The sequence below is a fragment of the Peromyscus eremicus genome, chromosome 10, assembly GCF_949786415.1.
Source record: "Peromyscus eremicus chromosome 10, PerEre_H2_v1, whole genome shotgun sequence".
NCBI classification, from domain to species: domain Eukaryota; kingdom Metazoa; phylum Chordata; class Mammalia; order Rodentia; family Cricetidae; genus Peromyscus; species Peromyscus eremicus.
Window position 1 is genome coordinate 81,449,813 of NC_081426.1, and position 144,179 is coordinate 81,593,991.

General features: G+C 41.2%; 1 protein-coding gene and 1 pseudogene across 1 annotated transcript; one reads left to right on the forward strand and one right to left on the reverse strand.

The window, feature by feature from the left end:
- Positions 1-1,917: 1,917 nt before the first annotated feature.
- Positions 1,918-42,654, reverse strand: Rassf6 (Ras association domain family member 6). The gene is made up of 11 exons (XM_059274654.1): positions 42,577-42,654; positions 34,062-34,160; positions 18,477-18,555; positions 16,488-16,630; positions 10,428-10,525; positions 9,467-9,648; positions 7,268-7,369; positions 6,925-6,976; positions 4,551-4,669; positions 4,364-4,461; positions 1,918-4,269 (listed from the first exon to the last, which is right to left on the reverse strand). The coding sequence occupies exons 2-11, from the start codon at positions 34,124-34,126 to the stop codon at positions 4,194-4,196; spliced, it is 1,014 nt and encodes a 337-aa protein (XP_059130637.1). The 5' UTR covers positions 34,127-34,160; positions 42,577-42,654; the 3' UTR covers positions 1,918-4,193.
- A 97,629-nt stretch (positions 42,655-140,283) lies between these two features.
- On the forward strand, positions 140,284-142,912 carry LOC131920440 (large ribosomal subunit protein eL33-like; annotated as a pseudogene).
- Positions 142,913-144,179: the final 1,267 nt, after the last annotated feature.

The following is a 144,179-nucleotide window of genomic DNA, read 5'->3' on the forward strand; positions in this document are numbered from 1 at the left end:
GAACACATAGATGTATACACAGTAGAATTTATAAGAATATTTCTGATAATTCATGAATTACTTATTTTATTGAGCACATCCTATGTACAACAAGACATGATATGAAGTACAAAAAGCACAAATATAAATGCAACAGACTCTGACTAATAACCGTAGTATGATATCTGGGATTTAATTTTAATTAATATATAACTGACAATGAAATATTTGGATCACCTAAAACAAGGAAAAACATTTTTGACAAATTTTATGGTCTTACATTATGCAAAAATAGCTGAAATAGATTTGGCCTTAGAAACCACATTAATAATCTAGGGCTATGTAACCATCTTAGCATTTAGGCACACAACACAGCAAACATTTATTTCACAAAGTTTCTGAAGATCAGGAACCCAGGAGTGGTTCTATTGGGTTTTCTGGCTCAGGGTCTCTCAGAACTTGCATTCAAGCTATTGGGTTAAGTACTGGCCTTTGAAGGCTTGTCTCAGGCCTAGAAATCTACTTCTGAGACAAGCATCGAGCATCCGGATAGCTGCTATCGGAAGAGAATCCGCTGGCTTCGGGTAGAAAGGCTCAGTGCGAGATCTAGCAGGCTTTCCCCATGGGCCGCTCAGATCGTCACACACATAAGGAAGTGACCCAGGGGAGCTTTCAAGGAAACTCAGCAACTCAGTGGTCAGATCTCAAGAGTCACACACTCTCCCTTCTGTTTTGCTCTGTTCCTTGGAATTTCTAGATGCTGAAAGAGTGAATGTTTAAATGTTCTCATCTTGGAGACGTGATAAGCATGTGGTGTGATTAACTTGCCCGATTCAATTATTCCACATCCTAACTTACAACATCGCATCAAATGCCATACGTTTATAATTGCCTTTCCACTAAAAATAAAAAGCAACCATTTTGTCCAGCCAACCTGCAGAAAGATTAAGGAGGACAGATAGGAAAGATCTTTTTAAAACCACACAAAGTCAATGGCTTATTTGAAAAATATTAAAAATATTTTGCATCTAGTGGGAATCTATTCTTGCATGTACTTCCTATTCTTTGTGGATGACTTTCATGTGACACATTTTCTCTTTCTTAATTGAAAAGTTAATACATTGTTATATAATATTTTATAAATAAAAAAATTAGAGAAACATATAATTTTATAATCTATACATAACTTGTTATTGGTTTGTGAGTGGATAGATGACATTAGCATGCAAATACACAAGTAAATACCCATCCATTAAGCTTTGTTTTTTTTTTTTTTTTTTTTGTTTTTTTTTTTGTTTTTTTTTGGTTTTTTTTTTTTTTCGAGACAGGGTTTCTCTGTGTAGCTTTGCGCCTTTCCTGGAACTCGCTTTGGAGACCAGGCTGGCCTCGAACTCACAGAGATCCACCTGGCTCTGCCTCCCGAGTGCTGGGATTAAAGGCGTGCGCCACCACCGCCCGGCCCCATCCATTAAGCTAATGGATGGGTATTTTATAATATATTCTTATATTCATAAGGAGAATTTAGCCCCATTATTAAAATATAATTTTAATGACTGTAACATTCTGAGCAAATGTTCCTTGCCTTTTAAATCATTTTTCTTCTGTTTTTGAACATTTACTTCCTTTGTACTTTGAAGTCTTTGTACTTCCTTTTGTCAGTATAAACATCCGTGGAATAAATAACTTTGAAAAATGCCTTTGTATCTCTGATGTCCACATACTATTTTACAAGTAGTATAGGGTAAATTTTACATCTAACTTGTGTTCAAGGAAAAACAAAATCCATTGTTGCAGCACATATCACCATCTGTTGAACAGTTTGATCCTTGCTAATAAGGATTTTGTTGTGCTCATATGCCCGTTTTCATTTTCTCAGCCTTGTGAGAACCAAAGGTGTGTTTAAAGCTTCCTTCGCAGCTTGCACAATATCACATATTGCCAGCAGAGGGCGTGCTAGAAAAAACATTGCTGTCAGAGGTCTTTGATATCCCCCACCCAGGCTGTTGGAGACGGGATTTTTCCTTGGACACTCTGCATCCAGGGGTTTCTCCAACGCTAGCAGCCAGTAGGTGCAGATTTCTCTGTCTCTGTCTACTTAGCCTGCTTTTCTAGCTTTTGATTCAGGCAGTCGTGGCATAACCTGGAACCAAGTGCGGGCTGGATCCTTGGTCAAAATCATTGTGCCTACATTTTCTCCTCACTCCACAAATACTCAAGACAGCACTGTGTGGGGCTCCCTTTGCCGGGCACCCATTAGAGTTCTCTTCCCATCTTCATTGTTGCTGTCCTATCATAGCTTAATAATTCTTCATGCTAAACTTTGCCCGTGTTACTGCAGTTTCTCTCTTCTGACCTGAATTGATAAACACAGTTAGATGCAATACTTTGCACACACTTAATAGTTACTTGCATTTTCTTTTCTGTGAGTTTTCAGACCATCTGTCTTTTTCTGTGCAAGGCTTGCTGAGTTTTGTATTCACTTTGTATACTACACACACACACACACACACACACACACACACACACACACATATATATGTATAAACATTTTGAGAGATGGCCTTACTCTGGGACACAGGTTGGCCTGGAATTCACTATGTAGTCCAAGCTGGCCTGAATTTATAATAATCTTCCTGCCTTGACTCTTGAGTGGTAGGATTACAAGGATATATCACCATACCTGGGTGGGTTTTAAATATATTATGATCTTTTGCTCCATTTTCAGTGAGATGAAACTGTGCCTTTCTTGATTGATGGGCAAAGTATTAGAAATACAAGACTTTGTTTCAATCAATGAGGGAGACTTCCTGGGGCAGAAATGCCACAGTGTTCCTACGCTGTCACCCAGTTCAGATTCTGGGGATGCTGAGAATGAATAACTCACTATTACATCTGTTTCACAATTTAATATTGAAAATACAACCTTACCTTAGTACAGGTACCATGATTGACCAATTTAAAATAAAGAATTCAAATGGAAGTATTTTGGGGCTAGAAGAATATTGATTAAAACTCCACACTGCTAAAGAGTTTACAAACAAAATTCCATAATATTTTTTTTCCAAGTGGGATTAGCAGACCTGTGAGTACCTCGAAAGTGTCACACGCAACAGCAGGGATGCTGTGATGCCCCTCCTGGTTCAGCTACAGAAGCTTGGCTTTATCCACACCAATCACCAGCAACAACTAGGTATTTGCAGTCAAATCTTGTTCTACCTAATATAGTACATTCTATGTGTGTGATATATTTGTTTGCAAAGATAAAGAAAATGAATACAACCAACTTTTAAGACACTTAAAGCCAGCTTGGAAGTTATCACTAGAATAGATGTGTGTGTGTGTGTGTGTGTGTGTGGTGGGGGAGGGCAAAATGAAGGGCCCAAGTTGAGAAAAATCGGGGTTTAGGTTTTTATTTTTTATTTATTTGTATGTGTTATGGATGTTTTGCTTGCCTGTATGTCTGTGCACCATGTGTGTGCAGTGCCCACAGAGGTGGGTGTCAGGTCCTCTAGGACTGGAGTTGTAGATGGCTGTGAGTCACCACATGGGTGCTGGGGAACTGAACCCAGGTCTTCTGGAAGAGTAGTCAGTGCTCTTACCCACTTAGCCTTCTCTCCAGCCTTGAGTTTAGGTTTCTTTACAGAGTCCAAAATAATTTTATTCCCAAAGGACAGATGGCTCTGATACTACAGAGTTAAAAATCATTAATCCTTGCAGAGATATTTCTAAATTTTATGAAAATGCTCAATTGTTTACACAGCTGTAAAACATGGCCATTTCAGGTCCTTGATGGCTTGAGAATGTGTGTCCCATTGACATCAAGAAGTGAAGTGTTTACTTCCAATCATTTATGAGTCAGCAAATGTCTCAGTTTTTTTCAGAGTGCAAGATAAAAACAAGTTTAAACCGCATGATATCAGCAGAGGCCACTTAAATCTGAGTTCACTAAGGAATTTGCTATAAATGACATTTGGAATACACAGTATCCAGGCTTCCTTCAGTTACTGAAAATGAAGTCCAATTTTGCCTCAGTCCAACTCCGAACTGCAGCCAACCTCGTCATTTCAAAGAGGAAGCAGGCTGCTTGGCATTCAGTTTTCCACGGCTTCAAGGTCATTCACACCAGAATGCAGAGGCCGACTGTCCATTCCTTTGACAGTACCCTCTCCAGCTCTGTGAGGCATGCAGGCTAGCAGTAGGTGCTGTGAGTGCTTCTAGACGGTGGTCTCTGTTTTCGCTGCCTGTTTACTCTGAAGACACTTCAGTATAAAGGCCCTTTCGGTATTGAATCTGAAAAGGAGAGGGAGAACATGAAAATCTGGGTACCCGGAGCGCACTAGATCTACGGAAGGATGAAATGCGCAGGTGCACGCTCTGGACTTACTTCGCCATTATCCTTTCAGTCTCCCTTTTCTCTTCCTCATCTAATCTTTGAAGAATGGATTCCAAGAAAGAAAAGTGAAAATTAATGTACTGCGCCACCTGAAAAGGGAAAGAGAAGGGTGTGTGAAAGAAGTGTTGAGTCAGCGGGAGGGGGCGCGTGGACACACAGAGACTAGGGGCGTCCATACATCACTGCTAATTTCTTCTGTGTCTTTATCCATGAGGAAGATCCGAGCGTTGCTTTTGGATGGTCCTTGTAGAAGCCTCTGCAGCAGCGGGACATCAGTCTTCTTTAGTTTTCTCTGCTCTGCAAACGAAAAGGAATGAACCACAGTTAAGAGTTGAACCTAGAAAAAGGAAGGGGGAGGGAGATGGCGGGGGGTGGGATGGGGTGCAACGTTGTCTTTTGGTCTTCCTTTGGTTTGTTTTGGAAGCAACAGGAATTGAGAACTCACTCAAAAACAAAAACAAAAAACCCCAAAAATTAAACAAACAAACAAACAAAAAACCGGGTGAGTCATGCCCCATTATCCATGATGGGTATGTTCCCAGACCTCAAGGGACACATGTGACGCTGTAGATGGCATATAATCCCGTACATCTGTTTTCCCAAAACATATACATACATATGTATAATAAAGTTTAATTTATAAATTAGTCATAGTAGGAGGGTAGCATCACTAGTAACAGATAGAGGAACCACATAGATTCTAACAAAACTGTCAGCATTACGTTACTGCTTTTGTAGTTTGAGGCCATTACCAAAAGGAAAGAAAAAGAAAGACATTATTCGAAGACTAAGAGTATGGTGCCTCAACAGTTGATCTGATAAAGAAGCCAGCACTAGGTGGCTAATGGGGAGGTTGTGTCTACAGTGTGGATACAATGGACACATGGAGGATTCATCTCAGAGAGGGAGAGTGAAGGACAGCCCAAGAGTTTATCACTATACTCTGATAGTATACAACTTAAAGCTTAGGAATTGTTATTTCTGGAAAACTTCATTCAATATTCTTGGACTATGGTTGACAATGGCTAACTGTAACCATACAAAGTGAAATTGTAGATAGGGTTAGATTACTAATTAAAATTAAATATGAAAACCTTTCCCAAAACTACAAGCAAACTTCTTCCGTTCACTATATGGTCTAATTTAGTAGCTCAAAGAATTCCACCTTTTAGTTAGGTCATTTAGACAGAGCCCTAGTCCTACCAAAGAACAATGTGGCTCAATTCTTTATAAGTTTTCCTTCCTTCCTTCCTTCCTTCCTTCCTTCCTTCCTTCCTTCCTTCCTTCCTTCCTTCATCTACTCAACAAATACTTATTTTCAAGTTTGGTTAATATAAATCCATTTTTATAGTTCTTCTTAATTCTTCCTTTAGTTTCGACCTCATATTCAATTCTTGGGTATTCCAAGAACTGAACTACAAATGCAGAATTAGTAAGATGACTCCTTTTCATTATCTATGGGTTTCATCCATTCAGCCATGAAAAGGAGACCAAAAGTTGGTATATTCTCAGAATTTCAAATTTAAAACATTACGATAAATGCCCCACCACAAAAGTACTGGCATTTTGTCAAAGTAGAGATTTTTGTTATATCTCCCATCTGGGATTTCATTTTAATAAAAGGAAGCACACAGAAAAGGCCCCAGTGTCCTTCAGTTGATCTTCTTTTCCCATTCCCCTTTTCTCATTTCCTTCCTCAGATTAGTCAAATCTGTTTCTCATCTCTGGATTCCATTTATTCCCATTTTCATTCCAATTCAGTGTGTGCTGATTTCATCCCTTTGCCTCTTCTGAAGCAACAGGAAGCCCGCATGACTCTGCCCCTCCCCTCAGCACAGCAGAGTCCTCTCTTGACCTTTATGTTGAAAGCTAATTTGGTTTCACACCCTCAGTTGCTTCCATATTTTCCATTCCTAAGCTCCTTGGTTCATGATGATTTGGAACCATTACTGAAAACATATATCCCCCACCGCGTTCTGAACATGTTCTCTACTGAGGGAGAGCTCATTTTCTTCCAATGTGTCAGACTCGGTGTCAAATACCAAAGAGCAAACGTACAAGGTCAGAGAAGTGGCATACAGTGACGACCAAAGAGCTAGCTAGGCAAGGAGGGGGATGGAGAAAGAACCAAGTATAGAGGTGACATAGACTAGGAGCCCAACACCTCCTGGAGAGCCCCCCTACAAATGGATTCCTGATGGTCTGATCTCCACTCAGACAATGTCTGACAAACAAGCCAAGTCCTTTGTATTATAAACTCTGAAGGTGTTTGTTCTTAGGTTATCTTTCTCTGGAACTGGAGAAGATACAGGATAGTCTAGTACCATTTTCTCCACGATGGGAGGGTAGCTCAGAGCTTTGGTGTGTGTTTAGCTTGCACCAATAACTCTGTAAATACCAACGATAATGAACCCTTTCCTGCCTCTCCTGTAGTTTGTATCGTTCCTTTCCTTTTTTTTTTTTTTAATGGGAGAATCAAGTCTCTTCTCTCTTTATGAACTGAAAACTAACTTGCAGGAGCCCAGGTACAAAAAGGAATTAAATTTTCTTACCTCCTGTTCCAAAAATAATGTAAAGAGCAAAATCCCGAGGGCTATTCTCAATCTGACAATGGAAAAAAAAATGAAGAAATGCAATTGTGTCAGATGATGCTAGACTCAATTAGACCCAAAGTATTCATCCATGTCCCACTTGGCCCTATGCTTCAGACATGTCTTCTCTGCTCCTGGGGGGCAATGTGAGTTTCCAGGTTTTTGTTGCTCTGTGGAAAAGATCCACCAGAACTGAATATATGATCCTGGCTCATGGTCCATGGCTTTTTTCAGAAGAGTGCATTTATGTGTCTCCATCAGCTTACTCACATATATGAGAGCTCAGGCTAGTGAGAAAGATTACCTTAAATTTTTGGAGAAGTTGCTTTATTACTTCTTCAGTTCTCATGTTACTATTTGTTCTGACTTTGGTTTCTGATCCAAAGGTTGGGGTGAAAATAGATGTCTAAAAGAACAATAATAAAATCATAAGACTCCATCAAAGAACAATGGTTAGTATTTTAAACCCGAAATGAAATGGACTACATAATTCCGAGAAGTGATGATATTACTCCTAATGATGTCACAGAGTTCTCAAATAAACACTATTTATTTGAATGGTATATACTAAACAGTGTATAAAACTTTTCTAAGCCCTTTATAAATAATGACTTAATTCTTATGAAAGTCATAAAAATTAACTTTAAATGATACGATATCAATGTCCCATGTTTAGAGGGCTGAGAGATGGGTCCCTGGTAAGAGTATTTGATGCACTTGCAGAGGACTTTTAAGTATTTGCCAAATGAATGAATACACAAGTGATAAAATGCATGGCATGAAAAAAATCTTTGATTTCTGGGAGAACTAATGATATATTTCTTAACCTTCAACAAGTGAAACATCTTATAAGTGTTATAGGAAGACATGTATAAATTTTATACATCTTAGCAAAAAAAATCAGAAAGGATATTTTATCTAAACTATAGCCACACTTGTACGAACATTTTGCATGTAAGTACAAGATCTAAAGGGCAGGATGAAAAATGTGATGTTTGATTGAGCGAAAGAAATAGTTTGAATGTCTCTAAACCAATCTCAGTAGGAGCCTTCATGTGATTTGGATGTTGTTTGTTGGTGTGTTGGTTTTCCTGTTGAAGCTTTGTACCCACGCCTCAAGAAGCTCATCTATGTATTTCAAAGGGTCAGTTCAGCACCCAGCACCTAGGTGGGACTCACCCATCACACTGGCTAATAATTTGAGTTTTGGAGAGAGACAAATATGGGTTCAAGTTCAGAGTTATTGTTAAAAGCAGTGTGACTCAAGAGAAATTGTTTGATGACTGTAAACTTTGATTATATGTAAAGAAGAAAAAAATAACAATACCTACCCTGATAGGAGATCTTTTAGGATTAATGAGATAATTTATTTAAAATACATTTAAAGTTAGGTGTATTTGTCTATATTCTTAATACTTGGGAGGCTGGGGCAGGAGGAGGTTATGTTTGAGGTCAGCCTGAACTCTATATCATGTACCTGGCAAGCAGGGGCTACTTAATTCATTATTTATTTTTATTTAAAAATCTTTCATACAATATATTTTGATCATGTTTTCCTCTCTCCCAGATCTCCTCACCTCCCTAGCCATTCAACTTCATATTCTCTCCCTTTCTCATTCTCTCTCAAATACCCAAAACCAAAAGTCAAAACAAATAAACCCAAAAAACCAACAAGACAACAAATGCCCAAACAAAATGAAACAAAAAGCTCCCCCTCTGCCAAATGGGGGTTGCTGGAGAGATGGCTTGGCAGTTAAGAACATTGACTGCTCTTCCAGAGGACCCAGGTTCAATTCCCAGCACCCATAGGGCGGCTCACAACTGTCTGTAACTCCAGTTCCAGGGGATCTGGCACCCTCATATATACATAGAAACAGACAGACAGACAGACATTAGGCAAAACACTAATGCACATAAAAAAAAAAATGGAGCTCATTTTGTATTGGCCAACTACTCCTGGGCATGGGGCCTGTCCCGGAATGTGATGACATACACAGTGACACTCCATTTTCCCTTTGCCAGCCCGTATCAATTGCAAATAACTTCTTGGTTAGGCTTGGGACCCTGTGTATCTCCCCCACTTTCAGTACAGGGACCCCAGCTGGCTTGAACCTGTGCAGGTATCTAATTTAAATCTGTGCTTAAGCCGGGCGGTGGTGGCGCACGCCTTTAATCCCAGCACTTGGGAGACAGAGCCAGGTGGATCTCTGTGAGTTCGAGGCCAGCCTGGGCTACCAAGTGAGTTCCAGAAAAGGCACAAAGCTACACAGAGAAACCCTGTCTCAAAACACACAAAAAAAAAAAAAAAAAAAAAAATCTGTGCTTAAAAGCATCTAAACAAAGAAAGATGTGAAGAAGATCCTATTTAAACTGAGTCACCACAGGGAAAGACTGATGAGTGCTAGGCATCTACAAACATTCTTATTATTGGTCTAAATTGAAACAAACAGCATTGTTAGTGCAATGGACAGCGTTATTCCACATTAACGGAACTGTGACTTACCTCATGGTCATAGAAGTGTCCGTTGATAGAGGCTCTGTGGCTGCGTCTGTCTTTTCTGTACATCGATGGAGGCTTCATCTTTTTTCTCACCAAGGCTGCTTCACTCATGGTCCTATAGAGCAACGGGGATGCTGGCTCTTCGTCTGCATACGGCTTCAGGGTGCTGTGATAAGATAAATAGTCTGGGAAGAATAAAGATCACAAGCCAGTATCATTTAGCTGCCTATCTTCTTGCATGGTGGGGAGACTGGTACGCTTTTAGTAACAAGGACGGCTCCCATTTCCTGGCGGTTTCCAAGCACTGTGGTTCACTGCTGGGCTTACACTGACTTATTAGGTGCTGTGTGGGATTGTTCAGGCAGCAAAGGCTGCTAGTGAGTTATGTCTCACAGGATTTACGTGATCGTGTGATTGGTGTTTCCACTCTTTTAATCTCTCTTTGTTGGGGGTGTGTGCAAATTATACACAATTTTAGTATGGAAGAACTAGAAAAACATGTTTTCCTGTCAGTCTGAACTCAGACAGGTAAGATAAAAACAGGGTGAGTTGAGTAGCTTTTCTATGAAGACAGTACTTCCGAGTGATGGACCAGGGCTGCCATCTCTGTTCTGTCCCGATGCCAAGCTTACTAGACCTTTCCTAAGAAGACAGATCTTGGACCTTTGTTCCCCTCTAGAACTACTGAAACATTCTTGAGAAGTCACTCTTATGAAATATAGAGACAGAATTTGTCCCTAAGTTTCATGAAAGCAAAGCGGCAATATGCTTTGGGCTAGTAGATTGCCAGTGATGTACCACACAAGCACCACAGCGATGTAAGATACAAGGCCCCGTGGGGATGCTTAAGAAGCACATAAATATGAGTTCATCAAGTGGTACTGTATGGGGGGGGCAAACATTTAGGAGTCGTGTTTCATATTGTTAAAAAAATACACCGTATTAATAACACTTTGATACTGACCTTCTGGGGAATGCCTTCCTTCAGACAGCAGAACTTGGCTCCTGTCCAGCTCACTGATACGATAAAGGTCATCAAACTCTCCCCAGCGAGTCATCCGCCTGAAAAGTAACAAATCCTGTCACTGAGACTAATTCCACATGATGGGTCTCAGATTTACAGAGTTGTGAGACTGGCGCTGTAGGCCTCTGTAGGTAGCCTTGTTATCCAAATTTAAATCAAGTTTATCATGTTACAAAGATTACATTCATACCACAGTGATAAGCATGTTTTAAATACACTCTATATTTTGGAGCAAAACAATTCAGTGATACACTGAAATGCAAAATTACATAGATTCTGTAAAATGTATGCTTAGATAGGATTGGTAGAAACCACTGTGAGCCACTGATACGCGGATATCTCATAAGGGGGAATTTAGATACAAAATTGTCATTTATACACATGAATCAAGTATCTACAGCATTAAAATAATTATATAAAGTGACTCTATCATGACAAGATATGGTACTTATCTTTAAGGCTTTAATTGCTCTGAAAAATACAATTTACAAAATGGAAATGTATGAAAAACTTCTTCCTAGAAAATTGTTATCTTGTGCAGAATATTAGCAAATTTCAAAATATTCTAGTGCCCAGAATACATGGAACATGACAATTGTTTACTTAATAGCAGATTAACATTTATTTTCATTTCAGTTATCTGGCCTTAAACAAGTTAGTTACATATCCTCTCTTGGCCTCAGTGCCCTCATTTATAAAAAGGGAATAATCATTGTATGAGGTAGAATAGCATTATTGGTAGAATTTAATGTGTTAATTTATATAATATTCTTGAAATAATGCCCTGTATATAGTTAAGCTCTCAGTTTATATCTAAAATATTTTCAGAATAATCTCATCTTCAGTGGCATCATCATTACCACCATCATCATCACCATCATCATCACCACCATCATCATCATCACCACCACCACCGTCATCGTCACCATCATCATCATCATCATCGTCACCATCATCATCATCATCATCACCATCACTGAAATCACCACCTTCTGAATTCATTTCATGATGGATCAGGCACAATTTGGGGTCCAGCGCATTTCTGGACCTCTCTAGGCAAATGGACACTATTATTTTCAGGAATGTTTTTTGTCCTGCTTTGAGTCTCTTCTATAAAATTCTTTATAGTATGAAACCCAAGTATTTGCACATGGGGTGTCTGTGACCTTAACTCTACCCAAATGTCCCTGACTGGTGGTCTGAATGATCGTTTCCCCAAAGGCTTATATATTTCAAGACTTGGTCCTCTATTGGTTTGGGGAAGTTATGACAAGTTTAGAAAGTTGAGTCTTGCTGGAGGAAGAATACTATTGAGTGCACTTTGAGGATTTGGAGCCATAGGCTGCTTTCTGCTCTCTCTCCTCTCTCTCTTTCTCTCTCTCTCTCTCTCTCTCTCTCTCTCTCTCTGATATCTGTGTGTGCAGGACAACATGATCACAATTTCCTGTTCCTACAGCCATGCTATGCCTTCCTCACCATGATGGACTCTATCCCTCAAAACAAATGTTTCCTTAAGTTGCTTTTGGTCATGACGCTTTATCATAGCAACAGAAAAATAATCAACACACTGATGTTTTTATCTTATAAACACCAGTGGAAGACACTGGCAAAGCAAAGCTATTGTTTTCTTCTTGACCTTGGAATTCTATTGAAGTCTTTTATAACTCTTTTTTTTAATTTATAACAGCCATAAGAAGTAGATAATATGATCATAACATATTTGATAATAAAATTTTGAGCCAACTCTACTATGTGGAAATATTGTCAGTCAAAATACATGTCATAAAGTAGAGGAAATTTTTGTATTAGCAGTTCAGGTCTCTACCCATACCCTATTCATATGGCACATAAAATTAAACATTTTCTCCAATGTACAGCACATTAGCACTAAAGTAGTCATGTTTGAAGCTATTGAAAGAGGCATGGCAGTGGGAACTGGATACCAATGGGGAGTTAAAACTAAAATGCAAAGCAACCAGGTGCTGTTTCTAATGGGGAGACCAGAAGTTCTGCAGATAGAGTCCTTATGATCCCCATAGCTGGTCAGTGACACTGGCAAATGTGACAGCCACCCCCTCAGTTTCCTTAACTTCTTGCAGTATAATGGTGCCACATAAACACAGGGGCTGAAGAACAGCTCAATATATTCATTTTGCCTCTTTCCTCCCTGCCACTCATTGTTGAAGTCAGAAACAACTACTTCACAGTTTGGGACTGTGTGATTCAAGAACCATTCCATATACTTGTACATATGACTAAGCTTAAGGGCAGTTGCCCATACTTTTCAAGCAAGAACTGGTTAGAACTTTAACATCAAACAGTTGAACATGTCCAAGCATGGAACAGTTTGTGTTGCTCTGACCAAGCAACAGGAAGTGTTCTAGGGGCCAATCTAAACACTGGAGAGGGTCTGTAATGTTTTGCAAAACAAAACGGAGGTAGAAATTTGACAGACAAATAGAGTGCAGTCACTTCCCTACGTATAACATGAGAAGAGAAAAACCCAGTATCGATGCAAATCAAATGCACACCTGTTCACTTCTTGATCTTTATTTCTGCCACGGCTTGTCTAAAATATGCCAACACTGACTTTAGAAAGATCTCAAAACAGAAATGAAAACCAGCAAAAGCAAAAGTAGTCCCAGTGAGGCACCTCTTGTCTGTTGCATTTTAAAGACACAACTTCTGTAAGAAAATATTTGGCCGAGATATGAGAGCTCAGAGTCCTCCTCTAGAGTCATTTCCACGCACACACATGGTCCGAGCTCAAACAAACCGATTGATTTTGAAGCCTCTACCATTCCCACTTGGCTAGTACTTCCTCAGTGTGACTCATTTCTAATATGATTCAAACAAACTAACATGGCAAGAGCAATGGGTTTTCTCAGAGGATGAATGGACAGGCACACAACTGGAGTCATTGCAGCTGAGCACACACTATCCATGTCCTTCACTGTCCACTGACCCACAGGGGACAGAAAATCTGAGCAGTGGTATAAACTTCTGTCCGTAGATACAGCAGTATGGGCAAAGGAAAATGAGAGAAGGTTTGGAATAAGGGAATGGTTAAATCCTTTACACAATTTAATTTGGGTGCAGAATTTAAATGAGTTGCCTTAAAGGAGGTGATCAAGGAAGGGAACCTGAGATGAACTGAAGTCAGGGAACAGTGCCAAGGGTGTCTGTGCACCCTCAGAGTCAGAGGCCAGGGAAGGCCATTCCTCCTGTGCTGTGCCTCCCTGCCTGAATGCTCAGCTGACTGCACCAGGCCCTCTTGACTAACCAACCACAACCGAATAATGATATCATGCTCATGTGTGTGTGTGTGTGTGTGTGTGTGTGTGTGTGTGTGTGTGTGTGTGTGTATGTGTGTGTATGTGTGTGTGTGTGTGAGAGAGAGAGAGAGAGAGACAGACAGACAGACAGACAAAGAGAGACAGAGAGAGTCTGCATTGTATGCATAAGGGGTAGGATCTCTTCCTGCTAATTCTTACTCACTAGAAAGATATGGTTGATGGCACAAGCATTCTTACAATGTTCTAGAAGGTCTTGTTACTATGGTAAAGAACAGGTCAATACCCCCAGTGTTCTAGTATATGTCTGGTTACTACGGTGAATCACAGGCTTTTGCAGTTGTCTAGCTGTATTTTCTCAGTTTGGAATAATAAGAAATAACTTCTGTCTTGCTTTTAAGCTGCTAAGGCTTGAATGTGAAATGTACTCCATAGGCTCAGGTGTTTGAACACTTGGATCCCAACTGGTAGTGCTTTCTGGGGAGGTTGCCGAGTCGTTGAGACCATGGCCTAGCTTGCAGAAGAGGCTCACTGGGGACAGACCTTGAAGACACTTTGATCAGAGCTCGCTGCTTCCTGATTTGCTGAGATATGAACAAGCTATGGCTCAGGTTCCCACTGCTATGGACAGAGTCCCTCCAGCTACCATGCCTTTCCTACCATGACGGTCTGTAACAGTGAGCCCAAATCCCCCTCCCTGCCTGTATGCTGCTTCTATCATGTTTGGCCACGGTGAGGAGAAAGGTTCCTAATATCCCAGCAATGTTCACAGTGAAAACGGGCTCTGCAGAAGGTGTGGTGTGAGGATGACAGTCTACAGTCTGCTACAGCACAAGAAAGAGCACCATCAGCATCACCTTGTCCCCCCACCCCCAGTTCCTAAAAATCACCCAGAATTTCAGCATTTTTAACTCAAAACCAGTATTGTGAATTTGAGAAATTAAAACATATCTTTGAATAGCTATTAAAATAACAATGGCTTCACAAACCAGTGTAAGTGCTTTCTACCTCCTTGGCATATCACTTTAATGCCTCATACTTAGGAAGTTTTAATAAACCAAAAGGAATTAAAATGTAGCAAAAGGATTGGCTTCTCAAAGAACTTTGCCATGAGTTCTGAGAAAGATGTGAAGTACAATCACTAGTTTTGTGAATTCATATTGTGTATAGTTTCTTTCTAAAGCGAGGCTCCATCCTTTTTAAATGCTGCTTCCAATCATCTGAGTGGCCAGCCTTGTCAGCCACCTTGTGCTTGTGGGATGCTGGGTTTCATATGCTGCCTGAGGTCGCGGTTCCGTTCGTGCTCATAAGTTCCAGGTCCTGTGCCCACTGGCAGCCCTTAGCTTGGATGGGAGACGAGTGAGGAAAGGCAGATGGGGTGGGATGGTTGTCACACAAAGAACGTATAATTTATTTGTAGGTTCATGGGGACTTCATTTGGTCTAATTCCCTCCAGCCACCCTTTCTCCATCTGTCATATTTCTATATCCCTCTTTCTCTCTTTTTCCATCCCTTTCTCTTCCCATCTCTCATTCCTCTCTTTCCTCTCCTCCTTTCTTCTGGGCACTGAGATGCAGAGACAATTCAAGATGCCTTCCTAGAAACTCACACTGAAGATGGAGGACAAGATGTGTAAAAGTCCAACAAACTGTATGCCCTGGAGGTGATAAAGAACACTGAGGTCAGTGCGCTCAGTATGGACTGAGGGATCACGGGAGGCTTTCAGGAGAATGTGTTGAATTTGTTAGAGGTGAGTAAGAGAACTGACCATTGATAAGTGGGCTGGCTTCCAGGCAGGCAGAGTGAGGAGAATAAGAAGCTGAATGATGTGTTTAGGGCACTGCAAAATGTTCAGCCTTGTTCAAGAATGAGATTTGACAAATGTTGGAAAGGTAAAAATCATGGGTATATTCTCTAAGGTGGTACCTGAAATTCCTTATATGTGGCCAAAGGTCAGACCACTCCAGTGCATCATCCTGGTAGCTGTCTGTCCATTTCTCCTCCAGGAATGGATGGGAGGCTAGGAGGTGTGAAGGGAATTGTAGTGGTCCAGGTGTCAGAAGGGAGGTGAGATGGGAATAAAGATGCAGAAGAAAGGAAGTGAGCCCTTTCGTGAGTATAATTTTCAAAAAAAAATTATAAAGGAGCATGACAAAACCCCACCAAAGTCAGACATTCAAGGTATAGTCGCATCCACCCATGCAGGGAACTGTTATGTGCAATGAATTACAAACGCACTTTGCTGTGTTAGGCTAAACGGCTCTGCTTATTCTGAACACGAACATAATTCAGTCTTCTTTCCAGAAGACAAGAAGAGTCCTTTGTTCCAAGGAGCAGACAAATTTAAGTTTTCTTCGCAGTTTTTGAAGGTCAGCTAGGGACTATTCAAATCTTACCTTCCTATCGTGTTTCTTCCAGTGAGCAAGTGCAGTCTTCTGGGGCAAGCCATGGAACAGAAAGGCCCACAAGCATAGACTGTGGAGCTCATGGAACTAAGGTCCCTTTGGTCCTGCCAGGTGGCTACCTAGGGATTGTGCACAAATTCACCTAACCTCAGAGACACTGTTTCCAAATACCTAGTTGTTAACAGTGGTGTGAGATTGTCCCTAAGCATTCATGCACAGCTATGAGCAACCTGGGCTAAGAGCGCAAACAAAGAAGGCAGACTGTGAGGCCATCTAAGGAACTACAAGGGAGGACAGCTTACCCTTTGCTGGAAAATGTTTCCGATGACTTCAACAGATCAAAAGAAGAGATTTGCTTCTCATCTTGTATTTTGAGCTGTATGGGTCGTTTTACTCCCCAGAAAATATCCAGCATTCCTTCAACAATCAGTTGTCCGTCTTCGGTCTAAGGAAGAAGACGTTACCCACAGTAATTGTCTCGCATCATTTATAAAGTTCAACGCTTTAACTGAAGATGTAGAAAGGAAGTCTATAGGATCTATTTCTAGGTTTATGCATCTCTCAGGATGGATTATGTGGCTTCCCAGCCTAGCTGCAAAAACAATTCTGATTTTGACATAGCCTTTCATTTTTAAGACAGTATGCCTGCCACGATAAGCCACAGTATCTGTGGCACGTCCACCAACAGACACAGTGCATTCCATGCTTTCAGAGCTCTGGTTCTTGGATTAAGTGGCATTATATTGCTTTAGTTCCATTTAGTTTAAAAGTATCGCAGATTGAAAAACTATACTGAATTAGAAATCAGAATAACTAGTCACTGAGAACCTTAGTTGTTTGAATACATAGGAATAATTTAACTCATAAAATTATGTAGAACAAAAAGACTGCTTGTTAAGGGATGATGGTGGTGGCGCCTGTCTTTAAAATCAACAAAGAGGCAGAGGCGGGTATGAGACCTCTGGATACTAGCTAGTGTATAGTTCCAGGCTAGCCAGGGCGATATACTGAGAGTCCATCTCAACAGAAGAAAAAGAAGGTCTATAAAAACACACTACATGATACAAAACAGCAAAGTGGAAACCCGAGTTCAAATCCCTAGCCCCTGTGTGAAAACCTGGCATGACTGTATCTGGCCATAACCTCAGCACCAGGGCCTGGAGACAATCTGAGCCCTAGAGCTCTCTGAATGGTTTAGCCCGAAGCAGCAAGCTTCCAGTTCAGTGAGAGACCTTGGTTCAAAGCAACAAAGAGAGAAGAGATAGCCAGAGACGTCATGCTTTGGCCTCCTCATGTGTGAACAAGGTATGTGTGCTTGCATACTTATGTGCATGCACCACACACACACACACACACACACGTGTGAACAAGGTATGTATGCTTGCATATTTATGTGCATGCACCACACACACACACACACACACACACACACACACAGAATAAATTTGTGAAAAAATTAATAGTTTTAAGTACTCATTCAAAATAGAAATAGTATAACAAAAGGAGTAAATGTGTGAGTGAAGAAAAAAGAGCAAACAGGTGTCTATATATTTTGCAAATACATAAAGAAAAGTTAAGAACAAAGCAATTCTCATACAATTTTCAAACCTATCTCCTTTTTATATGTTAAATATCTTTTTATTAAGGTAATATATTATTGTTATAGAAACTTTGAGAGCATAGAAACTAGAAAGTTTTATTAGAAAGTCATTGGTGATTATGAAAAGCCAATTTTTAGGCAATTTAATGACTGAACTATTTCTCTAACATTTTAAGATTATTGACATTATGAGATAGCATACATTCACTGGAACTCAACTTATTCATTTTAATGAACGAATCAAACTTGACTTTACAGATACAGCATGATTTATGTAATAATACCACACTGGTGGATACAAGGGTACTGTCACATTTTCTCATTGCAAATGGTGTCACAGTGCACACCTCTCCACACACATGTTGCTTTGAATGTAAGAAAGTAGTGGGCTTACTGTTCATAACATTATCCATTATTTGAGAAACATTCCATTTTAAAACAGAAAGCAAATGTGTCCTTAATATTATTTTTTTGTATGCTTTCCTTTGCCAACAAGGCTTAGAAACTCGCAGGCATTCCAGGCCTACTATTTTGTGAATTAGTCTAAACATGACAATCAGGATAAATTAGAGATTTATCTGCTTATATAGACCCCCATGTGTTCCTATGTTCTAGACTCCAGCTCACCCTGACTCAGCTACATGGTAAAGACTCTGTGAATCAAGCTGTTGCATTTCTTTAGTGGGCTTACCTGTCCATACAAAATATGCAGATTTTTCTGGTTTTCATAGAAAACATTATAAGCCTCCAGTAAAGAATTAAGTTGTTCCCTAAAAAAAAAGAAAAGAAAGAAAAGAAAAAGAAAGAGCATTTTTTTTCAGTTACATTCAACCTTAAGCCTTAGAATAGAAAACACAGTAATAGTACTTTCACTTCTTAAAAGTAGGAGATGAAAAAATGTTTCTGTGGAATCATAATTATTCCACCATTTTAATTTAAGACATCCCATGGGAATCCGAAGCATTCTGAGAACATTAACACATTTTAATTATGCTAATTCATAAATTAAATGTATTGGTGGGAGAGCTTGGTCAGGAAGCAGCTGTGATGCAAAGACGGTCTACATTGTCACTTTGTGTTGTTTCACAACAGTCAACCACCCAGCGCTGAGCATCTACTATGCATCCGACATTATGGTTCTTTCTCTTTGATGTTACAGCAATGGCCAATCAATGGATTATTAATATTCACTGCTCCAGAGGACTCTCACGCAGGTGACAGGTAGACCCTGGGGCACTGGTTCCTCCACTTTTGTCTCCGCCCTTCCCTCTGAGGCATCACATCTGGAAAGGCTTAACATCTCACCTAGATTACAGAAAAGACCCTCCCAGAGGCTTCTTGTATCTATTGTGTATTCTTGACAACTGGAGTTATTTTAATGTGAACTTGGCCATTTTCCTCCTTTGCTCAAAACTCCTCAGTGTCTTCTCAGCATAGAATTCAACATCTTGTTGTCATAGCGACTTCAGAGACGAGGTTTGATCTAGCCTTCTTCAGCCCATCTATCTCATTCCCAATTACTCTTCCTTTCACTTATTACACTTTCTTGATGTCTCCTGAACACTCCAGGTCTTAAGGATTCGAACTTGCTGATTGCTTAATTAGAGTGGCCTCCTCTTCACCATCACACTGCTAGCTCCTTCATTCATTCATTTTCTTTAAACATTTCATCAAAAGCCACCTATGGGCTGGGCGGTGGTGGCGCACGCCTTTAATCCCAGCACTCGGGAGGCAGAGGCAGGTGGATCTTTGTGAGTTTGAGGCCAGCCTGGTCTACAGAGTGAGATCCAGGAAAGACACAAAACTACACAGAGAAACCCTGTCTCGAAAAACAAAAACAAACAAACAAACAAAAGCCACCTATGGAGCTGGAGAAATGGCTCAGTGGTTAAGAGCATTGGCTGCTCTTCCAGAGGACCTGGGTTCTTTCTTAGCACTCACATGCTGGCTAACAGCTGTTCCTAACACCAAATCCAGAGGACCCAATACCCTTCTCTGGGGCCTCCACAGACAATTCATGCACATAATGCACAGACATACAGGCAAGCAAAACACCCATACACACATAAAATAAAAATAAAGTCCCCACCCCCCATTTTTTAAGAACCCACCTATGTAAGGAGTCTTTCTTGACCACTCGTTCTAAATCTCTGCCTCTCCCAACACTTCATATGCTGCGTTCTTGCTTCACTCTCTGCCTCCGAGGTATCCTCTAATGCTCTGTAAGTTTGACTTCGTGACTCACTCCCACTCTCCCTCCCTTCCTTTTTCCCTCCCTTCTCTCCTCTCTTTGTTTTTTGAGACAAGCTCTCATTGTGTAGCCTTGGATGGCCTGTAATTCACCTTGTAGACCAGAAGCCCCCTGCTTGGGCCTCTAGAGTGCTGGGATTAAGGGCATGAGTCATAATGTCCTGCTATAAATTTGACTTTTCAATTGTGTGTTCTGTTTTTTCCACCAGAACGAAGCTCCCCAAGGGGATACTTAGAAGTTTTGTTCAGATTTTATGTATCCCTCTGTCTTAGTCAGGGTTTCTAGTGCTGGGACAAAACACCATGACCATAAGGCAAGTTGGGGAGGAAAGGGTTTATTTGGCTTACGCTTCCAAATTGCTGTTCATCTCCAAAGGAAGCCAGGACAGGAACGCAAGCAAAGCAGGATCCTGGAGGCAGGGGCTGATGCAGAGGCTATGGAGGGATGTTGCTTACTTCCTATGGCTCACTCAGCCTGCTTTGTTATAGAACCCAGGACCACCAGCCCAGGGACGGCTCCACCCACAATAGGCCGAGCCTGCCCTCCGCATGGATCACTAATTGAGAAAATGTCTTACAGCTGGATCTGTAAGAATGGAAGCATTTCCTCAACTGAGGCTCCTTCCTCTCTGATGACTCTAGCTTGTGTCAAGTTGACACAAAACCAGCCAGTACACCCTGGTAGTATCAGTGCACAGTAGGCACTCAATTAATTTTGGTTCAGTAAAATTATCAGAATATTCTCTTCCTAAGAAAACCAATAATAACAAGATAGAGGAAAAAGAGTTGTTTAAAGTAAACCTATTTGTCAAAAAATATCCCATAACATTTAATTCTAAGTATTTCCTTGTGCATGTCTCCTTGATCCTCAAACATCTTTGCCATTCCCATAAGAGTACAGGCTCTGGGACAGCAGTCAGTTTGGTTTCCCTCAGTGAATTTTCCTGATGTTTAGGGTAGAGACTTGTTCATCTTAAGCTGTTAGTCAACAAACCCTGGCTGAGTACTGAACAACAGGCCTTATGCATATTGTTTTTACATGTTGGAGTCACAGAAACATGCTTTTTGAATTGACTTTTCCTCGACTGCAATTTCCAATGTGCACATTTCTGGGGTCCATACTTGCCATGCAATGACCATAGGAAGAAATCCCAGTGAAGGCCTCCAGGCTGCTGTTCCATTTCCCAAATGGCTTACTGAAAATGTTTAATATTAACCAGTATTTCTGCTACACTGATTTTGTCCCTTGGGGTCATTACTGTGACGCATTACCTTTAAAATTGTACTACAACTAAAGATCCCAATAGCCCTTTATAAGCTCTCATTCTTTATGCCAGAGCAGCACAAAGGAGTTTCAGGTTCACTAGGGATGCAAGTCCTGATATGCTGAGCACAGAGCATCCTTGTGGAAGCACATGGAACTTTATATAATCTCACCCCCTCAGCTTCTGCTCTGGAAAAACCCCAGTACATGGCATGGCACAAGCCTTCAGAGCATCACTCAGGACCACGCAATGGAAATGTTCAGTCCCTGAACAGAGTCTGATCAAATCCTCTAACACCAAAGCAAGTCTCCAGATGACTTGGGGAGTTGACAACCCCCAGTCCTGGGGATGCTTGCTTTTGTAAATGAATTTGTAATGGCGTCTAGCCACACTAACTTATTTGCTTATTGTTTGCGGCTGCTATTGAGCTATAACTGCAGAGTGGAATGTCTCCGACAGCAACCTTATGATCCACACACCCTAAAAATATTTAAAATTGGCTCTTTGCAGAGGAATCCTGCCAATCCATACTCCACTGTGCAACATAGGGTAACAAGAGACCACCAAAGTTTTTCACGTTTATCTCTTCACATGCAGGATAATTTTGATTAAGTATTAAGAAAACTTTGAAGGATTTTGGAACATAGAAGAAGACTTTAACTCAGTAAACTAAAGCATTTAAATTAATTAATTTTTTTTTTTGATTTTTCAAGACAAGGTATGTAGCTTTGCGCCTTTCCTAGATCTCGCACTGTAGACCAGGTTGGCCTCGAACTCACAAAGATCTGCCTGCCTCAGCATCCCAAGTGCTGGGATTCAAGGCGTGTGCCACCACTGCCCAGCGCATTTAAATTAATTTAGCAAAGTTAGTGATAAAAGGTAAAATGAGGAATCATAAAACTTAGAAGTTATGTGAAAAACCATAGTGATTGTGAATGCATTCTACAAGGGCCTCTTAACTGTGTGCATCTTACCAGAGAGGGGATTTTAAATGATGATTAGTTTATGGACCCAATGAAGGAATGGGTGTACATAACACTGGGAAGAAAGGGGAGCCTGTGATAGACGAGGTTCATTAGTTGAAAACGGGGCATAAGGAGATAAAGAGTCACCATCCATTGGTTCTCTGTGTCTGCTAAATCAAATTAAGCATGCTAACAGAAAGGCTGAACTAATGGGCACTCATTCATACATGCCAGAATCATACACAGGTGAGCACAAGATGGCCCCTGTGGTGAACCTGGGTGGGCAATGACTAAACCAGAAGAGCTTGCCAGGCCAGCTGAACACTAATAAGAACATATCACCATTTCTGCAGTCTGTGAGAGCAGCTCAGAGCTGAGCATGAACCAGGGATTTGTAAGAAGGAGCACTTTCAGAAACAAATCCATCCTCTGGGAAACGGGGAGCTGGTGAAGTGCTAGGCAAGAGGAGGGCAGACTAACACTGAAGCCCGTAGGTAGAGAGCTGAAGGGGACATGGCATGAGACAACATGGAGGCAGCCAGCGAGGCTGAGACCATCAGAACACTGAGGAAGAAGTTCACGAACAAGGCTGGTGTTCTCTGGGAAGACATTTGAATGTCCCATGGAATGATCCAGAGTCTAGAAGGAGTCTAAAATAATCGCAGAATAGGCACGTATGGCCAGATGAAGAGTGTTACCCAAGTTTTTTGGTTTGTTTGTCTTATCATTAAAAGGGATAGGATTAAATATACAATGTGATTTGTCAGTGGTAAATTTAGCAGAATTTAAGAGCCCGCTTAAGTGGGCCCATTCTTAATGAATAATAAAAAAAACAAATTGTGCTTCTTTCTCTCTCAGCTCCCAAATATGTCCCCACCCCACACAGAGCTGTTGATTAGTACAGGCCATTCACATCCCCCAACAAAGCTCTAAACTGGTAGCTCAGCAAGGGGCTACACATCTGGTCCTTCCTCATGAACCTGGGGTGTCTAGAAGACAGAGACGGCAAAGAAACAGAAATAAGATTTAAACACATTTGAGTGAGTCATCAAATCTTGACTTTCTGGGAAAAATTTGTGGGATTTTTGGAACATAAAATATTACATCACAGTACATAACATGGGTGTTTAAGAAACACCTTCACACGCTATATGAAGGGGAAGGTGTTTTTACTAAACTGAGAAATGCCAAACTTCTATACAGACTGAACTTCTAACTGAAGGAATTTATGGGACCATCAGCTTCCACCATAGAAACTGGCATTCCAACACTGGCATTGCAGGGCAGGGATACTAGGAGGTGCTGATGTGTGCCCAGAATTCTCTAGCATGGGTTTTGGAAGAGAGCGAGCCAGGAAGGACCTGACAGGGGAGGAGGGATGCTAAGGGCACCTGCCTCTCTAAGGTCCTGCTTGGCTTTAGTGAGTTAAAAGCATATACAAGTGGACTGTAAAATGCTAAGGCATACTTTGCATATGTAAATGATCTGTAAAAATACTGAGGTGTACTTTGTACCTTGTGGCCAGAACTGGAGCTGCTCAGCAGATGGGAGGCACCCACATTCTGATGTGTGCCATCGATAATGAACTTAGCAAGAAATGGGTTCCTCTTTCTTATCATACTATTCAGCTGTCTAGAAGGAACACTAAGTTGATTTTGTAAAGTGTAATAAACACAGACATGAGACAGGATGATGGGTGGAAGGGAGTTATGCTTCCTATCCAGAGACATATGGACGTCACATTCGAGTTGCAACATAGCAATCCCGTCTTGTTTTTCCAATTGTTCACAGCATTAGAAAGTGGCTCTTCTATGCTTTCCCTGGAAACCACGGAGCTCTGTTCCGTTCTTGATCCTTACAACTTGTACTCAATGTGAACAAAGTACCGAGATTGTCACACGCTGTAACGCAGCATGAACTTCAGAGACGACCGTGTACCATGTGACGTCCGTGGCCATGCTTGGCTGTGCCCTACGTCTGCGCCGCTCTCTGGGAGACTTGTTGAGAAACGCTGATAGTTCAAGTCAGTCACTGAACTGCAGCCTGCTGGTGGCATTAGGTGACATTCTTTGTGCATGCTCCCATGTTTTAGAGTCCCTTTTTTTACTTGAGTCCCTTCAATACACAGGGCAGAAAAAAAAACCTACTTTTTTTTTTAATACATTTAGTTTTCTTTTCTCCATTGACTCTGTTCATAATACTAAATTTTAGCAGTGAGATTATTTAACAATTTCATGTGATCGGTTCAAAAGCTTAATTTAAAACGTTCTATATGCTTTTATAAAACAACTAGAAATTAGGGGATGGAGAGACGCTCAGAGGTTAAGGGCTCTACCAGAGGGCCCAAGGTTGGTTCCAAGCACTCATATCAGATGGCTCACAGCTGTCTGTAACTGCGATTTCAGGGGCTCTGAAGTCTCTGGTCCTTATGGGAACCTGTGCATGCACATGCACACATGAGCGCTCTCTCTCTCTCTCTCTCTCTCTCTCTCTCTCTCTCTCTCTCTCTCTCTCTCTCTCTCTCACACACACACACACACACACACACACACACACACACCACAGACATGCATACACATACAAATAAAATAAAATAAATCTAAAAACAATTAGAAATTAAACATGTAGGTGTAATGAATTGACTGTTCTAGGGATTATTATTTTGTGGCTTGTAATGCTACACACTTTCCAAACTGTGCATTAAGCGTTTCATGTATTCATGATTTTTCATAACTGATATCCATAATTCATAGTATAAATGGCTGCCTGCCCCTAGAAAGGTAGAATCAGGAAATATGAGCATAATAGAAAATAAATCCCTATTGAGCCTGCTAACACTGTCATCATTGTGAACTACTGATCTTTGTAAGCATTGGCAAAATTCTCAGACCCCACTTTATCCTTCCTTACTATCCATCTGAATCCTGGAGTCAAAACTGCAAACTTGAGCAAGGCCTCCCCCAGAAGAAACCTTGGGTGCCAGGTTGCCTTGGGCCTCTTTTTCTGGCTGGGGTGTTGAAGGAAGAATGCCTCACCACCTGGCATACAGACCTTCCTCAGTTTAGCAAAGTAGGTTAGTCTCATTTCCATTGCAAATGAAGGGATTGGGTTCCAAAGTCTGAAAGCTGGGGGCGGGGGCAGGGCGGGGTGCTGGGGAGAAGAGGGCCATCTTTGACTGAAGCAAATTTTGCCTCTTTTGACGTCAGAGTCCTGTGTAGTGGGTAGCCATTCCAGCTTTGATCTGGAAGTTCCAACCCCCATTGAGGCTTCAGTAACTGTCACCCCTACAAGGCGGGAACAAGAGAGGACCCTGAAGACCCAGGATCCGGATGCATCACCTTCTCTTGGTGCCTGGACCCTGGACGCTGGAGGTAGACCGAGCAGAGTCTCCAGAGAACACCAAGGGACTGCGACACACCTTTCCCAGACTCTTCGACCTACCTATCCCTTCATTTGTAAGTTACGCCACTAAATAAACCTCCCTTTTAACTACGTGGAGTGGCCTTAATAATTTCACCAATAGTCCTGTGCAGGGGCACATGCACCAAGCTTCTGTCCTTTCAAAGAGGAAGAGTTCCTGGCTGCTCCAGAAACCCTATGCTAGACTATCGAGAGAGAGCTGCCCCAGGTCAGGGGCCGGGAGGTGGGGAACTAAATGATAGACGAAGGAAAAGCTCCAGATGTTTTAACTACACAAACTCCACTGTATGAGTGGGCTCTTGCTGCTTGGAACCACATCACTAAGCAGTACAAGGTGTGGACAGGACAGAAAGATGGAATACTTATTCTGTAGCCTAGGTTGGCCTAGAACTCAGGAACCTCTGTTTCTGCCTCCTCAGTTTCAGGCTTACAGGCCTGGGTCTGACCCTTTCAAAGAGACTCCTTTCAGAAGAATAAATATCAGTATTTGAAAACGTTGCACCCTGGAGGGCTGTCTATCCATCAAAGAGAAGGGGTGCTTCCCACTGCCTTTCATGTTTGGTTTCTAAAGCTGAAGGTTAAAAATTAACCATAACCTGCTGTCCAGCTGACCGCGGCAATGGGAGGCTGCATATCAGATCTCATTTTCTGCTAGCACAAGCAGCTAAGTACTCGTGGCAGCTTGTGCTGTCAGTGGGCAGAGCCCAGCGTGAAGGAAAGGCTCTGTCTGGCCACCTTCTTCTCTGGCCAGAGACACCCAGCAGCAGGGGCTGGGTCACAATGTCAATGCCATTTACACATGAGTGCCATTGCTAATGCCAATCCAAAGGGAAGACCTGATACTTTTGACCAATGTGACTCTGTTTCTTGTTGGTGCTGTTTGGGGAGGGAATAGAGTGAGAAGCCCTTGATGGTGAAGAAAATCCTGTCTGAAAGCTCCACAAACATGGAAGTGTAGTATACCACTCAGTATGTGAATGCCACTCCATACGTTAACTACAAACTTTGAATGGGCAACCGCATGGCCCACAGAGATTGTGGAGATGAGACTGCTGAGCTGTGCCTGCCACGCTTCTAATTGAGGAGGTCTGAGGTGGGCCCTGAGAATCTGCATTCCTGCCAGGTCCTCAGTGAGTCCAGTGCAGCTGAAGAAGCCCACTTTTGCATCCACTCCAGCACTGAGAACTCAGGTCATACTAGCTTTTTAAAAGAGGGAGAGGCTTTCTCCAGGGAGAATGTCAGTTCAGCTATGTTGTCCTTCTGATTAAAACTACACTGGTTACTTCTAGTGACTCCAAATTTGTATGTACATTAAAAAAAAGAGAGAGATGCATTATGTGGATTTTCACTTTACCCCTCGATAGGAAAACATCATCTGGGGATGATCCATGTGAAGTCATAGTGATGCTATGGGTAAGGTCGTTGAGGCAGTTACTCTCATTTTTATCCAGTGGGACTCTGGTAAGGGACTAAAGTGTAACAGGTGTTGTGGTAGAAGCGGGGTATGGACTCGAATTCCCAGAGATCTACCTGCCTCTGCCTCTCGAGTGCTGGGATGAAAGGCATGCGCCACCACTGCCCTGCATAGCGCTGGGACTTCCATAGATGAGAACGACTTTCTAGAGAGGGCAAGAAAAGAAAGGGAAACAAAACAAAAGGCACACCTTCATTTGAAGGAGGGGAAGATTTCTGAGAAGAAAACATGGTTCCATGGGACAGTGCTTGGGACGAAGATGTGAGAGAGGCAGCTCACGAGGTCTGAGATAGTAAACTGAGGCCTCAGTAATGGGAGCACACAGCCAGAGAAGAGCGAGCAAGGGAGAGATTCCAGGCAGACCCAAGTGTCCCGAGAGCAGGACCAAGCCTGGTGCTTCTGAAGGGAAGGGAAAGAAATGATTCCAAATGAGGTTGTAGAGGGCCTGCTAGCCTCTGAAGCTATCCTGAGGGGCGGGCATCTTGCTCTGAGCACAGCAAGAAACCTTTGGAGGATTTTGGCAAGATAATGGGGCTTACATAGGAGAGAAACATCTGGAAGCTCAAAGAGAATGGGCCTCAGAATGGAAGCCCCAGGGGGGGCTGTTGTAGTCCTCCAGGCCAGAGATCAAGGAGCTTCAACTGTGCAAGGCTCTGGATGGGCTCTGGAAGTGGAGGTGACTGGCTGGGTGGAGAGCCGAGATCACGGTTCCAAATGCCTGCTTCTCATTCACCCCGCTGTACACTTACACTTCAAGTTTCCAACCTCTTCTAAAACAAGGCTTAATGGAAATTTTTGAAAAAAAAAAAAAAAAGTCACTTGAAAAGTAAACACAGCAGTGCTACACATCACTGGTCATTGCTTGGAGAGGCACAAGTGTGCTGTGCAACCATGTCCTTTGTGTGTGAAAGGTGAGGGACTTTGTGCCTGCTAAGAATGAAGACCAAAGGTGGCTTCACACTCCCATGCTCTGCTCCTTTTGGATGGGGAAGCCATCCAATTATTTCACTTAATGAAGCCCTCCACTGGTCTCCTGTAGGCCATCCAGGCTCACCAGGCCTGTGAGAGCGCTGCTAGAAGGTACCTCGTGATTCTCGGGGCCCCTGAGGTGAGCAAGCAGGAGCTTCTCCTCACATAGCTCGGCAGCTGCTCTAACAGCTTTGCTCTCACGACTCTGACCGCTGATTTTTCTTGTCTTCAAATAAATACACTAACCAACTGCCCTGCTGTTCTGAGCAACACCCACCTGTCGCTCACACAGGTCCGCTGAGCACTAAACATGTCTAATCACATCATCTGCATCTGCTTTGCTTAACGTCTTTAAATGTCTATCTGTAGCTCTTTGTGAAAACCCTCCAATCCCTATCACGGCACATGGTCCCTCTCCTGCTTTCCTTTTTAATGTCCTTTTAAGAGAGCCTTTCAGGTCTGGAGAGATGGCTCAGAGGTTAAGGGCACTGGCTGCTCTTCCAGAGGACCCAGGTTTGATTCCCAGCACTTAATAGCTGCTCACAACTCCATTCCCAGAGAATCTGATGCCTTCCTGGTCTCTGTAGGCACCAGGCTTGCACAGTGTGTGTGGACAGACATGTAGACAGGACATCCATACACATAAAATAAATATATATTTTTTAAATTTAAAGAGAGAGATTTTCGTGTGCCATATACCTCAGCCAGCCTGGAACCCTTCGCTTGCTCTAACTCACTGGCCACTGGATTCTGAGGCTTCCTGCACCAGATCCCTCTTGATCCTGATTCTCTAAACTGTCCTTAGCTCCCCCCTCGTCAAACTTTGGTATAAACAGTCTCTCCTAGATCTCAGTCAGGGGAGGTCCTCTTACTTTGTTTTATATTCCTTATGCCGGCACTTCACAAAGAGCACAGTGGCGAAGCCACCTGGCAACTGCGGACATGAAGATACCTACCCCATCCCCAAATGAAAACCCAGGAACTCCAAGGAATGGCCTGACCTCTGGGCAAGTTGAGAGCTGCAGCGTCAGGCAGTAAAGTCCTTTTAGAAGGGTTCTGCTTTATCTAAAACCCTAGCTCTTTTAGTTTCTGGCTCAAGGTTCACCCTCAAACATCATTTGTTTAGGGAATAAAATATGGAAACTGAATCCCAGTCTACTGTGCGGCGGTGGCGGCGGGGAGCCAACAATGACACAGATGACACATACCTTCTACCAATGCAACTGGTAAGACATCAGAAATTAAATTCTACACAGGTAATCAACAGAGGGGCGGAGCGTTTGCAATTTGAAGTCAGACTCTGGAAAAGTCTCTGTGTGTCTTGGAAAGGTCTGGGTTTTTGAACTTGCTGGAGTAACAGAATGGGTCACATAGCAGATAAATTGTACTGGCAGTATCAGGGGACGGTCACTGATACACTCAGTGACGACTGACAACATATGCCTTTGGGGAAATATTGGGTATTAAGAACTTTTAACGAGTACTGTCTTTCCACATACACTTTCTGTGACACAGACCTATGGTGTCCTTCAGGTTTTTTTTTTTTTTTTTTTTTTTTGTTTTGTTTTTTTTTGATTTTTTTGTTTTTTTAATAATACTCCTGTATTTTCACCAGATCATCAGAGAGTAATACTGTGAAAATTCTAAAACAATCCCCACACAGAAAAATGCCCATGTTTTAAAGCAGATGATTCTAAGCACAGGCTTCATCTTGGGCTTTTGTCTTTGTCTTGGGCTCATTTTAAACCTTTGACTCCATAAAAACCTTAGTATCCTCGTTAAACTCAGAAGTGGCCTTCCTGAGAGCAATACTTCTCCTCATAGACCTCGCTGGCTGGGGCTTGGTGTTTGCTCCTTTGATCTGGAGACTCTGGACTCGCGTTGTAACAATGCCCTCTGGCTCTCGGAGCCAGGTAGGAGGCAGCCTCGGGAACACTGTCCCTTTGTATATAATTTGTGCTTAGAAATGTAGGTGGCTAGTTCTTCTGTCTCAGCAAAGGGTACCGACCCAACATGCCTGGAAAAAAAGGCTGTAAGGAATAACGTATTTTCTGCACAAACTCATGACGCCATGCTAATTAAACTTATTTACTAAGGGCAGGAATGCACATGTGCCTTTTGGCCTGCGAGGGTTGACATCAGGTTCTGAGAAGCACAAAGCCCTACCGGGTTCTGAAATCCGACCTGCATTTGAAACTGGATTGGACGTTTTGGTTTTTTGCTTGCTTTAAATACAGGGCTGGTATTTACTCACTTCTGAAGTGTTCTGATTTACAAGGTAAAATAAAGGTGCTTTGAAAGCAAACGAATTAATGGAAGCATATTTAATTTGGAGTATTTGCATGGGCACCCAGCACAGTGGTGTCTTCAGGCAATGAAGCAGCACCTGGAACCATAGTTACTGGAGCTTCAAAGGAACTGATGCCAACACCTGTGAGCCAGGAAATCTGGCAAACAAACTGTCACCCAGTCCTAAGATACAAGTGCTTTGCTGGCTGCAGGGCCATGACCCTTGGACCTCTTGTTTTACTGCTCATATGTTAATTCTCATTAAAGGTGCTGAACCCAAATTTGCCATTAGGTAGGTACTACTTTTTCGTATTTTAAAAACAATTTCCAACACTTTCCTGCGTTTCGGTACAGGCAAATGAAAATACCTTAGTAAGTTAACAATTTCTGTTTTGTTTACTATGATGCCTAATGCAGACAGGGAGCTGAAAACATGCTTCCGTGAGTAAACAAGTGGGGGCTGTTAGTCAGATGTGGATATACTGGGTCAGCCAGCAGTATTGTTATCATTTTTGATGACAGTTTTGCACAGATATCTTATGGTTTCAGGAGTTTTATGATGGAAAGTTAGAAGTTGCCAGAACATCAGCCCTTCCTACTGTGAGCAGTTCAGTGAGTTCAGTAGGCAGGAGAGTCACCCAACCAGTTCTGGGACGGAGCCCAGCGTCTGTACTGTTGGTGAGATTCTGAATCAGAATCAAGCATTCCACAGACCTCGGGTTGAAAAGTTCTATCTTGATGCATCGTGTCTGTGGGATTATGCTGCTTCCTGATGATACTCAGTCATACAGGGCTCTAACGAGCATGTGGAGAGCCACGGTCTAACAGATGCCTGGACTATGGAAGACAAACTCTGGGTTCTTCAACTGACCAATTCAAAGACAAAAAACAAAGGTCCTGAGCATCTACTTTGGAAACATCCCCAACAACATGCAGCTTCATTGTGATATATTTAATTGCAAAGAAATAATATTGCGGGAATGTACACAGGTTTTCAAAATGCATTCCTTTTTTTCCTTCTATATTATAGCTGAGTATTACAAAACGCTTATCAAAATATTTTCAGAGATGGAAATATTAATTTTACATATTAAGTGTTAAGGCTAAATGTACAAGTGAGCTAAATAACCCTTTCTTTCCCTCCATGAAAAAGAAAGAAAGAAAGAAAGAAGGAAGGAAAGAAAGAAAGAAGGAAAGAAAGCAAGCCCAATGCAGTCTGGATGTCTTAATATTTTCCATAATGGTTAAAATAAGACGAGCATCTATGTTTCACTTAAAAATCATTTCGTACACTAAGCTCACCCGCCTGTCCAACTTTGTGAAACATATGCAAAAAATGATTTACATTTTACCTAGTATAACCAAGCACTCCTGTAAGAAATAAGGAAGAGAGATCATGAGACCTTCAGCTGTTGGCAAAAGCAGATGTTTTTAGAGAGCTAATTTTAAGAAGTAACCTTGCCTTATTTGTACACATTGATTCCCGGCTATTTCTGTCAACCAGCCTTATGTATCAAAATACTACAGCCATCTTGAAGACAGAAATTAGGGAATGACTACAGGGTAGTGTTTCTGTATCATTGAATGCTACTGTATCAATCAAAACACTTTAGGAAGACTTCTTTTAGTGGTATGGGGAAATATTTATAATCTAATGATGGGCTTGTAAAATAAGATATAGTGTGGTCTCAGCTATGTAAAATGGAGTCTGTTTAAGGTAATAAATGAGCTACAATTTTCCCTGGATGTTTGATCTGGATACTTTTATTCTTTCAATATACATATTTTAAATCTTCTCAGCATTTCTAATTCTGTAAATGCAACATAAATAATGTAAAATGTTTATCAAGGTAGTAGCATTAAATCCTTGATATGCCCTTTTCTTTGGGCACTTTGCAAAGCTCGACAGGTATCTAAGCTGGGCAGTCTATTGCGGTCCTTGTTCTATGTCTCTTGTGGCCATGGTTCAGGGCACCACCATCTCCTCTTTGAATGGTCACTTCCCTGCCTCTATCGATGCCCTTCTTCAATGTGCCCCTCAAACAACAGACAGACCGATGTCACCACCAGTGTATTCAATATCTTTCTTTGGCTTCTCACCTTATTGGGTTGGAAAGGCCAAGTCTCCCAATGGCCTCTGAAACACCATGTGTTCTGGGCCCTGTAGGTCTCTCATCTCAGCTTTGTTAACTCTCTGCTTTAATTCCTGTACGCTGGCCAATACTGTCAGTATGCACCTGTTTCAGAGGTTGGGATGCTCACAGCCACTTAGCTGAAGCTTTTTCTTCCAATCCTCTGTCTTCACTAAGGTCTTCCTTGAATACTTCCTTGAATTATAGACTCCCTGCCTGTCTGCCCCGGATTCGTTGCTCGCTTTCCTGTTTTATTTGTGTGTCTCATTTATTTCAGCACATATGTTCCTACTGGCTGTACTCTCAGTTCCTTGAAAGTAAGAGTTACATTTGGTTCATTGCTGAATGCTCGGTGCTCATTACAGTCCTTCCACAGTGAGTAGACAGCCACTGTCTGAGCAACAAACAAGAGACTTCTTCCTTTGAGTCGGCTTTTCATGTTTTCTTTCTACTCTTCTACTTCATCTTTATCATCTAGTGGTGGCTGTTGGCCACACCGGTGCCCTTTGCTTTGCTACTCTGTCCTACAACACTGGCATTTCTCACATGGCTTCCACTTCGTACCTCAGCCTCCATACGACTTGGTGCATGTTTTGGTACCGTGTGAGTCTGCACTACCTCTTTCTCTTTCTCAGGATCTGCCCTGGCTCAGACAAGGTCAGCTCTCATCTTTCTAGATTTTAAATGTCTGTTATTCCCAAAGCAATAGGAGATGCTATTTATTGTGTGTAGGAAATGAGGTAAGGATATTGGCCATATTGGGTGGGGGCAGCTTCCACATTTGTTGACCCCAGGGACTCTTGAGGAGTGAGGGATAAGAGATTTAGATAGAAATATAGAGAAGAGATACAGACAGAAACACGGGATAGCCTCAAGAGGGCCTGAGTCAAAACCCACCAGCCCCGTATGTCTCTTCTAAAGGGCTTTTTATAGAAATGCCAAGGGATGGAGCAAAAGATCTCCCCCTAGCACATCCAAATGCAGACCATCCCAGACACCTGATAACCATGCACGTTGTCAAGCCATCCTCTAAGGCAGCCCTGCTGTGTAAAGCAAGCTCAGATCTCAGTAGGAAACCTCTGTGGACCCCAACACCACTTCTTATATAATCTCATGTCAAAAGAAAAATGGAATGTATCAGAAATGGAAAGGCGGAAAGAGAGAGCTAAGGATTAAATGCATGATTACTGGCCTTGGCGCAAACCCTGAGTATATTACTATCACCCATGAGCGTTGTCTCCCTAACTTAGTCTTCATACATATTTGAACTATTAAAACTGAAGCACAATTTTAAATGAAATCAGACAGCTGTCGATGAAGCATGAGTGGCTCCTCTATGACAGTGCACAGCTTAGCAGTCTTTAGGAATCTACTTTACTTTCTTATCTAGAATCTTACCCAGTGACTCACAGCACTGGTCTTGTTGGTCATAGGTCATGCTTAGAAAAGTCTGAATGGCATATCCTCCCAGTGACTGGAGCAGACTAACATATCATATAGGTGTATGATTACCTGGTTATGAATGTCCTCTCATTGACAAAGATCCAAGAAGGGTACTGGTGATCCATCATTGTCATCCTTTCCCCCTTCCCAAGATGATCCGAGGATGCCCTAAAACATTAGGAAAGTATTAATGTGTTGTCACTGGGAGACATCCCTAAGTTAGTGTCTTATTTAAATTTAGCATTTGCTTATGTTTCTAATGTATATGAGGATGTTTTTAATCAGTGTAAGGAATCACAGGTTTTCTACTGCAGCCGCCTCATCTAAAGTGGCTGGACCCTGGATCAGGACAAGATTCCAGGCACTGAAGTCAAGTCCTGGCTTGAGAGCTGACTAAGGATAATGTAATGGCCTCCAATTACCTACCCTACAGGCTCTGAAGCCTGAGGAAATCAGATACCAAGGATCACCTCTACTAATGAGTTCACATAAATGGCATCAGGGTGTGGTCGCAAATATTAAGCATATTTTCTGTTTGGTCTGTTTTGTATAAATACACACATGATTACCATTGTTTTGAGCCTAGAAAACCACAGGCACTATATTCAGAATCAAAAGGCAGGCTAGAAAGAAAAGCTCAATTTTCTTAATAAAGAGGATCTATATGGGATTCTTTTTACTTTCATAGCTGGTTGTTTGGGTAGGTTAAGAAGAGTGAAATACATTCTATATACTAATTCCTGGGATGCCAGGGGGGAAAGAAGAGGAAGAGGAGGAAGATGATGAAAAAGGAGGAGGAGGAGGAGGAGGAGGAGGAGGAGGAGGAGGAGGAGGAGACAGAGGAGGAGGAGGAGGAGGAGGAGGAGGAGGAGGAGGAGGAGGAGGAGGAGGAGGAGAAGAAGAAGAAGAAGAAGAAGAAGAAGAAGAAGAAGAAGAAGAAGAAGAAGAAGAAGAAGAAGAAGAAGGAATAGTTATTCTACTAGTCTCACAAAATCTTGCTGCACCCTTTTCCTTCAAGCACTTTGCTGATCTCAACCGACATCTTGCATCAGACTCTAAGCTGGATAGTTTACTGTGGACTGTCTGTCTTCCTTCCTTCCTTCCTTCCTTTCTCTCTCTCTCTCTCTCTCTCTCTCTCTCTCTCTCTCTCTCTCTTTCTTTCTTTCTTTCTTTCTTTCTTTCTTTCTGCTTCTACCATTCTGACCATCACATTACTTTCTTGGTACCAACCTTCCTGGATTTCACTCTTAGTACACACAGCCTAAGTCTCTTAACCTGGCATTTACATCTTCACTTGTTCTCAAACTATCTTTACAAACACAGCCCTAAAGCATTTCTTCCAGGCCTCGTGTAATGAAATTTCATGCCATCAAGTGTCCCCTCATCTGTTCAGCTTGATAACAAGGTAATCTCCACTGTAGGTCCAGATGGACTCACGTGGGTCCTTTACAAATCTCCTCATGCTGCTTTAGCTGCACCACTCTGGTTATGTATTTCTGCTTCCCACATTGTCATTACTGATTTATGCCTTATTTTCTTTTCTATTGCCCTTGTTCAAATTGTGAGACTGTCTCTTTGATGGCACATAATTGCCAAAGGTCTGTATCACGAAAGACTCATGCTAGAAGGGACAAAATCCAAGCTACAAATGTCTCCATGCTATGCTGCCTTATAACAAAGACATAGTTTGCCCATGAGCCTAACAAACCACTGTCACCCATTCCCAAGAATTGATGGATCTGGATGTCTGGTTACACAGACCTTGCTCTAGCATCTAAACCAAGTTTTGTTTATATATATATTTTCATTCTTAGAACCTACAAAAATGCATTGTGGATATCCCACACCAAGATTCTTCCGTGATGATGATGTGGCCGAAACACTACCTTCTCCCTCCTGGATCAATTTATGGGTTATTTACCATCTCTTTAATTTACCCTGTACCTCTCCTCCCACCTTTAAATAATCAGTACTTTGCCAAATTGTCTATTTTGTCTGCCTGAGAGAAGCACTAGGCAAGACTGAGTTTTCTCTTCCCCCGTGTGATATGCTTTCTGCTTAGGCTTTTGAGGTGGAGCAACTGTGACTTTGCCCTAAGTTCTTGCCACTTCACAGATCTCAGTGTCTTAGTCTGCTCTGCTCACGTCTTCATGTCTCTTTAAATACGAGCTGGTTTGAGAGTCTGTTCCATCTTCAATTCTCTGGCTCTACTTCCAAACAAATGAATCTGCTAATCCGCCCAGCTTCTCAGTTCTAGAGCCCTGTTACCACCTAGTTTCCACTAGGATGTCTCACAGTCTGCAGCCCTGACTTCCTCTCAGCTCCAGTATTTCCTCCTCCACAATTATTTTGTACATGTCCAATCAGGCACCCAAACTAAGTCTCTCTCCTGTTCTCCCTCCTTCTGTCATAAGCAGATTTGAATCTACACGTAAGTACTCTTGGACTGTACTTTTACTATACAACCTGAATCCAGGACCTAGAGAGCTGTCTTGTCCACTCTTACAATGGGAGGACCCAGAAGTCACCATCTATAAGTCAGATGGCAAATTCTCATCAAAGGCTGAGGATCTTTGGAAGGAGGAAGATCATGGAAGTGCTGTGTGATAGACTGAGTAGTGATGGGCTCAAGAATTATCACAGTAGCTTTCCTATCAGTTCTTTCTCTCTGTAGTCATTAAAAAAAAACTAAAATAGCATTATTTCAGAGGGCAAACACATCACTGTTCAAGTATATTGTCAGATTGTAATCTGTGCTAAAGTACATTGCAGATAGGTTCCCAAGCCTCTGAAAGATGTAATCTTAAAAAAGAAGGCAGTTGAATAGAATTCAATGGACAAGAATTAAAAAACTGTGTTCATAGGTAGGGTGCAATGATTGCATAAAAATAATTTTGAACATGCATGATCCAAAAACTGCCTAAAATTTTCAGAGAACTGTAATAACTAAAACATAAGAGAATGATTTGGTAAAATCTCAGAGATTTTGCTTACTCAGAACAAAGTGTGGATCTCTAAATTCAAACCGTTTCTCCTTTCTTTTTTCCTAGTCCTGTTCATTATGACTCAGCAAAACAAACTCTATGGAGTTCTGATGAAAATCTTCTAAATTAGTGAGACTTGATAGGTTTAAGGTCTGAATCAGTTATCATAAAAGCGCAGGAAGAAAGTAACAGAGTCAGAAGTGGCAGAGATAAAGAGGATGTAGGAAAACAAGGAAGAACTGGAAGTCTGGAACTTTCTGAGGTCACACTTCGGGCACTGAGTTCTTTGGTGGAACACAATGCACTATGACTGGAGGAGGAAAATGGTTGCTACAAACATGCCCTTTGCTTGGACAGTGAATCATAGTCACTACCAGGCCCAGGGGCGAGAGCTGACTGACTTAGATTATGTATAAAATAAGAGCACTGGTTTAATAAGTTTGGCTATTTACTTTTCCATTTTGCCCCATAGGATGGATTTCAAGAGACAGAAAGTTTGACAGGGCAATCAAGTCTCAGCTCTGGAGACAGCAGGCAGGTTTAATTAAGAGAAGCCTGAATGGAAGAAACACAGGGAAGCACAGTCATTCTTAGCTGGCAGATGGATCTGGAACCTTCAGAGATGGTGACTGACGGATGGCACCAGTGTGTGGGCTGCCCCGGGACCTGAGAAAAGAAAGCTGAGGCCTTTGGGGTTCACTTTCCCCCAGCTGTGTATTCCTGCTTAGATGTGGGCATGCCTGGATTTGCCAGTCACCACAACGAGGAAGGCGGGGAGAGAAGGCAGGGAATTCAAGTCCCAGTGAATGCAAATAGACTGGTTATTTAAAACATCTTTCAGTGCCCAAGCATGGGTGACTTCAATGGTTACTTATTTAAAAGTGGAAATCTTGGCTCACTGCTTTGGATATCTAGCCAACTATTTCTTGAGTGTCTCCCCTGAGCCTGCTACCATGCAGGACATAGAAATACAGCCTAGATCTGAGTGTATAGCCAATGGGTCAGGTTCCTTAAAAAAGCCAAATAGAAAACCAAAACAGAACAACGTCGCTAACTCCTCAGGACTTCTCTGGCTTCTGAACTTTTATAATACATTATCCACAGCTTGCTAATCACCTAACTGCTCTCTTTCCTTATTTACCCATATCTTATTTTCCTTAAGTTGGCTACTAGATTCTTCACAATGGGATTACTACTACTTCATTTTTCATCATTTAGAGTGAGTATATGAAGTATACACACAAAAATTAATAAAATATTAAATATACTCAACCAATAGGGAAACACTAAAGTATTAAGTGCTATAAGAGGATGAGTGATTTTCCTCTTGATTTCATATGTACATTTAAAAAACATACATAGGAAACTTCTCTTACATTACACAATAAAAAGTAACTAAGAAACAAAAATAACCCCAGAAGTATCAGATGGAAAGAACAAGTGTGTATTTTAATTATGAGGTAAGATTATTTTAAGGACTATAAACGTGGCATTATTTTTCAGAGACAATTGTTCCTGCATGGAGAAGCAATAAGGGTGTACAGATATGTATTTAGCATTAAAATAAAGGTGTTTTCTCAAAACCTGGAGATAGGAAGAGCAGATTGAACTTCCACTTAGGGGAAATGAGATGTTGCTGGAAGCCATCTGTAACTCCAGCCATTATTCAGTTTTTGAAAGAAGGAAGAGAGTTCATAGAAACATGCTTTCCAAGAAATGCCTGGCTCCACAATTTTCTTTTCCACAGTGCCTTGTTTGTAGACATGATTGACAGCTGCCTTGGAATTCAAGGGTGGCCTTGAATACCTGATCTTCCTTTCTCCACCTCCTAAGTGCAGAGATTATAGGCGTGTATAACTACACCTGGTTTTAAATATTTCAACTCTTGAATTTAAGGCAATATTAAACAGGATATGGATCAAAGGATCGAAAGACTAGACTTCCAAATGAGCATGCCATCCATCGCTCTCAGTTCAGATGAAATGTCATTGGAAATCCAAATCTCTAAAATCAATTGCCTGTTCCCATGGCACTTATGCAATGCAGTCTCTTCTCCTTGGAGTGCCTTGGGAGATGAGGGAAATGGGGTCAGAAGGGAAGGCAAACTGGTGTCGTGATAATCAACTGGGGACTCCAGCGCTGTGGTGAGGCTCAACGATTCCCTGCTCCATCTGAGGTTCCAAAAGGAAATTCTAAAAGTTGTTGTCCCAAAGATCATGACTCACTTTTCCTATTCACTTCCTGGATGTAAAATAACACTTTCTCTTTTGAACCTCCATCAACTGGACCCTGAGTATTAGTGAATACTTCCTTCGATATAGTCCTGACTTCTTTTCAGTAGGAGACATCCCTACGTTCAGCTGTTGGAATCAGCAGTACCAACTGTGTGAAAGCACTATAATTGACAGCTTTGAAAGGCACAGATAAATGTCTGCAAAGGAATAGTTCTCTACCGTAGATTTTAATACAAGGGATAGTATTGAGAAGTACTTGTTTAGAAGCTGCACTTTCAACACTTGACTGTTTCATTTTTATTTTGCTAAAACATATTTTTCCTCTTTTATGTGTTTTGAGATTTTCATACATGAGTATTGCATGTATATCATTTCTATCCCCTTTCTCCTCCCTGTAATTCTTCTCGTGCTGTCCCCTCTCAAATTCATGATGTTCTTTAATTATTGTTATCTGTGCACATACAATATACACACCCATAAATATAAATACAGCCTGCTTCACCCATTTACTGTCACACATATTCACAAGCTCTCCATTGGATAGAGCACTGATATCCAGAACATAGAGAACGATTACAAAAGTCCCCAGAGTAAAGAAGACAAATGAACCAACTAAACAACAAGCTACCAACTTGTCCTAGCCTGTTTCCGTTGCTGTGATAAACACCACGACCAAAGCAAACTGGAGAGGAAAGGGTTTATTTCAGCTTACAGTTTCTAATCCATGGATGGAAGTCAGGGCAGGAACTCAAGGCAGGACCTTGTAGACAGGAATTGAAGCAGAGACCATGGAGAAATGGTGCTCACTCACTTGCTCCCTATGGCTGGCTCAGCCTGCATACATATTCCACCCATAGTGGGCAGGGCCTTTCAACAACAATCATTGATGAAGAAAATGCCCACAGACTTGCCTACGGACCACTCCGATAGAGGCAATTCCTCAATTGATATTCCCTCCTTCCCATATAGGTCTAGGTTCATGTCAAGTTGAGGAAAACCAACTGTACAAGTCCTCAACAGAGAGTTCTCAAAGGAAGAAATGAAAACGGCTAAAATATATCTTTACATCAACATCCTTAGCAATTAGGGAGATGAAAGTTTTTTTGAGATTTAATCTTATTCCAATCAGAATGGTTGAGATCAATAAAACAACTGACAACAGATGCCACCTGGATGTGGGAGAAGGGGAACACACGTTCACTGTTGGTTGGAGGGCAAACTGATGCCACCATGCAGGTCAGTGTGGAGAACTTGCAAAAAGCTGAAAATAAAACCACTATATGGCCCAGCTAGTCCCAGAATCCTCCATCTACATTGTAATCCAGGAATTTATACAAGGAAATGGACTATTATTAGCATTAAACATCTAGTTTAGTTATAAATATAAGTTACTCATTTTAGGAAACGAAGAGTTGAGTGTAAAATATTTAATGATATTTTATCTGCATTATGTATTATGTTATTTTGAACATAATTAGAAAAGTTCATTGTTTCTTAAATACCTTGGTTATTTTTCTCTGATTGATTAAAACATTCTATAATTTGTAATGAAGTGTTATATACCTTAGGAACAGCAGATAAACTTACATGTATAACAAGACAGTTTAACTAGGAAGACTTACAGTTTTTTATGTGGTTAAGGAGATTAATCTCAATATTAAAATATTAAACATAGTCAAATAGATTTATCTAATTGGCACAGTGTTCTGTATATTGATATATCTGTTAGGAGATAGAAAATCAAACGCTTTAAATTGTATACAGCCATTTATATTCAGTATAGTAAATGAAAAAATGTTCAGTTATACTGAACATTAATGTAAATGTAATAAAGTAAATACTCTAATTTAGTCTAAATAAATTTGATTATTTTATAAGCTAAACAGCACTAATCACTGTTAGATACTAAAAGACACCAACAGCATGATGAACTTTGGTTCATTTGGCTTTTAGGATTGTATTCATAATTCTTCAGTCAATATCTAATTAAAAGTGCATTGGGAAATTGAAGTTCTATAAAGAGAAAAGAATACTTAAGACGATGGTGATTTTCTGTCAAGATTCATGGCAAACCATTTACCGACATTCATAAAACTAACAGCAAGAGCCACGAAAGTATACTTTACAGGACCCTTTATGAGGAAAAGTCACTTCCTTGTCATTTAAGCTGAGGAGTTAGCGACTGACAAAGCACCATCACCATCATTTGATCGTAACCATTCAATATGTGTTGCAATAGAGGGCATGGCCCAGACGGTCTAATTGGAGGAAAATCATTCAAAAGCAGTCTTTCCTGTGAGACTTGAAGGCCAGGGCTCTACAGCACGAGATAGATAGTAATTTTTCCACCACAGATGTTTTATTTCCTTAGACATAAGCACGAGTTTCACAAAATAAAAGTGAATAACATCTAAGTTTAAATTGGCCACCAGGTACACTCAATACCTGAATGTGATGAGCAGCCAGGCAATTTCGCCGCTCCTCAGAAAGCTGATGCTTGCCTGCTGTTACCAGCTTGGTCTTAGATGCATTGTTCTCTTCCAGTGTCCCCAGGGTCTGGTGTTGTCTGCCTAGCTCAGGTCAGCTTGCCCTCCCCACACCACCCATTTTACAGAGCTGCGGATTTGTGGGTGGTGATAAAAGGTGCCATTTGTGGAATACCTGCTACCTCTTTAATCCCCACGAAAGCCCTATGTGATAGATAATATCATGCTTGTTTCATACATGGCAGACTTTTGAGGCTTAGATATGGGAAATAACATTCAAAGCTAGTAAGTAATAGACACAAGACTCAGTCCTATGACTCCCCGGCTGGCTTCAGAATCTAGATGCTAATGTGTGTACATCCGCGTAATTACAGTGATGTTTAACCACTGTTTGGTGAGGTCTTCATTACATCCCAAATCGTTTTCATTGTGATTTGTCTTGAGGAAACGAATATTTAACCGAACCCTCAATTCAATGGCTCTATCCTTTACGATGTGGTCATTTAATACATACTTTAAATGAAGAGACAGAGGGTGTCACGCAGGAGTCTAGTCATTTGCTAGGGTCGGGGATTCCTGCAGCTCAGGTGAAGTCCATGAGCTGGTTCTTTGGGAAAGGAGAGGGCAGGTTGGCCTCGCTGCTCCAAACCTTCCCCTTTACTCTTCCCCACCCTCCTCACAAGCTTACCTTGTCCAGGGAAAGAGTATACTGAGAAAATTTTGATTCAAGGCAAACTCACACCAGGGTTAGGGCTGCACTTGATGCACGCGCCCATTTGCCCTTCCCGACTATGGATTCAACTTTCTACGGGTCCCGCTCTCAACTTCCCCCCCGCCCCACAATCCCAGTGGGGGTCTTCCCCTCCACCTCCAAGTTCACCTGCTATGATCACGCCGGGCAGAGGAGACTCTTGCGATCGAGCAGCGCGGAGCCGGAGGTGGCGAGCGTCCCTCGCTGTAGTGGTCCTAGTCATTCACCTGCTCCCGGTTGAAGCCGGCGGGGCGGAGAGCACATGGCTGGCCCCACCGTGCTGCTCCCGGGCACAGTGAGCGAGCGCCAGCAGCAGTTAATTATTGCTGGGTTGCCCATGGCAGTGGGGTGTGAGCAACCTGAGCCACGCCCAGCGCCTCGGTGCATGTTGGGAGTGTTTACTCTCTCTCCCCAGGCGCGGGCAGGTGCACTGCTCTCGGTCACGGTTCTGCACAAGTGGAACTGACGTTGGGGACCTTTGTCAGCAACGTCAGGTTGCGTGATTTTCGCCAGCCAACCTGTGCTGTAGGTAGAGAAACGACAGCAGCTGGAACTCTGCGTTTTGTTTTCGAAAAGTTAATTCGTCTTTCAGCTTGAAATTCCTTAATTTTCTTTTCCTTGGTCTTGGCTTCCCCATTCCTTACCTGCACCTTTGTACACAAGGTATTTCTTTCCCCTCACACCCTTAGGGTGAGCCAGAACCTTCCAGGCAGTTTGCAACACCAGGATATCTGCTTGGCCTGACCATCTGACTTAGTGGGTTCTGGGTAGGCATATTATTATTATTATTATTATTATTATTATTATTATTATTATTATTATATTGTTAAGCACCACAGAAGCATCTGGTAACCAGCATTTCATCTACTGAATTGAGTGTGGGAAGTTTACTTTTATACCTTCAGTTTCAAAAGGAACCCAAAAGATAAACAGATGACAGACGTTGTGGAAATAGTGTTTTTATTCAAACACACACACACACACACTTAATAAAACAGTATTATTTGTACCTTTCTTTTTGTATGTAAGAAAATTATTGCCAGTTTAAAAAAAATAGATTGTTTTTCAAGGGTTAAGTTTTTGAGCTTACAGAAAGGAATTTAATGAGTTTTCAAGAGAAGATGTGACAAAGTTGACATGTGGTGTCCTCTGCTGGAGTGCTGAATAAACAGAGTGACTGACGGTGACGCAGAGTCACAGTGCTTGTTTGATATGTCTTTGATATGTCTTTATGGTGTCTTCCACAGGATTCTACTCAAGCAGAAAGGATCATACAGTTGAGGTAGCCTTTCGCAAGTGAAAAAGACCAGGGGCTTTGAGATTTACCAGGTCTTGGTCAAAAGGGGTACTGGACCCAGTCAGTCCAAGTATTAAGAGTCCTGTGTAAGGCCGGGCCCTATATTCTTTGTGCTAATTTGCCCACAATGGCCCACGATCCCCTGGTGTGTGGTTACTAGTGAGGACTGACCTTTGGATGATAAGGAACCAGGACCTACAGTGTTTACAGCAACCGCTTCTAGAATATCTAGCTCAGATCCTGGCTCCGCCCAATCACCTGTGTTGGAAGGGATCGCCTGTTTATTTTCAGTGTCTGGGCACCATTGTGCTTCTGCCTGTATCTGCAGCCTTCCAACTGGACCCCCTTTGACCTTCGGGTGCTTTATCCTTGTGTAGATGTACAGTTTTTCTTTGTCATGTAAGACCATGTAATATGTACACTGTGAAAATTTTAGAAAACATAGAAATACAAAGAAAAACTCTATAAATTTATCTCTGAAATAAAATTATTGTGAGCAATGGGCTGATGTCTTGACTGACATGGTTGCTCTATGAACATATCAAAACTTGGAAGCATAGCTTGTTGTTTTATGACCTGCTTTTATCTCATAAAGGATGTCATGAACAATTTACCATATGTCAAGTCGGGCTATTATTTTTCTTACAATGTGTTTTAACTAGCAGCACTGTCATATACCATATGCACAGACCATTATTTATTTAACCGGTTCCTTATTGTGCGAAAGTTTTACTACCAAATAACAACTACAGCAGCGGATGCTTATGTGTAATTGCACCTAACTGTGATTACAATCTTCAGAAGGAAGTTGCAAGACGAAAGGTAGCACATATTTTGAATTATTTTTACATTTATTTTACTTTTATTTTACGTGCATAGGTGTTCTGTGTGTGTGTGTGTGTGTGTGTGCGTGTGTGTGTGTGTGTGTGTGTGTGTGTGTGTGTGTGTGTGTGTACACCACTTGCCTCCGGTGTCTGAAGCTAGAGAAGAGCATTGGATCCCCTGAGAGTGGAGTGACAGACAGAAGTTAGTCACCACGTGGGTGCTGGGAACAGAATCTGGGTTCTCCTCAAGAGCAAGCAGCAAGTGCTCTCAACGGCTGAGCCATCTCTCTAGACCCTAAAAAAAATTAAATCCAAAGAACGATTTATCTTTTTATAACCATAGGGCTATATGCTATCATGAGTTATTATACTTCTTTGAATTGTTTATCAGTTTGAAAGTTTAAAATCATATTTAATTTTATTTTTTGAGACAAGGGCTCACTCAGTTGCCTCCACCTTTCAGCTCTTGGCTTCATTCTCTTGAGTGCTAAGTTTCTAGGTGTATGCCACCATCCTCAGCTGATACCTATTGTAAATATGTGCAGAATTAGTTACTAGTAACACCGAAGTATTTCTTTACATTTACCTTGTAGTTTCACTTTAGAAAAAGTACTCTTTGCTCATCTTCCTCTTATTGACTTAAAATGTGTCTTTACATATGAAGCATATCAGCTCTTCATTATGTATGCTGTAGCTTTATTTCCTAGGCTATTTGTCTTGTTTATGGTGCTTTTGACATACAAAAGTTTAAAAATTTAAATAATCAAATCTATTAATTTTCAGTTATTTTGTAATTGAGTTTAATAAAACTTTTATGTACCTATCTGTATCTTTTCTTCTAGGTTTTCCTCAGATATTATTTATTCATCAAATTCTACCCATCTGGATTTTTTACATTAAAACCGTGAATTTTAAATCCTAACTTCATTTTCCTAAGTTTCTCAACTATTAAATAAGCCATATTTATCAAATAATCCAAAGTATTGATTCCATATGAAGGCAAAGATCCTGTCTATATTTCTATTTCATCCCCTAGGCTTAGTATTGGGCTAGGCAAGCCCAATATTGGTCAGCCCTTAGTTCCTTTCTTTTCTTCCTCCCATGCCCAGCAAATTGGCAAGTCCTAATGTCCTATCTCTGCTGCTCTTCCTCTACATCAGTCCAGCAGTGCTACGGAAGGACCCTTCTGTATGCTGTGAATGTATGTTGCTCTCATTGGTTGATAATGAAAGCCGGTTTGGTCTCTAGCCAGGCAGAATAAAGCTGAGTGAGAAAGCCAACTGGAGATACAGGGAGAAGGGTGGAGTCAGGAGTCGCCAGCCAGATGCAGAGGAAGCAAAATGAGAATGTCATATTGAGAAAATTTACCAAGCCACGTGGCTAAACACAGATAAGAATTATGAGTTAATTAAAGTGTAAGAGCTAGTTAGTAATAAGCCTGAGCTCTGGCTAAGCATTTATAAGTAATATTAAGCCCGTGTGTCAATTATTTGGGAAGTGACTGCTGGGTATTTGGGAGTTGCTGGCGGGACAGAAACTTCTACCTACAAGCATGGTCCTGGATTGGATACTACAGTGATTGGTTTCTCTGCACTTACTCTGCCCTACTATAGTTCATTCTCCACTTCAGCCAGCAGGATCTTTTAGAAAGCATTTGGATCACATCACAATGACTTCCTTTGCTGGGAGCCTTTTTAGTGGTTCCCCCATACATGTGCGATGATATCTAAATTTGAGCTCCTTACCAAGACATAAAAGACCTTGCTTGGCCTTTTCTGGCTGCTTTGATTCTCTGCTGCCTGTAGGCTTGCTATTCAGGGTTAGTTTTGCTCCTGGGAAAGACCAAGCTTGTTCTTCCTTCACATCCTTTGGTACTATGTTTGCCAAGAATCTCTGCTCTGGTCACAGCGTCTTCTCATTATTCTAATTTTTCCTCAAATACCAGCTTCTCAGAGAGGCCTCCCTGATGACGATATTTTAAGGAAAGTCTCCATTCTTTTTCTATCACAGCACCCGGTTTTGTTGTGCTCATGGAGGTTATCATTGCCTAAATGAATTTCACATTTCAGGTTAGTTCTTTATCTTACATCTCCTCCCATTAAAATATAAGCTCTAAGAGAGCATGGATAGAGGTTTGATACGGTGATAGGGTGAGCTTTGCCATTAAAATCCTCCCTCCACTTCTAATTGGCTCTCTCTGTGTTGTGCTTTCAGTCAGGGATGTGAGCTCACAGACTCCTGCTTCTGTTGACATGCCTGCAGCTTGCTGCCAGGGCTCCCAACCATGACAGACTCTCATCCCTCTGGAACCATAAGCTCAAAGTAACCCCTCCTTATCTAACTTGCCTTTGTCATGGCCACAGAAATGGAAAAGTCACTAATACAGGTGGCCTGTGTTTGGTGTCTAGCTAGCGCCAGGCCCATGCCGGAGGCTCAAGAAACCTTGCACTGACTCATAATGATGATGGTAAATATGTATCGAGTAAACAAATGTGCATCATAATGTTTCCTCATTTGAGGTGACACTTTATTCAATAAATAAATATACATTGGAACTAGAATTTATATTCTCTTTTATGGCCATGTATCTGCAGTGTTTCTAGTGACATACCATCAGCTCTATAAAACAACTCAACTTGACCACTTCCAAAAATTTCTTGGTTATTTTTGCCTCGATTACCACAAGTGATAGCTTCCTTTAGACTGTTATGAGTTAAGTGGATATTTACTCTATTCACCATAAAGCATTATCAAAATCTTTTAGGACTAGTGTACTTATATTAGCAACTGATAATTTCATGTTGAAGAAAGGCTCCTAAAGTAGAGTGTTTACTTGGTTGTTGAGTTTTTTTGATTGTTGTTGTTTTTAAATATTAGATTTTTGATGTGAGTGTTGGAATGACTGTAGTAATGGTTCCAATTTGTTTATCTTCACCTTCTACCTCCATCATGTTTTCTTTGGAAGGATTTAGCTGCGCCAATTCTGGGTTTAGCCATGATACTGGCTTTGGTCTATGTATCAGTACCAAACAAGGCTTGAATGATTTCATTTTTTTTCATTGGGTCTTCCTGCTTGTTACTCTTCAAACTCCCAATGATGATATGAATGAGTCTGGATTAACATATGGAATGACAGGGACCCTTGGTTCAGTTGCTGGAAGGTTACCCCAGGTCACAGCCTGTAACCAGAGCTCTAAGCCACCCCACAGCTGATTAAAAACCTACAAATGACTACAGATAATAAGAAAAACTGCCCAGATGAGCACAGTAAGCACTCTCAATCAATCAGAACTTTGAGCCATAATAAGGGTGTTATTTCAATCCACTAAGTTTGGGATATGCTTTTCATATATACATGTGCATGCCCATCAATATACTCTCAACTAGAAGGTAAGAAAAATACTTGGGTTGTGATACATTCCAACCACATATAGAAAGGATAGAGACAAGAAAGAGAAAAAGAGACTTGGGTTACCATTAGCCTGAGTAATTTCCATGACCCACGAAATCACTTCTGAAAAATATTTAGAGGTCACTATGGCTTGAAGAAAATATGTAGAGAACAAACAATTGTCCATTTTAAGTATGTGAGCCAGAGAACAGGGGTTGACCTCTCAGTTTGGTGTAGCCTTATACTTCTGTTTCCTACCTGAGGCTTCTCTCAGCTGGGGCGAAGGGCAGCTCAAGCGGAAGCAGGATTGCCTTTGATAAAGAGGGGACTCCCACAGAAACCCAACTGGAAACCACCTTGTTTAGGAAGCTGCCTTTACAATGAGCCAACAGACGTTATTTTTCCAATGGGAAACGTTGGAAATAAATACATTTCACAATTGGGAATTTTTGCCATCATATTATAATAAATTACAATAACTACAACAGATTAATTCCTGTGGGAAAATTCTGAACATTTTTTTGCAGAACTTGAAGAATAAACATCACTTTCGGTTTCTGTTAAGAAACCTGAAATTGCTCTTCTGTGAAAACAGATTTTAGAACCTTGATTAAAATTCTTTGTGGGGAAAAAAAAAAACAACAAAAAAATAAAGGAGGAGAAATTTCCTTCTAGAATCCCCAGCAGCTTTAATTAAAGAAATACTTTTATTGATGTACAGGTTGTTGTGAACTTCTAGGTAGTTGGATATTTTGGGATTTTTTTTGTTCTGTTGCAGTTACGCTGCGGGGCTCAATGGTTTGCCTGGCAGAGTTGGTGCCACAGCTGTTTCTGGGGCTTAAACAATGGAAAGCCACTGTATTGATTAAAGAGTAATAAAATGATTTCCATTTTGAAAGTGACACATAGCTTCTATTTTTACAATAGATTGTTTTCCAGCAATGCGTGTGCCAGGAGGAAAGTGGCCTAGTCGTTGACTGAAAAAGTCATCTGTGCCAGGCTGCTGAAGAGCTAGTATTACTCAGCAAAGAAGCAGCAAGACAGACTGCCTGCAGGAGCTCAGTGCTCAGCTACAAAGGGAAGCCCAGTTCATTTTGTCTGTCAGAGAAGAGATTTCCCAGCATGGGTTTCTTTCAATTCTTACCAACTTCAGAAAACACAAGGCGTCAACCATGGTGCTCTCCCGTAAGTTATAAGAAGTAGAAACGCGTTCGTTTTAATCAATATGTATTGTTTGAAAGGGGAAGAGAATCATTTTCAAATAAGTGAATGTGGCAGTAATCTTTGTCCCACCCCCCAAACTGACTCTCCTTAAAAATGATTGTATTGCAAAACACAAGGAAATTCAATGGACAGTGTGACATGATGGTTGTTTTTCTAAATACGCATTTAGCAAATGTTTTTTTTTTTTTTAAAAAAAACAAAACTCTATTGTTTTCCTTATTTTTATTTCTGTATTTTCCTAGAAAAACAAAATTTTATGTATATTTGAGTCTTTCACCAGATTGTGAAATACACAAGGGCAGTAAAATGGATGCTATATGAAGGAAGTAAATACATCTATCATCTTAATTACTTTTTTTAATGGCAAGAACACCAAAAACAATCATTTCACAAACATTCCACACACAGGAACTGTAACTTCGGTAGCGCTGGTCATTGTGTTGTCCATGAGAACTGAGTTCTCCGCAGACTGCTTCCTGCTTCCGCTCTTGTTCCATGAGAACTGAGTTCTCCTCTGTTGCTGGAGAATTTCTCTCCAGCTCCCGCCACCAAGTCCCGCCAGTTCCAGAGCCCACTTACAAAATAAACACACAAACTCTTATATTATTTAAACTGCTTGGCCATTAGCTCAGGCCTGTCATTGTCTAGCTCTTACTCTTATATTTAGCCCATTTCTATTAATCTTTACTTTGCCACATGGCTTGTGGCTTACCGGTACTTTACATCTTCCTTGTCCTGATGGCGGCTGGCAGTGTCTCCCTCTCAGCCTTCCACTTCCCAGAATTCTTTTTCTTGTCCCGCCTATACTTCCTGCCTAGCCAATGGCCAATCAGTGATTTATTTACTGACCAATCAGCAACACACTTGACATACAGACCATCCCACAGCACTTCCCCTTTTCTTTTCTTAAAAAAAAAGGTTTTAACTTTAACATAGTAAAATTACATATAACAAAACAATTATCAAGCAAGAATTACAGTTACAATATTAAAGAAGAGATCCTATCTATCTTATATTTGTAAGTTTAAGGTTTTATATCTAACTTATCTTTTATTATAACTAAGGAAAATTGTAAGTATCTAGTCTTTAACCACATCAAAGACCTCAGACGGATATACTACTACCTGAGAAATGGAGAAGGATATAAGCAACTTTTAGGAGTCTTGTAGGGTAGACAGAGACAGCTGGCAGCCTGGACAGTCAGTCATTCAAAGTTCTCTTGTAAAGTTGGGGCATCTGTCTTCAGCCCACAGGCCTAGAGTCTCTTATTCATTTTTCTCTGTGTCCTGTAGAATGTCTGGCAGTTTTCTCTGCAAAGCAGGAACCTGAAGGACCATTTTGTCAAGCAAAGTTCAGTGGTCACCTTTGTATGGGTCCTGCATGTCCAGTTGATCAGGCAGTCCAGGCAAGAACAGTTTCTTGCCCAAATGGCTATTTTTGTCAAGGTGAAGATAAACTCCGTATGGAGTGTCTTCGATGCCCATCCTCCTCTCTGAAGTAAATCGGTGCTGTCAGGAGCAGACATGTCTCACTGTCCAGAAAGTCTAAATTTTTAAAACATTTTAAATGCCATATTCTGTAGGTCTTTGAAGTGTTTGAAGACTACCTATCTATCTGAAATATAACTATGTATACCTAAAAGACTTAACTAACATGGCTACAAATATGATTATCATAGATGACTAATTATTAATCTATTTTTTAATTATCCATTATAATTTTAAATGAGTTACATAAACATAATACCTCAAACAAGAATAGAAATATATATACAGTATAACAAAATTAAGTTTAAACTTGTATCAATAAACTAAAATCTATAGCAATGTAAAACATTTTAAACAAGTTGTTACTCTTTAAAAGTAGGTTCATTAATCTACCCTTTCATCCTATCATATCTAAACTATCCCCTTTTTTTCTTTAGAAAGAGATTGTATTTATAATCAACCTGATTTAAATAAAAATATTGTTTTTTCTCTGTCCCACACCAGAGGGCTCTTCCGATTTGGGACACAAGAATCTCTTAACCATTTTTTTTTTTTTTTTTTGAGCAATATGTCTGGGTTTAGAGGGGGAGTGAGCCAATTCCATCTCTAAAGCCAGCTTGGTATATTTGGGAATTTGGGCGTAGCTTCTCTTACTACTTCCTGCTGGAGGGGGGTGCTGTATCTTCTGGAGACAGAAAGAAAATTTTAGGATCATGGAGTAGTCCGTGAGGCTGTATATCTGAGCCCGTTGCCTTGGAACCATTCTGGATGTTGGATCATCTGGGCCATGGTGTCATCGGAGACCTTTCAGGTGGTCTTGGCTGGTCAAACCTGATGTATCTTAATCTGGAACAAATCCATAGTCTCTGGCTTTCTGTGGAAACAAGAGCAGAGACTCTTTTCCAAAGCAACATATCCTTATATCCAAATTTTGAAGTCAAGGTACCTTTAAAATATACATTTTGGCATAACTCAACAGCTTTTACAATCAAATGTTTTTCTGCAGTTACGAATATCAAAGAGAACATAATCCAGATTCTCTGTGTGGTAGTCATCTTTACGTGGCTTATTTTTTTATATTAGCTTGAGCCTATTACTTTTAAACTGCAGCCTTTTAAGCCTGAAACGGCGCAGTGGCTGCTGGCTCCGCCCATTTTAGCTTCCCAACATGGTGGCGGTCCGCTTTCCGCCAGCTCTGGGAGCCATAACTCTCAGAAATAGTGGGTCTACACTTTTACCAAAGTAGCGTGTAGCCCAGAAACCTCTTTTTTTGTTTTGTACTAGCAAAGGCTAAATTCACCACACAGTTTAATGTGCCACTTGCAGAGGCCTTATTCCCGCCATACTGCAGGTCGAGCATGCACGCCAGGAACCTGCCAGTAGCTCAAACCGGCAGCTGCCGCTCATTTGAGAGAGACAATTAGGAACTGTTTTTAGCTCCGTTTTAGAATCTTTTTTCTCAGTTTTTAGGTGGAAACTCTTGCCCCACGTTGGGCGCCATTTGTTGCTGGAGAATTTCTCTCCAGCTCCCGCCACCAAGTCCCGCCAGTTCCAGAGCCCACTTACAAAATAAACACACAAACTCTTATATTATTTAAACTGCTTGGCCATTAGCTCAGGCCTGTCATTGTCTAGCTCTTACTCTTATATTTAGCCCATTTCTATTAATCTTTACTTTGCCACATGGCTTGTGGCTTACCGGTACTTTACATCTTCCTTGTCCTGATGGCGGCTGGCAGTGTCTCCCTCTCAGCCTTCCACTTCCCAGAATTCTTTTTCTTGTCCCGCCTATACTTCCTGCCTAGCCAATGGCCAATCAGTGATTTATTTACTGACCAATCAGCAACACACTTGACATACAGACCATCCCACAGCACTCCTCAGACTGCTTCCTGCTTCCGCTCTTGTTCTCCATGTTTCCCCTGTGTCCCACCTCTTCTGCCTTGGTCATACTGCTTCATTTTCTATCCCTGTATTGTGACATTTTTGTTTTTGTTTTCAGAGTCACATACTGGTGAGATTGTATAACATTTCGTTTTTTGGACCCAGATCACATTCATTTAGCACAATGTCCAAACCCGAATCATTTCATAGGCCGAATCATTTTTGTATGTTTATGTTCCATTTGCTTTGCTCGTTTATCCAGCAATGGGCACTCAGGTTATTTCAATATCTTTACTATTGTAAATAATGCTGTGGTGAGCATGGTTTGCAGACTTTCTTACAGTAAGATGGTGATTTTGTTTTACTTGACTATATACCCGGATGAGTATGATCTGGGTCTATGGCAATTCTATTACTGGCGTTTTTAGGAGTGTCTGTGCTGTTTTCCATAATGTCTACAACAAACCACATTCTCCTGAACAATGTACTAGCCTTTTCTCCATAAGATTGCCAACATTTGTTGTCTCTGGTCTTTTTTAAGTAGTAGTACTAATGAGTGTGAAGTGACCTGGTGGTGATTTTAATTTGCATTTCTTTGAAGACTACTGGTATTGAACATCTTTTCCTATAAACCTGTCTTTTTTGTTGTTGTTTTGAGACAGTGTGCCATGTATGCCTGGCTGGCCAGGAACTAACTATGTAGCAGGTGTAATCTTGAACTTCATTATACGATGGGCCACTTGGTTACATGGTTCTGGGGATGGAATCCAGAGCTCTGTACATGCTAGACAAGCTAGCTACCAACTGAGCTGTATTCTCAGACCAGACTGTTTTAAAATGTATTGTTTTTATTGCATAAAACATGTTAGGTACTAATGTATAATGGGTATCTTGAGAAAAGCAGTTGTGTAATTGTTCAGACTGCTACCTGTGCTACAAGTTTTCATTGAAGGGTATTTTTATATGAGAGAACAACACACACATAAAAGATGACCAACGTGGGTGAGGTTTCCTCAGAAGTGACCCTGTGATCTCTGAGAAAACAACTGAGATTATATGTTCTACAAAAATTAAGGCTTCAAGTGAAAAACAGAACTTGAAAGAGGTGTTCTTGTTTACCCCTTGAGTTTCTTGATAAGATAAATGATAATTTTAGCAAATATGGTTTTCTATTATGTAAAAAGTATGTAGACATTTGAAAGACAAACCTATAAGCCAATAAACCACCATCTTAAAATTGATCAATACGTAGTGTTCAAATCAAGTCTGTAGGTCAGACTAGTAACAGAATGAAAAGTCCCCTAATAATATCTCAGATTCTACATGGCAACTGATCTCTAAGAAACTACTACCCATTGAGTTTTGATAGAATATCAGAATTGAATATCTTCAAATTAGCTAAAAATTGCAAAAATAAGGAATCATTAAAACATCCCCTTTCAACTAGATATGTGTAGGAAGTTTCTATCTCAGCATTATAAGTAATGCAAAGATGCAAAATTCCTATAATTTTTATTAATCTGGATATTAAAGATATTTGTAATATATAAGACAATGAACTCTCTTCAGTATGTATTTTAGAAAATAGACATTTTTCATAAAATATACTATAAGATTAACATGTGATGATTCTAGTAATTTTTGAAATTATATGTAAACCTTAAAAACTTCCCAGTTTTAATTTTTTATGTGGTAAACACTAATGACTATAATCTACATAAGCAAATGTTCTTTGTGGTCCTCAGTTTGATACTGACAATAAAGAGGAAGGTGAATAGTTTGACATCTGACCTTACTGTAGTCACACACTTCAAGAATCCCTGGACTGGGGTCGCAACTTTTTCAAGTTGAGTTCAGAAGTCCTAGCTTATTTTTTTTCCAGAGAGAACGAGAGAGAGAGAGAGAGAGAGAGAGAGAGAGAGAGAGAGAGAGAGGACTTGAAATGTCATTTGAATTCCACCCCCTCTCCATCAGGACCTGCTATGGCAGTTTGTCTTTTACAGTATTTGTTTCCTTGTCTGTAGAAGGAAGATGCTGGTGGGAATTCAGATGGGTTACAGTATACAGAGAAGTGAAGTGCTGTTGGCCTTGGCCATAGCTGAGAGCTGTAGTTTTTTGTTGTTGTTGTTTTTGTTTTGTTTTTACTTTTTGGGGGCCCATCACCCAACTCCCAAATAAATACATGGAGACTTATTACTTATGAATGTCTGGCCTTAGCTTGACTTGTTTCTAGCTAGCTTTTCTAACTTAAATTATCCTGTTTCTCTTTAACTACAGTTTGCCTCGGGGCTTTTTACCTTTCTTTATTCTATGTATATTTCTTTCCTTCTTATTCCATGACTGGCTATGTGGCTGGGTGGCTGACCCCCAGTGTCCTCTCCTCCTTTTGTTGATCCTTGATCCTTTCTCCCCCCTTTTTTTCTAGATTTCTCCTCCTATTTATACTCTGAGGCTGACAGCTCCACCTATTTTTCTCTCCTGCATTGCCATTGGCTGTTCAGCTCTTTATTAGACCAATCAGGTGTTTTAGACAGGCAAAGTAACACAGCTTCACAGAGTTAAACAAATGCAACATAAAAGAATGCAACACATCTTTGCATCATTAAACAAACATTCCGCAGCACAAATAAGTGAAACACATCTTAAACTAGTATTCCACAACAGAAAGTAGTAGCTGTTTCTCCATTACACTAGGTGGTGAGAAGAGGGCAAAGATCTGGGAAGCAAGAAAGTTATGCTTCTAAGACTTATGTATCCATAGCAGAGTAAGTAGTTATCCTTGAGGGGAACCACTAAAGGAGAAGTAAAAGTAGACTGTGAGCCAGGAAAAGAAAACATGGTTCAGAAAGAACTCAGAATTTAAATGTTTTTGTTCTGCCTTTGTTACTCAAATGCTGTTTTAATCCCTTCCAAAAGATGCAAGACTCTCTCTCCCTCTCTGCGCCCCTCTCTTTTCTCAAATGTGTACCGAGGAGGAAAACCACAATAAGTGAGGGAGGGTTCAGAACTGAGAGGTGAGAGCTAATGATGCACATGTCTCAGTGGACCCGGAGGAGAGAGCTGTGGCAGGCATAGAGAGGACAGAGCTGTGGCAGGCAGAGAGAGGACAGAGCTCCTCTGTAAGTCCAAAAATTTCAAGGATCTCTCAATGTCATCCAGTCCAGTGTTTTTCAATTATAGTGGTGCTGCCACCTGCCGTACTTCATATATTTGTATTGTTTTATAGTTTTTTAAGATTTCTTTTCCTAAGTTAATATGACTGCTGGAGGCAGCAAGGCACAACATAAAAAGATTAGGTTTGGGGCTTAGGCAGAAATGTCTTTGGCCTTTAGCTCTGCCCATATGGGGAATCTATATTATTGGTTTCTTACCATATCCCTGACATGGCACTAGCTCCTCATGAAACAAGACTCAGCAAAAGACATTTATAGACCCTGTTCTCATGAAACTCAGAGTGTCAACTCAGAGACAGACGTTATTTGAAAATGATTCCGATCAATGTGCAATCACACACTGAAATAGTTGTGTGGCTTGGGAGGGGAACCATTATAATCACATGGAGCAAAATATGCAGATGAGTGTGACAGGGAGGGACAGAAAGACGTGATCAAGCAAGAATAGCGAGAGTGAAGACAGCAAAGGATAGTGAAGAAGTCTCTGTTTGGTGGTATCTAGAACAGAATACTACCTGGGGCGATTTAGAGGTTAGCAAGAGCACATGATCCGGCCAGCTCTAGCAACAGCGGCTGCTTATTAAACAGTGACTGCAGTTGGCTTTAGGCTATTGCGATGTCATATAGTTTAACGAGCTACATGATGTCAGCTCTACATTCTCTTTACATTTCAAGTACACTGTCTCTTCCAGACCAAGGCCTGGCCGACAATCACTCCACTGACCAGCAGGCCTGCAGTTTAGTGGGGAAAGCGGCATGGTTTCTGTTGCTCTTGGTTACATAGAAACTTGCTATTGGAGAAAAAGTATGTGGGATAAGTGTAGTGGGGTTGGGGAAGAAGGTGTTGAAGAAAGTCTGTGTTTGATGTAGCATGGATCTTAAAAGGTCTTATTAATGAAATCAAACCTGAAGCCAGTTAATGGGGTCAATGCTGGAAGATCAGAGAAGCAGAACAAACCACAGCCACCTTGCCTCGACAGTTCCTCAGCTGATCTTGTTTCCTCAGACTGGGAGCCTCTGTGTCCTCATATCTGAATGGCTCTCAGCTGAACTGTGCTGCTAAAAGCCTAAAAGCTTAACCAGGCTCTAGTTCCTGATCCTCATGCCTTATATACCTTTCTGCTTCCTGCCATCACTTCCTGGGATTAAAGGCATGTGGCACCATGCCTGGCTGTTTTCAGTGTGGCTTTGAACTCAGAAATCCAGATGAATCTCTACCCCCAGAATGTTAGGATTAAAGGTGTATGTGCCACCATTTTCTGGCCTCTGTATCTATCTAGCAGCTGTTCTGTTCCCTGACCTCAGATAAGTTTACTAAGGCGTACAATATATTGGGGAACACAATATCACCACAGTTTGGGGGTTTTTGTGTGTGTGTTTGGTGGTCGCATATTTCCAATAGTCATACCATATCATTTCTGTTTCCCATGCTTGTTTGGGTTCTTCAGCTGACCTTCGGTACGGCTGGTAGATTTTATCTGACAACTGACTACACAGAGCTTCAGGCCATAGGCCTTGATACTGTGGTGTTGAGGAGGGTGGGCTTCTATAGTTCACTTCAGATGTTTTGTAAACCTGTGCCCTTGGACTATGACCTTCACAAGTGTTTCATCTTTCCCTTTCTCTGGTGATACAGGATGGCTACAGGGAGCTGGAATTGGGGTTTCATCTTCCCTGGGTATGTTTTCATAAAACCCCAGCAGGTTAGGCTTGAGATAAATCGTTTCTCTGGAGATCAGGGCTTTTAAAGGATACCAGAATGTGCTGGTCTATTTCAAATGGTTACTTTCTCCTCCTCTTGCCAGAAGCATGAGAGAATTTCCCCCATGTTTACTATAATAACATAGTGGAGCCCTGGAGGCAAACTCACACACATTTGGTGTTTCCCTATGACTGGGCCCCTCCAACTGAGTTTCACCCTGGAGCTTGTATCAGTGGGGGACAATTCTAGCCTTTCCTGACACTGGCTCTCACAGTCACTTTTCCCGGTTAAGATTCATGCTACATCAAACACTGACTAATAGGATAAGGTTTTAATGCAAAACAAACAAACCAACCAGACACTGTGCAAGAGCAGACAGGTGACCAGAGATGGAAACCCCAAGGAAGGAAGAAAGGGAAACAGAACGTATCAAAACACTGTTCCCTGCTACGAGGGAAGAACCTCTGAGCTCAGGGTATGTCACTAGAAACCTCTCAAGCCTAAAAGCAAAAACAAAAGACTGTGTAAGATGGAACTGAATACCCAGAAGAATACCCAGGATCTGTGGGCAGCCACATCAAGTGTAACACGTGCAGAGTGAGGTCAGGGGGGAAAGAAGGGGACAGCAGGCTGATGGAGATGCTACAGAGCTGGAAGCCGAACAGAAGGAACAAAGAAAGACACCATGATGCCCGGCCCGAGTCCCTCCTTCCCCACAGGGAAACTTGATTTTTATAGCTATCTTAACATTGTCATTTAGACAATGCTGAAAGTTGACGTTTCTGTTTTGTTTTGAGGTGAACTTTTACGTGCTTGTAGATTTTAGGGTTCACTCATTAGATTGAACAGTTTTCACTTAGCAAAAGCAAATGTCAATGTTGGAAATACGGTTTAAGACCATTATGTGATTTATCAGTTATTTAACTTTAGAGACTATGGCGCCAAGTAATAAGATTTGTGTTCATTTATACGTAATAGCAACATCATTCAAGTCTGACCTGAAAAGCCACATTTCCCAAGACTTACATTCTTGGAGTATTTAAGATTACTTTAAAGAAAAACAATTTTTATTTTATATAATTTCCTTCAGTTTTGCTATATGAATAATAAATATATTTCCTGTGAATTGGAACTTTGCTCATTGTGTGAAGGAATGCATATTTGAGTGATAACTCTGTTATTTTAAAGATATAGTAAAAAGTTTCCCAATATTTTTGAGATTATGTGACTAATAAGAACTGTATTGATTTAAATGATACTTTTCTCCCATACACATCTCATATAGGAGATACCTTGGTTGGGAGGTTGGGGAAGTCCATGGCATCCTCTTCTATGGGCTCAGTGTAGAGCTTGCAATTTTTCTTTCAAGACAGAGTTTTGCTGTGTCTTTCTGTATGCTGTGAATATGTATTGCTCTGATTGGTTGATAAATAAAGCTGCATTGGCCTATGGGAAGGCAGCGTAGAGGCAGGTGGAAAATCCAAGCAGATATATAGAAAAAAGAAAGAAGAGGAGGGAGACACAAACCCACCACCCAAGGAGCAACATGCCAGCAGACTGGTAATGCTACAGCCACGTGGCAACATATAGATTAATAGAAATGGGTTGTTATATGAGTTAGCTAGCAAGAAGCCTGCCATAGACCATACAGTTGGTAATTAATATTAAGCCTCTGAATAATTATTTTATAAGCAGCTGAGGGACCTTGGGGCTGGCTGGAACCAGAGGAAGGTGGGACTGTGGGGCTGGGCGGGACACAGGAAATCTTACAGCTACAGAGTTTCTCTGTGTTATAGCCCTGGCTGTCCAGGAACTCACTTTGTAGACCAGGCTGGCCTCAAACTTACAGAGATTCACTGCCTCTGCCTCCTGAGTGCAGGGATTAAAGGTGTGCACCACCACTGCCCCTGGCTACAATTTTTTTTTTTAAATTTACTATGAGTTGCATTTTTAAATTGTGTAGCAGGAACAGAGTCACTGCGGTATTTACTGTTGTATTTGTTTCTTATCATTTCAAATCGAAGTTTTCTGACAGAGCCACCAAAGTGGGCTGCCTATTTGATATTTTGCACTTTGGAAATAAAACTTACTTTATTTTGTTTTACTTTTTGGTTTTTCGAGACAGGGTTTCTCTGTGTATCTTTTGGAGCCTATCCTGGAACTCACTCTGTAGACCACGCTGGTCTTGAACTCACAGAGATTTGCCTACTAAGCTGAAGATGTTCCTGCCCAGTGCCATGATGGACTGAGTAGGCCAAGAGATAGATCCATATGAGAGCCCAGGGCAGACTGACGGGATGCTCGGCACTATGATGGGCAGCAAATGTTTGGTGTGGTATTGGACAAAGGATGAGAGAGAGACAGAGGGGTTTGTTTCCTGTGGACCTGTGGGACACAAGCATATCTGAAGAGGTGAAAGCGGTGAGGAGCGGGCTGGGGTGGGTGACTTCATTGCCACCCAGGGCCATGGTGATGTTTGGGCCTGGGCTGCTGCCGGGGCCCATGTCTAGGTTCATAGTCCTGATGCCCCTGTAGTCTGTGTTGATGTTCAAGGCTCCTGATACCCACTGAAGGCAGAGAGGATAAAGCTGTACAGAGTTGGCCCCACCCCCTCACTGGCTGCAACACTGGTCCTGCCCCTCATAGGCTGAAGCACTCAGGAGAGAGGGTCCTACACCCCACCGGGGCAGCACAATGGAGCTGACCCTGTTTGCAGAGGCATAGGCGAGCTGGCCCTGAGGGCGTGAGAATGGGAGAGCAGGTTGTGCGCCTCTTGTCTGCCATGTGGTAGCATGAGTGAGGGAAAGATGCCCTCCTCCCCTTACCCCTTGACACTTGCAGCATGTGGAAGATCTGAACCAACCCCTCACCAGCTGCAGCACTTGGGAGAACAGGCCCTGCACCCTGCCTGGGCACATTAGAGTTGACCCTGTAGACAGGGGTACAGGTGAGCCAGTTCTAAGGGCATGAGAGGGGCACAGCTGGTACTGCCTCCCTTATCTGTAGTGTGGGGGTGGGGGCAAGGGAAAGATGCCCTCCCTTTTTGCCCCTGCTGTCTTCAGCTGGCAAGGGAGCTGACCTGCTTCTCACCTGGGCAGTAGAGCTCACCTTGTGGGCAGAAGAGCAGGTGAGTTGGCCCCGAGGGTATAAGAGTGGGGTATCTGGCCACACCTCCCTCATCTGCCATGTGGTGGTGAGGGCAAGGGAAAGATGCCCTTCCTTCTTGCCCCTGCCACCAATAGTGGGCAAGAATGCTGACCCTCCCACTTACCAGCTGCAGCACTCAAAAAAGTGGGCCCTGGACCTCACCTGGGCAGCACAACAGAGATGAACCTATTGACAGGGTAGGGTGGGGAGTGGAGAGGGGTGGGGGTGGGGTGCGGGTTAACCTCCCTGAAATGTGAGCACGGTAGATCTATCCTTTCCCCTCATCTGTGGCAGGTGGGAGAGCTGTCCCTGCCCCCCACCAGCTGCAGCACTCGGGAGAGTGGCCCCTACACCATGCCTGGGCAACACAGTAAAACTGGCCCTGAAGGTCTAGGTGTGGAAGAGCAGACCTTGATGGGTATGAGAGCAGGAGAACTGGCCTTGCTCCTTGCTCATTGCCGCAAGGGGTGACCTAGCCAGGGCAATGCTGTAGAGCTTACCCTAGTGGTGAAGACAAGAAGAGCTTTTGGGGTGACCAACCCTGCCCAGAACAAGTCCCAGAACCAGGGTTATGAGTTGGCCCACCGACATCCACTCCGTCTATGATCTGCTGGAGCACGTGAAGGGGACGGTCCTGCAGACCCAAAGCTGCAGAATTTCCACCACACAGGGCAACAACAGGATATCCAAGAGGAGTCCCAGCGAGGATCTGGCTTCGATAGTGTAGCAGAAACCAGAGTTCTAGAACCAGACCAATGACTCCTTGCAAATGAACACTCGCCCGTAAAGATATATGGACAAAAGGGTTTACTGTGTGACTCACTATGTCACGCTACAGCTTCCGTGACAATATTTTTCCTTTTTCCTCTTAATTTTACTTAATTTTATTGGGGGGGGGGAGGTTGCAAGGGCAGAGGGCGGATACAGAAGGACCGGAAATGAATGGGATCAAGATGCATGATGTGAGAGACACAAAGAATAAATATAAAGAAAGTAAAAACAAACAAACAAAAGAACTAAGCTCGAATTCTACTAAAAAAAATAATTCTCTATTGGCTATTTTAAATTTATCTTTGCCTTACACAGAATGTTTTTAACTGACTTTGGCGTCAGCATGTACTTGATGTTTTACACTTCAGTCCCTTTTCATCCTGTTGGAAACACAAATTCCGAATTCTATCATTCTTGACTACTAACAGTGAGTGGTGTTTCACCGGCGGAGACCATCAGCTTGGAATTTATAGCTTTTACTGTACAGCAAAGGGAAGGTGAAATGGAGAGCCCCAGTAGCCACACGAAGGGGAAAACACAAACCATACACACTCATAAGAGTCTCCAACCTTCCTGTAATAAGTGTCGGCTGCACTTGCCCCTCCCCCAACTTGTTCTCTTGTATAATCCATTATACTCTCACTGCCACAGCGCACAACACTTTTCTTTAAAGGTCCCTCACGTAGGACATTAAATAGTCAACATTCTGCCCTAGAAGAGTTTGAATCTGTAACTTGTAATGCCTTAGAATTTTTTTTCTAAACAGAAAAGAAGCTTGTCTAAGCGATCAAGAAAGTGTTTAAATGACTGTTTAATGGCCTCTGGATTTCCCAAGTGGGACTTCTTGCTAAAGATCCTGTTTGATTTGTGATAGAGAGGTCTACCTTTATGGTGACTGCATACCCGGTGACCTACAAAGGAAATTAGGGTCCTGAATTTCAAGTTCTCCTGGTTCCCCTGGTCTGGGGCCCTGCACACAGGACTGCTGCTCATACTTAGAGAGCTTCAGTGTCCCATTGATGTCCTAAAACACAGACAACTGGGCTTCACGTCTAGAGTTTCTGACACAGAAAGCCCACAGTGAAACTGAGAGCTCCTGGTGCCAACACCTTCGCAGGTGACGCCACTGATCTAGGATTAGACTTTGGAGTGGAGACTGATCCCAGAGGACTCAGGTTTGATTGCTAGAGGCAGCATGGTGGCTCACAACCAACTGGAACTCCAGTTCCAGGGGAATTGTATGCGATGCACACTACAGGAAAGCACACACACACACACACACACACACACATTTACACATAACTAAAAATGAATAAATTGAAAATGCAGTTTTCATAATTGCACCACAGTAATTCTGATGTTTTAAGTCTTGATTAAAAAAAAAAACAAAAAACCTCATAGATAATTCAGCTATGGGTAATCAGGGTTCCTGGTGTTTGACATTAGGAACATTCAATGAATTTGCTTGTTCAAACAGATGAAAGCATTCATACAACAGAGTTGTATCTCATCCTTTCCAATGTTTTCCTGCGCAAGTAACATTCTAGGCACTGAGGAGACAAGATGGACTGACCAGCATACTATCGTAGTAGATGACATGCTGTCTCTCTGCAAATGAGCCTGGGGTCTTCTTCAGGCGAGTTAGGCTTTTTTTTTTTTTTTTTGCTTCAATTTCAGTTCCTGTCATTTCAGCAGGTGCTGTCATTTCTTTTGCTGATATTTTATGACATTTATTCATTATTCAATTGATACATGTAATTACAGACATCAATTAAAAACAGAATAGTAAATAAATATTTTCCTAAGTAAATTCAAGCATGTACCATATAAAGTCATATTATATGCTACAAACTAGCCTAATACAATTCATTAGTACAGGACAGCAAAACCAGCACGGGAATGCTCAGTGTTTTTTTCATGGCAGCTTCAGGCAGCCACATTTTAGGGCTTAGATGGTAGCGCCCTCTAGTGACAAACTTGGTTTCTTTTTTGGGGGAGTATTTATGTATGTATGTATGTATGTATGTATGTATGTATGTATGTATGTATGTATGTTTTTACATCCCAACCAAATTTCCCCCTCCCCTCTTGCCAGTTCCTCCCCACAATACTCCCTCTACCCACCCTCATCCACTCCTCCTCCACTGGTTCTCTTCAGATACAGGCAGGTCTCCCACGGATATCAGTCCTCCAAAGCATATCAAATTGCAGTGGGACTAGGCTCCTCCTCTTCTATTAAGGCTAGGTGAGGCAATCCAGTAGGAGGAATGGGTCCCCAAAGCAGGCAACAGAGTCCGAGACAGCCCTGGATCCCACCATTAGGAGTCTCACAAGAAGAGTATGTTACCCAGCTGTAACAGATGTGCAAGGGCCTAGGTCAGTCCACGCAGGCTCCCTGGGTAGTTAGTTCTGTAGGTTTTCTTGTGGTGTCCTTGACCTCTCTGGCTCCTACAATTCTTCCTCCCTCTCTTCAGCGGGATTCTCTGAGTTCCGTCTAATGTTTAGCTGTGGTCCTTGCATCTGTTCCCATCAGTTGCTGGGTGAAGCCTCTCTGATGACATTTGGCTAGGCACTAATCTACAACTATAGCAGAATAATATCATTAGGAATCATTTCATTAACTTTTTTTTTTGCCAGTCATATTTGGTTCTATTCTAGGTCTCTGGGGTATCCCACCTCTGGGTCCTGGCCCTCAGAAGTGAGCTCCCTCTCAGGGTATGGCCTCCAGCTGGGCCAGTCATTAATTGGTCATTCCCACAATTTCTGCACCTTTATCCCAGCACATCTTGCAGGCAGGAGAAATTGTAGGTCAAAGATTTTGTGGCTGGGTTGGTGTCCCAATCCCTCCACTGGAAGTCTTGCCTGGTTACAGGAGATGGTGGTTCAGGTTCCACATCCCCCATTGCCAAGAGTCTTAGCTAGGGCCATCCTCATAGATTCCTGGGAGTTTCCATTTCTCCAAGTTTCTACCTCATCCCAGAGATACCCCCAGATTCCAGTTGTCTCTTCTAGTACTCTTCCCCTCCACCTGATCCCTCCTGTTCCCTTCCCCCTTCCCCTTGCCAGCCCCAACCCCCACCACTGCAATGTCCACTCTTTTCCCTCCACAGTGAGATTCATGGGTCCTCTTTGAGCCCTCCTTATTGGCTTCTCTTCTCAGCCCCTTATGGAACCTTTTTCTTTTCTTTTTTTTTTTTTTTTGTAGGCTACATCAGTATTTTCTTTGACTGCCTGAAAACTGTCCCCTATTGGGAAAGAAAGGAACTCAGTCCAGCTGACTGTCCAATAACACAGCTGAGGTCCTGGGGTAATTTACATAGAGTCACAATTAATACGGTTATACTGTTGTTGTTCACTTTGCTGATGGTGAAAGGCTTGTATAATAAAAACTATAAGACACTGAAGAAAGAGATCGAAGACACCAGAAGGTGAAGAGGTCTCCCCTGTTTGTGGATTTGTAGGATTAGTATTGTGAAAATGGTCACCCCATCAAAGGCAATCCACAGGTTCAGTGTAATCCCTATCAACATTCTGACACACTTCTTCACAGAAATTGGAAAAACAAAACAAAACAAAACAAAAGCCAATCTTCAACTTTGTATGGGAACACCAAAATCCCAGGATATCTAAAACAGTCCCAAGTAGCAAGAACTGCAGGGGAGACTAACGTAAAAGCAGGCATGCTTGTCAGTGGAATTGAATTGAAGACCCAGAAAGAATTCCACACACCCATGGGCACCTGGCTTTTGACAAAGAAGCCAAAAGTATGCACTGGATACAAGACAGGGTCTTCAACAGTTGGTGTTTTTCAGACTGAATGTCTCCTGTGGAAGAATGGAAATAGATCCATATCTATCACCCCACACAAAACTCAACTCCAAGTGGATCAAAGACCTCAACGTAAGATTAGACACCCTGAATCTGTTTTATAAGAGGAAGTAGGAAATAGGTTCATCTCATGGACACAGGAAAGGACTTTCTGAAGAGGGCACTGGTAGTACTAAGACCAACAATTAATAAATAGAACCTCATGAGGCTGAAAAGTTTCTGTCTAGCCAAGGACACCATCATTCGAGCAAAATGGGAGCCTACAGAACAAGACAAGATCCTTACATCTGATAGAGGATTAATACTAGAATATGTAAAGAACTAACACAGCCCTGAACAGCAAGAAAGCAAATGACTCCGTTAAAAATAGGATATAGAACAAAGCAGAGAGTTCTCAAGAGGTGAAGCACAAATGTCCAAGAAACACTTCAGACACGTTCAACATCCTTAGTGATCAGGGAAATACAAATTCAGAGAAAGTCAGACTGGCCAAGGTCAGTAAAACAAACGACCACTTATGCTGGTGAGGCTGGAGGGAAAGGGGAGGCCTCATCCACTGCTGATGGGAGTGCAAACTGGTACAGCCACTGTGAAAATCAGCGTGGCTGTTCCTCAGAAAGGTCTCATTCTACATTTTTGTCTTGTGACCAATCAGGGAAGAGTAGTGATCAACTTGATTCCTCAGCCTGCACACAGGAGACTGGGCTATCAGATGCAGGGGTGTGAGGAACAATACGAAGAGTAAAATCATACAATGAAACCTAGGACATAGAGAGTTCAGGAGAAACAGAAAACTCAGTATTATCTGAGGTGGTGCCATCTCGCCACCATGGCTTCTCTATGTTCAGAGGCACCACCACTATTTTAAGAGACTGGGATGAGTCATTCAGAGGTCCAAGGTCATAGTCAAGTAAGCAGCAAGTTTGATTTGAATCTCTCAGTCTTGGGGGAGTTTTATGAAGGTCTGGAGGAGCCTTTTTCATTGTGTCTTCACCCAGAGAACTCATATGCAATGACCCAACATTCCTCCTTCCCCAAATTAACTCCCTCTGTCAACCTCTTCGTCCCTTCCTTCTCTTCTTTCCAGTCTTCATGGGGCGGCTGTTCTGAACAGCCCTGATAAGTAGTTTCCCAGATGCAAAGACAAAGGTGTAACCTATTGAGATACTTAGCTCCCTGGTATATTCCCCCTTCTTTGGTTCCTATTTCTTGTGCTCCTTTGTCCCAGGAAATGTAGAATGTAGAAGTCATTACAGGTAGAGTCAATCTCATTTCTGCTTCCCTAAAGACACGTGTTGAAAAGAGTCAGGTGGGAGGAGAGGAAGAGAGAGCAGAGCTTTGGGGCATGCTAAGAGATGAGAGGGCATCTCTTACCACTGGAACAGGACACACAGTGAACCCGGAGCAGCTCTTCCTCCCCCAACAGCCCTAGAGTGGCAGCAAGGCAGTTAGGCACAAAGAGCTTCTATACATGCCGTGTCCATGCTTGGTGAGACACCCGAGACTTAGGGACCAAGATAGCTGGGACCCATGACAACTGGAAGGAAGAGAGATAAGAGGTTGGTAGGAGAGAGCTTGTTTGGGGAAAGAGAAATAGCATATAATTTCAGGAGTTCTCCAGCTCCAGATTCCCAGAAGAGGCTCTTCCAAATGTCCATGCAGTTAGAAAATTCCCCAATGGTTCCATCAGCCTCCATACAGGGCCACTGTTGACACTGAAGAGGGGAAGCTAGCAATGGTTACAGTATCTCATAGATAAATAGGAACAGTCCAGAGGAAACTGCACACCTTGTCACCCATCTGTGCCCTTTTCAGGGGGCTCGGACATAGTATGCCTTAAGGGTCCAAGAGGCTTCCAAACTCGGAGGATTTCAAATTCCAATCTACTGACTTTTCTTCTTCCTGTGAAAAGGGAAATGCAAACTTGTTTACACACTCTGTCAAGAAAATGCTCATAGCAGCTTTATTCATAATACACATGCCCAGATGGAAACAATTCAAACACACAGACATTTCTGAAGAGCTGAGTAAGCTGTGGCGTCTGGCGATACGGTGGAACATCGCTGAGCACTACAAGATGACTCATTCAGGCGTCAACTTGAATGAATCTCAAAACGTCATTCTGTGCTTGAGAAGCCAGGAAAGGGGATGATTGATGATGGATGTTTCAGTTATGAAGGATCCTCACAATCATAAAACCGCAGAAATAGGGTATAGAAAATTGCTGATTAGAAGCTGAGAATGATATCAGGGACTGACTGCTCAGAGCACGAGAGAACTTGGGGATGAATTTCTAGTGACTCTGCAGCAGGGACTAGTTGTCAAAAATTGCCAAATATCATTACAGTTTTGATGATTTTGTCATATATCAATTAACATTCAGCCTCACTGACTTTTAGAAAGGGAGTCGGGAAAGTGGGAAGGCTGAGAGGACACCAGCTTGTGACCGAAACCCTATGGTTGTGTATGAGAAGCAATATGGTTTTAAAAACACACATACAAGATTATTTCATCTTGTAATCGATCACATGGCTTTGTTGCTTTGTTCAATGTGTCACTCTCTTTCTCAGTTCTTTGGCATCTGTGTGGTTAAGACATGACCGGGTCCCAGCTGACAGGCCTTATGGGAAGTGGCTGGATGGGGCGGGGGGTCCCATGGGAACTCTCAGTGCTTTTCTTGGTTTGGTAAACTAACCCACCTCCAAGTAATCATTTCTCTGTTTCCAAATATACAACTGAGATAGGTGTACTTGAGAACTGTCACAAATAACATTCTCTGGCATCAAGTCACAGTTGTGTTAGTGGATAGAGTCAGTGGACACATCCAGACCATCCTTGCCTGCTGCCTATCTTGGCCCAAATAAGACCCAGAAGCACACAGCATCCTGAAGGATAGGCAGTGAAAATCAGTGCCTAGAGGGCACGGGGATGGTGGGACTCATTGAAAAGACCAAGCAGATGCCGTAACAGGCTGCTTTGTCTTCTCTCAGAGATCAGGCCTCAATTTCAGTTTCCTGAAACTTGAGCAAGCAGTTTCTGGGAGGATCATGAACAAAAGACATAGTCCTTGCTGTAGCTCCCTTTCTGCACGTACTCTGACCGCTCAAGGTTCAGTCAATTGTTTACTGTCTGGGTCCCCTCACCAACTTAGAGACGTGCATGAGTCAAGGACAGAGCATGGGCCACTGAGCCAGCCCCCACAGTCAGTATGTGCTAGACCAGCCAGCCTCCATGGCAGCTCAAGGACAAAGCCTAGAACTTGTCCAGGCCTGCTCAAAAATGAATAACTGTAACCCCCAACTAATCCTAGCCAATGAAAAATTATTAATATAATTACCACTCGCATAAATCAATCCTGAGTCTGTTTCTATGTAGTCTGTAGACCCCCCAAGCACCCCTTGCTTTAAAAACCCTGCCCCATTGCTACTCAGGGTCTCTCCTGCTCTGCTGCTGTGTCAGACAGATGGAGAGCCCCAGGTTAACTGTAATAGTAAAAAGACTCTTTGCTTTTGCATCGATCTCTTGGTGGTCTTTGGGGGACTCTGGGAACAGCACTCATATGTCACAGTCTGTCCCCTGAAGAAAGCAGATGAGATTGGTGGATGGCTGTCTTCACTAATTCAGCCAGGGGACAATCCTGCCCATGTTAACCACCATGCTTCATAGAGCAGATGAGCCTACCTCAGTTACACCGTATGGAGCCACCAGTTTGGTGAGAATGATCCTTTTTAGTCTCATCAAAGGAGAAATCTTTCTCAAGTGGATTGAGCAATTATACACATTCATGAATTTTCCATGAGGCTCTTCTGCTTTCTGCCATGATATAATCCAAACTGATCTCTATGACTATCACATTGATTTTTTATCTCAGTGACCTCACTCTAAGTCACACACACACAAGAATTGTCTGGCCCGTTAGAACTTCATTAGGACAAATGTACTCCACAGGGTGGGGGCTAAACTCTACAAAGATGTAGGTCCTTGATCCAGCAGTGCCGACAAATTCCTTCCTACACACTCTGCACCTCTGCTTCCCCCTTACCTTTCCTCTGATGATCTGGGTCACTTTTCCATGATAGTGACTTGTTCGTGGGCCATGGACAGATGAACTTGAAGCACTCTTAGAAGCTATAGCTTAGAAATAGATGGATTTTTTATTTATTTCACTGGGCAGTGTGGTGTTTTCTTTGTTAGGGAACACATTTGTAACTGTGAGGAGTGCAGAATTGTTAAGAGAGAAAGCCCAATTTCCATATAGGTCATTAGGGCCAGTCTTAAGCAGGTCTACTTTTGCTTCATCCTTTGCTCAACTACTATACTCATCCAGATGTGGACACTGTTCCACATTAAAGGCCCAGACTTCAAGGCATCTATGTACCTGGTGATGGAACCATATCTTTGGTATTATCTCTAGGTGGTAGTGGGTTTTTCTAATACTCTATCAGGTTGGTAACTCCCAAGTAGGTCTCCCAGTCATGAGCTGATTTCTTCATCCCCTGTGTGCCTTTGGACTGGACATAATGTTATTTGGGATCCCACTCCAGAAGACCCATTTCAGATGATGCATTTTGGTGCCTCTTGGTTCTTTCTTGGCTGGTTTGGATAATTAGACAAGTGCAGCTGAGGCAGGTAAGGCCAAAGCACTAGGCCATGCCTTAAGCAAACAATGAGCTGTGACATGCACAGAGAGCAATTTGGCCAGAGGGAACCTGACCCCTAAGCTCCAAACCAAAAAGTGATGATGTGCAACCCAGACCCAACCAAGAAACACCACAGCAGATGGAAACAAAAGCCCACCAAACAGCCCCACATAAATACCCCAGCCCTTTGTTTAATAAACGAGATGCTTGCAACCTCCCAGGGTCTGTGTCATTGACTCTGCATCTACTCATCCCCTGCCCCTGGGTATGGGAGACAGTGAAATCCAAGCTGCAGAGCCAGCGACATGCAGCAATTGTGGCCTGGGAAGGCCTAACCCTCAAAGCTTTTGGGCAAGCTTCTGGTTCACAGTACCAGAAAAACCTCTTCGAGAATTGGGGCCTCCAGCTGAAGAGAAGGAACAACAATGGCCAATGAGGGAGAGAAATACTAATTGTAATTCCATGAGCTGCTGTGGTAGTGGGTCTTCCATCACATTCATTCTTCTGTCCCAGGTTTCCTCTGGGGAGAAAGAGTCCTAGAGCCACAGGAGAGCTATTGCCTGTGTGTATGTGAGGTGGACATGGACAGCAGGGACGTGGTGGACAGCATTGCACTGGGGGCTGGGTCACCAGCTTCCCCCTCACTGCACAGCTCCTATGGCAGTGCCAACCTCTGGCCTTCAGCTTCCAGACCTGTCAGCTATCTCCTGAGCAATGGTTTGTTTAGGCTTATGCTTTGTTTTGGTTTGAGACAGGGGAATCTCACGCAGCTCAGCCTGGCCTCAAGCTCCCCATTTTGCCTACATCACTAAGGATGACTGCATTCCCTCCACTTCTCATGAGCTGTGGTGAGGGTCCTATGCTCAGCTTCCGGACCTGCTTTAGGAAAGGGTCCTGCAGATTTCCTGTGGCATAATTCAGAACACATGCCACATTCTCCCACATACTCCAACATGTGAGCATTTCTAATTCAGTCTGTGAACTTGAAAAATTTTAGTAAATTTATAGTTTGTTTATTGAGACAGAGTCTCCCGATGTAGTCCTGGATGGCCTTGGACTTACAGGAACCCTTTTAGCCTCTGCTTTCTGAGTGCTGGGATCATAGGTGTCTACTATCATGCCTGAGTAGACATGCAAACTTTTGTAAACTTTTTAAAAAGCAGGAAAAAATTGGTTATCTTACTTTTAAAACCTCTGTTGAGAAACATCTAAAAATTTTAACCCAAATTTGAATGAAGAAAATGAGAAATGTTATCAACTTTCATATGAAAAACTACTGTTAACTTGATTAAAACAATTGTCTACCCACTCATTTATTTCTAAATACATTTTTTAGGCTTTGGGGACTTTTTCTTTGCCTAGTGAATAAATTTGCTTTGCACATTTAGATACTTCAAGATGTGATGATGAGAGAAATAGCTGCTTCTGGCATCTACAAGCTAGCCCAGGAACCCTGCCAGGTCTTCATGTTCCTCTCTGAAACAGATGGTTTCATGAAACTCTTATCAGATGGAACCATGATGGATCATGACGAAGCAAAAACCCACAGACGTGTCTGAACCCACAGAGCACGTATGTGATTTACAAAGAGGAGTCTGCCTCCCTCCTGATTGAGTAGAGTGCTGCTCTTCCTCTACTCTGATAACAGTTTCCCCAAACTTTCATTATCCTCCTTTGATAAGATTTAAGGGGTCCATTAATACAACTACACCATCCTGACAACATCCCATCCGGAGCGATCCGGCTTCCAAAACTTCTCTCAAGTCCCTTGGTTTTTTTGTCTTCCACTCTTACTGAACACCCACCCCCCCAATGGCGTCCTTGCTTGCTCTTTCTGCAATGACTCGCGCATACATGTATCCAGTCTCAGGTCTGATCCTTCCAGAGAGCCTTGACCAGTTGTCTACTATTGCTTTCAACTTAGTAAAGCTAAATTAATTGGAGAACAAAACAGTTTTTTTTCCCTCAAATAAATAACAAGGGAAAATTCTAGTTTGATTTATTATAATTTATCCTTCCAGGTTAGTGTTACTAAATTAAACAATATCTTTTCTCAGTTTCCAATATGCTTTAGACAGTAAACAGGAGAACAAGAATTTTGATAAGTACTTGATAACCTTTCTCTTCCCTAAATACATTGTAATATATAACTGTATGCATATTTAAATATGTAAATTATTTCTCATGTTAATCAATATTATATTAGAACTGTTTATGAAAGCTATGGTAATCCAGTTTCTCTGTGTCTGGAATATTCTCGTATTTTCTTTTCAAAAAATTTTTGTGTACTTGTGTAGGGATGTGTGCATGTACCATACTGTACCCCCGGAGGTCTGAGGATAACTTGCAAAAATCAGTTCTCTCTTTTCATCATATAGGTCCCAAAATTCCAACACAGGTCCTCAGGCTTGGTGGTAGCCATCTTTGCCTGCTGAGCCATTTTTCTGGCCCACATTTTCTTGTAAGGGCAATTTTTGGACATGTGTATACGGCTTGTGTGCTTATTTGTATGTGTTGTGTACTAAAAGTACATGTTTGCAGGTGTGTGAACTCATGTGTAGTATGTGCACAAGCATATGAAAGCCAGAGGTTGACATCAGATGTCTTCCTCAACTGCTCTCCACCTTATTTACCAGGACAGGGTCTCTCTCTAAACTCAGAGCAGACAGATTTTGCTTGTCTGTCTAGCTGGGGGATTACGTGTCTCTGTCTTCTGGGATTACAGGCACACCCCCACACTGACCCTACATTTATGGTGTTGAAGATATGCATCCATGCCCCAGTCCTCACATTTGAGGGCCATGGTGTTTATCCATGGCGTCATTGTTCTAACTCATGTAAGGACACTTGGTACTTGGCGACTTCCTACTGACTTGAGAATTGAGCCCAGCACCTGGGAGTTAGCAGAAAGATCAACAGACACAAAGGGAAATATGCTGATATACAGGAGAAACTTTGGCTGGAAAGGGGTCTTTATGAGGGTAGGATCTGGGGGAAGTTCCAGTCCCACATCAGGAGCCAAAGTCTGCCACCCTTGATAAGTGAGGCCAGTGTGGAGACTAAGTCACACTATTCATGATTTCCTGAACCATTTTATATTTTATATTTTTATCTTATTTTACAAAGACAGAATTTCCTATATAGCTAAGGTTGATGTCCAATCCAGATCCTCCTGAATACAGGGATTATTGCAGGCATGTACCACCATGCCTGGTTAATTTCCTGAATTCTTGTGAAAAGTTTCTCACAAAGCAAGAACAATCGGTTTGGTCATGTTTTATTTCTCAATATAACTTTCCGTTCTTAGTAGCTACCCATGACTGCATTTCCACCAAGTATGCAGGAAATGAAGCTTGTTTTCCTTGAGTTTGACCTAACATGGATTTCATGCAGTTACGTAAATAGGTGATGGAACTATGATTGACTCAGCATGAACATCTTTGCTCATTCTGCCTTCTCCTGTTGAATTTCAAGTGATGGCATCTGGATGATCTGTGGAAGAGTTCTCTGAACACCGTGCTGGCCTGGGGACAACTCCACCTCTTCATCTTCATGAAAATCTCCACCGTGAGGCCCTCACTTACTATAGCATGTCAAAAGTAATACTTCAGCTGAGATGATTTAAGGTACAATGAAATAGATACAGCAAGCTAAGAGATTTTTGTTTCATAAATCCCAATGGGAACAAAATAACAAGGTAGATTTTGGGGCACCTAAAACTGAAAACCAAAGGAAGCCCCAACATCAGACAAGTTGGGTCAAGACCTTGGCTCTGTCTATCTTCATTCTGGCCCCATCTGTCCATGTCCTGTCTATGGCATCACAGTCACCAAGATGTCTCCCTTGCAGCAGTTCTGGTTACATACTTCCTTGCACATTTCCAGGTTGGAAACCACCCTTTCTCATAATCCCCAATGATATTTGCAAATCTTGACGCAGGTTGAGCAGAGTAACATGACCATTAATGGAAAAGGTATGAGAATGTGCTGACGGACTCCCTGAAGCCAGAACGGGTCAGAACCCTCTGACTTCATAGTTACCAAGTACAACTATTTCCTTAAATGAGAATCAGTGTTGGGTTATGGAGGGGAACTGAGAGAACTGAATTCTGGTCAGGTCTGTGCAGGACTTTTCCATTTGAATGGCATCCCTGTAAACAGTGATATTTCATCGTACCTGTAGGTGGCAGTGTTGGGCTAGACATGGGTGAGGCCCGTTCACCGGTTACTAACAGAAAATTTACGCAAGCAGTTTAACCAGACTCAGCTTCCCCATTTGTAAAATGAAGTCAGAGAATGGTCCTTGTAGGGTTACCATGAGGGTTGAATGAATGGTCTTGTTCTTAGAACAAAATATTTGTATGTGAAACAGCCACCTACCACAGCCTTCAAGGAATGTCCTTTAGCTACTTGGGCGTCTGTGTGCTAAAGCGATCCCACTGTGTTCTGAAGCTGATCTTCTCGTCCTTTCTCGTTTGCTTGTTTGTTTTTTCGAGACAGGGTTTCTCTGTATGGCTTCAGAGCCTGTCCTGGAACTCCCTCTGTAGACCAGGCTGGCCTCGAACTCACAGAGGTCTGCCTGCCTCTGCCTTCCCAGCACTGGGATTAAAGGCGTGCACCACCACTGCCTGGCTCGCTCATGGTTTTTATTAGCCTTTGAATTCATTTTAGGCAGATTCAGTTCGCTGGCCTGGGCACTGGGTGGTAGTCTGAAAGTGCAGAAGTAACACACTGCAGTACCAGAAATACACACTGTGGCACACCAGGTGATAAGTGTTCAAAAAGAAGCCCCGCCACAGGCAAAGTGGATGCCATTCTCAAGTGGTTGAATGACAAAGCCACACTAGCTTGTTACTAGGCATTCTTATTGGGAGGAATTACCATGGGAGGTCCAGTAAATTCATACAGAAGAATAATGTTTTGATTATTTCTTGCTATTTATTTTAGCTCAGGAAATTAGAGAACTAAATATACTTACAAGGCAATAGTCAGAAGATTTTTTTTTTTTTTTTAAATTTGGGCCATTAACCGTTCCATCTCATTTTAATTGGATTTGATTTTGTAAAAGATTTCGGTGTGAGGAGAGGCCAGGATAACTGGGAGATGAAGTAACTCAAGTTGTTTGTCTTAAAATTCAACCCTATGAGGGCTAAAGTGGGATCTTAGACTGTAGTTTCTTCAAGAAAAACTGAATAAGCTTTGTAATGTGTAAAGTCAGTAAATAATGGGTGATTACATCAAGTGAGTGTCTCTGCCTAAAGACAGAACTGCTGTCACATATTTACTGAGCTAATAAACCAGGTGAACATGAAATATGATTTGTGTATGTAATAAAGTAGTTAGGGTAAGGGAAGGCATTTTAGTAATGGAGATAATACGAAATCTGCCCTTAAATCCTGGCAATACTGTCTGTCAGATGCGCTACCTTGGAAAAAATGTCTTTAACATTTCTTGGCCTCAGTTTCCAAATCTGTGAAGAGGGTAAAATGCCTTCTTTATAGAGTATGTGGGGTTTTTAGAGATAATGGATAAGATTGTCTAGCTCAGTACATGGTAAATTTTAAGGTACAAAAAAAAAGTGTTTTATCCATGTGGGTTTGTAAGGAAATGTCTGTTCCAGAACGCAAAGCACTCCTTTCTCAGCATACCATTGAACGTCCTATACCTCTCATAAGGAATTCTCATCACAGAGCCTCCTGGCTTCAAGTCTATACAGGCCTCCACATGCTTCCTAGGGCCAGCAAGGCGCACAGATAAGCTAAAAGTGTCAGCCACCAAGGCTGCAGTTCCCAGCCTTGGCCAAATACTCTAATCATTTGCAAAACTTCCAAGAGCCTCCATGCTCTGGCTGTATCTAAACAACTAGAACGTCTGGGCTTGAACTGCCTGTTGGGGCTTTTTAAAGCTCTTCAGAGAATCCCAAGTGCAGCCATGGCAGACAACAGTCACCCTGATCGAGCTTCTCAAACTTCAGTGGGCAGGAAGTCACTTATCTGCCTGTCTCCAAGTCTTCACCCTGCCATTCTGGGCTGGGGCCTGACATCCTGCCTTTTCAGCTTTAGATCTCCAAGATTCTTGGGCCATGCTCTGAGGGAGGCAGGCTTTCAGTCAAACTCTAATTGATCCTAAGAAGTGTGTGGTCCTCCTTTCTTCCTCAATCACCTCCCAGTTGTGTAAAGATACCTAAACTCAAACCCTGAAGCTCCCCAACCAAACCTTTGTAAAAGGACCCCCCCCATACTCCGTATCCAACAACTACCTTTCTTGTTGAACCACAGTCATCTCAATCCATGATTAGAGCATGTTGCCCCCACCCCTAGTTTCCAATGCTCCCCTCCTCCATGCTAGATTTCAACCTATGCCTTCCTACAGGCAAGAAAGTGCTCGACCAGGAGTCACATCCCCAGCTCTGAGTTATAGGTCTTAGACTTGTATAAGACATGTGCACCAAGTGCTCTCTCTACTCACTGAGTCGTCTTCCTTATACTGATCTGGAAAAGTCTTAAAGACAGGAATTTTACACAACTGAAGTAAGCAATATTCATTCAGGTAGCAAGAACTCTTAAGAGTTCTACTATTTAGGTTTGTATCCCTAAGGTGTCTTGCAAGCCAACTGTGCTGAACTCTACTGTTCAGCACGTGCCCAGCTGTTGTTTGGGTGACTGGACTTTGGACATGGAAGCAGAATCCTGAACAAACCTGGGGCTGTGTGGAACTCGCCTGTATACGCAGCAAAGATGGCTGCTGTCATGGTATGCCAGGATACCCTTCAAAGAAGGTAGCCAGTGTGTTGAATATCCATTCTGTACCTCCTTAGTTTTTAAATTCTTTAATCCTGGCATAAAGGACTCCGTCAGTGGCTTTAACATCTGATCTATCTGGGGTTGAAGTTCCTGCCCCTGCTCTTTATTCTCCGTGCATTTTGGACAAGGCAGTTTTCTTATTTGCATAAGCAATTCCTTGTTATAGTCTCACATAACAGGAAACCGTGAGGCGGTTGGTTGCAAAAGTTCCTCAGGCACTTGATCATGTTGTCAGGCCTTGTTTAAGCCCGTCACATCGACAACGCCATTTAACTCTTTCCTTTTTAGACACACATTTATTTACTGCGTCTATGTGTGCAGAGGCCTTTATAGGCCATGTGCGTGGCCAGAAGACAGCTTGTGGCAGCTGGTTCTTCCCTTCCCCCATGTGGCTTCCAGACACTAAACTCAAGCCGATAGTTTGAGTGGCCTTGGCCACCATTTGCCTGCTGAGCCGTCTTGCTGGTGCAGACAATGTCATTTATCGTGGTTCTGAGATGATAAGGTGGCTCCAAGCACCATGCCTTCATGGTTAGCAGAGCACATCTTTATCAAAAACTGTGATATTATCAGAGAAGACAGACTTTTCTGGTACCCCACAGTAAATACCTGTGTTATTGAATAGGCTGGGGAAGAGTTGTAGTTCATCCCAAGTCAATCAGTGGGAATGGATTGCCGTATGGATGCAGAGCAGCCCTAATTTTCCCCAGGACTTAGAGTCTACGTTTTCACTCTGAGGGATACATGATCAAATCAGGATCCTCCTAGTCTAGGAAATGGTGGGCTATTGGAATGGCAATCAGAATCTCTGTTACATCAACGTCCTCATTGTTCCCAGCTCAAAATCCCTCTGAACTCGACAGTTGACATCGGTCATGGTGGAGTCCTGGGGGCATTTGCCTGCGAACTGCTTACTTACCCAAGAATGTCATTAGCTTGTGTCATGGTGATTTTCCTTCTTTGCTTTGTTCACCATTAAGAACTTTCTAGAAGTTCGTTTTAACAACAATGCCCCTGTTCTTTTTGAAACTCTCTAAGACCAAGAGAGTAACCTGTTTATTTATAGACAAGCTTTTTAAGTTGTCTTCAAAACAGATTCGTTCCACTTGAATTAAGATGTCACGGATGTCTATTGCTTCAGTTGGTGCTCTGTTACCTGCCTTTTATTCATGACTACAACTTACGTGTGTACTCCAAGAAGCGAACATGCTTCTTGGTTCATTCTTGATGTTCAGTAAATGCAGTGTTGAAAATAATGCCCAAACTTATGGTTTTGCCCAAATTTAGTTGGCAATATGATAAGATTGTTGTTTTTGTCTTAATTTTCTGATTTCTGTACCATATATATATATATATATATATATATATATATATATATCACATATAAACATATGTATGTAACACACACACACACACACACACACACACACACACACAGCTTGGCAGTGACATTCTGGATTAGCAGTGACCTTCCAAGTTATTATGACCTCCCAGTTGACAGTGAATGCACCATGCATCAGCTCATAGGTTCACTCTCTGGCACAGGAATTCACCTGTTCTCATAGCACATAGCCTTCTCTGTCCCAAGCTTGTTTGCAAACCAGGGCCACCATCCTAGGAGAGGGACATCAGTCACCCTGCCCAAGACCTCAGTGAGGCTATGCCTGAGTCAGAGCATGGGGAGTGGATGGCGGCCACTAGATCTTGTTTGGCTGGCTTTCATGGACTGAGTGATTATGAACAGCTCATCTCAGTTTGAAAATACAGAAACAAGATGCAATTCTAGAAGCTTCTCAAAAATAAAATACTTAAAGGTAAAGAACAATTAGGAGGAGTAAAACTTGAGATTAGCTGGGGATAATGGACTCCAGAATGTGATTTCTGGGTAGCAGAAGGCTATGACTCTTTACCTGTCACCATTAGTCACTGCACAGAAGACGTATTCTGTAGGGTTTACCCTGTTCACATGTAGCTGAGAGTCTGCAGGCCAGTGGACAACGTGCACACAACAGCACCATAAGTGGTCTGCCTTTGCACTCTCTGGACGACACAGCTTCCCGAGGCCCTGCCGTGCAGACAGACCCTGGCTAGACCAGTTACGTGGTGTCCTTCCAGTCATTCTCAGCCTTGAGGGCTTTTGTCTTCTTTTCTAAAAGAAACAGAGGGTATGACTTCCCTCCGTGACGGTTCTCATGGTTACAAGTTGCCCCGGGCTTGAAGCTGACATGTATCAGTGAGTCAGAGAGCAGTGACAAAGAACTCAGAGCCTGGGCTCCCGTGTGCTGGGTTTGTCTGCATTCTGCTGTTCATGAGCCGTCATCTGACTTTGCCTGATTGTCTTTCTTCCTTTACCTCCGTCCTAGAGCTGTGACAGAGATTAAATGCAAACTCTGTGTGTCACATAAAAAGTACTCGCATGTGCTCAGACCAACTCCAGCATTTACCCACACTAACAATTGTAGGTGGATATTGCATACCATCGGCATCAACTTGGAGAATTGCTAGGATACCTAAGGGCTAAACATTATCTATATAGCTGCTTGGAGGGTCACTGCTGTGCATTACTATTTTTGTGTTTAAATCTTCTTAAACATCTTACTTGTAATTTCTTTATCCTCAAATTAAAAAGTAAAAATTACTCTCAATTTCTTCATGTACATATGACAGACGTGATACATTAATACAAAGTAAAACGGATTATTTTTGTGACAAACAATACCTATTGAGGGGCAGGTCACTTCCAGTTCCAGGACAAGCAGGCAACTAATTCAGTTACTTGCAAAGCCCCTGGTTGCAGGGCAGCTGAATCCCAGGGTTGATGTCATCTTTCCCAGTTTCATGTTCTGGTGAGGGTATCACATAATCTCTCCACCCGACATCTGGAGACACTTGAATTTCCTCACCGCCTCTTGTTTTAAGAAGGACTGAATGGTAGGATTACTATTGGTTTAGAAGAAAGTAGAGATTGTGGTGCTGAGGAATTATTCTGATTTAGAGATCAGAAAGACTCATGAACAAGTCATATGTGGGGAGGATTTCCTTTTAAGCTATGATATATCCACTTGGCACTACTCAGAAATCACAATAGTTTCTGATGTCTTGTACACAGTAGTGTATCTTTGTCCGAAAGAACAGTCTAGCTATTCAGGCCCTGCAAACCTATGTACAGATCTGTACACTTCATGTTGTAGGCCACTTAGAATAGATTCCACAGGGCTGTGGATTTGGATTTGGCTCCTTTTGGGATATATATATATATATATATATATATATATATATATATATATATATTTATATATTATATATTATATATAATATATATATGTTATATATTAGACACTGATTAGAAGCAGTGGCTCCATAATTGGGCTCTTCAGAATCAGAGAAATACACACACACACACACACACACACACACACACACACACCTGGCATGTGACTTAGGCTGGTTCCTTAACCTAAGGACCTATTTTTCTGCCTACAGAACTGGTATGAAGACATTAATCTCCATAATTAGGTGGCTGTGAACAGCAGCTAGGAGATTATATATCAAATGCTTTGCCTGTCAGGCACTCTACAGATAGCACTCACATTTTAATGATCAGCTCTCGCTTTGTAGAAGATATTTTCCACAATGACTCTGAGTTGATAAACAACTTAATGGTGGGGGGAATTATTTTTTAAATTAATTAATTAGTTAATTTTTATTTCTTAATTTTTTAAAAGTTTTTCCAGACAGAGTTTCTTTGTGTAGCCTTGGCTGTCCTGGAACTCGCTCTGTAGACCAGGCTAGCCTTGAATTCAGAGATTCTCCTGATTCTGCCTCCTGAGTGCTGGGATTAAAGGTGTGCACCACCATCACCACTCCGAGCGGTGATTTTGCATTGTTAAGTAGCATACTGATGAGACCACTCCTTTCCTGGTTAGGACGGAAACTTGTTCAGGGAACTCTACTTTGTGTTTCTATTAGTGGGTTTAAGACAGGTGAGACTGCAAGGTCCTGGAAGTGGATACCCACCTTGTTTCTGTCTGAACTAGTGAGTCATAATGAGACAGGCTATGATCCTATTATGATCTAGTCAATGAGGCCAACTTCGTTCCATTGTTTTCTTTGATAGACTAAGCAACTAGAAACCCTCAAGGCTTGAGAACAAGCTCTTGGAAGGAAGAAATGACTTTCCCAAGGCCATGTTAAACTCAGTTCAGCTTTAGTAATGACCAGCTTTAATGAGTATTTCCTATATGTCAGCATTGACTTGACTACCTTTTATAATAGAGCCTTTATTATCTCACTTTTACATGAGGAAACTAATATGAGGAGAAATCTATAATTTACCCAACTCCACAAAGATCATGAGCATCAGGATGCTCTCTGAACTCTATCACAACAGATGCAAGAACATCCATCAGGAAACTGGCATCATTCCAGGACGATAGGTGCTAATACATAAATGAGCATACCAACTTATGTTCATTTCCCCTTCTTCTGTACTTAGAGATAATCATTCAGTTCTAGGAACTCATTAGTTCAAATGTTCAGTGTGGCCTGCCTGAGAGAACTTGGATAACTTAGAGGAACAGCCCTCGGGGCTTAGGTGGCTGTAATTCTATTTTTTTACCTTTCAGAAACTACAGGGATACTTTCACTCATGCAGACTGTTTTGCTTATGCTATCTATCATCTATCTATCTATCTATCTATCTATCTATCTATCTATCTATCTATCTATCTATCTATCTATCCGTCTATCTGCCTATCTATCTATCTATCTATCTATCTATCTATCTATCTATCTATCTATCTATCTATCTATCATTTCTCTCTTGTTTTCATTAGTTCTTTGAGAACTTTGTGCAATATATTGTTTTGGCCATGTTCATTCTCCCCCCAGACTCCTTTCAGATCTGCCCCTCTTCCTGACACTTCTAACATTGTGTCCTTTTTTTCCTTCTTCCATCAAATCTAGTGTGTGCTGCTTACATATTCATGGATGTGAGACCTTTTGCTGGAGCATGGTTGATCCACCAGTGGTAATATGCTAAAAGAAAACTGACTCCCCTCTCTCTTCTCGAAGCTATCGATTGCCAAAAGTTTCTTAGCTAGGGGTTGGACTTAATGCCTACCTTATCTTGTGCTGATATACTGTGTATCCTAATAAACTTGCCTGAGGATCAGAGGACAGAGCCAGCCACTAGATTAGACATAGAGGTCAGGTAGTGGTGGCACACACCTTTAATCCAAGCACTTGAGATCTCATGCCTTTGCTTGGGAAGTACACATGCCTTTAACCCCAGGAAGCATACAAGGCATGAGGAAACAGGAACTCACTCTCTTTAGGCTGAGGATTTCATAGAGGTAAGAACTAGTGGCTGGCTGATCTGCTTCTCTGATCTTTCAGCTTTCACCCTGATATCTGGCTTAGGGCTTTTTATTAAAAGACCATCTAAGATTCGAACAAAATTATCTTCCATTCCGGGAATTGTTTTGGCTGGAGCTTTTATGTGGCTTGTGCATGCTGTTGCAACTGCTGAGATTCCTATGTTGCATCTGGATGGCAGTGTTTCCTTGTCGTCGTCTACCACCTCTCTTTCTGCCTCCTCTTCTGTTCTGACCTCTGAACCTTGAGAAGAGGATCTGTGATTCAGAGCTAAACGTTTTTCAGTCTCCTATTTTCTGAACCTTGGATTGTTGCAGGCCTCAGCGTTCATCACCATCTACTGCAAATAAAAGCTTCTCTGGTGAGAACTGTGAGATGTTTTAATCTGAGAGTAAAACAATATGGAGTTGGGAGTCCATTTAGTGCAATACCAGCAGTAGGGTCTTTTCTAGGGCCTATGATCTGTCTAGCCACAGTTTTCATCTTGTGAAGTGGGAGTTAAATCCAATAAGGAGTGGTTGGTTACTCCCATGATGTTTGAAGCACTATTTCACCAGTGGGCATTTCTTGCTGAAAGTGTGGTTGACAGTCTTCACAGATGGGTAATGTTGATGATTACTTTTCTTTTCCAGTAGCTCTCATAGTGTCTTCCAGTGCTATGAAAACCTCCTGTAGGAATACTTCCAGGTGACTGTCAGTTTTATATCTTCAAGTTCTATGACTCAAGTACATGACGTCTTCAGCAATAGGGCCTTGCTGTCGAGTTCCTGGGGCTAACAAATAGCATTGACAATAGCCTGTAATGTTTAGAGTTAATGGGAACTCACTAGCCAACAATTTCAAAAAAGAAAATTTGTTTCTGGCACTGGACTTTTTATTTGTTAGCTTGTAGTGTCTAGTAGTAGCATGGCGGTCCCATTATAGGGTAACTACATTTTAACTCTATCATATCATATCTATCTATCTATCTATCTATCTATCTATCTATCTATCTATCTATCTATCTATCTATCTATCATCTAACTATCGTCTGTCTGTCTATCTTCTATCTACAATACAGATATAGATTCTATGTCTATGTATACACACACACGTTTTATAGTGGTAGGTAGACTTCTATATGACTTTTTAAAAGGTCTTTTGAATGACTTATCCCTCCTCATGTCCCTCTTTGCTCTGACCTCCCATCCTCCCATCCCAATGTAATTCTTCCTTCTCTGCTCCATTAACGCCCCTTTACGGTTTTATAGCATAGTTGTCCATCTCTCCTCATTTGGAATATTCCCCCACCACCTAATTGCCCCTACTATTTTTATGACCTTTATGGGTATTCCAAATGAAACACATATCTGAAGATTCAAAGCTAATATTCACAAATAAGAGAAAACATATGGTGATTTGAATGATACGTCCCCCATAGTTTCAGACATTTGAATACTTGGTCCTAGATAGCAGTACTGTTTGGAGAGGCTTAGGGGGAGTGTTCTTGCTGAGGGAGTACATGACTGAGGGTGGGATTTGAGAGTAAAGACTCATGCCATTTCTAATTCACTCTCTGCTTTGTGCTTGTGGTTTAAGATGTGAGTTCTCAGCCTGCTGCTCTGGCCACTGTGCCTGATTGCTGCCACCCTTCCCCACTGTGATGGTGATAAACTCTTTTGTTTTTGGAACCATGAGTCCAAATAAACTTTTCCCCTTATAAGTTGCCTTGGTCATGGTGGGTTTTTTTCAGAGCAATAAAAAAGTAAATAACACAACATGCAAACTTTCTGTTTATGGGTGGGGGTTGCCCCACTCAGAATAATTCAGCTCCTGTGAATTTCACAATTTTATTTTTTTAATACAAGAAACTTACATAAATACATCAAATTTCATTATCCATTTATTAGTTGATGGCTATCTAAGCTGTTTTCATTTCCTGGCTACTGTGAACAGAGCAGCAATGAAGATGGATGAGTAGGTGTCTCTGAAGTAGGAAATGGAGTCCTTTGGGTATAAAGAGTGGGGCAGCTCAATCCCATAGTAAATTTAACTTTAGCTTTTTGAGGAACTTCCACAGTGACTTCCATAGTGACTGTACCAATTTGTCCTCCACCTGTCATATGCAAGTGTTCTCTTTTCCCAAATCTATACTAGCATGTATTGTCTTTTTTAAAAAAAAAATGTTGGTCATTCTGACTGTAGTAAGATGAAATCACAAAGCAATTTTCATTTCCCTGATGGCTAAGGATGTTGAATACTAAAAAAGTATTTTTCAGTAATTTATATCTCATCTTGCAGCTGGAGAGATGATTCAGTGGTTAAGAGCCCTAGCTGCTCTTCCAGAGGACTTGGATTCAATTTCCCAGAACCCATATGGTGGCTCACACCTATCTATAACTCCAGTTCCAGAAGTTCTGATGACAATACACATAAAGTAAAACAAAATGAAAATTTTATATCTCGTTTTTTTGAGAACTCTGTTTAGTTTCATGCTCCATTTTTTTAAACTGGCTGTTTGTTTTCTTGAAAGGCATGTCTATAGAATCTCCCAACTTGGTATATTGTCAATTTCATATTATCATACTGAAGTATTTGAGGCAATTAAATTGTGAGTAGAAAAGATTTATTTTGGCTTAAAGGTTCTAGAGGTTCTAATCCAAGGGCAGGTGGAACAATTTTCTTTGTGCCTCTGGCAAGTGATGCACACCTCAGTGGGACATGTGGTAGAACAAACTGTTCCCATCTAAACCCAGGAAGTAAAACATAAAGAGAACTACAGGGATCAAGGTCTGAGAACTCCTTTTGGGGGCCCTTTCTAACATCTTCCAGTAGTGCCATGCTGGGGACCAAGCCCTTAACACACAGATCTTTTTTTTTTGGGGGGGACATTCTTCTAAATTGCAGCAGCTGGCCACACTAAAGACCACATTGAAATTAGCCATAGATGCTTAGAGACTTGTGACAAAGGGTTTCTGTTGTGTGACTCACTTGGAAAATATAGAGCAAGCTTCTTTGTAATAGGCAGTGTCTGGAGACAGGAAGGCTAGGAAGGGGGTCTGAGGTCTCGTCCTCTGCCATCACAGTAAGTAGAAGATTCTGCAATCATATTTTCATGAGTATCAGTGGTGGTTGTGCAAAAACAAGACAAAACAAAAACAAAAACAAAAAACAAGGCATGCTATAGTGTGCTTGTGTAATTCTAAGGTGAACAGGTGTCTTTAGAGCCTTTATTTGGCAATATTTTTGGTGAGTTACCATGGATTAAAGTAATGAACATGACCCTAGAATCATTTTTTAATAGTTGTATTATGGGGCTGCTTTCCTACAGAAGCCATTTTTTGAAGTCCTGGAGAAAATGGTTTAACATGTAGGCTTGGGGTTAAATCAAGGCTCCACTACTTGCTGGCTGTGTGACCTGGGGAAGGTTATCTGAAAACTTATTCTAGGCTACCTCACTTTCTCTGTTAGCAAAATTAGTATAATAATGATATCTATCTCCTAAAATTTTGTGTATGACTTGGATAGCATTCTATCTACTCTATAGTACAAAAATAATACTTTTAAGTTCTGAATGGTTGACTTAATTTCTTCATCCTCATATAACTTGATTAATTTTATTTATATTGTCATCTGTTGACCTAGGATAAAGAAAGGAAATCCCTAAAATAAAACAAATAGGACTTAGGTTGTTGACGATCAATTCCCCACAGACTACCAGAGACACCTATTGATAAAGCACTGTTTCTTGGAACACTGTCCAGTTTTGGTCACAAATAAAAATACTAGAGTGGGAAAATAACCTATAGCATATTCGAGCTCTAAATGAGCAGTTGTAGGTTAAATTTTGCTGAGGGGTAAGTAGTGAACAACAGGAAGAGAAAGGCATAGATCTTGAGTAAGTCTGGGAGAGACACTGTCAAGTGTTCCTAAGTGAGCTGGTGGGCTTAAAGTCTTAACTTTAAGAAAAGGCTATTTCCAGATCAAGTAGATGAGCTACTTCGCCTAACACCAGCAGAATTTAGTACAGAGATACAAAGGATATTCATATGCACCACTACAATGCAGTGCAAAAACTAGGAACTTCTGAGATGTGTGTGGACATTCAAGCAAACAGACTCATCAGGCTGTGAAGAAACTGACAGCAGACACGGTTTCAAGTCATCCTGAGAGGAATATACTGTAAAAAAATGAAGCATACATTTACCTTCCCAATTTTACATCTCCTCAGAAAATCCTAGTGCCGTTCAGTAACTACAGCAAGTGGTAGAGAACTTCAGTCTTGGGTTGCAGTGGTAAGGCTTATACAAAACACACTTTCTGACATAAGCAGAACTCAATTAAGTGTCTTACAAAGCTCCTCTCAGGCTGTCATCTAGTAAGCATCACCCTGACACTAACATTTATAGATGATCCTAGAATGTTAGTGGCTCCCCTGTAAGGCCAAGAAGAAAGGAGAAAGTGAACATTGTCTTTTTATTTCCTTTTTATCACTGTTAAGCCCTCTAGAGCTAGGAAATGGTACTGACCGATACCAAAGACGGAGGAAGACCAAAGCGTGCAAAGAATTTCTGTATATATATATATATATATATATATTGGTTTTTCGAGACAAGGTTTCTCTGTGTAGCTTTGTGCCTCTCCTGGAACTCACTTGGTAGCCCAGGCTGGCCTCGAACTCACAGAGATCCGCCTGGCTCTGCCTCCCGAGTGCTGGGATTAAAGGCGTGCGCCACCACCGCCCGGCTTTGAATTTCTATATTTTATTAGTGCTTTTAGAATTTAAACAATCTTCCCAATCTTGACAATGTCAGCTAGATAAATGAAATCCATGCTGGAGATTCTGCATTTGCAAAGTGGTGAGAAAAGAAGTTGCTGTCAGAAACATCTTCATCAAGACCATATCCCCAAGCACTAGCCGACAGCTAATACTGTTGCTCTCAGGACAACAAAACATGTGAAGATATTGTGTTGTTACCACTGGGAAAATCACAGAGTGTGATCATCTCATGAACAGAAGGAATTCTAGCATCCATCTGCCTTTGAGCTGTAATTGTTCCCTGACAGGAAGCCATTGTCAACCTTTTGGGTGAGATAGACAAGAGAAAATCCAAGAGGCATAATAGCTTTGAGTCCTATGTCTCCATTTTTTCCCCACTATCCTAACTTGTTCTTAAAGGTGGTCAAATTTATATGTTTAATTAATGCACCGAAATGTATTTAATATCTACTCTATGTAAGCACTTGTGTGTACATGCACACAAAGAGTATTTAGATGAATATATATTTCAGAAGGTTAGCAGGGCTAGAAAAAAACCACACATGGCAGAAGAGTGAATAGATCCATAGGAAGGTATCATTTTAGATCATTTTCTTTTTGAATATTTATTTATTCTATTTTATGTGTATGATTGTTTTGCCTGCATGTATGTATATGCACCATGTGTATGCATGATGCCTACAGAATCCAGAAGAGAGTGTCAGATCCCCTGAAACGGGTTATGGATGGTTATAAACAGCCGTATGGGTGTTGGGAATAAAACACATGTCCTCTGGAAGAGCAACCCGTGTTTTTAACCACTGAGCCGTCTCTCCAGCCCCAGGAAGTGTCATTTTAATCAGGGTAAATGAGAGCAAGGTGAGGTGGATGGAATCTCTAACTCCAGCTACTTGGGAAGCCTGAAGCAGGAGCATCATTTGAGCCTATGAATTAGATTCTAATCCGGGAAAAGTAGTGAGACCCGCCTCAATAACAAACAAATCCATTGCAGGGAGAAGCCTCTGTGACAATGTCACGCTTGAGGTATGACTTGAAGGAAGGGACCGAGCCTGCATGTGTATGGGTGGAGAGTCTAACAAAAAGAGCAGCAAACAATGGCCCTGTAGCCATCCTCAGTATTTTGTTTTCTTATTTTTGAGATTAAAATGTAATTATGTCATTTTTCTCTTCCCTTTCCTCCCTCCAAACTCTCCCATATACCTCTCCTCACTCTCAAATTAATGGTCTCATTTTCATTAATTGTTGTGACATGCAAATATATGTATATACATATATACAAACACACATATACATACATGTATACACATATATGTATATATCACTAAATATAACCAGCTCAGCCTGTATAACGTTACTCATATGTATGTTTTCAGGGCTGACCATGTGGTATTAGATAACCAATCTATGTGTTCTTCCCTAGGTATTAGCATTTCTCCTGCTTTCAGAATTCCTTAGCTGTCTGTAACTCTGTGTGTAGAATTGAGTTCTCATGGGATTTCCCCTGTCTACTTTGGCGTGTCTATTGCTGTCCTATTCAGCTCTTGCTTCGGCAGTCATGCTGGTGAGACTTCATGGGTATAGATCAGACATTGCCAGGAGACACAGTCTCACAGGAAACTTCCTGATCCTTTGGGTCTTGGAGTTTTTCTGTTCCCTCTTCCCTAATGTTCCTTAAGTGCAGGAGTGTTCTGTATCTGTGTCCACTGGGACAGGACTCCATAACTCTGCATTTTGATTAGTTGTGGTCTTTCTGCAATGGTCTCTGTTGAAAAGGGAGGTTCCCTTGATGAAGAGTGAGGGCCCACACTTACCTGTGGATATAAGGACAAATATTTAGAATGTAGTTAGGGATTATGCTACTTCCTCCCTGAAGATTACCTCTCATGGTACTAGATGGTAGCATGCAAGCTTCCAAATGAAGGAAAGAAGCATCAATCCTACTCAGCTATGATACTTATGGACCACACAACAACCAGCATGCACGATAACCCAAGGGTGCCGGAGTGGCACACACACTTTGGTGGTAATCAGTGGCTCTTTGGACTTCAGACGTGCTGCCCATGGGAAAACCATGACCGGTGTTGGAAACCTAGCCAGACACCCAGGGTTAGTGAAGCCATGGAACTCGGAGAAGAACCTACAAGCACCTCCTCTATGTTTTACTGAAATGGTAATGGGAAGAGAGAAACTCTCATTGCCACTTAAGTGGTAGTTATCTGCAGGCAACAGGGTAGGGATATGTAGGGATTGGTGTTGCAGGCATCAAAGAAGATTCTGGCATAAATCTGGATGAAATGAAAAAGAAAACAAGAAGGAAGGGAAAAATTTGAATTTACATGGTTTACTAACTGGAGCATTTGAGAATATTGCACATACTGTCAAATTTGTATCTTCTCCCCTAATTGCAGAAGATCTTTATGGTGGCCTCAAATTAGACATTCAGGCTAAAACCTGCTTTATGGTCTCCCATCATTTCGACAACCCCCGCCCCCGTCACTGGCCACAGTCTCCTTTAAGGTATCTCTTCCCTACACCATTTAGTTAATGGAAACTTGGTAAGGGACTTTCTCTCTCTACATGAACTGTTTCTGTGACACAGCTAAGCTGCCATGGGGACTGAATAGCAGCAGAGGTCCTGGGACCAAAGCCATGAACTGGGAGGCATGAGCTATCAACAATGCTCCTCCCTGCCCATGCCAAGGTTTACTAAAAACGGAGGGGGAACAGTTCCTAGTGGTAGAAATGGATCTACAAGGCCTATGGTGTTGTCCAAGGGGACATGTTCAGGGGACACTTTGAAAATAATATCTATTTTTTTAAGATTTTCAAAAATTATGTGTGTGTATTACACGCATGTGAATAGTTGTGTCCATGCATGTGTACATGGCAGTTAAGTGTCTTCCTCTATCTTCTCCACCTCATTGCTTTAAAGCAGGATACTCTCACTGAACTTGAAGCTTGCAGTTTTGGCTAGACTAACTGGCCAGTGAATGCTCAGGGTCAGTCATGACAGCTACGTTTGGGGATTCAAAATTTAGGTCTTCATGCTTGTTCAGCAAGTGTTTGCCCATCAATCCATGTCCCCATCTCCAAATTATAATTTATAATGTCATGTTCTTCTCTTGATAATTCAATGTGGATAGACTCTTGATCATCTGCTGCCCAAGACTCTAAATCAACCTCTCTCTCTCTCTCTCTCTCTCTCTCTCTCTCTCTCTCTCTCTCTCTCTCTCTTTCTCTCTTCTCTCTCATCCCTTCCTCCCTCCCTCCTGTCCTCCCTTCCATTTCAGAGTTTAATGCGATCTAAGAGAACTCTATTCTTTTTTCTTTTTTTTTTTTTAAAAAGATGTATTTATTTATTATGTAGACAGGAGAGGGTGTCAGATCTCATTGCAGATGGTTGTGAGGCACCATGTGGGTGCTGGGAATTGAACTCAGAACCTCGAAGAGCAGTCAGTGCTCTTAACCTCTGAGCCATCTCTCCAGCCCCAAGAACTCTGTTTCCTCCCTATTGCGTCCTATTCCTCCTGTTGTCTCTGAAGCAACAGTGAGGTGAAGTTGTACCAGTAAACCAGAGCCTCTCGAGAGAACAGATTTGCTGCTCCTAGACTTTTGAGTGAGAATTTAGTCCAAAGCTGATTCTGGATGAGGATGATGCTTGGTATTTAAAACAAGTAGTTGTTGCTGTGCAGAGAGGAAAATTGTGTTCTGTGAGGCTGTATTCACTTTATAGTTTGTGTTTTAACAGTGTAATGGATTTCTAGTAGCTTGTTTAGATTAAGAACACCCTGTCTGGAGTTCTTTAACAATAGTCCAGAGTCCAGAGACTCAAGGGGCATTTCAACCATGGCTACCATGTTATTTTTGAATGATCTTATCTAGAATTCATCATCCCCACATTTGAATTGTGATATCAGGTAACAAAGCTTCTTTTCATGTGAGCAATTGTTTATCTACAGAACAAAGGACACATCTTAGGTCAATAGAAACCTCTTTGCTCAAAAGCAAAAGAAAATTACTTTGACTCATCAGTTTTAATGGATAAATATATAGTTGAGCCTTTCAATATGACTCATGCAAAGCAAATATGCACTTCAAAATCAATTTGAGAAATCCACGAATTCCAAAGTGGGCTAGGGTCACCAACCTATTTGTAATGTATATTTATTACATTATAGTGCAAACTTCAGTGGATGCTTGCTTAAATGTTCCTCTCCTTCTAAAGTGGGCTCTTTTAAAATTAAAAGATATTTTGATGCCTAAGATCGAAGTAAGCCAAGAGGAGGAAGTTGGACAGTGTAACAGTGGTTAATGAGTAGTTAGGGAGAAATGCTTTAATCTCAACACACTTTATTTTACCACGTTAGTATTTACTGTAACCATAAAGTGGCAATACAGTAATTAGTATGCATTGCTTTCAAAAGAAAATAATACTTACTAATATAAATCACAATGACTGAGAATCAAAAAGCATGTCCACTAAACTCTGCCTCTGCATGATTTGCAGAGATCTCATACAGCAGTGATGGTCATTTCCTCACTTTTCACTTTGTGTTGATCTACAGCCATCCTGTATTTGAGCATGTGCATTTTTAAAAGTACTTTCTCCCTCGGATTTTAATCATCTTGATGAAAGACAAGTGGAGAAAACGGACGAAACAAACCCTCTACTATGTGCTGCACTGTACTAGGCACCAGGAAATCAACTGTTCTCATGTAGAGTTTATAAGAATTAAGAAGAGTAGATGATAAGTCAGTGAACACAGTAGCCAGATGAGCTGGATTCCCACCTTTAGTCTTAGAACTGAAGAGGCTGAGGCAAGAACATTACGAATTTGAGGCCATACAGGATTACATAGAAAGTCTGAGGCCAGCTTGGGGGTATATAGAGAAATCCTGTCTAAAATAAAATTTAAAAAAGACCTGACACAGGAATTGCTTTATAGAGGGGAGGATTTACATTGGTTGTGATGATACTGAATTATGACTTCAAGCTGTGTTCTAGAAACAGAGCACTCAGGCAGAGATAAGATCCAAAGTTAGAATGGAGCTGGGGTTGGAAAGTAAAGGGAAGCAGCAGGAACAGAGGCATTTGAAGCCCAAAGAAGTTATGTCGGGTTAGAAATCAGGTTTTCTGATTGTTTTCCCATTACAACATTCTTTCCTTCATGTTTCCCCCCTATTGCTTCCTATTCCTCCTGTTGTCTCTGAAGCAACAGTTTGAGAAGTTTGAGGGACTGTGACAAGGGGGGTATACTTTATTCTAAATACAACAAGAAGGCATTAGAAGTTTGAATGTGATTTGAGTTGTTTTTTTTTTTTCAAAATTATCCTGGTTGCCTTATAGAACAGAAGTAAAGAAATTATTAGGAGGCTGCTTTGGCTATCCAGGTAAGGAATGAGGATCTTTGGACCTATGCAGTGAAGATTCAGAAAAGACAAGTTTGAAACGCATTTTGAATGTAAAAGTAAGAGGACTTGGCAGATTAAGCTGCTTGTGGCAGGGAAATGAAAGAACTGAGTGCGAGTTCTTGGCTTTTGACTGAGAAGATAATGGTATTTTTTTGTATTGAGGATGTTTTGGGAGTATGTGTACTCTGTAGAGGGGACATCAAGAGCTTTCTTTGGACCTAAAGTTCCTGGTAAACGATACTTTCCACTAACAAATTCTATCACACTTTTAGCTTTTCTGTTTGTGTGACTGGTAAGTTGGTTGCATGTGCAGATCAGGAGACATAAATGAATTGGGAAGGGGGTACAGAAGCATGGCCAAGGGCGTTCTGGGTTTTATGATTGATGTTTATTGTTGAACCAGCCTTAGCTCTTCCATGTGCCCTGAGAAGTTTCTCTCGTGTATTCTCTGGAAGATAATTCTGAGGACTGAAATGAGGCACTTTCTAGGTGAAGGAAAACAATGACTAGAAAGAGTAAGACAAGCATTGATTTACTTAATCTTTTGAAATCCTCACTTGACTTAATATTGTCATATTTGAATTATTCATCACTTTAACTGTCACCCTAAGCCTTCCTGGTTTGTGAACTTATATGTCCTCTGAAATCTAGGAACTAAGATAAGAAAGTATTTCCTCTAATAACCTACTTCTTACCTCTTTAATGCTTATCTTTCCATAAATATAATTCAAATGATTCATTTAAAGCAGTGGTTCTTAACTTTGCTAGTGCTGCGACCCTTTAACACAGTTCCTCATGCTGTAGTGACCCCCAACCATAACATTATTTTTGTTGCTACTTCATAACTGTAGTTTGGCTATTGTTATTAATTGTAATGTAAATATATCTGATATGCAGGATATCTGATATGTGATTACTGGTCGACCCCCATAGAGGTCTCAACCCACAGGTTGAGAAGCTCTCATTTAAAAGCTTAGCACTGAAGACAGATCTTATCATTGATTCATTGTTGTCATATGCTTAATTGCTAGTTGAACTTCAATTCTCAGAATGATATTAAAGTTACTAGATAATATTTATGTTAGTATTTTATTAAATATAACTTTTTTATTAATTCCTTGATAATTTCATCTACAAACACAATGCATTTGATTACATTCACCCTCTCACTTGTTCTAACTCCTTTTAGATCCACCTCTAATCCTCCTCCAACTTCATGTTTTACACACACACACACACACACACACACACACCACTGAGCAAAATGTGTGTTGTCCTTATACTCATGAGTGTGAGAGAGTGCACTGTAGCATGGTAGACCTACTATACACCACACACTTATCAAAAACCAACTCTCCGTCCACAACAGACATCAACTGTCAATAAACGGAGGAGCTCACGAGTGCCCTCCTCACTAGGCTGAAATGGTGACTGACTTGATCTTGTGCAGTGAAACGTATTCACGGAAAAGTTTCCAAGATTGTACAGGGAGGTCCAACATAGCCTTCATCTGATGATACTTATTATTTTAAAGTTCCTAGTAGGACATAGCCCCAGCTACTTTTTGCAACATTTGCAGGGATTAAGCCAAGCGCAGCAATGAATAAAGAATAAGAATAAAGCTCTGCAAAAATCCTAAGAATGCTAGTTTCATGTCAATTCTTTGATGTATATGTGCCTTGGGGTTTTTTTTTTTTTGCTTTTAATAATTTGAAGTGTTAGAATAAGTCATCAGTTCAACCTCTTGAGCAGAAGTTGTTAGATATTTTCATGCTCAATTTTAAGTAGGGAATGGCCAGCAAAGCAGCCCCCAGGCAACCAACTATCCTGCTTCCAAGATAACCTTTATGTTTTAAACCCTTCACCATCATTCTGAGGAACACTTTACTCTAGCTTCAAGGACCATTACAACTGACTCTGTGACTTCTGTTTTAGAAGGCCTTGCTCCATTTATGTCTCATTCAGATAACATGGACTTCCTTGATAGACATCACTCTTAGACAAGGTTTCTCCAGCTCACCTTGCAGCTGTTCTCACTTAGGTCAGAGTGGAATTGGAGATGATAGGCTTTCCTCAGTCGCTCAACAGAAAATTTGTGATTTAAGCAATGGGAGGTCTGTGACCAGTCCTTCTGCAAGGCCTGTGATTGGTGGATTTGGAAACTGTGCTGTGATTGGTACAAATTACAATGCCACATTTGTATACCATACTCATGCTGTATACCTTTCCGGGCTGTATAATAAAGTTGGCTAGGAGATGGCCTCATGTGCTGCTTTCCCTTGGTATTGTAGCACTAGGTACAGTAAAGAGTTCTGAATGGTCTCTTCTTGTCTGCTTGTGACGTTTATCCTGGGGAGAATGGGAAGAGCTGGTTAACATGAAGAGCCTCCAGCACTGGCGATAGCAGCCCTTGTGGTAGCTGCAGTAACAGAAGCCGAAAAGGATGAGGAGGTAGCTGAAGAGTTCTAGATAATGACCAGGGGCAGACACAGTGGGAGTGAAGAGGCACAGGAGACAATGGAAGGCAGTGGAAATATGCACAAAGTAAAGGCCATGAAGAACTGAAGATGAGGGACAGCACTAGAAAGTTCTCTATGGGCTAAAGACGCTTGTGCCGAAAGCCCACCACTAGCTGCCATAAGGAACGTGGGTCCTGATACCCAAGGTGTGGGAAGTAATACTAACTGTATTTCGGTTACTATTGCTAGCTACTGGTAAGAGATGAAGATTATAAAGGCTTCGGAGATGTGGGCTACTACCAACTAAAGCCCAGAGCAGTAAGATTCTAACCTGAGCACCTTGTTCACCTTTGCTCTCTGGGACCAGGAGTCAGGCACATACCCAAGTAATTTAATGCAGAATACCATGACTCATGCTACCATACTGGCACAGATATTGCTGACAACGTCTGTGGGAAGCACTCATATGTCTGAATACAGACAACACAATCTACTTGATGGTAAGCAAATACAATTTCAGGTTCACAGGAGGTTAAATGCAAAGACACCTCTGAGGTCATCTTCCACAAAGTTTTGTTTGAAATCATTTCAAAATGGCTGTCAAGTACATCTAGGTTTCAGGCTCTCACCCAATATAACCTTTTTTTTTTCCAATAAACAAATCTGTCTCCACTCACAGTCTGGCTTTGTTTGTGACTTCTTTTCAGTGGACACTGTCATATTTACATGTTAAAATCTGAAGTGCTGCTCTTTTGCAGCTCTCCCTATGCAATGTTTGATGGTTATGAAATCTGTGGTATTTAGTTATTCTATGGGAAATGAAGACAATTCCATCCCTCGAGTGTTTTGTGTAGATTTGATACAGAAATACAAGACACCTTGTGGGGTGACTTAATTGAACAACCAAATGCAGTCACACAACTGTGCCCTTTGAAAAGTTGTACTGAGTTGTCACGCTTTATTTTCATAGTGATCAAAGCTTGAGCGGTAGACTTCTTGAAGACAGAAAGATTGGAAGTGGTTTCAGCGAATCCACTTTGGACTGAAATTTCACTGTTGTGCTTTCAGAGAATCCTATGATAAACATTTTTCTTCAGAGGAAAAATTCAACATCAGGAAGGGTAGTTTAATAGGTTTTTCTATCAATGCTTTGAGAATTACTGTAGTAATCTACTGTAGATAGAGGTGTGAATGAGAGTCACTTGAGATCCCTGTAACACCCTGCTCCTGACACTCACATTACCATTCTGGTGAGTTTCTGCCCCCTCATATTTGATGGAGGAGTTAGATTGTATCTGTTCTCTACAATCACACAATCCCAGCACCTCCTTAATGTTACAGATATTTTGCATCATTCCTTAATATCCGGGAATGAAATACAGAGGCAATATAATCTGTGTGTAAGCTTGATTTTGTGTAACTGCTCTATAGGGACTGTGCATACCATGTTCCATGCAAGATGACTTCCAACTAAATAGTATATATTTTGTTATATGGGCTTCAGTATAGATACATTAGGAAATATAAAGAAGCAGAAAGAGGCTTTTAAATGCTTGTAAAAAAAAAAAGACTTCGTTTGTGAGAAAGTAAGCATTTCAGCTGCCACGTCACACAAGAAGTTCAAAATGACAGACAAGAAGTCTGAGTGTGGATACTGTAAGTCAGTAGCTGGGGTGAATAATAACAGGTCGGGCTGGTTTATGGGTAACAGAAGGAGGGAAGCAAACACAAGAAGGAAGTATGATATTTCTTTGACATCTTTATTAACTGTGTCTTTGTAAAATGTTTATCTTAATCTTGAAGGCTTTATGACTTCATGTGGGAAAAATGATGGCAGAGTGAGTACATGGGGAGATATGGCGAATAGAGAGTGTACGTGCGAGGGGGATTTTTTTTAAAGTAGTGTGGCCAAGAGACATCTCCTCCATCCACATCCCGAGAGCCAAGGTGCATGGAATTACCTGGAGAGGAGCTTTGACAGAAAGTTTAATGTAAGGAGAGGGACAAGGGAAAGATAGAGTTAACAGACCATGGAGACCAAGCTAGACTGGAGTAAAGCAAGGACATGAAGAAACAATTGAAAGGGAGAAGATGAAGGAGGAGAGACTTACAGGACGTTTAGATCCAGTGGTGTTTGTGAAGATGAAATTCAAGAGGGTTCATGCTAATGACAACCACCCAATAATCCGATGACTTTTCTTTCTACATTCTGGTTTCTTACTGCAAGAGCCTCAGGGGATTATTTTATTCTCTTCCATGTGGCCAACTCAGGATTGCATGTAGTCATGCAATTGACAGGAAAATAATCCAGAAAAGTTTCTTCCAATGCCTAAAATATTAGAAGATGGCAAATTTCCAGTTTCTGTGAACTTTGTTACACTTTTACCTTGTCTTTGGGTCTTTGGGTCCTTGGTTTTGCCCTCTCAGAATCCTGCAAGAATTTTTTTTTTCGGCTTTTGTTGTTCTGTTTGCAAAAACATATGACAGCCATAATTTTATAAGTTCTCAGGACCTTTGTCCGATATCAGATGAAGTATGTCAACAAAGTAGCATAAAGTTCTTAAAATGAAGTTAATTGTACTATTATAAACTTGGAAATGTATGGCATTTAGCTTAGTCTTATGTTCAGTCAGCTTGCTTCTCATTCACTTAGCCTCCCTTTAAGAGAACTTCTTTTTTTTAATTTCATTTAAAACCTTTTCTACTTTATTCATTTATTTTGTATGCATGTGCGTGTGCACATATGCAGGCATCCTGGCACACATGTGGAGATCAGAGGACAACTTGCAGGAGCTGACTCTCCCTTTCTACCATGTAAGCCTCGGGGGTTGAACTCAAGGTTCTCAGACTTGGCATTCAGCAGCACCTTTTCTGCTAACCATTTTATCAGCATTAGTTTTATTATTATTATTATTATTATTATTATTATTATTATTATTTTTAAAATTAATTAATTCTGTTCAGGAAAGGGCAGTCCTCCCATGAATATCAACAAAACACGGCATATCAAGCTGCAGTAAAACTAAGCACCCTCCTTATATTAAGGCTGGGCAAAGCAACCCAGTATGAGGAATAGGGTCCCAAAAGCCTGTAAAAGAGTCGGCGACAGCCCCTGTTCCCACTGTTAGGAGTCCCACAAGAGGACCAAGCTACACAACTGCAACATACATGCTGAGGGCCTAGATCAGTCCCATGCAGGCTCCCTGGTTGTCTGTTCAGTCTCTGTGAGCTCCTATGAGCCCAGATTAGTTGATCCTGTGAGTTGAGCCAGGTGAGTTTTCTTGTGCTGTCCTTGATGCCTCTGGCTCCTGCAATCCTTCCTCCCCCTCTTCTGCATGATTCCCTGGGCTCTGCTTAATGTTTGGCTGTGGGTCTCTGCATCTGTTTCCATCAGTTGCTGGATGAAGCCTCTCTGAGGACAGTTGGACTAGGCACCAATCTATGAGTACAGCAGAATATCACTAGACATCATTTAATTGACTTTTTTTCTCTAGCCTTCTTTTTAAATGAACTTGTTCTTTAAAAATCCATCAATGAATATAATACACTCTGGTTACATTCATTCCCCTTTGTTATCCCATTTCTACATCCATCAACCCGGTCCCACCAAGTCCCCATTCCACATTCATATCTTTTTTATTTTGCTTTGCATAGGCGAATTATTATTTACATGTGTTATCAAGGACTATACACACCTTTGTTGGAGACAAAAATTTTGTTTACATCAACCCTAACTTGAATGAATGAATAGTTTATGAAGGTTTGAAGAACTTTTTGGATGGCAGAAATGCCTATTCACACATGGATAGGATGGCAGAGATGACTATTCACACATGAATAAGATGGCAGAGATTACTATTCACACATCTGGGCTGCAACATTCTCCTCACACATTTCTTACAAATGTTTCTCACCATCTTAAATTTTTCTTTTCACATGTATATATATATATATTCTTACTTATTTATTCTTATTATTTATTCTTCTCTCATACATTACATGCCAATCACAGTTTCCCCTCCTTCTACTCTTCTAAGTGCCTCCTCTATTCCTCACCTCTCCACCAGATTCACTCCCCCTCAGTTTCAAGAAATCATAGAACACATTAGCTGGTCTTGGTGGCACTCACCTTTAATCCCAGCACTCAGGAGGCAGAGACAGGCAGATCTCTGTGAGTTCCAGGACAGTCTGGTCCACAAATCGAGTTCCAGGACAGCCAAGGCTATTACACAGAGAAACCCTGTATCAAAAAACCAAACACAATAACAACAACAATCAACAAAACAAAAACAAAACACCCAAACCAAACCAACCAAGGACACACACACACACACACACACACACACACACACAGAGAGAGAGAGAGAGAGAGAGAGAGAGAGAGAGAGAGAGAGAGAGAGAGAGAGAGAGAGAGAGAGAGAGAAATACCCTAGAACACAATCGGATAGCAAGAATATTTTATGAGTTAAATTGTAGTAATCTATTCTGTCATGTTTCCATCACATTTAAGATTAGGACCCACAGCAAAATGAAGTTTGAATTCTGGCTTCTCATTACAGAAAACAACAAAATTCAGAGCACCACTGACCATGGGACAGGTGCCCAGCTCCGCCTGATACATCTGCAACACAACCCCTACATCTAAGGCTCAGACAACATCATGGAAGAGGTGGCAGAAAGACTGTAAGAGCCAGAGTGCAAGGACATCTGCTTCAAGATTGTATTGTTTATATTTGACAGAGAGGCTGCACTTATGAACTCACAACAATACAGCTGCCTGACAAAGACCTGAATAGTGACAACAGCAGCTGAAGTGGCAGCGTGGATGGTAACACTCTCACAAGGCTCCATCCCTAGATGAAGAGCTACAGGCAACCAATAGTGACTGCTATGAGGGGGAGACTCAGTCTTCCACAGGATGAACTCTCCCTAATTGGTTATCCAATACCAACTAGTCAAGCCTTGAAAACATATGTACAGGAGCAACACTAAGTAGACTCAGTAAGTTGTATTTATTTGCTTATACATAAGTATGTAATGATAAGAATTAAAGAAAAAGAGACCATGAATTTGAGAGTGAGGTGGTGGACACAGAGGGGCTGGAATGAGGGGGGAATGATGTAGATACAGTAATATATGAATTACAGAAAAGTCTGGGTCCTCATCGGTCTTTAACAAAACAAATCGTCTGTATTTCTCTTTCAGACATGTATTTTGACTAAAGGTCTCAGTGTGCCCTCTGGCCTTGTGTTGTACTAAAATCTAGTCTATGGGAATTTTTTTTAACAGAAGAATATTAAATTTAATTCTTATTTCTATAGAATCCACTAGACTAGTTTCAGCTACCACCTCCCTTCCCAAGATACTTAATTCTACAGTCTGAGGAAACTTATGCAATATATATATATATATATATATATATATATATATATATATATATATATATATATATATAGAGAGAGAGAGAGAGAGAGAGAGAGAGAATGTCCCTCTGATCTAGTATCACTGAAGTAGGCCCATTCTGTCCACTGACAAGCAGAGTTGCATGCTGGGAGTACAGGAAATCCCAAGCTTGGACATAGACTCCTAAACTTCATGACTGGAGTTCAGCTTGGAAATTGCAGATCCTGGGTCCAACTTTCCTCTCTATGAAAGACAAACACCTTCCCAGAGTCCTGTCATTTCTCCGGGGGACCTGACAAAAGGGTTGGGGATCTCCCTTCCTGAGTGAAGTCAGACCTTTACAACTACCCCAGTCTTGGGTATTTCACCTTCTCTTTCACTCTCAGATCTCTTTCCAAGGACACTCTCTATTTTCTTTCCCCTCCACTCTACAATTACTGTGACAGTGTCCTCTTCCAGGACTTAAGGCCTTTACTGAAGTAAAAAGGAAAGACAAGGGAAAGAAAGAAAATACTAGTCCTTTGATATCTCCTGCCTTAGAACCAACGAATTAGGAGCGTTCCTGTGGGAAGCACCAGATGTGAAACGCTGGCTCTATAAGGCATTGACCTTTGACCCTGCCCTGACATTGGAAGGGCCATCACATGATGACTTGAGCCTTTGCCCCGACTGTTCTGTGGTTCACTAGACCTGCGCTGAGGGAGAGCAGAAAGTACAGTGTATCCTGAATTTCCCATGTTTAGCCCTTTAGGCTGTTCACCTCAGTGTGTACCAACTCATCTAGGAAGAGCTTGTCCTGGTCACACACAGCCATGCTCAGGTATCCTCACGCTTGTCCTTGGCAGAAGGATAGCACGCCCTGCAGGTCTATTCTTGCAGGACTGCAGGCAGGTTGACCTACTTCCCTCATGCCCCACTAACCTAAAATCCCGCAGGTCCTGAGTGCTGTCATATGATCACCATGAATAGCAGTCACTCAGGAGGGAGATTAAGTTCCACAGCAGGAAAGCATTTCCGCTTCACTGAGCTGAGCCCTGACCTCAATGCAGAGGTACTTTCAAGGCAAACAAAGGTGGTTCTGGGAAAGAAAAGCCTGCTAATAAGCAGCATCCTCTGGTGTAAGCCTTGAAACAGGAGCAAACATTCTCCATGACCTTGTAAATAGCCGCGGTGACAGTCCTGTCAACTCTTTCTCTCTCTGCAGTCTTCCCACAGCCTGCAGGCTCTAGAATACAACTTTGGTCTTCGCTTTTTTTATCCTTCTTCTTTTTGAACTTCTTTCAGTTCGAAAGAACTTACTGGAAACAGGAAAGAAATTTGCGTGTGCCATTTTTGCTTGATAAGTTTCCTTCTGCTGAGTCTCCTCTTTTTGACTGTCATTTGACATGACGAAGTCATAGTAAATGATAAAAGCCTCGTCTTCAGGGCCTAGGGCAGGGAAGAGGCCAAGGGTAGCCTCACCCTCCAAACAGCACACGTGGACTGGGGAGGTGGCAGCAGGTGACAGCCCTCTTCCCTTACAATCTCTCTTAGTGATTTATATCTAAAATGGCCCTGTCATTTGGTCTCATTTGATGAGTAAAGCCTTTCCATACAGTCATTCATCAAAAACTCCTTCTGGGGCCACCACAGGCCAATAGCCACACATGTCCAGTGTTGCAACAGCCTGGGTTTGAATTTCTTGTTGGTTAACATAAAAAAAAAAATTTAAAAGCAAAGCAAATCCAGTTGTGTTTATCTTATCAAAAGCAGACCTCAACATTTCTGGGTGTATAGTGCCTGGAAAGGGATCGTGCAATTATTTTAAAATGATTAAAAACTTGTTTTTTCGGACTTGAGTAAAAAACACATTTTTGTCTTCATTATATGCATTTGTTAATCTAGAGGATACTCACTCTAGAGAGCTGACTACTTTGCTGTTGGTTATTCTTTCGTCTTGGAAGAAAAACCCTCTGAAAGTCTGAGACTAGACTGTGCCGTGTTGTGTTCATGTGTCCTTTCCTTCTCGTCTTTATTCCTTTTCTCCTCTCCTTTCACTTCTCACCCTGGTTTTCTTCTCCCTTTTCTTCCTTTCCACTGTCCCCTTCCCTCCACTTCCTCTTCTTTTTCCTTCCCCACCCCTCCTCCCTCGCTTCCACTTTCCTTCTTCCTTCCCTCCGTCCTTCCTTTGTTCTCTCCTCTTTCTCCTTTTCTTCCTCCTTTTTCAGTTTATCCATTTCTTACATCTTACAGGAAAAACTGAGTTTCTCTGTGAGATAGAAATGGTGGGGAGTGGGAGCCTTTATTCAGAAGAATATGCAGTCATGAGCTGAGGGCTTTGGGTGAAGGAGATAATTGCTAGCTTTATGGTTTTAAGCAGAATTTTCCAGCACTGGATTTAGCCATCAGTGAATATCTTTGGCTCTTCCTTCTAATCAGCTGACATGCTATTTGGATTCTGAATTTTGAAACTTACTCTCCTGAACTCATATTGTATTCATATGATGAAACAATGTGCTAGACCTGGAAAATGGGGATACAAAAGGGAGCCCATGATCCCTACTGCAGGGATTATTTTATAGAATAGAAAATAAAATAAAAACATAATAAGTACTTTAAGTTGAGTTCTGATAAAAAGTCACAAGGAAATAAAAGCACATGAATAGTACATAGCTAGCTAAGGACCACATAGGTTGAACTTGACCCGGGGTATAAACATATACCACGTAATGAACCAGGTTCTAAAGTTCTGTGAAATTACAGAGAAATAAGGCTAATGAGAGCTCCTGAGGTCAATCATAGTTTGATTTAGTCTTGAAGGATGCATGGTGGACAGTATGTGCAAGGTTAAGGAAGATGAGGTCATTTCATATACAAGAAAGAGAATGCAAAAGATTGAAGAACATCACATCGCTGACAGCTAGTTGAGAACTCTCTCTCTTCCATTGTTATCTATGCATAAGTTAATATAAATCTGTTTTAATTAAATAGTTGACCCCCAAAGTGGAATTTTTTAAAAGAGCTTAATGAAGGAATTCTGTACAAATAGTCAACACAACAGAACTAGCGTTGCATCCAAATAGAGAAAAGGGTTGGAACGATTCTGTACAATTCTACACACAAGAAAACAAATTAAAAGGCACTGAAGTGTGTGGTGGCTGGTCCAACCCTCCCATTCTGAACAGTGACATTAATTCATCCTGGTGAAGCATTGATGTTGGAAGCTCACAGCTGAACCATTCTTCAGGAATTGCCATTGGCCTACAAAAGCTGCTTTGCTGAAGGCTACACCCTCTTCCTGAGAATAGCTTGTACCCATAAAATGGGTGATGTCAGAGTATAAGTTCCAGGAATTTGAGGCAACTTGGGGTGGCCATCCCAGAGCCAGCACTTCTCATGGTGTCTGCTGTGGCCTCCTCTGTGTCCATCCTCTGTGCAAACCTGTTTGGCTCAATGCTGTTCAGGGGTTGTCCCTACGCACATCAGCCCATAAGCATCGTGCATACAGATGGCAAGCCCAGAGATTGTTTCTCCAGGAGACCCACTTAAAACCATCTTAACTCACACTGTGCCTCCAAAGTACTTCCAGATAAAGACCACTAAAGCACAGAGAGATGGAGTAATTTGTACAAAGTCACATGTCTGAGCAAGGACAGAGCAAGGATCGAAGCCTAGGCAGTCTAGCTTCACAGTGCCCACTCTAGCCACCAGTGGAAATGAAAACAAATCAACTATAGCTGCGTGAATGTCTCGAGTGAATCACACAAACATACCGCAGAGTGAACAAACCAAGGCTTGGCAATACAAACATTACCATTCCACTTATATGAAGCATCCAGTTGGACAAAATGAGTTCTATTGTTTATGAACACACACATAGAAGGTAAAAATGTAAAGAAAGACAGGCAATGATTACTAAAAATATGTCTACTAGGAGAGTGGGATGGGAAGAGGTTCTAGTAACACCAGAGATGTGTGGTGTTCACACATCAGTTCATGTTTATAAACATGTTTTTACTTTTTATGTGAATGGAAGCTCACAATACCCCCCCCCCCCACACACACACACACAAAAGTCTACTGCAGGAGAGCCTTAGAAGGTTCTACCAAAGTCAGGCCAACATTAGCCCTTATTCCCTTCCTCTGAAGCCATTATCCATGCCATTTATTTTTGGGAACCTTCCCAAAATGTCTGGTTTTGAATAACTAGCTCTGCTATACCCATCTGGTAGAAGTTGATTCTGTCCTTTCTCACTATGGGGATGTAGACAGGGCTCTGAATTACCCCTCTTCAGAGGAGCTTCCTGGACCATCTCAGATTGCCTGTCCAGCTTTCTCTCCCTCCTGCAATTAGACAGCTCAGCATGAACGTTCTGAACCCAACTCATCAATTCAAGTATCAGCTTTCAAAGATCTTTCTTTTTCTTCTTAGGGTTAACTTCATAAAACTTGAGGGGGGTTTGGGGGAAGCAAGAATGTTTTAACACAATAGTACTGTTTGTCTAGGTAGACAGTCTGGTTGCCTTGCAGGCAGTCAGTTGCCAGCAGCATGGCTCCCCCTTTCCTTTATCCACCTGTGATCTGGCCAGAAGAGAGTTGACAATGAAGAGTAGGTAATAATTTACATGCCTGTTGAAAGCAGGGGGAACTGTTTGTGGGGAGGAAAGGGACCTGAAAGGTGGGAAGAGAGCAGCATAGGGAACAAGAAGGGAAAAATATGGGTACGTATATGAAAATGTAAAGGTGAAACCCATGTCTTCGTGTGCTAACCAAAATGGTAATTAAAATGAAATTAGAGGCCGAGAAATGGTTATGAGCACATTCTGTTCTTGCAGAAGACCCAACTGTGGTTCCCAGCACTCACTTTGGGTGTCTGAGGGTCAGCTGAAGCAGTTTCTTCTATCAGGGAGCTCATTGAATGGTGCAGAAGGCCACCATGACATGGTAATGATATGGAAAATGAGGCATAAGCAGAAAAAAATGAAGAATCATTATCATGTTTCTCTTGGTTCTTTGATGGATGAAAAAGCTTAATCATGAGGTAGAGTCACGGCATGATGGTTCAGAAACCACTCTGTGTATTAAGGCATTTCAGTTGGTTAGTTTTATGAAATATTTTTTGCCTTACTGATGCAAAGAACAAATTTGTATTTCTTCACTGAAGAATTCCCAAGGCATTGGTATTTCAGTAGCAGGAAATTCTTTTTTCAACTTGCACTTACCATATAAGAGGCATCAAATTGCTCATGAATGAGTAGGCTAAGAGGTATTGTCACTTCCTGGTGGCCACTTTCACAGAGCACAAGAAGACAGGGGTTACTGTTTACTGTGTTTCTTGGCATTTGGTCCTGAAGGTCTGAATTTTGCAGTGAATTAATGGGGATCAATGTTGAATCCGATAGAGAGTAAGCTGTTGCAGAATGAGGCTGTGGCCTCAGGTGAACAGTGGACGTGCAGAGTGCACCATGCCGAACAAAGCCTTAGCCTCACTTCCCTCTCACATGCTCTGACACAGGAAATGCTGCTTCACGGATTGTAGCTACTTGTCAGGTATGACTCAACAAGCTGAAATATTTACCAAGTGAGTTTTTCATTGCACAACTCAGCCTGCTCACTCATGGCACATACGATGCTGAACATAATCATCAGTGGGTCTGTTCTGCTGTTGTTAGGCAGCTCAGAGGAGCAGAGATGGAGCAAGAGGAGAAACAGTATGACCTGGCTGTAGAGGTCAACAGGATGCCAGCAGACACAGCTCATGCTGTTTTCTTTCTCTGGAAAGTCAGGTCCATGACCAGTTAATGCAAATGCAACATGGAAAATGATCCTTGAAGGCTACTTCTCAGTGCCAAACATTTCCTGGTTTTCATTGTGTCAAACATATGGATGTTATTAACTTGTTTTGTAGCCTAGCTTCTAAACTTCATGTGCCAATGGGAATTCAATTGTCAGAAAGGCCATGGTCTGAGATGTGAGGTTGGAAATGAGGCCCAGGGTGAGAATGTCAGGCAGTGTCTGTCACTGATGCTCCATTGCCTCCTGTATTTTCTGTTTCTAGTGGCCAGGCTTTACTGAAGGATCGTTTAATCCTGGGAAAAAGCGCCTGTTACTTGAGGGCTGGTCCAATTCTTTTTATCCAAGCTTCCATTAGCAAGCAAGCAAACAAACTTGCCTTTCAACAATGAAAACACTTGTTTCCTAAAATGAGAAGGTGGTGGCCATTAACACTTCAGAAGTAACTTTCACTAGAATAAAACATCCAGAAAAAAGTATTTTGCAAGAGGACAACCAGAGTCCTAGGATCCTACGTGAGCTGGCCAACAGATGTTTTGAGTCTTACTGCTGTGCTGTATGAACACAAGCTGCTCCCATTGTTTGCACTGTTTTTTGCTGGGCAGCCCCATTTTCCCAGTTGACGTTCAGTCATACCATTATTTTCTCTACCCAGGATGTTTCTTGGCAGATAGTTATTGTCCAAAGATTGTTTTCACTGGGCTTGTTGGTGAAGGCAGTTCTTTTGATATAAATCATGGTGTGAGGAATGCAGTATGAAAGATCTAGAATTTACTCCTCATGAACTAGCCATTCCTTTCTGAACACCCTGGATTGGTGCAGCATTCACTATCCAAATGGCGATTCTCAGTGACTGGCTCTGAGTCAGCTTTTACTGCTCCCACTTCATTTTTATTGGATGCACTGAGTCCTAATCAATGGTCAAAGACTGCATGCTATGACATAGGGGTATGGTATGACATAGGGAGTATAGAAATGGCCCTGAGTGAAGAGAGAGAGAGAGAGAGAGAGAGAGAGAGAGAGAGAGAGAGAGAGAGAGAGAGAGAGAGAAGGAGAGAGAGAGAGCTCTTTCCAAGCAGATAGCACCTAAAAACAATCAACCCTCTTTTAATTTTCTAATGAGCAAATGGGAAGCTTCGAGTTTATTCATTCATAATACATTGTTGGGGCTGGTTATGGCCTTGGTTTCCACTTTGGGCTACTGCTAACTGTTCCAGATTTTTTTATTATGTTAATGTTATTAATATGTATTCAACTCTAAAAATAGTTGTTGATTCTCCTGAATATTACTAAATATGTTAGACACAGACCTAGGTACTTGGGGTTCCCAAAAAATCCTTGCTCTCCTAGAATTCAATTTTAGTTGCAAGAAAGTCATGACCTGTATTACGGTGATGACTTTAAGTTGTCTCATGAAACAACGATTTTCGCTGGAGATGACTCGCCACTCGCTGTTCAAAAATGTGGTGAGCAAAATTTCCTTTGCCATCTGTGGCATTCCTAACTTAAAACCCTCAAGCAGAGTGTGCACTTAGTGCCAGGTATTCCATTTTTCCAGTGTGGTCACAGCTATTATGGCAGGTACTGGATTGACCTGCATAGAAGACACGGTAGAAAGGCACTCAGTAGCGAAATAGTACTATAAAGCCAAAGCAGAAATTTACTTAAAACCAGTATCAAAATGTTCATGTTTTTTTACCTTATAATTTTTCTTAAGCGTTGTATGAAATTACAGTTTTATATAAATATTTTTTTAATAAAAGTCCTTATATATAAAACAAAGGAGTTGGGGAGTCAAGGAGGAGTTAGGGAATCAGGGGAGAGATTCCAATGTTGGGGGTTCCTGAAGGTGGTCTCCTTGTGGAGACCTCTCTCTGCCTCTGATCAAACAGCCAGCAAAACCTCTACTTTGATTGTTTTTGCGCTCGCTCTTCTCGTTTAAACCAGCACTACGTTATCTAGATTTTAGGTCAGGATACTAGCAGCATTCTGGGTTTTTAAAGGGGAAAATATTACTTTTGCCACCATGTGTACCAAGTTGTATAAACTCCTTTTCATAGCAATTTTTACCCATAGTAGTGACTTGATGACCTAGAGAAAAGTGACTTCTCAAAGAGAAGTTATACACATGCTCCATATATGCTATGATAGATATTCTTTCCAGGACCTACCCCTGTAGTAGATAGTTTATAGTGCAGGTAAGAGACAATGGGAGACAGATGATTTGTGGTCAACTATTAATTAGCAGTTTAGACAGAAGGCCAGACCCTGGCTGTCTGGAACTTGTGGAAAGTCCCAGCCACTGTCCTATTCATATTAAATAGACCATCTCCACTGAAACAGTCTCTTTTGAGCACCTCCAATATGACAGTTCTTCCTCTCAACCACTGGGACTCACCTGCAAATAATACACACAGCATCCCTCCTTCTAAAAAAAAAAAGAAGGCTACATTTTAACAGTGGCATGGATAAGAATCAGCAGAGGGCTTGTCTCATGTGATGCTTCACAGAACTTAAGACAAGCAAGGTGTCCATAGCGAAGGTCTTGCTGCCAGAGCTAGGAGGAGACTGAAAACAGTGAGAAACAGGGCTGGAGAGCACAGGAGTCTTTCTTCTGCAAACTAACAATTTCATCATTTTTGTTGAAATTTTCATTTCATTTTCTATTTGGTTATAAAAAATTAAATTTAGAAAGCTGGTCCTAGATAGACTTTGTAAAAAACATGCTCGTTGCTTCACCGGGGTGTTCCACTTGGGCATTTACAAAGGAGTCAGCCAGGCTCCTCCATAGGATAAACACATTTGACTGTGGTTTTTATCCAGTCCACTGGATGGTCATTCCTTTGAGGATTTTCTCCTGTGTGTCTGGCTCCTATGAACTATCAGTGATTATTTAACAGTGAGCTGCAGGTCTAGGAAGACTCCATACACTTCTTCCACTTTTCAGCACTCAAAAACAATGATGGAAACCTCAAGTAGTTACTTTCATAATCAATTTTAAAATTTCTCCAGGGAGTGGATAATACGACGCGAACATGCACGACAGGAAGGCCTTCCCCCATGTCAGCTGTGTTCCTTAGCTACTTTGCACGTGACAAACTCTGAGAACTCTAGTTTCCAATGAAATAAGCATAAACAATGTATAAATGATAAAGCATTAACTGAGTGAGTGTTTGCAGATTTGTACGGCATCTTGACTGTTGAATTTTAAGATCATAGTGGAGCCAAAATTGCAAAAGGGGTGAATATTCAAATATATACATGGAAGAATTTGCTTTGGGATAGGCAACATGCTGTCTTTTTTGTGAATATTTATGTAGTTTTCATACCAATTTTGAAAGGAGAGATTCTTAGATGTGCTTTATAGAAATTAGGTGGGACTCCAGAGTAGTGCAGAGCATCATGGACAACAACCAGAGGGATTGGGAAGCCAGTTCAGAACTTCTTGAATTCATACTTGCTGTCTGTCAGCTGGACCAGGTGGCTGCCCATACATCATAAGCTACCAGAGATCGGGCCACTGGAAGATATTTTAGAACTACAAAGAAATACACAGAAAATAAATATCATATTTCTTCTTTCTCCTTCCTCCTCTTCTAGAAAAAGATTCTTTTGGCTTCAAATATTTTTTCCTTTTGTCATTTTTCTTTATTAAGAAATTTTCTACTCACTTCATATACCACTCACAGATCCCCCTTCCTCCTCCTCCCACTCCCAGACCTCTCTCCCAAGCCACCTCACATTCCCACATCCCCCAAATCAAAGTCTCCCACGGGGAGTCAGCAGAGCCCAGCACACTGAGCCTAGGCAGGTCCAAGCCCCTCCCACTACACCACTAGTGGAAGCCCATGAACTGTGGACTGGTGGCTGTGGAACCCCCATGGAACTGGACTAAGCCCTCTGGATACAGAAGACAGTTGTTTGGCTCGAACTGTTTGGCAGGTACCCAGGCAGGGAGATCGGGATCTGTCCCTGGTTCATGGGTAGGCTTCTGGGAATCCCGTGCCTGTGGTGTGATGCCTTGCACAGCCTTGGTGCAGTGAGAAGGGACTATAAATATTTTTGAAAATAGAAAACTAAAATGTACTTTCAAGGATCATTTGAGCAGTTCAAAAAGAGAAAACTATAATAGGAAGCTATAGTGGAGATGTAAGGATTTGGTTTGAAACAGTATATTTACTTACTCTACTGTTTAGCCAGAAGGTAGATTATTATTTACTTATTGATTGATTGATTGTATTACTGAGGGTTGAACCCAGAGGTTCCACACACTCCCTCTGAGTTCTTCCCCAATCTTGACTCTCAACCTTTCTTTTGGTTGGTTGTCTTGCTATGCAACCTAGCCTAACCTTGAATTTGAGACAATCCTCCTGTTTCAGCCTCCTGAGTGTTGGAATTACAAGTATGTGCTACCATGCCAAGCAGGACTATTTACTCAAGAAGGAAGACTAACCTCTTCATCTCTCATAATGGTCATGACTGATATTAATACCGGGCCGGGGCTTTACAATGATCTCAATCTCTCCAGCTCCTGGCTGACTCTGGAGTGCTATCAGTTCCTCATTTAGAGAAGAAGAAAAGGAAACGGAAAAGATTGCAGAGGTGGAATTCCAGCTCTGGGAAGGCTGCCTCCACAGCTAGATGGCCCTCTGGGATCTCTGTTCTGAGTCCTGGTAGTCATAGTGGAATGTATTCACCAAATATCTGCTGAAAACAGCAGAGAGATGAGGCAAGATTTCATCAGCTCAGGTCCTTTCGTTAGATCTGACTCAGTTATTCCAACATAGGCATCTTCATGTTAGGTGAATAATTCTGACTCCAGTAGGAAAGGGAAGAACATTTTGTTTTCTTGCCAGGGCAGGGAATGGTATTGGCGTCACTGTGAAAGGGGAAGTGAGTTCTCTGACTAGGTTTGAGGAACAAGCCTGCCAGACTACCAAGAATCCTGGAATCCTAGTCATGATCAGTGTCCTGACTCATTGGTGTCATCCTGGCCAGGATGGTGAAGCTGAGTGCTACCAAGTATGATGGAAAGTTTAAAGCTTTCGAAAACCTTGTAAAGAACTTTCTTGTTTTGTTTTGATCTGAGGGTAGCATGTAAGGACACACACACATACATACATACACACACACACACACACACACACACAAACACAGAGTCCCCACCCATCCCACTCACGCCCCCCACAAATTCACACACACACATATGCATGTTCATGTTTGTATACATACACATATATACACACATATTTAAGTGAATTACAAAAATTTTTATCTCTTAGTTTAGTTTTGTTTACTCATTGTAACAATGAAAGTTGCCAATTATTTATCACAAATTGTGCACCTTAGCTTATATCAACTTAATTCTTTGTAGAGCTGATTTTTTTTTAGTATATTATGAGGTGGACACGACTAGCCATTCCCCAGATTGACAAGGATGTGGGGAGGGGGAGATGTTGCCTGGGTCTGAACTGAAGGCAAGGTTTGAAAATGAGCCGTTGGCCCAGCGATACTTGACTTAAGTGTGTGTTTCTCAGTGCTGTGCTGTAACTTTTAAGCAAGGAGTTGGGAATGCAAATGACATAGTCATGTAGTCCTTGGGAGGAAGAAAGAGACAGGTGTGCAGATATCTGAGCGAAGACTCTGTACAATGAAAATAGGAACAAGTGATCTATCTATAGTCTATCATTCTTTCTCTACCCATAATCAAGGTCAGCAAAGACTATAAGATGCTTAAGATGCCAGATTGAACCACTCTTATTTATTTATTGACATTTAAATTTTTTTGCGGTGTGTGTGTGTGGGGGGGTGGTCAGGCATGCCATGGTGTGTCTGTGGAGGTCAGAGGACAACGTGTAGAGGTCATTTCTTTCCTAATATGATTCCTGGGGATTGTACTTAGGTCTTCAGGCATGGAAGCAGGAGCCTTTACCTGCTGAATGGTCTCATCAGCCCCAACAGTCCAGTTGAAATGGATGGGAAACAGGGAAGCAGTTTTCATTCTGAGTAACTTTAATTTGGGAAAGTTACTAACATGTAAAGTGAGGGGATGAACAGAAGAAAGCAATCATACAGAGTAACTGGCATAGGCTTGTTTCCAATAGACACATGTTACTCCTGCCCCCATCCATTGTTTTCTCCTGCCTCATCTATCAAAGGGGCCCTCAGCCATGATTTTCTGCCCATTTCATGTCTGGGCATCATGATTTTTCAACTCTTTAAAGGAATTGCTACTTATGATTGACACTGAGCATCTCCTCCTGACATTTCTTCCTGTTCCCTCTTCATTCCTTATTATTCCTAGTCGGGAAGTTCATGTGACTGAGAGTGGATCAGTTCCAATATGAAAATGCCTGTGTTTCTGGCCACAAAAGAGACACCAAAAGAATTGTTACAGAGTGAAGGGAAGAAGAAAGGAACAAAGGAAAGGGGGGAAATCCAAGATGTTATCGGTCTTTGCTAACCTGTGATGTCAAATCTGAGATGGCAGGAGAGAATGGAATTGTCGTCTATTCTAACATTGTGATGCCTTATGCTGGCCACCACGGTTCGAGTGCTGATTGACGATGTCATCTCAACCGCAGCTGTTGGATACGGGACCTATAAGGACAGAGCCATTTACTATTAGATGTTCCTTGGTAGTACCCTAAACCTGACCATCCTAACTAACCTATTAAGGCAGATGTAGGTTTGGAGTGAAAGTTTAAGACAAAGAGAAATCAGTATGCATGCAATTGTAGAGTACATGGGTTGACGGCTCATGGGTGTGTCTCCCCTTTTCCAGAAACCGATAATGGAACACCAGCTGATATTAGAATGGGACGGTGAAAGGAACTACTCGTTTTACAGTGACGTATATCCTAAATAAAGCCATTCTTCTAAGGTACAAGATGGACACATCTAAATGCACAGTCGCCCCTCTGGAATCTTTTGGTAAGCCAGTGGTGCGGGAGAGTGCGGACCTCGAAATCAGGCTGCTTGATTCAAGATCTGGATTCTCTTTCTTCACTATACATGTCTTATAAAAATCACTTGAATGTTCTCACCATGTTTGTTCTGCAAAATGGGGCTTGGGTAGACCTTGCCAGTGCCCATTCCCAGTCCCTCCCCAAGCAGTAATCTTGTCCAGCAGCTGTTAAGATCTCTGGCTAATGGGGGCTCAGGCTGCCCTTTTGCAGGGAGAAAGGCCTTTGGGTGGCTGTACACTCTCCGCATTTCCCTGATGGTTAGAAAAAGAATGAGCAGCTGACAAGAGTAAAAGGAAATAACGATGCTTATCTTTCAGGTTTGGGCATAGAGTAAAATAAGAGACATGGAGCTGAGGAAAAGGTTGAATTTAAAAAAATAAAACAGAAGTCTGGAGCTGGAGCTTTGTTATCAGCGTGTTTGCCAAATGTGCACAAAGCCCTGGGGTTTGTTCTTCAATCTTTAGCACTGTATTAAATTAATAATAAAAATAAAATAATAGTAATAATAATAATAAACCAGGCAGGGTGGTATAGGCCTTTGGAACCAGGCTTAGGAATTCAAGGTCAGCCTGGGCCGCATAGAGTTTGAGACTAAGACTCTTTCTTAAATAAAAATTCCTCCCAAACAATGACAAAGTACACACACAAACTTGAGGCGGGAGGACTTTTAAAAAAGGAACTAAACACTCTAGCCGCTTGTTAGCCTTTACGGTTAGAGGCATGATGTCAAAGGAGAAGTCATTACTTTTTGCACTTTCTAGGACAGAATCCTGGCAGGACAGTTGACACATAGAATTCATCATGCTCATGTCTTCATAAACAGAATGAATTTCTAAATCATCCCAAGAAATGCTGCCTCACGATGGTGCCCATAGCGTGTGAGGGAAGGGGATGTTGTTCTCCATGTCCGGCTGTCATCTGGAGCAACTTCCTGAAGAATTACCAGTATTCATAGTTACAAGTGACTAAAATGAGTGACGGGACTCATTGATACTCGGAACCTATTTGAAGCTGACTTAGGAGTAGCTCTCTAAATGATTGATACTGGCAATGATTATATCTTGCTGAATGCCCACTGTGGGCTGCTCATACCACACACACTTATGGTATCAGTTCACACTCACCATCACATATTTCTACACAAGACCAGTGGCTCCATAATTAAAAAAAAAATTCTGAAGGCTGCTCTGCTGATGAGTTTGTCACACTCAGGGTTGAAAGTCAGAGTGGTCAATCATCCTCTGTATGCTTCTGCCACACGCCTTGTAGAGCATGCCCACAATTTTATCTGTCAAGTGCGTGTAGTTTCTCCCACACACAGCTTCTTAGGGTTTCCTTTCCCCTTTATTCCACTTCAAGTATGTGTTTTACCCTCCTTGTTTGAATGCAGAATGAGGTTGCCAACACTCAGCAAAGTAGACCTAGAAGGGCAGGTCTTTAGGCCATGTCAAGACTTTCCATCTGTGCACTTCCATAGTGACAGGTTACTGCGGGAACAGATATTTCTGACTCTGTCTATTGCATCTATCACTGTGCTAGGTAGTTTGTTGGTTTTTTTTTTTTGTTGTTTGTTTGTTTTGTTTTTCGAGACAGGGTTTCTCTGTGTAGCTTTGGAACCTTTACTGGAACTCATTCTGTAGCCCAGGCTGGCCTCGAACTCATAGAGATCCACCTGGCTCTGCCTCCCGAGTGCTGGGATAAAGACGTGCGCCACCACTGCCTGGCTAGTTTGTTGGTTTTATGTTTATTTTTTTACTGATATTTTCATATTCCATTTTCATCACAGCCCTGTGAAGTGGTAATTAATTGCCTCAGTATGTATATGAGAATCTTTTGTGGAAGACAGATTAAGAAATTTGGTCAATGTCACCCCGAGGATAGCAGATTCAGGGGTTTTATTCTAATATGTCCAACTGCAAAGCCTGTACTACTTTTGCTATCCATTACTGCACGTTGCCTATTTTCTGAATTAAGGTCTGCTTTTCCTTTCACTGTGTGAGACAACTTCCTATTGTGTCTGATTCAGGCTAGCCTCCCAGCTCAAACGATTTTCTCCAGTAGCTGGGACAGCAGAAGAACTCCTTGTATCCAGATCATTTCCCAGGATTGTGATCTCTCAGGGTCCTTCATTTCCATGACAACGTATTGTTATGGTCTAGAGGTATCAAAAAGAGGAAGGCAAACTATGCCTCAGAAAACACTGTGATGAAAATGTCAAAATACACGACTGTGTAGGCGGGCTTGCGTTCTAAAGACAGAGAAGGTTGGCACTTCAGTGTCATAATTCAAGTGTAGAGAAATGAAGTACGTAAAAACAGGTTTGGAAGATCCAGTGACTGTCAAAGACAAACACAAGGAATCAGTATTAGAACCAGGCCAGTACTAGAACCATTTGGAAAGCTAGTGGTCAGTGTTGTTATTAAGGTCCTATGACAACCTCCTGGCATCATTTCTATTTTCAATGAACACTTCCCCAACTCATTCCTTTCTCTGTCAGCTACGGATCTCTCTGGTATTAGCTGTCAACAGGCTGTAATTAGTATATGAAGGAGGAAGCGAAGACCACTGCTGCTTCCTCCATGATCATAGACTTTGATGGAACATATAGGCAATGGCAGCAGTGGATCAAGAAGTCAAATATGAACAGTTGTATGTGTGAGGTTGTATACTCCCAAGATGGTTTGTTGCAGTTAAGGGGTGCTAATCTTCTGTCTTTCTGTGAAGACAGAGCTGGCTTATTTCAGCATTCTGTCTTTTTCCTTGATCCTCGGGTATGGTTTGTACACTGCAAAAAACATTAAGTCTCATCCATTTCATCACAAATGTTACTTGGAGACTGTTCAAGCAGAGCCTTGGTGGGAAAGCCTGATGTGGATTCCTGCACATTGTAGTCCCATGCTATTCCTCTAGCACTTGCCTAGGACCAGCAATTTCTCTTCTTCCTGTCATCTTTTATAATATAAATACTGTTTAAATGGTAAAAATAAAATAAAATAAAATAAATAAATAAAGTTAAAAAATAAAACCTTTCTCTCTAATACAAAAACAAAATTTGTGTTTCAAGAGGGAATAATAATTGCAGACATCATTCTGAGTGTGGAAATTATTTTAGTCATGGGGCATTCCCAGTTCCCCTAAAGACACACCACACAGACATTACATATGCACCTAACTTCTAAAACTAGCCCTAAAATAACCCTAGATCATAAGTCAGACTGAAATCACATTTTTATAAAAAATATGGTGATTTTTTCCAGAGTCTACTAAAACACTGTCAGTACCAGACAATATTACACATACTGAGGAATTCACTGACATTTATTACATGGATTTAAATCCACAGCAGAGAAAGTTCTGTTCTTCAGACTGTAGGGAAAAAAACTTACTGAGAGATTTTACTTTCCTGGGCTATTAAATCTGGGACAATTATAAGCAAAGCATACTTAACAACATATTTTCATTGTACCCAAAATTATCCTTCGTGCTTTCCCTGTATCAATTCACTAAAGCATCACCTATGAAGCCATCCCCGTTATCATTTCCTCATGCAGAAGAGGCCTCTGGAGCAGAGAGGTGACACCATTTGTCAACAGTCCCACAAGAAGTCAGAGGCAGAAACTGAACAAGGCGTTTCTACCTACCAAGTCACGTGAGATGTCTACACACAAAATGGACATTATTAGCACAAGAACTCAGCTGTATGTCAGGACCTCTGTAGGAATCCTTGACCCATAATCTGTATGGAATGAGTTTGGGAATAACTAAGTCCAAGTAAGAGCTCCATGGAGACCAAAACCTTATGGGAGACACAGCTCTTTCACAGGTATTGGAAGAGCCTGTCTTCCAGAGTTGAGACACAATATTTATAAGTTTATTTTCTTTTGATATTTGCAACATAAACATTAATACTGAACATGTTTTCAATCACTCTGGGGACAAATACTGGCATATTGAAGCAAGCATCTCTTCTCCCTCCACATTCTTCTCTCCAGATTTTAGAGTTTTGTATCACAATAATACTATGACTATTTTTGCTTTTGCCACAAGGGAATCATTTTTAGGAGCTTCAAGGTGAATGAATACCTATAGACTACAAATACAAACTTTCTTTAAAATCGTACTGATATCCACATTAATGGATATTTAATGAATATTAACTCAGTGGACAAATGGAAAATTACAAATGGCAAGTCAATGACAAAGTGTCCTCTAAGAACATGAAGAACAAAACCATGTTACAGTTACATTCTAGGAAAATTCACGGCTTTCTTTTATGCTTTTGTATTTTGGGAAACTAATATTGTGTGATTAAATCACCCAACTTCAAAGATAGAGTTTTGTTACTTCCCATAGAAATGATTCATTTCTAATATTATATAGTATCAGTTAACTGACATTATAAAAGATTTGTGTGTTGATGTATAGCTTCTTACGTCTCTAGGCTCTAACCTGGGTGAATAAAGTCAATGCTAATGACAGTGGCTTTGGGCTGATACCCAGGATGGCCTACTCTCTGCTGCAGAGACAGGCTACTGCTCCTGAGATTTGCTTTGCTGTGGTAGAAGAAGGTCTGCATATGTTTAGTAAAGAGCTAGAATTTAAAAAAGATCCACCAGAGTTATTTTAGATAAATGATCTCCTGCTATCTCAGCTGGGAAAGAAAAACGTTACCACTTTATCTTTGTACTTGGTGCAGATTATAGATAAAACTAAGTTTAAATGTGTCTGTGGTCTCGGCTGTGTTTGTCTTCTATTGCATAAGTATCTGTAAATCATCTTGGAGTTGGTCGCTCAAGAGGCAAGTCTCTCTCTCAGCATCACATTTTAGTTCAGCCTCTGAAGTTATCTTCAAGTCTTAACTCATTTGTGCCTTGGTGCTTAGAGTGTTAGTGAAGGAAGAAAACAGCTAAATTGTAAAAGTCGTGGGTAAGTGTGCACTATGGTAGCTGGATAGTTTTTCTTAAGTACTAGGATGAAAATTTAACTCCTAAGATTATCCAGTCCAAGATCATCTGAATCAAGAGAAATTTCTTTTATAGATATTTTCAAAAACATGAGGCCAGCATGAATTCTCTTTTGTAAATTCAACATAATTTTTTTTTATTCTTTGGGAATTTCACGTCATGCACCACAATCCCACTCATTTCCCAGTCCTTCCATGTCCACCTTCCACTCTTGTAGCTTCCCCCCCAAAAGAAAAGAAGAGCAGAAAAAAAACCAACTTCACTTTTCTGTCTTGTCTGCTTCTCCATCACATATTCATTTTCAGTGGCCTTGGGAGCTGCAGTGTGTAACACGTCTACCTTTTTGCCCAAACAGCTTTGCTTGCAAATGTTCATTGCAACCGGGTCTTGGTCTGGTTCAAGGCCTCTGGCTTCTGCTACACCATCAATACTGGATCCTCACAGGGACTCCTCTCAGACATCCTGCTGTTGCCCAGAGATCCTGCAGCTATGGTTCCACAGGACCAGACCCTTCACACACTCCAGCAGGTCATAGATGGCTAGATGTTGGTGGCTAGACATGGCTAACTCAAAATCCTGGATGTGGGCCTGGGTGGAAGCTGAGTTGGACATCCCAAGCCTCTTTTTGGGAACCCCACCTCAGGCAAGGGGTGAAGCCAACTCTTCTGGGCCTATGCCTTGGGGACAGCTCTTCTGCTCCAAGGCCACCAGGCCAGCAAGGGTCAGGGCCAGTGAGGAGCAGGGACAGCTCAGCATGGCCCTCAGACTTCAACATGGCTTTAGGTGGCCACTGGCATCCAAATGGCCTTTGATAGTATAACACTGGCCACAGACATCAACACAGGCCCTGGCTGCCATAGAGCCATGGAACCAGATATGACCCTCAGGGGAAGCCTAGGGCTCAGACATCACATGGCGTCAGGTGCCGGTGCAGGCTAAGTCTGTCCCTCACTGCTGTCAGACCTCCAGTTATGCCTCTCTCCACAGCACACAAACGGCTCTGCTTCTCTTTCTCTCCCATTTCTCCATCACGTATTTGCTCATTGTAGTGGCGCCCAGAGGTGGGCAGGTCCCTTCAGCATGAATTATTTTATTTGCAAAATCTGTAAAAATTACTAACACCCTGTACTGAAATCACTCATACATAGTTTAAGAAGATTTATTTTATTTTTAATTATGTATACGTGTGTTTGTCTGGGTGCATGCACACATGAGTGCAGTAGTCACAGAATACAGAAGAGGGTGCCAGATGTCTTGGAGCTGGAGTTTCAGGAGACTGTGAGCTACCTGACATGGGTGCTGGAAACTGAACTTGGGTCCTCTGAGACAACAGTGCATGTGCTTAATCACCGAGCTGGCTGTCCAGTCTCTAACATACAAACTGCTCGAACACTTGCAAGTCGGTCTTTAATACCCTTTAGTTCAACATGTAAAGATGAAATCAGAACATTTTAGGGAAAAGGGACTTTGATTTTTTGGCTTCATGCTTAAGCTGAATGAACAGCTGTTTTTCTAAATTTGGTAGTTTAGGGTAGAAAGTCAATGTGATTAGTAAAATAATGGATAGACTAGAATTTTTCCCATAAGAAGGTTCTATTAGGTCACATTCAAAGGGGCTTTTCTGTCTATGTGTTGCGTGTTTTTTTCAACATTCTATTCTGCATTTCTTGTGTCCTAAAACTCTATGAACATAAATGCCATTGAAAGATATTTTACCAAAATGTTAAGACAAAGCTCGGAGAACTGTCTCTTTTCATCTTCCTTTCTCCCCATTCTTGTAGCTTCTGATAGCTAATGAGAAACCTTTAGAGAGTTGGTAATTACCTTCAGGCAAACAAGGCCTTATTATTGCTCCCCTTGAGACATTGCAGTGGAAAATTCACTGAAGAAAAGGGGACTTAAAGGGAGATTTCTCAAATCCTCGGGAAATTCCACTCGTGGTCAAGGAGTTCATCCCGTGACTCCTGGGGTATGACATCAAATGATATTTCTCAGGAGTTTGCACTGATTCATGCCTCAGGAATCTGAGACTAGAGTGGAGCCTTTGGAAGAATGCTAACCATCAATGGTTTCTGGGCTAGAGAACTCAGGAGGGAGCTTTTCTCTTCAGGATATTTAAATTAATTATTTATTTACTTATTGCAGCACCAAGCATAGAAGTTAAGGTCTCAGATGTGCTATGCCAGCACTATCTGGCTGAACTGTACCCCTAGCTCTTGGAAGAGCCTTTTATGCACTTACCTTGTGAGGCCCTTGAGAGTGAACTCAGACACCATTGCATAGAAGTTGCTATCCAGCAGGCAGGGAGAGACATCAGAAATCACTATGAAACAGTACATTGGGTTAAACAGAGGCTCTTAAGTACTATCCCAGAACATTGACCATGGGTGTCACTTAAAGTCTTGCTAAAAGGGCTGATTCTGGAGGGCCATTGACCTCCTGCAACAGATTGTAGGAGCAGAACCCCGTGACTGACCTGTGTCTCATGAACCTGCTAGGTGCTTCTGATCCACTAGAGAGACTGGAGTTGTACCAGGCTTCAAGGATGGCTTGCAGACCTTAACCTACATGATGAGCCAGGTGGAGAGCAGTGCTGGGAATGGCATGTGTCCTGGACACTTGTAAAGAATCAGCATTGAGAATAATGAAAGATGGGAAGGAGTGTCTCTCAGAAAGAGTGCACACACATTGAAAGGGTATGAGAAGGATGGTAAGATGAGGGAGGAGTCTGTAGAGATTACAAAGGGCTATATGGAGAAGGACACTTGACTGGGCAAAAACCACAGACTATGTTCTAAAGGCCATGGCGATGAGTAGACTGAAGGCCAAAGCTGGGAGATGACGAAGTTGGGTCTGCAGTTCAGGAAGGCCCCTTGACAGGCGTGGTGGGTGGGAGCGTGGCCGAAGCTGGAGTCTGGATCAATTAGTCTTGAGACGGCAGGAATAGCTACAGCACAGTGGGGCTATGAAGATGAAGACCCCCCAAATAGGAAGACATTAAGAAAAATGACTACTAATCATAGAAATAAAAAAAATTTAAAGTAGAAATATTGGAGAATAGCAAATGCTGGTGAGGGAAGGAATAAAATAAGTCAAAGACCAAACTGCATGTCTGCTATCCCAATATTGAAATATGTGAAATAAATATACAGCTCTGGAAAGAAAATATCAAGGTATTTCTCTGGGTGGTGAAGTTACAGGTAATACTTCCTTCCTATATTTTTGCTACTTCCTTGATGGCCTGTACTGAAAATGCTTCGTATTTTAATTAGAAATTCAAAATTAGGCAAAAGGCAAGGAAGAAAAGGAGATAGGACGGGGAAAAAGGAGAGTCATGGCTGAAAGCAAACTGGGGTAATGAATGGGAAATCAGGACAGTTCCAGGGCCTGGAGTTAGGAAGGAGCTAGGGGGAGCGGGCTGTTCTCCCCTGCCTGACCACTGGTTTGGATGCTGCGTTGACAAGAGCAGGCAGGATATGTGGGGCTGGAGAGACGGCTCAGCAATTGAGAGCTCATAATACTCTTGCAGAGGACCCAGGTTCAGTTCCCAGAACCCATGTTGGACAGCTTACAACTGTCTGTAACTCTAGTTCCAGAGGATTGGATGTCCTCTTCTGCTCTCCATAGGTATCCTTAAACACACACACACACACACACACACACACACACACACACACACACACACACACTTCACAACAAAAAAGAAAATCTTTCTTAAAAACAACAGTGACAGGACACGTGTGAGGGTCTGCGTCCGATATGTGGATGGACTCTCTTCTGGCAAAACTGTGCTCCTGTCTGACTCCCAGGCTGCCGCATGCCAGGCTCTCCTGCTGTGATCCAGATTTTGATATAGTAAAAAAGATGAGTCATCAGTTCGAATGTATTGGAACGGAGTGGTGATAAATTCCATTCCCTGATGGCCGCAGCAGCTCTCTCTCTCTCTCTCTCTCTCTCTCTCTCCCATTTCAAACCGATTTTTTTTCTACCATATAATGTAGTGCATACTTTCTGAATCTAATGAATGACAACATTGTAAGAAATCTGTGGGGTATTAAGACACACGGATCAGGCGTCTAAGGGTGAGGGAAGAGGCTCCGTAAAGTAGGATGAGTAATTACATATGATCCTGACACTCATGAGAAGCAACAGTGGCCAGAATTCCCGGAAATGATAACGATAACAATAATGACTACTGGAATGTGTCGCTGTGCTAAAAGCACAAGTATTACTTAGTCCTTGTGGTAATCATACTTACTTTTTTAAAATGTCTTAGCTTGAAAATGGGCGAGACTGAGGCCTCAGACATTGAGACAGTCTCCTGTGTCAGAGGCAAAAAAAAAAAAAAAAATTATTTTAAGCTGGTACTAGGAGTTCTGGAGGCATGGTGGTGGTTGGTGGCCACACAAGAATGCCAGGGTACTTACTAAAGTATGTATTTTAAAATCAGTAAGGTGAGAGATACATGTGGATTATCTTGTGTGTGTGTATATTTGTGTGTGTTTGTGTGTGCATGCACATATATGTGAGTACATGGGCAGGCGAGCCGTCAACTTTAAATGTCATTCCTCATGAGACATTCATCTTATTTTTTTTTGAGGAAGAATCTCTCTTTCCTCATCAGCTAGGCTAGGTTGGCTCACACCCCACTACGTGCAGGGCAAGATCTGGTGGTCAGTCAGTCTCAGCATCTTGCAACTTCTCATTCCAGCCTTCCACTTTCTTAAGTCCACACCCTTCTCTCAGCAACGAGAACTTTCTCAACGACTTCCAGGGAGAAGTACAAATCCTCTGAAAGCTTAGGTAAATGGGAGTGTTGGGGAAAATCCCTCTCCCCTCTGCACAGTCATTTAGGAAGTACTCCTGTTTCCTACCTGCACTGAGCCTCACAGAAAAACCTAACAGAAAAGAAGGGGGAGAGAGATGCCTTTACAGAACAGGTGAAAAGCCTGAGCCCTTGCTATAAGATGGGGCTGGTTCTCCAGCTGGATGCGATGCTCCTGTTCCTGTGCTGCGCCCCCCCCCCAGCTTTCTAAACCTTCTCAGGAAGGTTGACAGAAGGAGGGGACCTGCACTTGAGCTGTCTGTGAGGTTTGGAGATACAAAGGAGAAACTTTCTGAAGCTTAGCTGTGTGTGCTTCGTATTTGGTGAACGAACTTCTCTTTTCAAGTTATTTAATGCCTCTGAATTTGTTTTCTCATCTGGAAAAAAAGGAAAATAACGAACACTGGAGTGTAGGGCTGTTTTGAATAGTACCAGAAATAAAATATTATATGCTTAGTAACAAGATCCCGTCCACTCAGGAACCTTTAAGCAGCATGCCCATGGCTAAAGTCTAAATAGGTCAACTCCAGAAAAGAAACGTGACATTTCAATTCATTTCTGCCTCTCTAACAGTTACTTCATTTCTCTTTGAGTCCTTGACAGTGCTTCCGTGGTCTTGTTTTCCTGGGTGATTTCTTGTCTACCTTCTGTCCACCCATTTCTCTTTTGTTATTACTTCCAACTTTGCAGGGGATGGTGCCATTAATTTCCAAACCCTCCCCTTACCCTCAGAGAAAGGAAGTGCATGGAAAGTTCACCCACCAGCTTTGGACCAAACAGCTCTTTCTTTGAAAACTTCACCAGAGCTTGTGGGCAGTGGTTTCCTCCTTCCTGGTTTAGGAACCACAAAGAGGGATTTAATTTAGTAGTGTGGGAACGTCCATAAGGATATATTGTAGATGATTGTTGTGACAAATAACAGATCATCCCAAGTGGGAGAACCAGCCCCCATAAACAACAACGGTGTTCAACCTGGAAATCATATTTGGGGCCTCAATTAAGACAGAAAGGTTAAGAAGTTTTCCATCATTATCTTGACTGTGAATTTGGGGAAAAGGTGTTCAACCTGGAAATCAGATTTGGGGCCCCAGTTAAGACAGAAAGGTTAGGAAGTTTTTCATCATTATCTTGACTATGAATTTGGGGAGACAATGGACACTTGTGCCTAAAGCTGTGAACAATGGGAGTTTCCTCATTTTGTTTCCCTTTAATGTGAAATGATGGTGTAGGTTTTTCTTGAATCATGAGTCTGTTTGGGGGACCTGAGCAATTATGAAGGATTAACAGCATCCCCCATGCCCACGCCAGTGCTTCCCCTTGTTTTGACTTCAATAGAATCACCAAGGAGGTTGCATTAGTTGGCAGTGTAACTCACCTTGAATCTTCAAAAAACTACATTTGTTTTTGCTACTGTGAGTAAGGAGAAACGAAACATTATCCACATATTGATTTTATGTAATGTGAGTATTTCCTTCATCTTCATTCGACTCTGTATTCATTTCTACTTCCTTTCTTGAGAACTTCAAAAAATATTTTTGTGGAGTTTATACCCACAGCATAGACAGAGAAAGTAAGGTTCGGGCATGGATTGCCATCATCTCTCAGTTAAGCTCTAGTGGAAAACCCACTACCTTATTTTGATAAATTGACTCTTGACTCTCTCTCTCTCTCTCTCTCTCTCTGTCTGTCTACACACACACACACACACACACACACACACACACACACACACACACACACATCTCTGGCTGTCCTAGAACTATGTAGACCAGGCTGGCCTTGAACTCATAGATATCCATCTGCCTCTGCTTCTCAAGTGCTGGAATTAAAGGCGTGTGCCACCACATCCAGTTTAAATTGACATAGTATTGATTCAACTCCTAATGTCTTACTGTGATGCACCTAGATCATTGAATCTCTCAGCCCTTATCTCACAAATTTCTATTTGCACTAGATTGTGGTCAACACAGAGACCAGGTCAGGTGTAGAGGATAAGGGACTGCAAGAATGCTCAGCCCTGAAGGAACGTGTAGACTGCATGCCCCCACCCAAGTTTAAGGGTCATTGTGGAAGAGGTGAAGGAAAAGGTTCAAGAGCCAGAGGTGGTGGATAATGGCAAGCGAACATGGTCTTCTGGACACAGCAGGCAGCCACACATATGAACCAACAGCTGTTATGACAGCATGCACAGGACCTCTGTAAGCCCAAACCAGACTAAACCCCAACATAAAAATGGGAGCTAGGTACGGTGTGACCTCTAGCTATGGAGCCATCGGCATAGCTGCTGGAGCAGAGACACTCAGTTTTTGAGATCTTTATTTTTTCCCTTTTTTCTCATAAATTTTGTTTGTTTGTTTTTTTGGGGGGGAGTGTAATGCATTTTGGCAGAGGGTGAAAGAGAAGGGATGAATGGGATAAAGATACATGATGTAAAAGATACATAGAATAAATAAAAAGAAAGTTAGAAAAAAAGGAATGTAGCCCTTGGTAGGTGGGCCATGTTCCAGGGTAAGACCTCCAATATTTGGGCAACATAAATTGATCTTGAATTGTTCTTTTTTAAAATGATACAGTATTTGTTATGTAGAGGAGAAAGGGTAGATATGGGAGAGTTGGGAAAGGGCAGTGAATATGATCAAGACACCTACAAAACTCTCAAGAACTGATAAACAAATTTTTAAAAGATGGTAAACTCAAGATTTTTTTTTTTGTGAGTTACATCTCCAATTTACTCTTAAGTGAGTTCAGCCTTTAAAGGTTTATAAGGAAATCTGGGGAAGTCCCTGAAATTCACATACAAATTTTTATCTATGGGCTTACACAGATTTGGTGGTAAGTTGAGGATGCATAGCTTTTGTTATATTCTATAATAATTAAATTTTTTTATAATTAAGAGCAGTATTCCATAGTGTTTATGTACTACATCTTTATTATTCATTCATCACCTCAGGGACATCCAGGTTGTTTCCATTTCCTGGCTATTGTGAATGGAGCATCAACGCACATGGCTGCATGTGTGTGTGTGGAGTAGGCATCATACAGAGCAGGTTGTACTGATGTATATACAAATATGTGTATAACAACAATTAATGAGAGGCCAGGAATTTGAGAAAGAGAAAGGAGGGGGATATTTGGGGTGGTTTGAAGGGAGGAAAGGGAAGGAAGGGAGAAATGAATTAATTATATTATAATCTCAAAAGTAAAAGGAATGATTAAAAAACTTAAGAATACCAAGAATATACAAAAAAAGGAAAACTAATAAGTTTGATTTAGGCAGAGTCAAGATTAATTTGATTAGTTATAGGACACCATTCATGTTCACTCACAGGACTCCATGAACTGTGAAATACATGTTTGGGGAAGATGACCACAAATAGAACATACTATTTTTTTCTGGGAAAATTAATACAGTATTAAGCTTCCAAGTGTTAGAAAGAAATTCCATAGACTTTCAGCTCTAAGGAGGATAATGAGACCAGTTATTACCCACAACAGGACTTTTCTGAGGATAAAGGGAACTTTATTAATGACACAGGACACAAACAAAACCCAGACATCACTGGGCAAGCTGAAATGCATCCTCTTCCAAGACATGAGTGCACCAAAGCCTGTAGAAGTTTTCTGTTTCTTTTAATCAAAAGAGATGGTTTTCATGAACAGAAGGAAGTTATAAGCAAACTTATAATCAAGACTGTACATTACAGAATAATAAATTTTAAAGCCCAGCTTACCTCTTCACAAATGAGTCTAGAATACTCTGCACCCACTTCTCCTTGAGGAGACAGATTTGACCATCAAAACTCAAGCTTTACAGTGAAATGACAGAGAGCATTAAAACCAGTATTTAACTGTCCCATTTTAATGCTAATTTTCAAAGTATGAACATCAAATTTAAGTCCAAAATAACCTTCATCTCTAGGTATGCAAAATACCATGTTTACATGATTTGATTGAGGACCCACTCCACAAGTAGAAGCACATACCCAACACTTGTAATAATAATTACAAGTGTTGGGTATGTGCTTGTGACCAAGATCCAGAGACTAGATAGCCTAGAAACTAGGGTAAACTCAGATACTACTGCTCTTAAAAAGTAGTGATAAAATGACTCCTAATGATATTCTGCTATACTTATATATTAGTATCCTGCTTAGCCATCACCAGAGAGGCTTTCTTCTGCAGCAGATGGGAATAAATACAGAGACCCACAGCAGACATTCTGCAGAGAGAGAGGGAGAGAGAGAGAGAGAGAGAGAGAGAGAGAGAGAGAGAGAGAGAGAGAGAGAGAGAGAGAGATATTTTGGAACACACAGTTCCAAATGAGGGGTATTTATTTAATCCCTACCCTCAGAACTCAGGGAACACCTGCAGAAGAAGTGGAAAGAGTGTAATAGCCAGAAGGGATGGAGGCCACCAGGGCCCTCTAAACCAACTGAGCAAGTCCCACAGTGACTGCAGCAGCAAGCACAGGGCCACACGACTCTGTACCAGGTCCTCTGCACATATACTGTAGCTTTTAGTTTAGTATTTTTTATGAGACTCTTCAATATGTGAATGAGCGGGCCCCTGATTCTTGCGCTTGCTCTTGGGCTTTTTCCTCCTGTGGTTTGCCTTGGCCAATGTTGATGTGGTGTTTTGTTTTTTATAAATATATTTTATTTTGTCATGTTTGGTTGTTATCTCTTAGAAGCCTGTTCTTTTCTAATGAGAGACAGAATGGGTGTGGATCTGGATGGGAGGGGAGGTGGGGAGGAACTGTGAGGAGTAGAGGGAGGGGAAACTGTAATCAGGATATATTGTATGAGAAAATAATCTATTTTCAATGAGGCAGAAGTGATAAAGAAGTGGACACACAATAAATCAATAGGTTTTACAGATGATTTAAAAATTTTAATAAAATTGATTAGGTAGAGAAACTAATTGAAAGTAGAAGAAATTTTCATTAATTTCATGCTATTAAAGTCTAAAACTTAATGTAACCAGAAGAAATTCTATAATACTGTTTATAACTCTATAATACTATTTATGATCCTAACTATTATAATTCTAGTTCTACACAATTCTACAACAATTAAAGACATATTGATGAGTGTTTTAAAATACCATAAGTAAAAACATAAAGAACATGGCAATTTTGGCATTAATTAGTGATAACACATTTAAAATAATTTAAAAACATGGTATTAAAATGAAGACAACATTAAAAGATGTAATATAGCATGTTTGAGAAATGGGAAGCTGTTTGAATAGCTGGAAACGAATTGGTGTCATTGACTAACTAATAGCAAGAAGTTAATTGTCAGCTCAGATTCATAAACAACCGATAGGTAACCATGTAACCATGACCTAATATGTAACCATGTCAGAAAGAAAGAAAAAAAGAAAAAAAGAAAGAAAAGAAGAAAGCTTCAGGCTTAAGCTGCAGCTCTCAGGTGGGGTGTTTGCTGCCAGTTTTGAGGCCCGGAGCTTGATTTTTAGACCTGATTTTTTTTTTTCAGAAATGAGAAGGAAGTAGTTTAAAAGTATAAATGTTGTTGTAAAAATATCACTATAAATTAATAATTAATGATAAAAATGTTTAAACCATAAGATTTTAAATTGAGACAAAACAAGGAGTCTATTACCACTATTTTTCTTTTTGCTGGAATACCTTAGGCAGTAAGTAAATGAAATAGGAACAAAGATATTTCTTAATTTGTTTTATATTTATTTATTTGGGGAGAGAGAGAAAGAGAAAGGGAGAGAGAAAGTTTCCTTCCATCACGTGAGTTCTGGGAATTGCACTCAGGTCATCAGCTTGGCAGTAAACTTCCTTACTCGCTAAGCCATGGCCTGAAGAACAAAGAATTGCAAAAGGTAATAATGAATGGGAAGAAACAAAACACCTTCATAGATCATTGATTTTCAAGGTAGAACTCAACAGAGGATAAAGATTTTAGATGAGCATGGAAACAATTTACGAAGTTGCTTCAGAGCAAGCACGTGGAAAAGGTAATCTAAAGCAACGGGGAAGAAGTCTAACAAAGCCATATAAGAGTTCTGTGACAGCAGATGGATTACTGTATTGACCCTATCTACATAAACTTGTCTGTGGTTAATAAGGCTTTTCGAGATTATAAGGAATAGGCTTAAGTACGTTAATTAATCAGCTTTATGCAACACAGATGATCCACAGTCCGCTGAAGTCACTTGCTCCCTTCATATTTTGAGAATGTGTTAAGAGACATCTAAGGTGAGGAAGAGAGCATCCTCTGGCTTTTCTCAGTGGTGATGTTGCCTTGGCAACTATTTTTCCTATATTATCTGGTTACTGACCATCAAATGTGTGGCTGCAGCTGCTATTCTCTCTGTGAGTCAACATCAGCTGTGGGATGGAGCTAAGTTCACTTGAAAATCCCTATTGTACATTAGCTCATGTGTTTAACATAATAGAGTTAATAAAAGGTATATGAATGATACACAAACAGGATCCAAGTAGAAGTTCAGTTCTGGCGTTCATTGTTGAAAAACACCTTAATTATTTCCTCTAGAGGAGGTTTCTTCCCATCTATATTTCAGAGCATGTTGAACATTTCTTAATTATCCTCTGAATTAAATTCTCTCTCTCTCTGTCTCTCTCTCTCTGTCTGTCTTTGTCTCTGTCTCTCTGTCCCTGTCTCTCTCTCTCTGTCTCTGTCTCTCCTCTCTCATTTTCAAGACAAAGTCTTATTTAGCCTAGGCTGTTCTTGGACTTGTTATGTAGATAAGGATGACCTTGTACTCCTAATCTTTCTGCTTTCACCCCCACCACCCCCACCCTAATTCTTGGGATTACAGGCATGGTGCTCTGTGTTCAGTTTTACAAGATGCTGGGAATTGAATCCAGAGCTTGGTGCATGGTAGGCAAGCACTCTAGCACTCATCACACCCCAGGGCCTCATGCCCTTCTATTTCAGGTGAAGGTCTCTGCACCCCTTGCAGTATCGCATCCTGTACCTTTGATAAGTGAATGCAAAGGAAAAGGAATGAGTAGTTTTAATAAGAATTGAGTTCATCGAAAGGAGTAGGTGTTATCCAGTGTGACTAACTAGGAAGTTCCTAAGAAAGCTTAACTTGATTTTGAAATATAAGTGGGATTTGGTCACAGTAAGGGAGGAAGGAGGAGTAGGAGTGGGAGATCTAGACAACAAGAGGAAGTGATCTGCAGGCAAGACCCAGACACGACTTGAGCAGTCGGTGTGACTGGTGTTTGGTTTGAAACTGAACAGGCACATGTGCTAACCCCTAGAGTGGAACCCGCATTTCTTGAATTAGATCAGAGTTAGAACTAACACTTTTAAATGCATTTCGATTAGGCTACTTTCAAATTGTGAAATTGTATACTATTTCCAAAGTGAGGATCCACGAAGCAACTCAAGATGCCTAATATTAGGAGCTTTTCAGAGTCACCTGGGGGAAGAACAAAGAAATTGCCTGTCAGCCTCAGAAAATCCTCTCTAACACGGGAAGTACGTATCTGTGGTCTGATCAGGGATCAACACTGAGTGCAAAGTGAAAACAAGTACAGACCTGGAGAATTTTCACAATGAAGACATCTTAGCATCATCTTTATCGTCTTTAAAATATTCTAAGTGAGGTTTTTACTCTCCCATCTACATTGCTAATAACTATGAGACAGCAAAAATATTTTACTGAAAGGGAATCACACAGACTAAGTTGGAATTTCAACATCATGTAATCATGCACACACACATACACACACACACACACATACACACACACTGAACAGAGAAGAGAGAGTGAATGTGAGACTAAGGATGAGAGAGGAAGGAAAGTTGATGAACTTAATAGATTAAATCAATGCTGCATTTTGCTTTAATGATATCAGCAAAATTGGGTATATACATGGATTGTTTTTTTCAGAAAAAGACTTTTTATCGATTTTAAATTAGATATAAAGACAGGGCTTTTTGTTGGCACACATGCTTAGACAAAATATTGAAGCCATTACCTCAGACATTTGGTCCATTTGTATGACCTTAAAATTACAAATCTAGCTTTCCAAATAGAAGGAAAATTAAAAGGCATAAAGAGATAATTAAAAAGTGTTTATTTTAAACTTTCATTAAATGTAAAACACCATAATACATGCATTGAATACACCATGTACTAAATCAATAATTTTAACAATTAGCATTTTTGAAAGGAAATGCTATTTATCATCATCTTTATTTGTTATTTTTTTTAACATTTATTTAAGTTAGTTTTAATCAAAGTAAAAAAGTCATGAAAATAGTTCAGGGTGACTAAAGACTTTGGCTTCAGTTACACATTGATAATTCAGTAATCCAAAGGAAAATAACAGAATGAGTCCAGGAAACAAATAAGTAGTAAGAAAACAATATATCGACAGTTACTTGAGTGAGAACCTGTTCTTGTCATTGAAACACAGTATCTGATCAAATACTAATGCTACAACTGATAACATGACATAAATGTTAATATCCTCACCCAAATGCCTATGAACAGAGAAATTAGACATGAGATACTGTCAAGCACTTCTCCATTTATTCCACTCTTGTTTGAGTATGACATGTTCATGGTTTCATGTTTAGTCTCCAGGTGGTGGCACCGTTTGGGAGATTATGGAAACTTGGGGAAGAGGCTTGGCTGGAGGAAGTAGGTTGTTAGAGGAAGGGGTGTGGCTCCTTGATGATGTGTTATTCCTGGATCCTTTCTTCCTCACTCTTCCTGCTTCCTGTTATAACTTGATGAGAACAACGTGTATTGGATGCTCCTGCTGCTGTGGCCAGAAACAGTGAGCTAAAAGAAATCTCCCTCCCTTGAATAGCTTCTCTTAGGTATTTTGGTCACAGTGACGCAAAGAGAGCTAGCTAGTGCTGATTCCAGTTAAAAGCTCTTTGAAATAGCATAACCATTGGCTAATGTAAACTTCAGTGAGAGGTCTGTCACTTTTTTTGAAGTGTGGCTTACTGTGGTTGAGTTCATGAGACCAAGTGAGGCCAGGCCATATATTTGTGATAACAGGCAAGAGTAAGTGTAGATTCTGGCTGATGGCAGTGACTGAAATAGTGTGATAGAAGACATAAGGATTCTTTTATGATCGGAAAGGGCTGATTCAAGGAATAGCACTAAAGAAAGGGATGCCTTGGTGTCTTCTGTCATCAGCTTGATAAATGAACTGAATGTCTTACAAACTAAAGATGTCCGACCGAGGTCATGGGAACAAAACAATATCCTAATACATAAAGCCTGCCTAATCCCAACATGGTTACTTTGAGTTGCCTTCATTTTCCAGCAACTGGGCAGTAAAGAAGTTTTCTGAGTGAAAAGTGCTGTGTATGATTGTGGCACTTGGGGTAAATATGCCCAGAAGATTTCAATATACCAATATTTAAGTGTAGCTGTGGGTAATAGTCTACAGTTTAGCTAATCTACTCATCATAAAAGAGTCAAATGATGTCATCTTATGAAAGGGAAAGTGAATACAATAAAGGAATTGCACTAGAATGATCTAAAGCACAAATATAAGACATATGTGATTTAATAAAATTATAAATAAAATAAATGATATTAAAATAAATTTAAATATCTCATTTTAATATTATGCTTTTAATCATTTGCAAAATATTATCACATTATATTAATATATTTAGATATGTATTCAGTCTGTGAATTAGTGATCTAAGTTGAGTGTATCTGGACAATATTACATTAACACTTGTACTGTTCAGAATATTTACAGAGTACATCTTCAGTTTTCTGGCACTGAAAAACAGGCAGCAACTTTTTACCTATAAATTCATTTTGAAACAGAGATTTAGCAGTTAGATTTTTCCCAGACAAAATAATTTTATTCTCAAGATTTTGGTGAATAGGACTTTTACCTCAAAATGAATGTTTTGTATCTGGGTCATTTTGGGGAATTTTGGAAGAAAGGATGGAAAACCAGTTCACTTATGGTAGGAATATGGTAAATGGAAATTTCTTAGGATGTATCAGCTCTACAACAAGAACCAGAAAGTTTCCTAAGACAGAAATTTCTCCACTCGCTGCTTATAAAGGAAACCTGACAGCGGAGTCAAGGATGCCGGTTTGCCATTGTAACATCTGTATACAACAACTAGGGAATATTCAGAGGTGCTGGGTCAACTCCATTCTTCAAGATTTTTCTAAAGGGCAGTCAGGGGTTCTCTAATTCATCAGTAAAGAAACACTGGCTTCTGCATTTTCAAACAATCAACTTGAATACATACCTTTAATGGAGGATAGAGATGGTAAAACAATCCCAGAAGTTTCCACTTCAAGCATCATATCTAGTGGTGTACTTCTCAATATCCTTAATTAACCTATGAGACTTATTAACAATATCAGGTAAAAGTACTAAACGAAGTGCCACCTCTGATGTGTGGAGATGGGAAGACAATGACAGAAGTTTACACCCAAAGTTCGGCCATGTCTAGAAGAATATTCAAGTAGCTTTTAGAAAATATCACCGTGAGGTAGTTTGAACACATCTAATGGTTCTGTGTCGGGTATTTAGCCTGTTTTGCGTGTGTTGTGTAATTTGACTTCCTTTAAGGGAGGAGATGCTGCTGCTTAGGCATTCACAGGTCTGCAGCAGCCTCATTCTGATGTACGTGCCCCATCTTCCTCACCACCCTCCACACTGGAAAAGTTCTTCACAGCTGTCAGTCAAGTTTTGTAACTAGCTCATTTCTAAGCTTTCCCAAGCACAGGCCGTCTTGTATCGATTCAATAGACAGGCAATTCAATACTCCTATTGAGAAAATTCAGATCCTAAGATCCTCTTGGGAGTTTTGAACCTTCTAGTTAGTTAAGGACATTTGTGAAGTACACCACTAGATATGCTTGAAGTGCAAATATCTGTGGTTGTTTTACTATTTTTATTTTACGTCAGAGAAATAATTTCTTTTGCCTAGCATCTTACCGAGTAACACTAAAATATCGTGTAACAACGTTCTGTTTTGTTTTTGCTTAGATGTTTATTCTTGAGGACGCAAACAAGCAAACAAAGAAGCATCGACACATGGATTTATTTGTTCACTCTTCAAATGGGCTGGTCCTTGATTTGGTATTTTTGGAGAATTTCAGATCAGCCCTTCTATAAATTTTCCATGTTAGCCCTGAGTGGGTATTGAACCTGGCATCTGAATAAAGAAGAAAACCTCAGCACTTTCTGCTTTGCTCTGTTTTCATTCCTATCTTATTCCTTTTACAGTGTGTGTGACTTTCAGAGGCCTCTGCAGACTGGACAAGCTCTATATCTGCTTGGTTCTTTTCTATTACCAATTTGTTTCTGAAAGAATCTTTTTTGATCTCCCATTTTGTAGAAAGTGGGGCATGTGAAGACAGAAAAAGATTGACATGCACAGAGAATGAAATATTAAGACTAAATCTCCTTAGTGGGACTTTGTGTGGACTGTCTTACAACTCCATAACACCTGTCTGGGATTGAGCCAAAGCAAAGATCCACTTTAACTTGGCAAGGAAACTTTCTCCTAGAATCATATAATTTCCCCGATTGTGCTCTGTTTTCAACTCTGGCTTTGGATCATTTCCTTTTCCCTCTAACTATGTCCTTCCCTCCTTTTGAGGTAATAACGGAGATTGAGTTTCCAGTTCTGACCCGTCACTTCCCTCTTGACTGTTATCTGCCCTTGCCCCTTGCATTCTATCCGATGCCACCTCGTTAGAAAGGCCTCCAGTTGGACTCTAACACAAGGTTGAGATCTTCCCTGTATCCCTAAAAACAAGGAACTCGGCAGTCAGAAACAGATATTCTAGACTGGTAGTATGTTGAGAAGATTAGGTGAGGAATATTCATGTATTTTTTAATTCAAACTAATTGTATTGAATTTCCAGTTGAAGCATGGGCTGCTTCTGTCTGTTATTTTATTTCGGTTAATGTTTAAGCAGTTATCAATTTTATTTCTATCTTCCTTCCTTTCCACCCAATCTCCCTCTCTCATTGCTCCTGTTTCTACTGCCCCCCCCAACCCCCATGGTACAAGTCATCATGAGATCTTGAAATTTTACTAGTTTCAAAGAGTGTTCAAGCCATCAGGGAAATGCAAATTCACACTACTTTGAGATTCCACTTCGTCCAGTCAGAATGACTGTGGTTAAGGAGACAAATGATGATAAATGCTGACAAGGGTGTGACAAAATGGCAATGCTTGTATATTGTTGGTGAGGCCACCATGGAAACCAAAAAGGTAAAAATAGAATTATCATGTGACCCAGCTAGGCCACTCCTGGATGCATACCCAATTACACTATCCTGCTACAGAGATACTTTCATATCCTTATTCACTGCTGCTTTAGTCATAATAGGTTGGAAGTTGAACGAGCTAGATGCAAGTCAAGTTACGAATGGGTAATGAAAATGTGGTGCATATTTACAATGGAATTTTGTTTATATGTAAAGAAAAATGAAAACTTCAGGAAAATGGATGGAACTGGAAATATTATTATACTGAGCGAAGTAAGCCAGGCCCAGTAGAGTCCAGAAAACTAGAAAAGGGTCACTGAGGTGGCTGGGGCTGGGGGTCTCAAGAAAGGGATAACAGTAGACTACCCGTGATGTGAAAGTACCAGGGGCATACTAGGGGAGCGGAAATGTCTAAGGGGAGATAGTAGTGGGGCCTGGGAAGAGGAGCAGGCAGAGCTGGTTGAAACCGAGGATGTATTAAAAATCCTAATGTACTATTTCATAAGCTAATTAAAAATACAATTAAAAACTAATTATGGAATTCCTGAGCATGCGAACAAGTGAGTCTCTGATTCTTATGCCTTCTCTTGGGTTCTTTTTTCTTCTGTTGGTTTGTCTTGTCCAACTTTGATGTGGTAGTTTTCATTTTATTTTATTGTATTTTGTTTTGTTATATTTTAAAAAGAAAGAAAGGAAGAAAGAAACAAGGAAGGGAGGAAGGGAGGAAGGAAGAAAGGAAGGAAGGGAGGAAGGAAGGAAGGAAGGAAAAAAGGGAGGAAGGAAGGGAGGAAGGAAGGAAGGAAGGGAGGGAGGAAGGAAGGAAGGAAAGAAGGAAGGAAGGAAGGAAGGAAGGAAGGAAGGAAGGAAGGAAGAATACCTAGCCACTAAGGTAAAGGCTAATAACTGAATTGCCACTTACACCTGCTAGGAGATGGAAAATCAGTGTTCTCCAATGGAGTGACACAGGGTACATCAGCCACTCCAGGACAGGCTTCATGCGCAGGAGTGGTTGACCAACGTGTATATGTATATACACTCTGTGTGTGTGTGTGTGTGTGTGTGTGTGTGTGTGTGTGTGTATACCTTTATTTGATTACACTTGAAAGGTATCCTTTTTTCTTTCTGGGTGTGGTTTATTTTGTTTTCTTGTGTTTTTTTTTTTTTTAAAGAAAGAACTTAAAGTTGGGTGGGCAGGGAGGGGGAGAGGATCTGGAAGGAGTTGATGAGGAAAGAGGAATATGATAAACATGTATTTAAATTTAAAATTGTTTTAAATAATTAAAATAATAATAAAATTTAAAAATTGAGGGGTTGAGGGAGAAGACTCCCAAGATCCTATGGTGCTGACCAGTCTTCATCCTTGCCGTATCTCTCTGTGTCTAAGGATCCATTGAGGGACTCACCCTAGACGTGATCACAAAATTAATTTTGAATTTCCACAACAATGGTGAGCTAATAATGCACATCTTATGCCAGCACTGCTGCAAAGACCAGGAATAAAAACACTTTCTGTGCAAAATTTCCTTCCCGGAGCTATAAATATTTCTGGATATAGTAATATTCACGTGTTTCTTTACAGAGAATGGGAACTGTATGCGTTGATAGTTATTTTACAGTTGAACATAACTTGGTACCCATAAAGGCTGTTCATACTCATGCTCCAAAGAATGAAAACTTCACATAAAGGCTTCCAGAAAATTCTTCACTGGGGGAAATCAGATGGAAAGCTTAAGCAAAACCTCATTCTAAGTCCAAGAAACAAGACAAAACAAACAACTAGTTTGTGCCCTCTGAATTTTAATGTTAATGACTCACAAGGACAGAATGTATGTTAGACGTACATTGCATTCCTATACTTGATTTAATTGATATTTGTGAATGCTTTTATTTTAGTACAACACATTGAATGTGTGTATTCATGTTTGTGCATGTTTATGTATGTGGGGGTGCACGTGTGTATTGGCTGTATGCACATGTATGTGTGAGCATGTGAAGGCCAGAGGACAACACAGATGTCATTCTTCAGATACTACCTAATTTTCATTGGAGACAGGGTCTCTTACTGACCTGGAACTTATTAAGTGGAGTAGGCTGTCTGGCTAGTGAGCCCCAAGGATCTGCCTATCTCTGTCTCCCTGGGGCTGGGATTACAAGTGTGCATGTGCTACGATGCCTTTTTAAATGTGGGTTCTGGGGAATCAAGCTTAGGCCATCAGGCTTGCAAGGCAAACATAGGCTTGACTGGGCTATCTCTCCAGCTCTTAGTGGAACACTTGAGGAAGGAATATTGTCTTGTCTAATAGTTGGGATTAAAATTCAGGGAATTTACTGGACTTCTTCAAGATTACCTCAGCCACAACGTGGCATCAGATCCTCTGGTTCAAGTCTGTCTTCATTATTACGTCACAGAATTCTATGGGTTCATTCAAACCAGCTTCATAAGAATTAGCAACCATTTCTTAGATGCCATGCTGGGAAGTGTAGGCGATACATGTAAGTCACAGCTTCTTTCCCTAAGTACTGAGTAAAAAGCAGTCATTAACATCAACGTTGGCTGTAGCTGCAACAGAATATTCCGTATCCCACAGGCATTGACAAGTGCTGTGTATGTCTGAGTGTTCATAAAGGCACTGCACTTCTAAGAAATCAGGGCAGGAACCACATCTAACCCATTGTGTTAAGCATGGCTAGATGCCAGCTGTAGGCCTCCCGCCTTTGGGACTCTGATGAAGCTGTACCTAAGCACCATGTTCCAAGGCCTTGTCAGAGTCTAGCATCTGCCCCACCAATCCTGCCAGAACTCATACACAGCTTACTCATTCATGTGACACAATGGTAAAAGTCCCATCTATATTAGATTACAGCTATCAACAGTCTACTAACTGTAAATGGATGGCCTATGCATTTATAAATGGTTTTGTAACATTCGTTGGCAGGTTGGTTCAAAGCTAAGGGTCCATCATACATCATTTGTCTATATACCCCACAGCTTCATATTTTCTACTCTCTTTTGCTCTCTCAAATTTGCCTTTTATTCCTTAAAATGTAATAACTCCATTTATATTGTGTATCTTCAGGATACTCATTTCGGGCTGGTGAGAGGGCTCAGTAGGTAAAAATACTTTGCCTGCCCTGTAAGTCTGACTGCTGAGTTTGATCCTGAGAATCCATGCAACAGAGTAACTCCCAAAAGTAGTTGTTCTCTTATATACCTATCATTGCTGTGTCACACCTACCCAGTCACCACTCTCTCTCTCTCTCTCTCTCTCTCTCTCTCACATACACACACACACACACACACACATACACAAATAAATAAATAAAAGAATTCATTAAAATCTATAAAATGAACAAGTCACATTTCTATCTTTTAAAGATTTTTCAAAGCACTAAATTATTAAAATAAAGCTTTAGAAAGCAACTCAATCATCTAGTCACTTCTTGGAAAAGCAATCTGAAGAAATGAAACTGCCAACCTTGTGCCTCATTTGCATGTCTCCTGGAAAAAATGAAGTGTATTAGTCTGGTATAATATTTTCCTAGGTGGTTACACAAATATTTTTCAAGACGTAGCCTGGATTTACTCCAATGATGATTACAATTAACAAGCAACACACTGAGATCAGGATAGAGTTTCATCTGCAATGTTTTCAGTTTTAGTGTGTATTGTCTTTGGGTCTTAAACCACATTGTACTACTATGAGGAACAGTTATATACCCTAAAACTTAGTTTTTGTTCTTTTTCCTAACTCAGGCCTAAATGCAGAATTTGCATTGGTCCCTCTAAAGCCAAGACATACAGAATTAGAGATCAGTTGGGTGCTTAAAGAAAGGAAAAGCCCAAACTAAATACTACCAATCAACCAGGATTAGCAAAAGTAGGTCACTTACAAGATTTCAAAAGCCCATGTTTGACCTTTTCAATTCTGGAGCCTATTTTCCAATCCAGATCATAATGATATCGATGCTACCAAGTCCTATTGCTTTCTGAATGAGAAAATTGTAAATGAATTTGGCTTCTGTTTTATAATGTCCATGAGTAATTTTGATATCCTGTAATATCAAATAAAGAAATGTATGGAGCCTGAACAAAATGAAAAGAAAAAAAAAAAAAAAAAAGAAACCAGTTATCTTCACAAAACCAACAGAACTGGAATTCACCTGAATCAAGCTCTTATCTCATATGGCCTGGGGCCAAAGAGTAGGAGACGTGTCACTTTCTGCCACCCTTTGCTTGGTTGCTATAGGAACAAGAACAGAGCTGGTCATAGCTGATCATTTCTAGAGAACACATTTAAGAGGCTGTGGAGATGGCTCAGTGGGTGAGAATGCTTTCTCCACAAGCCTGAGGATTCTGTGTTTGAACCTCCAGCACCCATAAAAAAGCTGGGCATGGACACTTATGTCTGTAACCTCAGAATTGGGGAATGGCAACAGAAGAATCCCAGCATCTTGCTGGCCAGCTAGCCTAGCCAAAATGGCAAGGTTTTGGCTCAGTGAGAGACTTTCAACCTTGTGTTTTAGTTAAACAAGGCAGAGAATGATAAAGCCCCCAGATGTTCCCCTCTGACCTCTGTATGCATGCGCATGGATACAGAGAGAGAGAAACAAATAGAGAAACAGAGAGACAGAGGACATTTAAGTCACTATACTTCTAAAATTTGCATCCTTGATTTAGAAATAAAATGTAGCTTTGGTACGTGGTCATGATATCCATTAATATGCACAACAAACTGAAGGGTGGATTGAGGACAGCTACTATTTTCTGCATTCCAGGAGGATGTGAAAGTCACAACACCATGACTCAGAGGTAGAGTTAAACTCAGTGAAAGAGCTTAGCTCAAACTGCTGACAGTATGGCTGGTGAAATCGCACAGCAGGTAAAGGTACTCGAAGTGCAAGCCTGGCAACTCAGGTTCAGTGTCCGGAACCCACTGCAGAAGGGAAGCACTGAGGCTGAAAGTCATTATCCTACCTCCACACATGCATGGTGGTGTGTGGGTACCGGGACACACACCAACATACATACACACCTACTGATAGTAAATAATTTAAAAAAAGAATGGTAATCACTCTTTGTGGTATAAAATCCAGAGACAAAGCAATTAGATGTCCTAAGTATCAGTGCTGTGTAGTTGAAAAAATGACCACACTCATCCAAACAGTTCAATTAACAGTCAGCTCCATTGTTTGATGTGAATCTTGAGCCACTGGGACCATCAAATTCTGCTGGTGAGAGTACAAATGATGCAGCTGAGAGAACTGGTCCTATGTACTAAAGGAGAGGCAGACATTACTCATGGCCTAGTGCTGTGTCTTGAATGTGTCCTCTAAGGGACAGTATGCTTAAAGCTTAACTGTCAGCCTGTGGCAGTACTGAGTGATGGGCCTTTAGGATAGGGGCCTAATGGGAGAAAATCAGGTCACTGGGACATGTCCTTGAAGGAGGGAGTTATGCTCTAACCTTTCCTTCTTTTTTTCCTCCTGGCTACCATGAGGTGAGTACACCTCTCCACATTTCATTTCAGTCGTGATACATTGCTTTCCCACAGGCTCCCCTCAACAACACTGCCAATGGTGCATATGCTAAAACCGGGGACCACAACAAACCTTTTTACTTCTTATATTAAAAGGAAACAAGCTTGCAAAAAGTAATGCACGATTAGAAGTCAGAACCTTGGAAAGTTTTGGGAACAGGGCATGATTAGAAAGTAATATGAAGATATCCCGATGTACTGGAAATGCTCTGTATCTTGAGCTAGAAGCTGCTTTAGTTTTATGAATATTCTCATTTGAAATTTATGCACCTTTCAGTGCCTATTTCGCGTGCAGTTAGAAACATTTAATAGGAGTGAGTAATCATGGTCTGAAGAGAACAGAACACCACGGAGGAATAGAGAAGGAAGTTCATTGTGGAAAACAGAGCCAGGGGTATGAATGAGGATGAATGTGCCTGGAAGAATAGAGTGATGAAACACACAGTAATGTTATAATCCCAAGATATTGATCTAGATGCAGCTGAAGTTGTGCTTGAATGTATGTATTAGTTAGTTCGAATTCTTCAAGAAGGAAATGACAACGTAAGGTTGGATATGCAGGGGGTTTACAAAGGAAAATGTGTGTGGGAGATGGGGAGGGACATGGGAAAAGCTGGGTGAACAATCAGATAGTGATGTAGCTCTTGCTCCAGATGAAGGAGGAGTACATTGCACGGAAACATCTTGGGTTTCAGTGTAGTTCAAAGGAAAGCTTAGCAATATCATTGGGGAAGTTAGAGCCAGTTACTCATGTGTACTAGGAAAGGGTCTGCATTAACCTTCATGCTTGGCTTCCTCATTAGCTAAGAGCAAAGGTCAGGAAAGCTGGGCTTGAAGCTAAAGCAGTGATGGATTTCAGAGCCTGACTTGTGTAGCTGTTGGTTTCCCATCAGCCACAGAACTGCTCTCAGCAGTGTTTCCATAAAAAGCTTTCCAGAAGAAAAATCCTGAATTTTAACATATGTGAATTTCTAGGATATAAGTGCTCACAACATGTTTTCTCTCAAGCTCTCTGTGGTTTTCAGCTGGTTCCTAAAATTTCTGGATGGCTGTTAGTTTGCTCTCCTAAGCCAGCAACAGTGTGTAGTTGGAAAGTTTCTCAGGTCCCACCTGGCATCCTACAGACCTGCAAATGCTTATAAAATAACCACTCAGAAGCTTGTATTAATTATAAATGCTTGGCCATTAGTTCAGGCTTACTACTGACTATCTCATACACTTAAATTAACCCATAATTCTTATTTACGTTTAGCCACAGAGGTTGGTACCTTTTTTCAGTTCTGCCTTGTCATCTTGCTTCCTCTGTGTCTGTCTGGTGACTCTGCCCTTCATCTTCTCAGAATTCTTTTAGTCTGCTCACTCCACCTATACTTCCTGCCTAGGTACTGGCCAATCAGCATTTTATTAAACCAGTTCACAAGAACATTATCCCACAGCACCAGTGTAGATCATTGCTAGTCAAATGTGAACTACATAAAGGCAAAGCCAAAGTTTATAAGAGCAAAAACCTTACACAGCTTTCCAAACAGAAAATCTTACACTTTTTCCTTTTGTTCCCCATAAGTCAGGTGACTGCCTGAAATGACAGAAGTACATTGGTTAAGGAAAAACCCCATCAAGATGAGATAGCAATTCTAAACATATATGTACCAGATTTCATAAAAATGCCACTATAGATAAAGGCACAAAGTGACTCCAACATAATAATAAATAATAATGGATAATTTTATCATCCCATTCTCAATAGTAGCAAGGTCATCCAGACAAAGAGTTGTCAAAGAAATACCAAAGTTAATGATACCTTAGATCAGACACACGTAACAGACACTCTTAAACTACCCTAACCAACAGTGGGGAATACTTGTTATTCTCAACAATCCATAGAACTTTCTCCAAAATCAACTATATTTAGAATAGAGAGCAAGTCAGTAAAATTTTAAAAGTGTAAGTAACATCTTATATTCTATTTGATCATACTGTACTAAAAGTAAAAATGAGCATCTGGAAAAACCATAGAGCATATATATATTATTGAATTATTAGTGGACACTGAATAACTCTGGAGAGAAATAAAAATAATTCTGGAGCCAAATGAAAATGAAAACACAGCATACCAGAATCTGTGGGACATGATGAATGTGCTTTTGAGAGATAAAAATAGCAATAAATATGTACATTAAAAATGTACATTTCATCTTTCCGCCATCTTGGTGCCGGTGAAGGCCTGCTGGGAACAAGACTTCTAAAAGGCAAATATGTCTGGGGCTTTGGTGCAAGGCCATTTTTGCTGGCTATAAGCGAGGTCTCCAGAACCAGAGAGAACATACAGCTCTTCTTAAAATTGAAGGTGTTTATGCTCGAGATGAAACTGAATTCTACTTGGGCAAGAGATGTGCTTCTGTGTATAAAGCAAATAACAACACAGTGACACCTGGAAACAAACCAAACAAAACCAGAGTGATCTGGGGAAAAGTAACCCAGGCCATGGAAACAGTGGCATGGTTTCTGCCAAATTCTGAAGCAACCTTCCTGCAAAGGCCATTGGACACAGAATCCGTGTGATGCTGTACCCTTCCTGCATTTAAAGTAATGAAAATAAATAAATAAAAGTGGATTTGTGCTCTTGTAAAAAAAATACATTTCAAATTAATAGATTAACAATTTACCTCAATGTCTTAGAAAACAAGAACAAAATAAACCAAAATTAGTAGATGGAAAGAAATAATAAACATCAGGGCATAGGTTAATAAAATAGAAATGAAAAAAAAATCAATAAAACAAAAGTTAGTTTTTGGAAAGATATAGATTGGCAGACCATTAGCTATACTAAGCAAAAGATAGTGAGAGACAACCAAAATTAATAAAATTAGAAATTAAAGACATTACAACAAATGGCAATGAAATTAAGAGTATTATTAAGTTGCACTTTAAAAAACAGCCTGTATTTCTGGGACCATGGGGGAAGAGGGTGTGGAAAGACTGTAAAAGATAGAAATCAGGGAGAAACTCACAGCCCTGTGGCTGTCTGCACAATCCCACACAAGACAGAGTCAATCAACATTCTAGGATGAAATATGGAGGGGCTCACAAGCCTTCACCCCCAACTGAGGAGCTATTGACAATTGATGTCGTCTAGGAAAAGGAACCAGTTTTCTTAAAGAGCATAGCTCCTGGTAGATTGATTATGCTCCACGGATAGCCCTGTTGAGTATGTGGGCAGCACAAATTGGAATCCTTAGGCTATTATCAAAAAGAATACATGAAGTTGTGGGGAGGTGGGAGTAGATCTGGGAGGAGTGAAGAGGAGAAGTGGGAAGTGAATATGATAAAAATACATTGTATGCGTGTATGAAATTTTCAAAAAATGTAATAAAATAGTGTTTTTTAATGTAAAATCTATATTCCAACAAATCAGAAAATCTGGAAGAGATGCATAAATTTATAGACACATAAACATACATGGTCCACCAAAACTGAGTATGTAGACATCTTAAATAAACCTATAATTAGCAATAAGATTAAAACTATAATAAAAAGTCTCAGCTAAAAAATGTCCAGGCACATATGGATTCATTGCTGAATTCTACTGGACCTTTAAAAAGGAACTAAGACCAACGCTCCTGAAATCATTCCATAAAACATAAAGGGAAGGAATGTGACCAAACTCCTTTTATGAAGCCAGGATCACATTGATACCCAAACTAGGTAAGAACACAGCAAAAAAATTATAGATTGAGTTTGCCTGATGACCACAGGTTCAAATTTTTTCAGTGAAATACTTGCAAACTGAATTCAACAACACATTAGAAGACTATTTCATCATGACCAAAATGGCTTCATTTTAGGGTTGCA

Coding starts and splice junctions, on each gene's coding strand:
- Rassf6 (XM_059274654.1), bottom strand. CDS start 34,126: ATGACAATGATGGATCACCAGTACCCTTCTTGGATCTTTGTCAATGAG. Junction 16,631..18,476: donor TGCATATTTTGTATGGACAG/GTAAGCCCACTA, acceptor CTTCTTCCTTAG/ACCGAAGACGGACAACTGAT. Junction 6,977..7,267: donor AACTTCTCCAAAAATTTAAG/GTAATCTTTCTC, acceptor TTCCATTGTCAG/ATTGAGAATAGCCCTCGGGA.